We start from the raw sequence: 144,179 nt of genomic DNA on the forward strand, positions 1-144,179 counted from the left end.
GATGGATTGGCCATGCTAAATTGCCCATAGTGACCAGGGATATGCTGTTTATGTGGATTGGCCATGCTAAATTGTCCATAGTGATCACGGATGTGCAGGTTAGGTGGATTGGCCATGCTAAATTGCCCATAGTGACCAGGGATATGCTGGTTAGGTGCATAGGCCATGCCAAATGGCCCAAAGTGACCAGGGATATGCAGGTTGGGTGGTTTAGCTGTGCTAAATGGCCCATAGTGAACAGGGATGTGTAGATTAGGCGGATTGGCCATGTTAAATTGCCCGTAATGACCAGGGAAGAGCAGGTTTGGTGGATTGACCATCCTAAATTGCCCATAGTGACCAGGGATGTGTAGGTTAGTTGGATTGGCTATGCTAAATGGCCCATTGTGACCAGGGATGTGCAGGTTAGGCGGATTGGCCATATTAAATTACCCATAACGACCAGGGATGTGCAGGTTTGGTAGATTGGCCATGCCAAATGGCCCATAGTGACCAGGGATATGCAGGTTGGGTGGTTTAGCTGTGCTAAATGGCCCATAGTGAACAGGGATGTGTAGATTAGGCGGATTGGCCATGTTAAATTGCCCAGAGTGACCAGGGATGTGTAGGTTAGATGGATTGGCCATGCTAAATGGCTCATAGTGACCAGGGATGTGTAGGTTAGGTGGATTGGCCATGCTAAATTGCCCATTATGACCAGGGATGTGCATGTTAGGTGGATTATGCCATGCTAAATAGCCCATCGTTACCAGGGATGTGCAGGTTTGGTGGATTGACCATGCTAAATTGCCCATAGTGACCAGGGATATGTAGATTTAGTGGATTGGCCATGCTAAATTGCCCATAGTAACCAGGGATGTGTTGGTGTAGTGGATTGGCCATGCCAAATGACCCATAGTGTCCAGGGATATGCAGGTTGGGTGGTTTAGCTGTGCTAAATGGCCCATAGTGAACAGGGATGTGTAAATTAGGTGGATTGGCCATGTTAAATTGCCCAGAGTGACCAGGGATGTGTAGGTTAGGTGGATTGGCCATGCTAAATGGCCCATAGTGACCAGGGATGTGTAGGTTAGGTGGATTGGCCATGCTAAATGGCCCATAGTGAACAGGGATGTGTAGATTAGGCGGATTGGCCATGTTAAATTGCCCAGAGTGACCAGGGATGTGTAGGTTAGATGGATTGGCCATGCTAAATGGCCCATAGTGACCAGGGATGTGTAGGTTAGGTGGATTGGCCATGCTAAATTGCCCATTATGACCAGGGATGTGCATGTTAGGTGGATTATGCCATGCTAAATAGCCCATCGTTACCAGGGATGTGCAGGTTTGGTGGATTGACCATGCTAAATTGCCCATAGTGACCAGGGATATGTAGATTTAGTGGATTGGCCATGCTAAATTGCCCATAGTAACCAGGGATGTGTTGGTGTAGTGGATTGGCCATGCCAAATGACCCATAGTGTCCAGGGATATGCAGGTTGGGTGGTTTAGCTGTGCTAAATGGCCCATAGTGAACAGGGATGTGTAAATTAGGTGGATTGGCCATGTTAAATTGCCCAGAGTGACCAGGGATGTGTAGGTTAGGTGGATTGGCCATGCTAAATGGCCCATAGTGACTAGGGATGTGTAGGTTAGGTGGATTGGCCATGCTAAATGGCCCATAGTGACCAGGGATGTGCATGTTAGGTGGATTATGCCATGCTAAATAGCCCATCATTACCAGGGATGTGCAGGTTTGGTGGATTGACCAGGCTAAATTGCCCATAGTGACCAGGGATGTGATGGTGTAGTGGATTGGCCATGCCAAATGACCCATAGTGTCCAGGGATATGCAGGTTGGGTGGTTTAGCTGTGCTAAATGGCCCATAGTGAACAGGGATGTGTAGATTAGGTGGATTGGCCATGCTAAATTGCCCACAGTGCTCAGGGATGTGCAGGTTAGATGGATTAGCCAGGCTAAATTGCACATACTGACAGGGATGTGCTGGTTAGATGGACTGGCCATGCTAAATTGCCCATAGTGACCAGGGATATGCTGTTTATGTGGATTAGCCATGCTAAATTGTCCATAGTGATCACGGATGTGCAGGTTAGGTGGATTGGCCATGCTAAATTGCCCATAGTGACCAGGGATGTGCTGGTTAGGTGCATAGGCCATGCCAAATGGCCCATAGTGACCAGGGATATGCAGGTTGGGTGGTTTAGCTGTGCTAAATGGCCCATAGTGAACAGGGATGTGTAGATTAGGCGGATTGGCCATGTTAAATTGCCCGTAATGACCAGGGAAGTGCAGGTTTGGTGGATTGACCATCCTAAATTGCCCATAGTGACAGGGATGTGTAGGTTAGTTGGATTGGCCATGCTAAATGGCCCATAGTGACCAGGGATGTGTAGGTTATGTGGATTAGCCATGCTAAATTGTCCATAGTGATCACGGATGTGCAGGTTAGGTGGATTGGCCATGCTAAATTGCCCATAGTGACCAGGGATGTGTAGATTAGGTGGATTGGCCATGCTAAATTGCCCATAATGACCAGAGATGTGTAGGTTAGGTGGATTGGCCATGCTAAATCACATATAGTGACCAGGGATGTGCATGTTCGGTGGATTGGCCATGCTAAATAGCTCATAGTGACCAGGGATGTACAGGGTAGGTGGATTGGCCATGCTAAATCGCCCATAGTGACGATTGATGTGCAGGTTAGGTGGATTGGCCATGCTAATTCACCCATAGTGTCCAGGGATATGCAGGTTGGGTGGTTTAGCTGTGCTAAATGGCCCATAGTGAACTCAGATGTGTAGATTAGGTGGATTGGCCATGCTAAATGGCACATAGTGACCAGGGATGTGTAGATTATGTGGATTAGCCATGCTAAATGGACCATACTGACCAGGGATGCGTAGGTTAGGTGGATTGACCATGCTAAATTAACCATAGTGACCAGGAATGTGTAGGTTTAGTGGATTGGCCATGCTAAATTGCCCATGGTGACCAGGGATGTGTTGGTTATGTGGATTGGCCATGCTAAATCGCACATAGTGACCAGGGATGTGCATGTTAGGTGGATTGGCCTTGCTAAATAGTGCATAGTGACCAGGGATGTATAGGTTAGGTGGATTGACCATGCTAAATTGCCCATAATGATGAGGGATGTGCAGGTTAGGTGGATTGGCCATGCTAAATTGCACATACTGACCAGTGATGTGCTGGTTAGGTGGATTGGCCTTGCTAAATTGCTCATAATGACCAGGGATGTGCAGGTTAGGTGGATTGGCCATGCTAAATTGCCCATGGTGACCAGGGATGTGTTGGTTATGTGGATTGGCCATGCTAAATCGCACATAGTGACCAGGGATGTGCATGTTAGGTGGATTGGCCTTGCTAAATAGTGCATAGTGACCAGGGATGTGAAGGTTATGTGGATTGGACATGCCAAATGGCCCATAGTTAACAGGGATATGCAGGTTGGTTGGTTTAGCTGTGCTAAATGGCCCCTAGTGAACAGGGCGGTGTAGATTAGGTGGATTGGTCATGCTAAATGGCCCATGGTGACCAGGGATGTGCAGGTTAGGTGGATTGCCATGCTAAATTGCCCACAGTGCGAAGGGATGTGCAAGTTAGGTGGATTGGCCAGGCTAAATTGCACATACTGACCAGTGATGTGCTGGTTAGGTGGATTGGCCATGCTAAATTGCCCAGAGTGACCAGGGATGTGTAGGTTAGGTGGATTAGCCATGCTAAATGGCCCATAGTGACCAGGGATGTGTAGGTTAGGTGGATTGGCCATGCTAAATTGCCCATAGTGACCAGGGATGTGCATGTTAGGTGGATTATGCCATGCTAAATAGCCCATCATTACCAGGGATGTGCAGGTTTGGTGGATTGACCATGCTAAATTGCCCATAGTAACCAGGGATGTGTTGGTGTAGTGGATTGGCCATGCCAAATGACCCATAGTGTCCAGGGATATGCAGGTTGGGTGGTTTAGCTGTGCTAAATGGCCCATAGTGAACAGGGATGTGTAGATTAGGTGGATTGGCCATGCTAAATTGCCCACAGTGCTCAGGGATGTGCAGGTTAGATGGATTAGCCAGGCTAAATTGCACATACTGACCAGTGATGTGCTGGTTAGATGGATTGGCCATGCTAAATTGCCCATAGTGACCAGGGATATGCTGTTTATGTGGATTGGCCATGCTAAATTGTCCATAGTGATCACGGATGTGCAGGTTAGGTGGATTGGCCATGCTAAATTGCCCATAGTGACCAGGGATATGCTGGTTAGGTGCATAGGCCATGCCAAATGGCCCAAAGTGACCAGGGATATGCAGGTTGGGTGGTTTAGCTGTGCTAAATGGCCCATAGTGAACAGGGATGTGTAGATTAGGCGGATTGGCCATGTTAAATTGCCCGTAATGACCAGGGAAGAGCAGGTTTGGTGGATTGACCATCCTAAATTGCCCATAGTGACCAGGGATGTGTAGGTTAGTTGGATTGGCTATGCTAAATGGCCCATTGTGACCAGGGATGTGCAGGTTAGGCGGATTGGCCATATTAAATTACCCATAACGACCAGGGATGTGCAGGTTTGGTAGATTGGCCATGCCAAATGGCCCATAGTGACCAGGGATATGCAGGTTGGGTGGTTTAGCTGTGCTAAATGGCCCATAGTGAACAGGGATGTGTAGATTAGGCGGATTGGCCATGTTAAATTGCCCAGAGTGACCAGGGATGTGTAGGTTAGATGGATTGGCCATGCTAAATGGCTCATAGTGACCAGGGATGTGTAGGTTAGGTGGATTGGCCATGCTAAATTGCCCATTATGACCAGGGATGTGCATGTTAGGTGGATTATGCCATGCTAAATAGCCCATCGTTACCAGGGATGTGCAGGTTTGGTGGATTGACCATGCTAAATTGCCCATAGTGACCAGGGATATGTAGATTTAGTGGATTGGCCATGCTAAATTGCCCATAGTAACCAGGGATGTGTTGGTGTAGTGGATTGGCCATGCCAAATGACCCATAGTGTCCAGGGATATGCAGGTTGGGTGGTTTAGCTGTGCTAAATGGCCCATAGTGAACAGGGATGTGTAAATTAGGTGGATTGGCCATGTTAAATTGCCCAGAGTGACCAGGGATGTGTAGGTTAGGTGGATTGGCCATGCTAAATGGCCCATAGTGACCAGGGATGTGTAGGTTAGGTGGATTGGCCATGCTAAATGGCCCATAGTGAACAGGGATGTGTAGATTAGGCGGATTGGCCATGTTAAATTGCCCAGAGTGACCAGGGATGTGTAGGTTAGATGGATTGGCCATGCTAAATGGCCCATAGTGACCAGGGATGTGTAGGTTAGGTGGATTGGCCATGCTAAATTGCCCATTATGACCAGGGATGTGCATGTTAGGTGGATTATGCCATGCTAAATAGCCCATCGTTACCAGGGATGTGCAGGTTTGGTGGATTGACCATGCTAAATTGCCCATAGTGACCAGGGATATGTAGATTTAGTGGATTGGCCATGCTAAATTGCCCATAGTAACCAGGGATGTGTTGGTGTAGTGGATTGGCCATGCCAAATGACCCATAGTGTCCAGGGATATGCAGGTTGGGTGGTTTAGCTGTGCTAAATGGCCCATAGTGAACAGGGATGTGTAAATTAGGTGGATTGGCCATGTTAAATTGCCCAGAGTGACCAGGGATGTGTAGGTTAGGTGGATTGGCCATGCTAAATGGCCCATAGTGACTAGGGATGTGTAGGTTAGGTGGATTGGCCATGCTAAATGGCCCATAGTGACCAGGGATGTGCATGTTAGGTGGATTATGCCATGCTAAATAGCCCATCATTACCAGGGATGTGCAGGTTTGGTGGATTGACCAGGCTAAATTGCCCATAGTGACCAGGGACGTGATGGTGTAGTGGATTGGCCATGCCAAATGACCCATAGTGTCCAGGGATATGCAGGTTGGGTGGTTTAGCTGTGCTAAATGGCCCATAGTGAACAGGGATGTGTAGATTAGGTGGATTGGCCATGCTAAATTGCCCACAGTGCTCAGGGATGTGCAGGTTAGATGGATTAGCCAGGCTAAATTGCACATACTGACCAGTGATGTGCTGGTTAGATGGACTGGCCATGCTAAATTGCCCATAGTGACCAGGGATATGCTGTTTATGTGGATTAGCCATGCTAAATTGTCCATAGTGATCACGGATGTGCAGGTTAGGTGGATTGGCCATGCTAAATTGCCCATAGTGACCAGGGATGTGCTGGTTAGGTGCATAGGCCATGCCAAATGGCCCATAGTGACCAGGGATATGCAGGTTGGGTGGTTTAGCTGTGCTAAATGGCCCATAGTGAACAGGGATGTGTAGATTAGGCGGATTGGCCATGTTAAATTGCCCGTAATGACCAGGGAAGTGCAGGTTTGGTGGATTGACCATCCTAAATTGCCCATAGTGACAGGGATGTGTAGGTTAGTTGGATTGGCCATGCTAAATGGCCCATAGTGACCAGGGATGTGTAGGTTATGTGGATTAGCCATGCTAAATTGTCCATAGTGATCACGGATGTGCAGGTTAGGTGGATTGGCCATGCTAAATTGCCCATAGTGACCAGGGATGTGTAGATTAGGTGGATTGGCCATGCTAAATTGCCCATAATGACCAGAGATGTGTAGGTTAGGTGGATTGGCCATGCTAAATCACATATAGTGACCAGGGATGTGCATGTTCGGTGGATTGGCCATGCTAAATAGCTCATAGTGACCAGGGATGTACAGGGTAGGTGGATTGGCCATGCTAAATCGCCCATAGTGACGATTGATGTGCAGGTTAGGTGGATTGGCCATGCTAATTCACCCATAGTGTCCAGGGATATGCAGGTTGGGTGGTTTAGCTGTGCTAAATGGCCCATAGTGAACTCAGATGTGTAGATTAGGTGGATTGGCCATGCTAAATGGCACATAGTGACCAGGGATGTGTAGATTATGTGGATTAGCCATGCTAAATGGACCATACTGACCAGGGATGCGTAGGTTAGGTGGATTGACCATGCTAAATTAACCATAGTGACCAGGAATGTGTAGGTTTAGTGGATTGTCCATGCTAAATTGCCCATAGTGACCAGGGATGTTTAGGTTAGGTGGATTGGCCAGGCTAAATTGCCCATAGTGACCAGGGATGTATAGGTTAGGTGGATTGACCATGCTAAATTGCCCATAATGATGAGGGATGTGCAGGTTAGGTGGATTGGCCATGCTAAATTGCACATACTGACCAGTGATGTGCTGGTTAGGTGGATTGGCCTTGCTAAATTGCTCATAATGACCAGGGATGTGCAGGTTAGGTGGATTGGCCATGCTAAATTGCCCATGGTGACCAGGGATGTGTTGGTTATGTGGATTGGCCATGCTAAATCGCACATAGTGACCAGGGATGTGCATGTTAGGTGGATTGGCCTTGCTAAATAGTGCATAGTGACCAGGGATGTGAAGGTTATGTGGATTGGACATGCCAAATGGCCCATAGTTAACAGGGATATGCAGGTTGGTTGGTTTAGCTGTGCTAAATGGCCCCTAGTGAACAGGGCGGTGTAGATTAGGTGGATTGGTCATGCTAAATGGCCCATGGTGACCAGGGATGTGCAGGTTAGGTGGATTGCCATGCTAAATTGCCCACAGTGCGAAGGGATGTGCAAGTTAGGTGGATTGGCCAGGCTAAATTGCACATACTGACCAGTGATGTGCTGGTTAGGTGGATTGGCCATGCTAAATTGCCCAGAGTGACCAGGGATGTGTAGGTTAGGTGGATTAGCCATGCTAAATGGCCCATAGTGACCAGGGATGTGTAGGTTAGGTGGATTGGCCATGCTAAATTGCCCATAGTGACCAGGGATGTGCATGTTAGGTGGATTATGCCATGCTAAATAGCCCATCATTACCAGGGATGTGCAGGTTTGGTGGATTGACCATGCTAAATTGCCCATAGTAACCAGGGATGTGTTGGTGTAGTGGATTGGCCATGCCAAATGACCCATAGTGTCCAGGGATATGCAGGTTGGGTGGTTTAGCTGTGCTAAATGGCCCATAGTGAACAGGGATGTGTAGATTAGGTGGATTGGCCATGCTAAATTGCCCACAGTGCTCAGGGATGTGCAGGTTAGATGGATTAGCCAGGCTAAATTGCACATACTGACCAGTGATGTGCTGGTTAGGTGGATTGGCCATGCTAAATTGCCCAGAGTGACCAGGGATGTGTAGGTTAGGTGGATTGGCCATGCTAAATGGCCCATAGTGACCAGGGATGTGTAGGTTAGATGGATTGGCCATGCTAAATTGCCCATAGTGACCAGGGATGTGTAGGTTAGGTGGATTGGCCATGCTAAATTGCCCATTATGACCAGGGATGTGCATGTTAGGTAGATTATGCCATGCTAAATAGCCCATCGTTACCAGGGATGTGCAGGTTTGGTGGATTGACCATGCTAAATTGCCCATAGTGACCAGGGATATGCAGGTTGGGTGGTTTAGCTGTGCTAAATGGCCCATAGTGAACAGGGATGTGTAGATTAGGTGGATTGGCCATGCTAAATTGCGCACAGTGCTCAGGGATGTGCAGGTTAGATGGATTAGCCAGGCTAAATTGCACATAGTGACCAGGGATGTGTAGGTTAGTTGGATTGGCTATGCTAAATGGCCCATTGTGACCAGGGATGTGCAGGTTAGGCAGATTGGCCATATTAAATTACCCATAACGACCAGGGATGTGCAGGTTTGGTAGATTGGCCATGCTAAATTGCCCAGAGTGACCAGGGATGTGCTGGTTAGGTGCATAGGCCATGCTATATGGCCCATAGTGACCAGGGATATGCAGGTTGGGTGGTTTAGCTGTGCTAAATGGCCCATAGTGAACAGGGATGTGTAGATTAGGCGGATTGGCCATGTTAAATTGCCCAGAGTGACCAGGGATGTGTAGGTTAGATGGATTGGCCATGCTAAATGGCCCATAGTGACCAGGGATGTGTAGGTTAGGTGGATTGGCCATGCTGAATTGCCCATTATGACCAGGGATGTGCATGTTAGGTAGATTATGCCATGCTAAATAGCCCATCATTACCAGGGATGTGCAGGTTTGGTGGATTGACCATGCTAAATTGCCCATAGTGACCAGGGATATGTAGATTTAGTGGATTGGCCATGCTAAATTGCCCATAGTAACCAGGGATGTGTTGGTGTAGTGGATTGGCCATGCCAAATGACCCATAGTGTCCAGGGATATGCAGGTTGGGTGGTTTAGCTGTGCTAAATGGCCCAGAGTGAACAGGGATGTGTAAATTAGGTGGATTGGCCATGTTAAATTGCCCAGAGTGACCAGGGATGTGTAGGTTAGGTGGATTGGCCATGCTAAATGGCCCATAGTGACCAGGGATGTGCATGTTAGGTGGATTATGCCATGCTAAATAGCCCATCGTTACCAGGGAAGTGCAGGTTTGGTGGATTGACCATGCTAAATTGCCCATAGTGACCAGGGACGTGATGGTGTAGTGGATTGGCCATGCCAAATGACCCATAGTGTCCAGGGATATGCAGGTTGGGTGGTTTAGCTGTGCTAAATGGCCCATAGTGAACAGGGATGTGTAGATTAGGTGGATTGGCCATGTTAAATTGCCCACAGTGCTCAGGGATGTGCAGGTTAGATGGATTAGCCAGGCTAAATTGCACATACTGACCAGTGATGTGCTGGTTAGATGGACTGGCCATGCTAAATTGCCCATAGTGACCAGGGATATGCTGTTTATGTGGATTAGCCATGCTAAATTGTCCATAGTGATCACGGATGTGCAGGTTAGGTGGATTGGCCATGCTAAATTGCCCATAGTGACCAGGGATGTGCTGGTTAGGTGCATAGGCCATGCCAAATGGCCCATAGTGACCAGGGTTATGCAGGTTGGGTGGTTTAGCTGTGCTAAATGGCCCATAGTGAACAGGGATGTGTAGATTAGGCGGATTGGCCATGTTAAATTGCCCGTAATGACCAGGGAAGTGCAGGTTTGGTGGATTGACCATCCTAAATTGCCCATAGTGACCAGGATGTGTAGGTTAGTTGGATTGGCTATGCTAAATGGCCCATTGTGACCAGGGATGTGCAGGTTATGTGGATTGGCCATGTTAAATTACCCATAACGACCAGGGATGTGCAGGTTTGGTAGATTGGCCATGCTAAATGTCCATAGTGACCAGAGATATGCAGGTTAGGTGGATTGGCTATGCTAAATAGCCCATAGTGACAAGGGATGTCAAGTCTAGGTGGATTGGCCATTCTAAATGCCCCATATTGACCAGATATGTGCAGTCTAGGTGGTTGGCCATGCTAAATTGCCCATAGTGACCAGGGATGTGCAGCTTAGGTGGATTGGCCATGCTAAATCGCCCATAGTGACCAGAGATGTGTAGCTTAAGTGAATTGACCATGCTAAATTGCCCACAGTGACCAGGGATGTGTAGGCTAGGTGGATTGGCCATGCTAAATAGCCCATAGTGACAAGGGATGTGCAGGTTAGGTGTATTGGCCGTGCTAAATAGCCCATAGTGAGCAGGGATGTGCAGTTTAGGTGGATTGTCCATGTTAAATTACCCATAGTGACCAGGGATGTGTAGATTAGGTGGATTGGCCATGCTAAATTACCCATAGTGACCAGGGATGTGCAGGTTTAGGTGGATTGGCCATGCTAAATTACCCATAATGACAAGGGATGTGTAGATTAAGTGGAATTGGCCATGCTAAATTGCCCATAGTGACCAGGGATATGTAGGTTATGTGAATTGGTCATGCTAAATTACCCATAATGAACTCGGATGTGCAGGTTAGGTTGATTGCCCATGCTAAATGTCCCATAGTGACCAGGGATGTGCAGGTTCATGGATTGGCCATACTAAATTTCCCATAATGACCAGGGATGTGTGCAGGCTAGCTTGGTTAGCCACTCAAAATGTAGGATTATAGGGATGGGGTCGACTGGGATGCTCTTTAGAGTATCCAATGGGCCAAATGGCCTGTTTCCATGCTGCAGAGATTCTATGATTTTGCTTTTGTATGTTCAGTGTTAGAAACAGGGGGTTGGTTCTCTGTATTCTGCTTGCAAAGATGAATGTTTTCTTGTATAAAGTTTCATCAGCCACTTGTCCTCCCATTCTATACAATTGTCAATATCCTTTTACAGTCCTGCTCATGGCAGACTATACTTTCAAATTTTGTACATCCCATGAATTTTGAAATTGTACATTGAAAACCAAGGTCTGGGAATTAATATTTTTCAGGAAGTGCAGGAATAAAGCAGTTAATGTTAAGGTTAATTATCTACAGCACATGACAAATGACCTTAAGAAATGGAATTGGATTTGTGCTACATCGCCTGTTCCTCTTTTCAACATGATTGTAACAGATCTTCTACTTCAACTTTACTTTCAGACTCTGTCACCATAACCTTCTGTTCCCTTGGCAGTGAAGTTTGAGAGCAATCTAGACGGCCATAATGGTAGTCCTAATGATGGCAAGTTGTTTAGTATAATATAGAACATAAAATGTAGAATATTATAGCGCAGTACAGGCTCTTTGGGTCTCGAGATTGCACCAATCTGTGAAACCAATCTGAAGCCCGTTTATCCTACACTATTCAATTTTCATCCATATGTTTATCCAATGACCATTTAAATGCCCTTAAAGTTGGTAAGTCTACTACTGTTGCAGGCAGGGTGTTCCACGCCCCTACTACTCTCTGACATCTGTCCTGTATCTACTACCCCTCAATTTAAAGCTATGTCCCCTCATGCTTGCCATCGCTGTCTGAGGAAAAAGGCTCTCACTCTCCACCCTATCTAACCCACTGATTATCTTATATGCCTCAATTAAACCAACTCTCAACCTTCTCTCTAACGAAAACAGCCTCAAGTCCCTCAGCTGTTCCTCATAAGACCTTCTCTCCATACCAAGCAATATTCTAGTAAATCTCCTCTGAACCCTTTCCAATGCTTCCGCATCCTTCAATGATGTGGTGAGCAAAACTGCACGCAATACTCCAAGTGTGGCCACATCAGAGTTTTGTACAGCTGCAGCATGAAATATGTATTTGGAGCCAAACCTTGTGAAAGGCTGTGAGATTTTCCTAGGAAGCAGCAGTTATATTTCCAATAAGCAGAGTTAGAGATGGGTAAAAACAATAGAATGTAATTGCTGTGAACTATTCCAGTAGGAAATTATAGAGTCATAGATCCATAGAGACGTACAGCATGGAAACAGACCCTTCGGTCCAACCCGTCAATGCCGACCAGATATCCCAACCCAATCTAGTCCCACCTGCCAGCACCTGGCCCATATCCCTCCAAACCTTTCCTATTCATATACCCATCCAAATGCCTCTTAAATGTTGTAATTGTACCAGCCTCCACCACATCCTCTGGCAGCTCATTCCATACACTCTCTGTGTGAAAAAGTTGCCCCTTAGGTCTCTTTTATATCTTTCCCCTCTCACCCTAAACCTATGCCCTCTAGTTCTGGACTCCCTGACTCCAGGGAAAAGACTTTGTCTATTTATCCTATCCATGCCCCTCATAATTTTGTAAACCTCTATAAGGTCACCCCTCAGCCTCCGAAGCTCCAGGGAAAACAGCCCCAGCCTGTTCAGCCTCTCCCTGTAGCTCAGATCCTCCAACCCTGGCAACATCCTTGTAAATCTTTTCTGAACCCTTTCAAGTTTCACAAATTAGTAACTTTTAATGTGTTAGTTAATTAATGAGTTAATGGCTGCATCTACAATTTTGTGGAAGTTCATCAACATGGGTATGCTCAGGTGGGGGTTCGAAGGGTAAGGCTGAGGAGATGAACCTGAACATGTTAACTTCAGAGACATAATGGGACTAATCCCATCAAAACAAGAGGTCTTAATTGTCTCCAGACTCAGGATGAGGTTAAAGTTAATATCAGTAATAACTGTCAGACAGAATGAAGCATTGAAGTCCATTTTTTAAAGTAAGTGTCATTGAGATTAGAAAAAGAGAGAAACATGAGCCAAAATTACCAGATTTCTCTCCAGGAAACCCTGTTGGAACAAATGGCGGAAAAGAGGATTCAAGGAAGTTATGAGAGCTTTGGCAGTTAACAAAACGAACACTACGCTGGAAAAGAGATTAGACATCAGGCTTATTTCAATAAAGTAGCATTTAATAACTGTAAAGGTGGATTTACAGAAGTTAAGAGCAGGGATAAAATTGTCTCAACTGACATCAGACTTTTTAGGACTGGAGAGGAAGCTTTGTAAGAAATGAAATGGTGGGGGAAGTTAGAGAATACTGTTGATTAGATTTGGCTATGAAAATCTGACATAGAAGAATGTATTGTAGATCCCATGTTTCCTTGGATGGCAGTTTGTTTAGTGTGCCAGCCAAGCAAAACCATCTTCAACTGGAGTTTCAGCTTCCAGTTTGATTTCAAGTCTTTGGAATGAAGCTTGAGTTGACAAACTTTGACTCCGAGATCAGAGTGCTATCAATTGAATTACGGCTAACAGATCTAAAAAACCTAAGAAGGGTAAGAGGAATCAAAGTAGTGGTTTTTTTAAAATTCATATCTGGAATGTGGGCATTGTTGCCTGGCAAGCATCTATTATCCATTCCAGTTGCCCTTGACAAGATACTGGTGAGCTGCCTAATTGATATGCAGCAGTCCATGTGCTGTAGGTAAACCCCCAATACTGTTAGGGAGGGAATTCTAGGGTTCCAGCAACAATGAAGGAACAGTAATATATTTCCAAAACAGGACAGTGAATGACTTGGAGGAGAATTTTCAGGTGGTGGCATTCCCATAAGCTACTCCACTTGCCATTCTAGATAGTACTGGTTGTTGTGATGAAATGTAGCTTTAAGGAATGTTCTGTCCTGTTTTAAATCAAGAGAAGTGCTATAAACCTGATGACAAGGTGCCTACTCCATGGAAAGCTGAGTAAATTGTTTCATTGTTTTTTTAATTAGACAGAAGAACCATGACTGTGTGGACTCACTCTCACACATACCCAAGGTTTTAGTTTTACTTTCAGTTATTGAAGTTGGGGTTTTGGAGCTGAAGCTGCAAGATACAGCTCTCTCTCTTCTACTGCAAAGACCTGAGCTCTCTCTCTGCTGCTAGACTCATTCATTCAGTTTTTCCTTCTCCTGGATTGGAAGAGATGGTAAGGAATATCTGTTTTGCTGAATTTGCCTTTTCCAAGGCCGTGTTTATGAGATGCTGCTGTACTGGAACAGTTGATGAGTAATATAGTTTTTGTAATAAATTATTCTGTTAAGTATTTCAAGGTAAAATACTGCCATTTTTTGTTTGTATTTAATCAGTGGTGTAAGAACAATTGCATTTTGCTTAAAGCCTAGTAGTTTGAGAAATTAAGTTATATCTAGAACATAGTGCCTTACACTCACCTTTAAATAAGATAAAATTTAGGGTCTGGGTTATCTCTTGATATGTTTTGAGTGGACCTGATCTGATCCATAACTGTAGGCTTGGAAGGTACTGTCTAAGGATCTTTGGTGAATTTCTGCAGAGTATCTTATAGATCATTACACTGATGCTACTGTGTATCAATGGTGGAGTGACCAACATTTGTGACTGCAATGCCAATCAAGTGGGCTGCATTGTCCTGGATGGTGTCAAGTTTTCTTCAGCGTTGTCAGAGCTGCACTCACCCAGGCAAGTTATGTGTATTCCAACAACCCCTGACTTGTGCCTTGTAGATTGTAGATTTGGGGAGTAAGGAAGTGAATTACTTGCTGCAGTATTCTTAGCTTCTGACCAGTTCCTGTAGCTATTGTATTTATATGGCAAGTTTAATTGAGGTTCTGGTCAATGGCAACCCCCAGGATGTTGATATTGGGAGATTCAGTGAAGGTAAAAGCATTGAGTGTTAAGGGGCAGTGGTTAGCTTATCTTTTATTGCAGATGGTCATTGCCTGGGCATTTGAATGGCACTATGTTACTTAACACTGTACAGCCCAAGCCGGGATATTATCCATATCTTGTTCATTTAAACATGGAGTTGTGAATGGTGCAGAACATTATATAATCATTGGCGAGCATTGCCACTTCTGACTTTAGGATGGAGGGGAGGTCATTGATGAAGCAGCTGAAAATAGTTATGCCCAGCATACTAGCCTGAGGAACTTCTGCAGAGATATCCTAAAGCTGAGATGACTGACCTCCAACAACTACAACCACCTTCCTATGTGCCAAGTATGACTTAAATCAGTGGAGAGTTTTCCCTCAATTCCCATTGTTTGCAGTTTTTCTAGGGCTCTTTGGTGCAACACCCAATTCAATGCATCCCTGATGCTAAGGGACATCACTATCACCTCACCTCTGGAATTCAGCTCCTTTGTTCATGTTTGAATAAGGCTGTAACAAAGTCAGGAGCTAAATGACCCTGGCGGAACTCAAACTGGGTGTCACTGAGCAGGTTATTATTGAATAGCTGATGTTTTATAATGCTATTGATGACATTTTCCATCACTTTACTGATGATCAAGAGTAGACTGATGGGAGATGGTGTTTGGCCAGGTCAGATTTGTCCTGCTTTTTGTGTACAGGACATACCTGGGCAAATTTCTATATTGTTGGGTAATTGGTGGTGCTGGAGATCTACTGGAACAGCTTGATTTTGAGTGCAGCAAGTTCTGGAGCGCAAGTCCGGAGAAAGCAAAGCTGGATCATTGACCTGGGCTGAAGATTATTGCAAATGCTTCAGCATTATCTTTTACACTGATGTGCTAACCTCTTCCATCATTGAAGATGGGAATATTTGTGTCGCCTCCTCATCTAGTGAGCTGTTTAATTGTCCACCATCGTTCATGACCAGATGTGGCCGGACCACAGAATTTAGATCTGATAACATTGATTGTGGGATCGGTAACCTCTGTCTGTCTTGCTGGTTATGCTGTTTGACACACAAATATCGTCCTGTTTTGTAGCTTCACCAAGTTGACAACTTATTTTTAGGTATTCCTGGTACAGCTCCTAGTGTGCCGCCCACTGTTGGAAATTGGAATAAGAATCCTTAATGACCATTTCAGTTGGTTGATTTTTACAGGGGATTTAAAAAACAGATGGGGGTGACTGAAAGATTGTTTGTTACCATATTTAAGAAATTAATCAAAAGAACCAGTTTTGAGAGTGTCAAAGTTAGAACTGAAAATGAGGAACAGCCCAGAATACATACTGAATTAAAGAAAGAACTTCCATTTGTAGAGTGCTTTTCATATTCTTAGGAATTTTAAAGTATTCCACAGCCAATCAAGTACTTTTTATGATCTCGTCCTTGTTGTAATCCAGGAAAGGTACCAGCCAATTTGCACAGAGCAAAACAGCAATGTGATTATGAGTGTAGGAACAAATTATTGCAGATGTTGGAATCCGTACTGAAAACAACAAATGCTGGAAATCACAACCAGTCAGTCAGCGTCCATAGAGAGACAGCATGCTCCCCCCTCATGGACGTTGTCTCACCTGCTGAGCTCTCCACCATTTGTTGTTTTCAATGTGATATGACCTGTTTCAGTAATATTGTTTGAGTGAGAAATTTACAAATATTGGCCTTTACATTGAGGGGATCTACCCTACCAATCCTTAAAAAAGAGTACTTGATCATAAACTAGGACAAATAGAAGTAGGCCAATTGACAATTGAAAGTAGATGCCCACTCTACATACATTCCACTGAAATTGATGCAATGAAAATCAGGCAGTTTCAGAGACAAGAGGTAAATGATTCTTTCTGCCAGTCATTCAGGTCAGGAGAGAACTCAGTGTTAGTCTCATAAACTTGACTGAGTTTTTTGAAGAAGTAACAAAGAAGATTGATGAGGACAGAACAGGAGATGTGATCTATACGGACTTCAGTAAGGCATTCGACAAGGTTCCCCCTGGGAGACTGATTAGCAAGGTTAGATCTCATGGATTACAGGGAGAACTAGCCATTTGGATACAAAACTGGCTCAAAGGTAGAAGACTGAGGGTGGTGGTGGAAGGTTGTTTTACAGACTGGAGGCCTGTGGCCAGTGGAGTGCCACAAGGATCGGTGCTGGGTCCTCTACGTTTTGTCATTTACATAAATGATTTGGATATGAACATAGGAGGTACAGTTAGTAAGTTTGCAGATGACACCAAAATTGGAGGTATAGTGGACAGTGAAGAGGGTTACCTCAGATTACAACATGATCTGGACCAGATGGGCCAATGGGCTGGAAGTGGTAGATGGAGTTTAATTCAGATAGATGTGAGGTGCTGTATTTTGGGAAAGCAAATCTTAGCAGGACTTATACACTTAATGGTAAGGTCCTAGGGAGTGTTGCTGAACAAAGAAACCTTGGAATGCAGGTTCATAGTTCTTTGAAAGTGGAGTCGCAGGTAGATAGGATAGTGAAGAAGGCGTTTGGTATGCTTTCCTTTATTGGTCAGAGTATTGAGTACAGGAATTGGGAGGTCATGTTGTGGCTATACAGGACATTGTTTAGGCCACTGTTGGAATATTGCATGCAATTCTGGTCTCCTTCCTATCGGAAAGATGTTGTGAAACTTGAAAGGGTTCAGAAAAGATTTACAAGGATGTTGCCAGGGTTGGAGGATCTGAGCTACAGGGAGAGACTGAACAGGCTGGGGCTGTTTTCCCTGGAGCGTTAGAAGCTGAGGGGTGACCTTATAGAGGTTTACAAAATTATGAGGGGCATGGATCGGCTAAATGGACAAAGTCTTTTCCCTGGGGACGGGGAGTCCAGAACTAGAGGGCATAGGTTTAGAGTGAGAGGGGAAAGTTATAAAAGAGACCTAAAGGGTAACTTTTTATGCAGAGGGTGGCACGTGTATGGAATGAGCTGCCAGAGGATGTGGTGGAGGCTGGTACAATTACAACATTTAAGAGGCATTTGGATGGGTATATGAATAGGAAAGGTTTGGAGGGATATGGGCCGGGTGCTGGCAGGTGGGACTAGATTGGGTTGGGATATCTGGTCGGCATTGACGGGTTGGACCGAAGGGTCTGTTTCCATGCTGTACATCTCTATGACTCTATGACTCTCATGCTGTGCCAGCCAATAAAAGAGACAAGACAGATAACATTATCTCAGAAGGGGTAGGAAGAGGTGGGTTTTTTTTAGCTACACACTGTCTTGAATACATTGGATGAACTGTTGGCTGTTTCTAGATTGAAGGCTCCATGTTACATTTTACATACATTTACTCTTAGTTATAGACTACTCTCATAAACAACTATATGCTCACTGTTCTCTGAAGTCCAATGTTTAGTAGCAGCCTAGGATAATGAATGGAAACACTCCCATAGCTCATTTGTATCGTGTCACCACATGATCTCCCTTGTCTGCAAGAAGAAACAGAGCAGCACCATTGTGGGCCTTATTTTAGATTTTACTGCCAAATGAATGTATTGACCTGTAAATGAACAGGCACATAAATAGTTGAAAACTAACATATATTTCCATACAAGTTGCTAACTTTGCTAACTGTTTGTATAGTAGAAAATAATAAATCACTTGGAGCTATGTGCTAAATTAATTGTAATCAATCTTCTTCCACAATGAATCTTTTGCCCTTTTCTCACCAGCTTTAGGAGTCAAATACCTAAACTCCTACTGTTTTTAAAGTTCTGTAATGATGTCTTCAGAGACTCCAGATAGAACATGTTGTTTTGAAAAATGCAAATTATAGATACAATTACTAACACATTCTGAATTTAAAGAGTTGTTCAACAGAAATCAGCAGACTCATCAATGAACATGCCTCTATCTGAAATGAATGGATTGGCTTCTCCCCCAAACCAACTGCCTAGCGATAAACAAAATATATAGGGGAAAATGGTAAATGTACCTATTGAAACCAGAGATAGTCTCTATCCAGGTCATTTTAGACAGATTTAATCACAAGAAAATGATAATGAATGAGGGAGGTAATTTGGTTCATTTTCACGACAGTATCCAGTAAATATCTGTTGTCCCTCCCCATTACAGATTTGAATTATGCCTTAAATTATTCCTCAGAAGCTCAATCACTTGATGTTAAGACTTGTGATTTCCATAAGCCAGAAATAATCACACATTTAGACTCAAAAGGCTCCACATTGCAGCTTCATAGAGTATTTTTCTTTCAGCTCTCCATGCCGATGATAGACTGATGGATTGGTACTTGGAACATGATTGCAGGGCTCAGTGAATGAAGTACTCAAGGATATGCATTGAAATAACAATTAGCTATCAGCTCTTTATCAAAATTATAACAACAATATAATAGCCCCCTACTTTTGAAAAAATAAATAATTCCTCTGCATCAATGACATTGTTCTAATCATTAACTTTTTTCCTAATCTAAAGATTAGCAATTGATATTTATAAATAAACTGAAACACGCTAAGAGTTTTTAAAATAGCTTTTGTTTTGTGAAAATATTATGCTCAGCAATACTTAGGGTGTTGTGCCTCCATCTAATGTATTTGGTAGATGATGCTGTCAGTGATGAATTAACACAACACATGGACAATGTTGTATCTGCTGCTTCTGGAATTAAAAGAGTTGTGCTTAATGATGACAATGTTTGGTCACTTCTCAGTGACTTGGTTGGTGTTTCAATGTTTGTTATTGATGATGGTGATGTTGTCTCACCAATTGGTAGCACTGCTGGTGTTGATGTTGATTGAATTGAGGTGCTTAAAACAATTAAAGGAATTGGTAGGGCAGATAAGATCAAACTATTATAGTCTATTTGTTATAATCACAAACAAAGAAGCATAACCTTACAATTAGATCTGGGTAGTTCAGGGGTACTAGCAGAAAACACCTCTTCACACAAAGAGTTATGGAAAGTTAGAACTCTGCCCCAAAAAGTTGTTGAGGTTAGGTGTTAATTAAACTTTTCAAATTTAATATTTTTGTTCAACAAGGGTGTTAAGAAATAAGCAGGTCAGCTATGATTTAAATGAAAAGTAGTGCAGGCTTTAGGGGCTGACATCTATTCTTCTATTGGTACATCACAACATTAGGATTGATCTGCATGGTATACAATTAAAGCATGACTTTTTCTATATTCTTATATAGTTAAATATTCCATTTGCTTTGTTGACTACTGTTTCATTGTATTTGAACTAGGCTCTCAAACAAACCTAGCTTCACTTTCAACAACTCTGGAATCATCATGAAATACCCATGTCACTAATGTTTCTTCCGATGCATCACATGTAATACTTATGCATATTAAAATTTACCTCTTATTATTTCATCTGCTTACATTTCTTATCTAGCTCATTGCTTAGTTCCTGAGATATATCTGCAGATTCCATTGGCCCTCCTGGTTTGATATTGTATGAATTTGACAAGTTTGCATAAGGAGATAAATTATTCCCTCGCTGAATGAATGTCATTAAACACAAGTTCCTTTTCAATAGCTTCGTCTATGATTAAAATGACATCTAAATCACCTTAAAGCTATTAAAGTATGTTTGAAGTGTCGTCACTGTAGTAATACAGGGAAAAGCAGGAAACCCAAGAGGATCCCTGGGTACACAATACAGAACCACATAACCTAAAGATCACTTCTCAAACAAGTATGTTCTGCTTAAGTCAATTACCTTGAATCCCTGCTGCTCTCTTTAAGAAGCGCTTTATCTATCAAATGCTAGCTTGAAATCAAATGATGGACGTTCCAAGACCAAAACATTCCTGAAAAAAATGTCTAAGAGAGTGGACAGGCAAATATTTTCCTCTGGAATTTCTGCTACAATAGATTACAAAAGAGGTAATCCTCAAGTTGTCTCCGGATTACTATTTTATCTTACATAATTAATTTGTTCATTGTTGTCAGGGCCTTCTTAAAAATGGACATTGTTTTAAACTGTTTCCAATCTGCTGCCACCTCCCAGAGTTCAGAATCTCACAAAGTCTCTCATAGAGTCATGCAGCATGGAAACAGACCCTTGAGTCGAACTCGTCCATCCCAAACGGGTATCCTGAATTGATCTCGTCCCATTCGCCACATTGGCTCATATCCCTCTAAACCCTTTCTATTCATATACCCACCCAGATGCCTTTTAAATGCTTTGGATTAGATATCCTACAGTGTGGAAACAGGCCATTTGGCCCAACAGGTGCACACCAACCCTCCAAAGATTAACCCACCTAGACCCATTTCCCTCTGATTAATGCACCAAACACTATGGGCAACTTAGCACGGCCAATCCACCTGACCTGCACATCTTTGGATTGTGGGAGGAAACTGGAGCACCTGGAGAAAATCTGCACAGACATCGGGAGAATGTGCAAACTCCACACAGATAGTCGCCCATGGTTGGAATTGAACCCAGGTCCCTGGCACTGTGAGGCTACCGTGCCACCCAAATATATCAATTAATTGCCTACACACTTCCTCTGGCAGCTTGTTCCATTCACACATCACCCTCTGTGTGAAAAAGTTGCCACTAAGATCTCTTTTAAATTTTTCCCCCTCACCTTTAATCTATGCCCGATAGTTTTGGACTTCCTAATCTGAGAAAAAGACCTTGGCTATTTACCCTGTATATGTCCCTCATGATTTTATAAACCTCTACAAGGTCACCCCTCAGCCATCTTTGGTCTCATTTATTATTTGGGCGATACCATTGATTTTAAACCCTGGTAGCCTCACTAGGAGTTCATTTAATGCCAACGTTTTCATTTATCTTTGGATTATTGCTGTTCATGTTGCTTGAATTCTGGCTTTTCAGCATCCCTATGTTTCTTCATTTCATCACTGATAACTGCACCTTCACCTTCACTGCACCTTCACTGAGATCTCAATCTCTACGGTTCTCCAACTCTCCACCTTCTTCTAATAACCTCCTTAAAACAAACTTGTTTTGACTAAACTAGTATCCCAATGTCTCTTTCTTTAATTTGACATCAGTTTGCATTTCATTTGGTTTCTATGAAATATCTTGGGACATGAGGCCAGGTTACAGACATGATATGAATGTAAGTTTTTTCTGTTGTGTATTACATAGGTCTTTGTTGATCAATACCAGAAGAAACGGTAATTTAATAATTAAAATTTAGTCTTCTGTTTCAGTCCCATTAGTAGCTTGGAATTTCTTCTGTTTACTCTCTCACTGCTTTAAGACTGAGATGATTTATCCTTACTGTCATATTCAAGTTCTACAGCAATTCTTCTTTCTAATTTCCACTTTGACCTTTCAATATATTCTCCTGCTTCATGCCACCTTGCTGGGTTTCACATTTGAACATTGAATATTTTACTTTATATCTCAAAGAGAGCCTGAGATTTACTTACAATAGCATATATTTGATGATATACTGTACAGATTCTGTTTATATCTGTGTGTCTTAAAAAATACAGAAACTGAGTATAATGGTTTGTTGAAGCTTTCCATCTTGCATTTATCAATTGCTGTGAATTGTCTTGATAATTGCATGAGATACTCCACCAAATATGTTTTTTGTTTCAGCAATATTCAAATATTGAACCTAATTCAAAAGGATGCCATCTTGTCCATTTTGGCATTTGCAGCAGAATGCATACTTTGCAGTCCCAACTGGATATGAAAAATTGTAATGTATTGGAGTTAACTTACAATCAATAAAACAGTGTAACTCCAGCTGCTGATATGACTTGTTGTTGGAATAGTTGTGATGCAAATAAACACAGCCTTAACAAAAAAACAGCAATTGATGCTTTAATTGTAGAGATCTTATACGTGTAGCATTGGGACTCATCAACATTTGTGCTCATCTGTACTTGCCAGCTGTGGCTTAGTTGCTGGTGCTTCTGCCTTTAAGTTCAAAGGTGTTTTCTAGTTACTCCACTATGGGGTCAGTTACCTCAGTTGGCTGGATGTGTGATGCCAATAGCCTGGGTTCAATTCTCACACCAGCTGAGGTTACCAAGAAGGATTTTCCTTCTCAACCTCTTCCCTCAACTGAGGTATGGTAACCTGCAGCTTAAACCAACCAATTATCTGTGTCTGGTGACTTCCTGCTTCACTGAAGGACTACTGTGCTGTCAGAGTGCCAACCTTTGAATAAGACATTAATTGAGCTTCTCAGGTGAAACTGAAAGATTCCACCAACCTATTTTGAGTAAAGGAAAATATTTTATGACCAACAATATTTCTTCAAACAACATCACTAAAACAAATTATTTGGTTGATCTCACACAGCAGTTGCCAAGAATAAGTTGATATTTCTATTTCCTACATTATAATAGCGACTTCTCTTCAAAGACTGTTGCTGGTTCTCCCTTGATTCTAAGATACTCAGGATCACGAGTTTCTGCCTTGGATCCTCATGTGATTGTGAAAGCCAATTCATAACTCAAAAAAAATACTTCTTTGGCTGAACAGCACATGGCGACATGAAATAGTTGTCAAAGACTCTATACAAGTGCTGGTCTTTCTTAAAGAAGCATGATTTCAAACACTTACCTCTGAGCAGCCTTTTAGCATAGGGCCAGCAGCATTCAGCAGACCCCAGCTTTTTAGTTAATAAGCCATATTCATCATAGAAGCTAAGTGATGCTGGCAAACAATGAACATCATTGAACTTTCTATCAGATGAAGGGTGGAATCTTGTGCTCTTGACATTGGTGTGGGAGTATTTAATTAGGTGGGAGAGTTGCAGGTAGGAATTCAATCACGTTTTTGCCTCCACCTCGATTCTGTCTGTGGCAGAAGATTTGTGAGTGGTCTTTTTTTCATTTAACCTATCTTCTAATCAACCTGTTCAGTAATGTTATTACACACCTCTGAAGCAGATGGGACACTACCATTGCACCACAAGAGAGCCCTGAAAGTCTTTGGTAGAAGCCAGAAACGTTGGCCAGTCTGGAGATCAAACCTATCTGCTTGGTATTAAAAGCATCATAGTCTTAACCATCTCGGTCTTGCTCAATTACCAAACAAGTCCCTAAGTGTGCAATTAATGTGCATTTAAGGACCTCATTCTACAGCCATTGGTAATAATCCAGCAGGTTCACCATGCTGGGGATGTTTGCAGACTTCCAAGAGAGTAATTGGTCAAAGGCATTCCATACATCAGGAAAGGAGGTGTTGGGAGCTAGATGAGAGCTATTTTTGTCTTAGATGTCAACCTTCCTACCATCTACTCCCTGCAAACCTCGCACACCATTATTCACCGCGGGACTAGAATCCAGCCACGATCCTTGGCTTTGGGTGGATGGTGTACAATCAGTAGTTACCGCCTCCCCAATGACCATGCTGTTCAGTCAGACCTGTCAGCCCCTGACTGGCGGAAAGCACATAGTGTACGTGAGTGCCACATCGAGGGCCCTAGAGACCAAAGGCAGGCCTACAATGGTCTGTCAGTTGATGAGGAGTACAAGATGTGGCAGGACCTTCCCAAAAAGCAGTGAATGTGCGGTTCTCATTGATTCTCCAGCTGTTGACTGAAACACCCTCCATCCGACCTCCCCTCCCCCACCACCTAAAATCTTTCTTACAAACATTCATTTCGTTTGTCATTGATGTTGATTTGTTTCATGTGACATTAGCAGACTGCTGCTGAGACCAGGAGGGAGCGGAGTCGTATTAACCAGGGCTGGAAGCATTCAGCAGTACAAAGTGGCATTCAGGCAATAACAAGGGACCAAAAATAGGACATTAACCATTAAATAAAACAGCTGCTGGACTTCTATCGTTTTCTCCTTTGTGATCATCTTTAATTAAGAATGCAATGGGGGAGGGGATATGGTGGGGAGGGAGAATGCTGCTTACATTTTCAGTGTTATCAGAGCACATAAAAGCAAACAAACCAGATCTGTGACGTACCTATTCTTCTGTTTATTCTCTACTTTTTATAACCCTCCTATTTCTGGGCACAGCAATACATTATCAGATATATACATAATAATTTCCAGCTGGTAGCAGTAAATAGATGAACAAAGAAACATTGGGTACAGTACAATCCATTACACTAAAAAGATTTCATCACATATTATACTTGAAGATTGCTGAAAGTCATTAAGTTATTTATTTTCAAGAGGAATGGTTAATGATAGTTGTGGACCAGCCTTCTTCTTTTAACTACGTCTGTTAACATTACAGCTAATCAGCCACATAACCAGCGTGGCCTTTCGATATATTGTGCACAGTTTTTTAACAGGGTCTTTGAAAAGCATTGCTGGTTAACCTTACCTCTCCTTTAACATAATCTGATTAAAGTACACTTCAAACGGACAAACAACGTCATTATCCCACTTAATTGTTTCTCCGTGAATCTTCTGTAGGGTTCGAAGGACAAGTTAACCTGATAGTTTTAATGCCCACCTGCATGTTTGCCATTTTTATTTTCACTTGTTTTGTGTTACATGGTTATCATACATTTAGATTTCCATTTCTTTAAAAAAAAACAAAGAAGATACAGTGGTATTCAATTTCAACAGGTCCCTATTTACACAATATTTACAAAGGAGTGGTATATTGCTGTACTGTCATACAACCCAAGAACAGTGACTCAGTGAGCACCACCACTGCCCAATGTGCAGTGCCTTGCTACTGATTTCCACAACAATGGCCACATGCTTTGAATTCACCTCTTCTTTCACACTCAGACCAAGGTTGCCAACTCTCCAAGATTGTCCTGGAGTTTCCAGGAATTTCTGGCTGACCCTGCTGTAAATAGTCCAGGAGTTGAATCATATGGGGTACTACAGAAAGTCTATACTTCCTTTCAACACCTCTGTTTCCTTCTACTGTCAGCATTATTTAAGATATTGTATTCAAGGAGGGCAAAAATAAGGAGACTTCATTTGATTGCGGGGGTCAAGTAAAGTTTGAAGGCAGAAGGTGACAAAACCTCTGAGTACATCCAAGCAGAGTTGGCAACCCTAGCTTGAATAATAACTGGGAAGAAGAGGTGCAGTACAACTACATTGGTGGTGCGTGTATCAGGTAGGCATAGAAATGTGGACATTGATTCTGTCCCATTAACCTGTGAGTGGTTGAACATTTAGAGCAGGGGTGAACAGAAGAAAGTAGACTTCCCCAGCAGTGTGTGTCATCACGTTTTCTTGGAGCTTGTTGCAGTCATGTTCACCTTTTAGAGAGTAAGCTGAAGCTTGGTCAGGTTTCTCTGATGCATGTTATGGTGGCGAACCAGTTCATCGGACCTGGCAAACTTCTTCTGACAGTTTGGCCACCTACAGCTAAAGGGCTTTTCACCTGTTAAAACAGCAGCCCTAATGAACTTTTATTTTTTTTTACATTCAAGGTACCGTCGCTGATATTACTTAAACATGATCTATTAAGGATTAGATCAATTAGAATTTTGATCTACTTTTGAGATCTATATTCTCTTTGAATGTGTTATACAGGACTTTTTGTAGTGGTTTAATTCATGGGAAGCACCCTTGTAGTTTGTTTCTTTGTCATTATATATGTACATTTTACAATAATTAAACCAAAACGCAAAACTATTGTATTACTGAAATTTCATATTTGTATCACTGGTGTCGTTATTCATCAACTCTCAAGGAAAGTAAATAAGGCAAGGATCAATGTCATTATGTGTAGGACAAGAATTTAGAGCATGTACATTTTCTTTTGTTGCCACTGATATATCATTTTCTTGGAATTACAGTGTTTTCAGAAGAGAATACCAATATAGAAAAACAGTGAATAAGAAAAATGATCATTCTGGATATCAAGTCTATTCCTACCCTGTCCATTTATAATTCCCTCTTCACAAACCACATCCTACCCTTTTAAACTCCTGAGGGAATCTGAACATGCTAATACAAGGTTTATCGAACAAACGTCATGTTTTTTTAAACATTCCTGCAAAGTCTACAACATAATATTCATCTACTAGATATGATTGCTATTCAGTCTGACCCATTGTTTCCTACACCCGAAGCCTAGCCCCTTAGATTTTACCTTGTCCCATAGATAATCTTAGCATCTTTGCTGATACCAAGCTTTTAAATCACAGAATAGTTACAGCACAGAAGGAGAGCCATTCAGTCCACCATTTTTAAACAAGATCTTAAATGGAATTATTTATAAAGTGCTACTCCCTGGGATTATCCCTGGGTTTTCTCCAATTCTATTTTCAACCAGACAGTCATATAAGATTTTGTTGACAGTGTTAATTAATTTAACCTGATTTTGCTCCATGATTGTGTCAAAGATGGGAAACTATATAAGAAGGATGACTTGCAATGTACCAGCTCTTACCATACAGCCTGGGTAGATTTTATTAAACTACTAAGGATGTTCCTTCTGATTAGGAAGTCAAAGAAAAGGGAATTGAATGGTTTAAGCACGTCTCTGGAATAGAGTTTAAAATCTGTTTTTTTGACAGAAAATTGTGAGAGTGTGGACTGTTTAGTTCAGGGGGGTGGTTGAAGCAGAAACTTCTGTACTGTTTGTTAAAACCAATTAAAACTTGAAGCAGAAAAATATACAAGACCATGGACATCAATAAGACCAAGAATTCTAGTGAAGAGCCAACAGAGACATGATGGATCAAATGGACTCCTTCTATGGTTTTTAGAACTTTTATGTTTTGAGACATATTGCAAAAGCATTTCCTTGAAACCAGGAACTCCCGGAGTGATCTGATTCAGGTTCATAAGATGTTAGAAGGATGTGGTAGGAACAAATAAAGAAGCTATTCATTCTGGTAAGAGCTAAACCATATGGGAACAAAATCAGAAGGTACTTTTTCACAAAAGCGTTGTGGAAATCTGGAACTCACCTTGAAATAGGTTATGGCTTGTTAGACAAGTAGAGCTAATTTGAACTGAGGTCAAGTTTGTGTTATATAAGGCATGAAAGATAATGTAACTAAACTGAAGTTGTGATGCCGATCAGTCAGTATCTGAATGGGTTGAATGGCCCAATCCATTTATTAGTGGTATTTTGAAGCCATACTATTAATAGCCTCTACTCAATAAAGTAAAAACAATAACTGCAGATGCTGAAAACCAAATTCTGGATTAGTGGTGCTGGAAGAGCACAGCAGTTCAGGCAGCATCCAAGGAGCTTCGAAATCGACGTTTCGGGCAAAAGCCCTTCATCAGGAAAGCCCTTCCTGATGAAGGGCTTTTGCCCGAAACCTCGAGTTCGAAGCTCCTTGGATGCTGCCTGAACTGCTGTGCTCTTCCAGCACCACTAATCCAGAATCTACTCAATGAAGAACAATGTCTTCTCTTTTCTTTGAATTTTTAATTTTCTAAATTCCCTTTAGTTTGTATCACCAGCCCAAGCTACACCTACGTATGTCACATTGCTCAGCATTTTAAAGAATCACATCACCCCCTCAATCTGTCTTCGAGGCAAACTAAGTTCATTATTCTGAACTTGTTGTCATAGATCAGAACCCAAGATTCATGAATCATCCTTCCCCTTTCTCTGAACTACGCCAGTGTGATTTTTAAAACCAGATGCTGCCGGGATTACATACCATCATTTCAGATTCAATTCCTTGACGATCCAACTTAGGCTAATAGAATGTAAATTAATTCACTGAAATTATATAGTGAGGCCTGGGACAGGGTGAAGAATAAATTTATTGGAATGGTACCAGGGATGAGGGACATTAGTTATGTTGTGTGACTGGAAAATTTGTTTTATTTTTGTCCTCACAGCAGAGAGGTGCAAGGAAAGATCTGACGAAGGGCAAACTTGTGAATGGCTCTGATCAGTAATTAAGCCCATAGGACAAAGGAACAGAAGCAAGTTACCCTGTTGCATCAACCAATGAGATCAAGTCTGACATAATATTTCTCAACTCCACTTTCCTGTCTTTTCTCAATAAGCTTCTATTCCATTACCAATTAAAATCTATCTATCTATAGTACCTCTGTCTTGAATATACTTAACTAACCAGAGTCTACAGTCCTGTCTGATGAAGATTTCCATACTTCACTACCTTCTGAGACAGAAGTAACAAGAAAATATTTTTCGGATTTGGGGGGTTGACAATGAGAGGATACGGACTTAAGGTCAAATGAACTAGAGATGAGATGAGAATGATAAAATTTATGCTGAGAGCTGTCTGGAATGCATTGCTTGAAAGGTGGTAGGAGCAGACTCATTGTTAAGATTGAAAAGGGAACTGGTCAAATACTCAATGGGGAAAATTTGCAGAGCTAAAGGAAAAGAGTACGAGGTCGAATTAATTGGTTAGTTCTTTCATTGAGACAAAACAGGTGTAATGGGCAGGGTCTGTTTCCATACTGTAGGAATCTAATATAAAAAAAAGCCATCCTCTTTGTTGTAGTATCATTGACGTTCCCTGTCATACTGACCCTCACAAATGACATTTTGGCAGATTCTGAGTGCTAGATATCTTGTTTTGAATGAATAAATCTAAGGTATGTGAACATTCTAAGGTACATACATGATCCCTGTAAGCATCACTTTTAATGGGGAATTGGGGACTTTGGCATCATGTCACAGCTCTACATAGATTCCAAAGCCTTTCCCTCTGCACCAACATGTCATTTCAACTGTAAGCCAGAAAGAGCACCAACATAACTGTTGTTCAATTTTCAACATCATGGCTTTTGGCCTTTCTGACTGACTCTACCAGGTATGGAGTCAAGATTTATTATAGTTAGGATGCATAAGAATATTTGATGCTTCATTAGTTTTTCTTGCATAATCTCAATACTACATGGTGTTTTATAACTAACTTATGGTGTAGACCATTGAAAGTAAAGAAATTGTGTTGATTATGTGATTGTGTCATTGCCACTATTTTAGTATTCACCCAGTTATCATGTCTTAAAGAGATTGGCACTGCCATTAAAATGTCAGCAACAGAAATTTGGCACAAAAATATTAGGCTTTCGCATAACGACAAGCAACAAGACCTTCAACTCAGAAGGAATGTTCATGAATTTTCATTCAGTTATATTTTTGTAGTCAGTTGGGGAAACATTAACTGAATATGTGGATTGAAATCCAACCAAAGAGCATTAGCTGAGATGTCAGTTTTACATCTTGCATATTATTGGCTTCAATGGAGTATAATTGCAATCAATTATTACAGATCCCTCTGTTGGTGGGCCAAGTTATACTGGACACATGCCCTCTCCCAAACCCAAAGACTCTAGTATCTGTATCCATGCGTTAAGGCAAATAACCATTTAATTTTGTACATTGGATGAATTTAAGTCAAGCTGCCCATGAATTACATAACTATTAAAGTCCTGCTATACTTTGATATTAAGTTTTATATATATTAGACAGAAGCTATACAGTTTACATGTGTTCATATGAAAATGCTGTCAACAAAAGGATAAGTGCAATAAAATTAAATTAAATCAAACTAAAACATTTGTTATTTCACAAATCATTGATGCTGTGAAAGATTGGAGCAAATTTTAACCCTTTGAGGACTATGTTACTTTAACTATAATGATAGCCAAAAGTACAATTTACACAGAAAGTTTTGAAATTTTTGAAACAATAATAAAATCATGAAAAATATTTTTTCATTCCTAGGATGAATTCTAATCCCACTTGGGAAAAAGGGTGTCAGGTGGCAGATAAACTAAGCTGGGTCTTAGAATCCAAACAGTTCTAACAAGTTATACTTAGCACTGGAAGGGCACAAGAAAATCAACCCTCCATGATAAACTCGAACATTTAAAACCTAAGTTAGCTAAGTCCACAGTACTTAAAAGCACTGCTGATTTTCAAACCAATTGTGCATCTCCATAAAATCTGTGAAAGTAATTCTACCTTCAAGGACAGGGGATTCTTTCAACTCAGTTCAGGTAATTCTGCGAAACATTAGCCAAGGGGACATGGCAGAGTGCTTCCACCAAGAGGAAGCTTGCTCACCGTTAACTAATTTTATTCCAGCACAACCTTTTAAATATTTAAAGGCTCCCTAAGCCTTGGATCTTGCCAACCATTTCCAAATTTCTCTGATCTTAGGTAAATAGAGTGCCTCCTTATTGGGCAAATAGAACTTATACATGTTTATGAACTGGGTCTGGAGGTGGGTGGAATCGTTACATTCTAAACAAGCATAAAAATAACATTTCAGAAAAACTCATCTTGGAAGGTTTGATGGGCTGCTCTTGAATCCTACTGGTGAAAATTTCACTTGACTTGGTTTCCAAACAAAGCATCAAAGATTATAACAAAATTCTCTTCTGTGTGCACTTTCAGGGTTGGTGGGGTGCAGATTAGGGGTGGGTATTTAAATAAAACAAAAACTGGCATATCTGTCTCTCCCCTTGCTACAAACACACTTCTCTGTTGACCTTTCATGGAGTGGCATTGATGGTGGTCATGGAGAAGTCCGCAGGCCCAACCATCCTGCCCTCCCAGCTCAAGGAGGCTGCGTTTCGGCCAGCAGCTCCTGTGGGGAGAATAAAGGGAATCAATTGGTGATAAAACTCAAAAGACACCTCATTTAAGAATTATCCTCTTCTTTTTAAAAGGTTAAGTATTTAGATCCAAAAATAACACTTAGTGCTCAAAGGGTTGACGTATTACGTTAGCAGCGTGAATATTAGCTGTTAAAGTATTAAAATCCGCGGCTAAGAAAGTAAAATGTCAAAAAAAAAGTTTACGCACTTGTTTTACCTGTATGAGTTCGAGTGTGAGTCTTTAAATGGTCAGAGCGGGAGAATTTACGCTGACATGTTTTACACTGGAATGGCTTTACCCCTATGAAAGGGAACAGAAAGCAATTCTAATCAGCTTGTCCAGCTTAGAAAGTATGCATAAAGACATAGTAAGGACAAAGGCGTTAAAGTGCTGAACAGTCAAGTATAAGTGCTTGTAATATGCTAACCTAAGCATATGCTTTCTTCACCACTGGTGCGCAGTGATAGGGATGTATCCCGTTTACAAGATGTGCTGCAGAAACTTGTCAAAACTCCATTGACAGTATCACTCAAACCTGTTATCTTGACCGTCAATAAGAACAAGGGCAACAGATGCGTGGGTGCACCACCACCAGCAAGATCAACTCCAAGTGATGTAATAGACTGATATGAAAATATATAAATGTTCTTCATTGTTGCTGGGTCAGAATCCTGGAAATGTCTTACAATAAGCAATTTCAAATACATAGAATGCAGGCAACCAAAAAGGCAGCTGCTCAAAGGAGTTGAGAATGGACAATAACTGCTGGCATTGTCAGTCATGCTTATACCCCATGAACAAATAGATAAACACAGGTCTGTCAGAGAAAAGACAGTCAAACATTCTCACTGTAGTTAGCATTCTGCATGTAATACACATTGAGATTGACTTCTACATTCATTATCTGCAAACGTTTTCACCACTGTGTATAGTCTATGCATCAAACCTCAGTGGAGACAACCATAAACAGAAAATAGTGAGACTGTGAAATACATGCCTGCTATTTTGATTGGTGATATTCTCCTCACCTTCAAGAGGGAGTTATATCTATTCCTGACATGCATCAGATGGAAAATGTCCTTTTTATAGATAGCACTTATTCCATGTGATCTCCCAGATTGGCTTCAATACCTGAGAGGGTCAGACCAAGTTTTACAGTGTATTTTCTTTTGTTACTTGCTCTTGACTGCTTTCTCTTGTGTTGCCTCTCCCAGGAGATTACATGGTTGAGGCGGAAATGATGGGCAAGGGGATATCAGAAGAATTTAGCCATTATAATCCAGCAACCATGAAATGTGGGCAGGCCTGATTTACTAGCTGGTCTTTTCTTGCCCATCAACCATGAATGATCATTAATGATCACACAAACTCAGTGGGTTCAATTACTTTATGAATAAAAAGACATTCTTACCAGTGTGTCTTCTCTGGTGTCGTTTAAGTTGATCTGAACGGGAGAATCGTCGACCACAGTCCTTGAAATCACACTGATAAGGCTTCTCACCTTATCAGAGATGAAAAAAAATGATTGTATGTCAGATTTGTTATTCAGTTAAAGTAGTGAAAGCATCATTTAAAGTGTTTCTTATGGTATCTTAGCTTCTACAGACAATAACAACTTATGTTATAAAGTGCTTTAACATAGCAAAAGGGGCATTAGAAGAAACTGGACACTGCAATGCAGAGACAGCATCAGGGCAAGTGATCAAAAGTTTGATCAAAGAGACAAGCTCCAAGCAACAAAGTAAAGGAGAGAGATGTGAGATTTAACATGGGAATTTGGAATTCCAAAGTTTAGTGTCTAGAGCTGAAGGAACAGCCATCATAATTGAGTAGCCAGAGCTGGAGGAATGTTTCCAAAGGGCTGTAGGACAGGTGAAAGTTATAAAGAAAGGGATGGGACATAAAACTGATATTTGGGAATCAACTCCTCTGTCTTGAAAAGGCCTGGAGCATTGATTATATTAGAACTGAAAATTGGTCAGTTTCTGTAACAAACTGTAATAATAGTTTGATTTCTGGGCAGTAAGTTCAAAGTTCATGATCTCTGGGAATAATAACTTTATTCTCTACAAAAGCTCTTTTCAAACGTGTTAGTGCCAACTGAGCACCAACATCAGATAGTATTAGTGGCTTCACATACCAGAGAACCACAGAATCATAGAATTGCTAAAGTGCAGAAAGAGGCCATAATGCCTGCACTGATTCTGTTTCTTAGTACCAATCTCCTGTCTTTTCCCCACACCCCTGAACACCATTTCTATTCAAATAATCATCCATTGCCCCCTTGAATCCTGCCACCTCCTTACCCTATACATATCACTTTAAATCAATGCCCTCTTATTCTTGTTTTTGTTAACAAGCAGAAACTACTTCTCCCTCTATACTCTGTCTAGCCAACTCATGATTTTGAAAACTTCTACCAAATCTCTCAGTTGCCTTCTCTCCTAAGAGAACAATCCCAACTTCAATCTATCCTCATGACTGAAGATTCTCATTCCTGGAACCATGAAGATATGCAACTTGAGGATAGAAACATGCATTGAAAGGCATATTCCTTTATCTTAGATATATCTACGTGTTTTGTAACAATTGATGTGTGACAATGATTACTGAAAAGGAATCTGCATTTGAAGTGTATTTACCTCTCAGTCAGGGGTTTGTAGCATCAAGCCTCACTCTAGAGACTTGAGCACCTGATCAAATCTGTCATGTCAATGTAGTACTGAGAGGGTGCTCCATTGTTGAAGATGATATGTTTCATAAGAAACATAAATGGAGGGAAGATGTTGTGAAACTTGAAAGGGTTCAGAAAAGATTTACAAGGATGCTGGCAGGGTTGACCTATAGGGGGAGGTTGAATAGGCTGGGGCTATTTTCCCTGGAGCATTGGAAGCTGAGGTGGTGGGGCGGGGGGGGGGCGCGACCTTATTGAAGTTTGTAAAGTCATGAGGGGTATGGATAGGGTGCATCTGTTTCCCAGGGTAGGGAAGTCCAAAACTAGAGGGTACAGGTTTAGGGTGAGAGGGGAAAGATTTAAAAGGGACCAAAGGGGCAACTTTTTCATGCAGAGGGTAGTGCGTTTATGGAACAAGCTGCCAGAGGAAGTAGTGGAGGATGGTACAATTATGACACTTACAAGGCATCTGGATTGTTCTGTGAATAGGAAGGTGTTAGAAGGTTACGGGCCAAATGGGACTAGATTACACCTCTAAGTCTCTATGACTCTCTCTTTGGTGGATGTAAACTATCCCATGGGCAATTTTTTAAGAAGAGTACAGAGGTATGTTCTGGATAATATTTAACCCTTGGCCAATGTGGAAAAAGCAGATATTACAATCATTTATTTAATTGCTATCAGATGGACCATGCCATGCAGAAAATAAGCTACCATGTTTACAACATTATGACAAAGACTACACTTCAAAAGTGCGTGTTTAGTTGTAATGCAGTTCAAGCCATCCTCTGATATTTAAAGTCTTTCTATAAATGCACTTTTATTTTAAACAGATTCATATAGAGAACTTAAAATACGCCTGGATAACAGATCAGAAACTGCCCATTTAGCCTGATAGCCAATTCCAGCATTCATATGCCACATGAACTTGTTCCAACCTTACTTTGTCTGATGCTATCAACCTATCCCTTTTTCATTCATGCACCTATGCCACTTCCACTTAAAATCTTCCATGCGATTCAACTCAATTATTCCTTGTGGTGGTCCATTAGGAGTTAAGAGTTTAGTCAATTGCGAAAATATGCAAAATGGTCACTGCATGTTGAGGTGAATGGGGAAAATAGTTAGTAGAACTGACTACATATGAATTACCTAAGGGTTAGGAGTCATGCAACATTTCAGTGTCGATTCAGCTTAATTGATATCATGTATTTACTGCATCTGCCACTGGTGCTGAAAATGGTCGATTAAACCCTGACCACAGGGATTCCCCCAGGAATTGCGGTTCTTTGCAGGAAATGGTCTCTGGGTAGAGTTAAGTCCTTGACATTTTAAACAATTTTTTGTGGTAATGCACTACCCTAAGAAATGAAATTCTAGTTTAAAAAGCAAACTATTGTTCAAAATGTCTCTGTGCTTAAAGCAGTCTGAACTAATACGTATCATTAATAGTCCAGTATAAGGCTGCTTTTTAGCAAATCCAAATGTTTTAGGTATTAGAATGAAGCAAAAGAGCATTGGATTGAATTAAAATTTGCAGATAATATATGTTCTTCCTTAAAAGAATTATTTAAGTAGTCATGTTTGAAAACATCTGGCTTGGGCTATGTCAGATGTTATGCTTGGCTATAGTTAGCTATATCTCAAATCAACCTGACGTCTGCTCGCTGCAGTCTTCATCCTCGAACAGCTTTTTCTTCAAGCTTCAGTCTTTTCTGATGAGTTTCTGCAGCAACTAAATGTCAATTGTAGGTCAATTTCATAAAAGCGACATCAGCAAGAGCCGATTTCTGTATCCCCAGGCAGAGTCAGTGGAAAGGCCATTAATACGTGCATTTGGCAATACTTTTAAATTATGCTTTAGTTAAAACAAAATGAACCATGAGATTTTTGTCAGGTATGGTGTATCAAGGGACAGGAGGCTAATGCATGGAAGTGGAGTTGTGGTTCAGATTAAGCTATGATGTAAATGAATGGAGGCTTAGACCTGAGGGGCAGAATGGCCTATCTCTGTTTCTATGTACTAACGTTCCTATTTCTCCATGAGTAGCTTCACATTTATATATATTTTGGCACAATGCAACAGCTGTAAGAAAAAAAGACAGCATTTTAATTTTCATAAATTGTACTTTAATGTTAGTCTAGTCCCAAATAAGAAGCGAGAGCATCCATATTAGAATACTTTTGAAATTCTGCCTTCATTTCAAACATCTCAGTTTATGATAATTAATCCAAAAATAGAAAATAGGAGCAAACATAGCCATTCAGCCAACTTTGCCACTCAACATTATTGTGCCCGACCCTCTATCTCAATGTCATTCTCCCATTCTCTCCCCATACCCCTTGACGTCTTTAACTTCATAAACTTTATTTATTTATTAACTTTTTTCACACACTGTTGCTGAACAAAGAGAACTTGGAGTGCAGATTCATAGCTCCTTGAAAGTGGAGTCGCAGGTAGATAGGATAGTGAAGGTGGTGTTTGGTATGCTTTCCTTTATTGGTCAGAGTATTAAGTACAGGAGTTGGGAGGTCATGTTGTGGCTGTACAGGACATTGGTTAGGCCACTATTGGAATATTGCATGCAATTCTGGTCTCCTTCCTATCGGAAAGATGTTGTGAAACTTGAAAGGGTTCAGAAAAGATTTATAAGGATGTTGCCAGGGTTGGAGGATTTGAGCTATAGGGAGAGGCGGAACAGGCTGGAGCTGTTTTCCCTGGAGCATCAGAGGTAAACCTTATAGAGGTTTACAAAATTATGAGGGGCATGGATAGGGTAAATAGACAAAGTATTTTCCCTGGGGTTGAGGAGTCCAGAACTAGAGGACATAAAGTGCGAGGGGAAAGATATGAAAGAGACCTAAGGGGCAACTTTTTCGCACAGAAGGTGGTACGTATATGGAATGAGCTGCCAGAGGAAGCGGTGGAGGCTGGTACAATTGCAACATTTAAGAGGCATTTGGATGAGTATATGAATAGGAAGAGTTTGGAGGGATATGGGCTGGTTGCTGGCAGGTGAGATTAGATTGGGTTGGGATATCTGGTCAGCATGGACAGGTTGGACCAAAGGTTCTGTTTCCATGCTGTACATCTCTATGACTCTAAATGCCTCCTATCTCAGTCTGACTTGGCCTGCCAAATTTTCTGAGACCATGACTCCTTGTTCAGGATCCCTAGTCAGGGGAAACATTATCGTCGCTGCCAGTCTCTCCAGCCCTGTCAGAACTTGCTATGTTTCATTGAGATCTCCTCTCATTCTTCTAAAACAGTGAATACAGACTCAGTCAACAGCCACATATGCAGTAGTTCCAATCTCGTGCAATCCCATGTTAAAATAAAATTATGTAATAGCAGCACCATTTAAACCAATGGGACCGGAATCGCATTATAACCAACACATGCTTTAGAACTTTGCACTTGAGAAACAGTATCCCCAGTGCATCAATTGCTTTATAGTGATTTCATGTTAATAAAACACACATTATAGCAGAACGACCTGTACAGGTCAACATCACCTCCTTGGTCTATGACCCCATTAATATAGACAAGGACACGGTGTTCTTTTTAACTGCTCTCTCCAATTGTCTTGCCACCTTCAATGATCTGTGCACATATGCACCCAGGTTCCCCTTTAGAATTTTACCGTCTATTTTACATTGTCTTTCTTCTGATCATCACCTCACACTTCTCTTCATTGAACCTCATCTGTCAACTATCCACCCACTCCACCAAATTTATAGTGTCCTTTGGAGTTCCACACTGTTCCTTCACAGTTTACAATTTTTCCGAGCTTTGTGTCATCTGTAAACCTTGAAATTGTTTACCAGGATCCAGATCATTTATGTATCTGGGAAAATTAGGGTCTCAATCACTTTTTTCAAATTCACTTGACTGGCCAGATTTATTCTCATCCTTACTTGCCCTTGAGAAGATGATGGCGAGCTGCTTTCTTAAACACTGCAGTCTGTGTGCTGTAGGGAACTCACTACAAACATTTCTTCAATCTGGAAAATATCCATTGACCATTACTCCCAGTTTTCTATCACACCTAATTTTGTATCCATATTGTTACTGTCCTTTTTATACCAAGACAATAACTTTCCCCACAAGTCTGTTGTGTGGTACAGTATCAAAGGAGTTCTGTTGGCCCAGGTATACTACATTATCAGTGTTAACTTCATCAAACCTTTCTGCTACTTCCTCAAAATACAGAAACATAGGAAATAGGCGCAGGAGTAGGCCATTCGACCCTATGAGCCTGCCCCACCAATCAATGTGATCATGACTGATAATGCAGCTCAGTCCCTTGTTCTCACTTTCTCCCCATAGCCTTTGGTCCCTCTAGATATAAGAGCTATATCTAATACCTTCTTGCACTCATGCAATGTTTTGACCTCAACTGCTATCTATGACAGAGAATTCCAGAGGGTCACCACCCTCTGAATTAAGAAATTTTTCCACTCATTTCAAGCATAAATGGTCTACCTCATATCCTTAGACTGCAATGCCTGGTTCTAGACTCACCAGTCATTGGGAACATTTCTCTCATTTGAGTTTTAAACATTTTTTCAGATCACCCTTCATTCTTCTAAACTCCAGTGAATATAACCAATCAAGTCTCTCTTCATATGTCAGTCCTGTTGTTCTAGGAATCAGTCTGGTAAACCTTCTTGCACTCTCTCTATAGCAAGAGCATCCTTCCTTAGAATAAGGAGACCAAAACTCCAACAATATTCCTAGTGTAGTCTCACCAAGGACACTGTACAATTGCAGCAAGCTATTCCTGTTTCTATATTCAAATTCTTCACTATGAAGGTCAACACACATATTGCCTTCTTCACAACCAGCTGCACTTGCGTGCTTACTTTCAGTGATTTGTATCCAAGGACATCCAGGTCTAACTGTAACTCCCCCTTTCCCAAATTATCACCATTCAGATAAGCGCCTTCCTCTGCATCGTCAACACAATTCACCCTTCCACACAGCTTTGCTCCATTTGCGAACTGAGAGATTATGTTTCGTTGTCTGATCTAAATCATTAATAAAATTGCGAATAGCTGCAGCCCAAGCATTGATGCCACTGATTCCACACACATCCGAGCGCCACCTCCCACTCAGAAAAAAACCTGTTTATTACTATTCTTTGTTTCCTGTCTGCCAAACAATTCTTCATCCACATTAGTACATTATATTAAATCCTTTAATTTTACAAACAAAACTCTTATGTAAGACCTTACTGAAAACCTTCTGAAAGTGCAAGTAACCCACATCCACTGCTTTCCCCCTTATATATGTTACCAGTTATATTCTTGAAAAATTCCAATTGATTTGTCAAGCATGATATTTCTTTCAAAAATCCATTTTGGATTAACTTTAGCAAATTAGTTTAAATATAATTTCCTCTTTGGAAATCCATGCTGACTCTTCCTAATCAAACCCATCTTTTCGCATGTGACTACTGTTAATATCCTAAATAATTCTAGCTGAAATTCAAAATGCATCACTTTTGTTTTGTTCACTGATGTGCATTAAGATTGTGAATATTTTTGCAGCCTCTTCCTCTGGTTCATTGTTGAATGCCCAACGCCGTTCATGACTGATGTGGCAGGACAACAACATTTTGATAATTTGTTGGGGAAATCGCTTCATACTGTCACATATTGCTTCCACCATTTGGAATGCAATGCGCCTTCTGTTGTAGCTTTATTGAGTTGATGCGAGGCGTGTTTTCAGCCAATACCTCATGTGCATTGTCTGCCCTATCTTGTAATGTTGTAAAGTCTGTAACTAGTCACTATTGATGCCAATTTCTAGATCAAAGATGTTTTAGCAGTAGTCAAGTCCATTTTATCCAACCAAATTACCCTTCACCCATACACATTAAATTCACTGATTAGAATTAACAAAATACCTCACTGGTTAAATAAATGCTTCGTAGTCCTAAACTTAAACATTACTAAAAGGAGACATGGAGTTGAAACCTTTTGCCTTGGACTCTGTGGGACAAGAATGCAAGATACTAGCCTTGGAAAAGGAGCATCAGTTTATACAATATGAGAACAGGTAGGTTGTGCCACTATCAATGTAGAGATGCAGGAGGAATAATTTATTGAGAATCTTTTTGGGATTGAATCATATGTTTTACTGACTAAGTTAGGGTAGCACGATTTCTTTGGAGGCATTTCTGCCACAAGGCTTGGTGAATTTTCTCATTGTAATTTTACCAAACTCACCTCATTAACTACATATCCTGCACCAATAGCATCCTTCATGTTTGATTCTGGCCCCAACTTACCCCTTTTGCCATTCCCAGAACAACTTGCCACTCAGTGGATATTAGCCGAAAAATGAGCATCCTTAAGCCTATGGCCATCCTTACAAGGCTGCTGTGCACCTGGACAAACACTGGTATTCTGAAGGTGCCCTGCAGTCAAGGACATTTGCAGAAGATGTTAGTGAAAGGAAAGATGACATTCTGATTCTCCAAAAGGGATCTAGAGGTTCTGCTAGACAGGATGATACAAAGGTGAGGCAGTAATGTCCAATACGATCTTTACAGTCTGGAGAAATGACCAGCAGTGTCAGAAGAAAGTCAGTGACCTTGCCTGCTCCATGAGGGTATGTGCCATGTGCTTCTCTGCGCTACTGCACACACTCACTCTATCTCTGCTATCCTACCCACTGCCCAACAACACTCATGTTCTACTATTCTCACTAGTGCCGGCAATATCTCGACCTGACACACTCTCATCTCCCACAATCCCACAACAGCACTAACCCAGTATGACTTCCGTGCGGCCTACTCACTCCCTTGGAACACTTTACCATCTTGTACCCACCGTCAGTAACCGTGAAGTTATGTGGTCCACTTTGATCTCATTCAATTCTTTCCTTTCATTACAAGAGAAGAAAATCTATAACAGGGCAGAAAGAACCTGTATAGATGAAGGGGTGCTTGATATTAAGCTCTCACCCCATAAGAGGAGGGAATCCTGGCCCTTACAGGAGGAGACTGGAACTGGTCCAGCAGGGATGTCAAAACATCCATGTTCCACCAACAAAGTAAGCACCACTTTTTATTCAACTGAAGCTCACACAGTAACCTCACTGTCAGTGCCACTCATTGTCAGTGTCACTTCTAAAACCACTGGCCAGAAGAAGAGTCAATCTGTGCTTGAAATGTTAACTCTGTTTCTCTCTTCACAGATGCTGCCAAATCCGCTGAGTTGCTTCCGCACTTTTTGTTTTTATTTCAGACTTTCAGCATTTTACTTTTATTTGCGGGCAATGCATTAGAATAGACAGAAATTAAGGATCCCCACAACTCTGTGTTTGTATAGTTCATGGTTCTCTCCCTTTAAAAGCCTGAACATCATTGGATCCCTGAAGTCCCACCCTCACAGGCTGAGTCACTTACCCCACCCTCTCCAACTGTGGTCACAGCCATTTTTTTCATTGTCGCCTACTTTCGATTTCCAAGGTGACTGAGGGTAACTACTTTTCAGGAGGAGATAGTTTTCACCATCCATTTCTATACGTCAGTGAGGTCCCAAACTTCAATGTCCCCAGATTCCAACCCAACCTTTCTCAAGATCCCTGCACTCTCTACCTTTCTCATCCAGTCCCCGCATTTGAGACGATCATGTCAAGTGTGGTCTCAAACTGTGACCTCCTTGAAGCCAGGGTGCTCCTGACAGTGAACGAAACCACCCCCTCTCACATGATTCCCCTTCTTATCCATGTTTTACTGTATCTGTCATTGCAGATACAGGTTCCACCCCTTAATATGGACCTACATGGACTTCAGCGAGGAGAACTTCCGTAAGACAATGAGACATGGCTGGCTGCTTACTACACATGCAGTGTGTTTGACATTGAAGCTGCTGGCACATGATGTAGGTGTGAGATTGACTTAGTGCACTGCCATATGTTAAGATGACCACCCTCTTGACTGAGGAATGTTGACCAGAAAAGCAACATGTCTGGTTGTGTGACCACCCTCCCTGCTCCCCACAGCCCCCCCCCCCCACCCCCCACCACCACCACCACCACCACTAAGGTGAGGCATGGATGCTGGGAATTTGCAGGTAGGCAGTAAGTGAGTGAACAGGCCAACAGTCCAGAGATGCAGCCTGATCCGGTCCTTCAGTTGGGTGTCTGTTTTGTCTGCAGCAGCCTTTCAATGTTGATGGGCAGTTCAACACAAGTCTATGCTTCGAGAGCACCCTGCCAGTATCAGTGGTGCCATGATAGTCATGAGGGGTTGACAAATGCTGGATGCCAATGTCTGTGGATAGAGTGTGCATATGGCTGGAGCCCCTTGATCATACCCTGAGGTGCTATTTGTCCGTATGCAACATGGAGGTTCGTCAGAGCAAGCATAAAGCTGAATTTTTCAGGTACCTGCTCCGGTTTCTCCATCAAGTTTTCTCAAAGTCTAGCCAGTTTAGTACATTTGGTAAGATAGAAAGCAGAATTTTAATAAAATGAGTGTTCCTTTAAGATCCTAAGACCCTAAGACTTCGGAGCAAAAGTCGGCTATTCAACCCACCAATTCAACTTGAGATCATGGTTGAACACGGTAATCCCTTTTCCCATATTACACTTGATTCCCTTACAGATTGAAAATGTGTCTATTTCCGCTTTGAAATATACTCAATGATCCAACTTCGACAGCCCCTACAGTAAAGAATTCCACAGATTTATCTGAAAAATCTCCATATTGTGTACGAACAAACAGCACCTCAGGGCTTCAGCCACATGCACATCCTATCCACAGACATTGGCATCCAGCATTTGTCAACTCTTCATGACCATCATGGCATCTCTTTGAAACATTTCCTCCTCATCTCTATCTAAATAGGTGACTCATCCAATTCTGCCTTCGATCTCACCTTAGCCCACTTCTCTACAACCGCTGTAAGGTTCCACTTTTTGTTCTCAGATCGGGCAAGTAGATACTGATTGCCTGATTAACATTCATCAGTATATGTACTCCTACAGTGCCACCTGCTACAAGATACCTCCATTCCTAATGAAGGGCTTTTGCCCGAAACACCGATTTTCCTGCTCCTCGGATGCTGCCTGACCTGCTGTGCTTTTCCAGCACCACTCTAATCTAGACTCTGGTTTCCCGCATCTGCAGTCCTCACTTTTGCCACAATGTGAAAAGGCCCTAACCATTGGAAGCTTGATGCTGAGATAGGGCAGATTAAAACCATCTTGTTTGAAAATAGCTCCTTTGATCGAATCATCGCTCATTGTATATCACAAATGCATAAAAGGACCTATGTCCTTTTGGCCCTGAACAGTGTACGGTCTATGCTAGATTATCTTGGAAGGTAAATATGCCTCAAAAGTTTTAGCAACACATAATCTGTCTCATATCGATACTTTGCAGTGAACACCCAGGTGCTTTTCACAAAAGAAACAAGCCATAAAGATATTTTGCCAACACGCAGATGAATAATATGATATAAAGTTTCAGTGTTAGCTTGGTGCTAGGTTCGTCAGCCATACATCCCAGTGACTGGCATATTGTATTCAAGCACATGTTCCATTGAACAACAGAGAAGTCAATTGTGCTCAACTAGCCCACGTTTGCAGGTCTCGGAACACCATGTCCGACATTAGATATGCTTCTGCTAATGGACAACATTTATTAAATAATTTGGACTGTTCTAAGAATTACATTGGAAACCTATTTAAAAGGCTGACCTTGTAGTGTGGCTCATCTATATGTGCTACAGCTGAAGGGTATTAATGCGTAAAAGCCACGAGGCAAACTATGAGGCAAAAGGAATTTGTACACACATGGTAAATTTTTGTTTGGGAAAGAGGTCGTGGAAACCGCTAATCTGCTGCATTCCAATCAGAACCTACCTGCTTGGTCTGACAGATAATGTTCTTGCTGTAATTCTTTGACAATGATAATCTAACACTCAGCAACTTCTTATGCTGATTTCTTGTGACCTAGTCCTGATGAGTATGACAAAAAGCTTTAGGTTGGTTTTAGCAATGTTAAGCCTCATTGATTGTAAAGCATTTTGGTATTACCTGAGAGGGTGAAATGTTTTCTTTCTATTCCTAATTCTACTGAGTTGAAATCATGTTGAATAATCTTATCAAGCTAGAGTCTTTAATCTGTGTGGAGCTGTCTCAATGGATCAGATGAGGTGATAATCCACTATTACTGCTATGGGTTAAAGGCATGGACAAGGGAAGGGCTTACAGAGTCAGTTGTTTCAGAGCTAGATAAGCATATGTTTTCCTTTTCATTTTCTGGTTGTATTTTCATTTATGTTCTATAATGTCTCCAAACTAGACTTAATTTATGCTTATTTCTTTCATTGAAGCCTTGGAGGAGGAATGATGGATGAGCACAGACACAGAAAGACTGAGGCCTCAAGGTACAAAATGAAAACTTAATGGACAGTGCAAATGTGACTTGATCCCAGTGCAGGTCTTCATGTTAATAGAGAAATATGCTTTTGTTCCACAGTCAATGCAACTGGAAGGATACCAAACTTACCCTGGAACCGTCAATACATATATTTGTCATAGATTTGAATCATCAACTAATACCTAATAGCTATATTTTACTGGATTTCCTGAAAGCAAATAATGGTGTCAATACCTTGCCATAAACTGTAGATTTTTACTTCCATTTGGCCTATCATATCTGTACTAGCTCTGTGAATAAGCTTTCTACTAAATGCCATTCCTCCTTCTTTTTCCCCAATCTCCTTCTTTTGTTTTTCAGTTATTAGTCCACTGAGTAAAATGATTCAACTTCAAATGATGTTTCTGATAAAGTATTTAATTTTCCAAAGATTCTCAAGTAATTTCCTAACTTCTCCCTTATTTCTATAACATTCACATTAATGTATCCTCTAGACAGGGACTCACCGAGCAAGGAAAATATATTTTCTCAATTTACCTTTAATAAAACATTAAAGGTAATAAAAACATTCATTTCACAATATATTTGAACAAATGCTTTTCGATATTATCTTTTCTAGTTTGTAAAGGTACTTACTAAAGCTATTCTAGTTACATTATTGCACAACTGAAAATAACTAATTTGCCGTTTCTTCTAAAAGTTGAACCATCATAAACAGTACAAAGATTAAGTCAGTGGCCAACAGAGTATCATGTTGCAACAACTACTCTATTTGTAAGATCAGTTTTGTAAAAGAAAAATGATAACAACTTGTGCAAAGGGAGGACTAATCATCCCCTGCAGTTAAAATTAAAAATAAACATTGGCATGAGAATGGTCAAAAGTCACAAATAACTCATTGTGGAATGTTTTTCTGACAGCTTCAAGAGGAAATGCCAGTAGCGTGTGGAAAAATATTCCCATAAACTCATCACTTTCTGGAATTGGTCAAGTCTAAATCTTTCGGTGGATGGTAAAACACTTTACTGACTATGCCCTACGCCCACGACAGTGGATAAATTAGGGAGGGACCAAGAACATCAAATTTAACTGCTATGTTATCATTCTCAGAGTCAATTGGGCAATCTCTTGCTAGCCTCTGCCATTTCTGTTTGGTTTAATTTATACTAAAAATGTTTTAATATTCCTCATAGACTCTGTTCCTGCTGGAGCCACTCCTTCGTCTCCGCCGCATCTGCTCCCAGGAGGACCAGTTCCAATACTGTACAACCCAGATGGCCTCCTTCTTCAAAGACCGCAATTTTCCCCCAGACGTGATCGACGATGCTCTCCACCGCATCTCCTCCACTTCCTGCTTGTCCGCCCTTGAGCCCCGCCCCTCCAATCACCACCAGGACAGAACCCCATTGGTCCTCACCTACCACCCCACCAACCTCCATATACATCGTATCATCCGTCACCATTTCCGCCACCTCCAAACGGACCCCACCACCAGGGATATATTTCCCTCCCCTCCCCTATCAGTGTTCCAAAAAGACCATTCCCTGGTGGTGGGGTCTGTTTGGAGGTGGCGGAAATGGCGACGGATGATACGATGTATATGGAGGTACCTTTTTAAACCAATCTCAGCTCTAACGTTTGCCAGCTTTTTCCTTACATTGGTGGCTGCCTCAAGGAATGTATGAACAGTTAAGAATAAAGGAGGCTGCAATTGCAGAATAATAGCGACTTAAAGAAGAGAGTAATCAGATTTTGACTTAAAATAGATTGCATGCAAATTCACGCTCGTATCTTTCCCAATCATGTTACATATGAACATAAGGAGTAGGAGCAGAAATAAGCCATTCAGCCCTTCAAGTCTGACCCACCATTTAACAAGGTCATGACCAATCTGCCCCAGGCCTAAATTTCTCCTTGTCCCAGCTTATGATAGCCCTAAAATCCTCATATTTAAAAAATCTATCTACCTCTGCTTTAAATACTTTCAGTGCTAGCCTCCACAACTTTCTGAGATCAAAAATTGCAGATATTCAGTACCCTCTGGGAGAAATTATCTTCATATCTCAATTTTAAATAGGTGTCCCCTTGTGCTGTAACGATGTCTTCCAATTTGAGATTTTGTCGCTAGTGGAGACATCCACCCAATATCTATCTTGTGAAGCCCTCTCAGAATCTTGCCTGTTTCAGTAAGATTATCTTTTATTCTTCTAAACTCAACAAATAAAGGCCAATTTGTTAACCCTTCATCCCAGGAATCAATCGAATGAACCTGTTTTGAATTGCCTCTAATGTCAGAATTCAGGGTCCAGAACTATACACGGTATCCCAGGTGTGGGCTCACCAACATCATGTGCAGTTGTAATAAGACTTCAGTATTTTTAAACTCCAACCCATTACTATGAATAGCAAAATTCCATTTACTTTCTTAATTACTTGCTGCACCCAGAAACATTGGTGCTGCACTCTTTTGGAGACTGTTCACTTAAATTTGAGTCTACCTTTTGATTCTTCCTAACAAAGTGCATTATCTCACACATTCCTACATTAAATTCCAACTGCCAAGTTTTTGTCCACTCATTCAACTAATCTACTTTTTTTTGTGTGTTCCTTATGTCCTTATCAGAACATGCCCTCCTATCTATTTTTCTATCTTTGGCAAACTTGGATTCATTACACTGCCCCCTCCTCCACATCATGAATATAGATAGTAAATATCTGAGGATCTAGAACTGTTCCTGTGGCACTCCACTAGCTATGTTTTTCCAACCTGAAAAAGACCCATTAACCCAGAATCTCTCTCTTCAATGGGTTAACCAATTGTCAATCCATGCTAATATATTACTCCAAATACTGTGAGCTCCAATCTTGTGCAACAATCTTTATATCATGTTATGTCAAATGTCTTCTGGAAATCCAAATACTACATCGGTTGGTTCCCCTTTATCAACTTGTTATATCCTCAAAGGTCTCTAGTAAATTGGTCAACATGATCTCCCTTTCACAAAACTATGTTGACTCTGTTTGTGATTATGTTAAGTGTCCCAATTTTTCTTCCTTTATAATGAACTCTAGCAATTTCCCAACAGCAGATATTAGATCAATTGACTTATTATTTCTTGCTTTTTATCACTCTCCATTCTTGAACAGAGACCTTAGCAGTTGTTGTCACATTTTCCAATCTGTTGAAACTCTTCCAGACTTGAGTAAGTTCTGGAATATTTCATCCAATGTCTTCACTATCTCTGCATCTACTTCCTTTAAAACCTTTGGATGCAAACCATCAGGGCCTGGTGACTTGCCTCCCTTTAGTCCCGTTAGTTTATCAAATACTTTGTCCCTCATGATAGAGGCAAAATAGATTAAAAAAGAGAAAAACAAGTCTGAGTGTTGGAATGCACTTGATCATTTAGATGGCATCACAAATATAATTACTGTGTGCAATGAAATCGTAAATGTGTTTACGAATGTATTTATGATTTTATTACAGATAGTGGATAGCTGAAATGCCCTTCTTATAAGTGCAAAAAACAAGTTATGAACATCAAAATATAAATGCATACACACCCTCACCCCAACTATTTTCTTTTAAATTGATGTGTATAGCATTTCCAGCTTGTCAGCAAGTTTATTCCATTTGATTTTCCCACTAGAGTTCTTACTTCCTGATACTGACAGTATTCTTCATGTCCTGCCAGGACTCATCATTACTGCAGCCATTGATTCTCATCAACCAAATGGTGCTCATAACGACAAAAGATTATTTTCTTCTCTTCTGTGTGATTTTAATATTAGATTTCAGTTGTTGCTCATAGCAAAAGAGTGTTTTACCAGCTATAAAATAAACTCCATTACGTTTCTTTACAATCCTCTTGTAGCAAGTACATAAAGAACAGATCTTGGCCAGTAATATCATGCGATAAATAAAGCTGCCTTTGGGGTTAGGAGATTGGGATTTTATCATTGGCAGGCATTTAAACCATTAATAGCCATAAGTTTTTTAGACATTTGGCAAAATTTCAAATAGGAAATTTGGATTTCAAGGTAATATGTCCCAAATCTCCCCATTTGCTGGAAACAATCCTGGATAAATATCTCCATTCATGAGGCAACAATAACTCACTTGTACCTTTGTCACTCATGAATTACTTATGGAGATATTTATTGTATTACCATAACATATTCTACTTAGAGTACTTGGGTAAATTTACAACTCAGTGTTACAGCCCAGGAATATCAGCTGAAGTTGTTTTTGATGTCACCTTGCCCTTGAGATGCTGTTTTTATGGAAATATGATTTTTATTTTTATTGGTGATTCCCCAAATACGCATTATAAATTACAACCCATCCTTTTTAGTGAGCGACAGTGGGAGAGTTCTGAGTGGAGTGCCAGGAATTGTTTCTTTGTTATTCCTACTGTTTCCATTTTTGAATTACAAATAGACTGGTAAAATGTATAGATGATACTAGATTAGAAAGTAGCCTTGAAACATTTAACTTTTAAATATGTAAATGGATGATAAATTTAACATGGATTAGTGCCTAATGGATAACTAAATGAGCATTATCAGCAGTTCATAAATTATATTGAGATAGTTAGGGGTAATGTTAAAAAGAAATGTTGGGATTTTTGAAGGCCTAAATTTCAGCATCTCCAGTCACTGTGAACAAACAAACAACAAAGCAAATCACATTCAAACTATGCTGTGTCTTAATCAGAACTATCTTGAATACTGCAAAAAAGAACCTACATTTATATGGTGCATTACACAACCTCAGGATGTCCCAAAGCACTTTACAGCCATGAAATGCTTTTGAAGTTGTAACGTCTTCAGGTAAGTAAATGTGGCAGTCTATTTACAGGCTCCCACAAACAACGTGATAATGGTTAAGTAATCTATTCTCTTTACATGTTCAATGCAAGATAACTATTGGCTCGGACTTCAGCGAAAATATCCCTGATCTTTTTGAAATTAATACCACTTTCATTTCCATATAAGACAGCAGAGGGGCTTTGGTTTAATTTCTTATTCAATATTATAGGTCTCCCTTCATACTGCGTGAAGCATCAGCCAGGATTCCTTGTTTGCATCCATTAACTAGAATTAGCTTTGAACCCATAGCATCCTAACTCAGAGATAAAAATCACACAACACCAGGTTATAGTCCAACAGGTTTAATTGGAAGCACACTAGCTTTCGGAGCGACGCTCCTTCATCAAGTGATAGTGGAGGGCTTGATCGTAACACAGAATTTATAGCAAAAATTTGCAGTGTGATGTAACTGAAATTCTACATTGAAGAATTGATTGTCTGTTAAGCCTTTCATCTGTTAGAATACAGTGATAGTCTATCACTGTATTCTAACACATGAAAAGCTTAACAGACAATCAATTCTTCAATGTATAATTTCAGTTACATCACACTGTAAATTTTTGCTATAAAATCTGTGTTACGATCAAGCCCTCCACAATCACCTGATGATGGAGCATCGCTCCGAAAGCTAGTGTGCTTCCAATTAAACCTGTTGGACTATAACCTGGTGTTGTGTGATTTTTAACTTTGCACACCCCAGTCCAACACCGGCATCTCCGAATCATAACTCAGAGATGACAGTGCTACCACTACAATCATAGCTGTATGAGTCTAGGTCTAATCCCTCATATTAGGGGAATCGTCAATTTAATCATTGAATCATTTGACAGATTGCTAGCACCAGAGGGCTGGATAGAATGGACAGTTTGGAGGCAAATGCGAAGTGGTTAGGAGTTGCCATGAATGATGCAGAAAGGTAAATGCAGACCCCTTTAATTGACAATAACTTAAACGACACAGGTTCAAAGCAGGAACATTTAGTTCTGATGTTCATAAATTCTTCGGTAATTAAAGAGAGTCAATGCATGTGCTATGGATTTCCAACCAATGAAGTGTGCAGCTGATTGCTGTTGCCTACAATGAGAAGTTGACCATAATTGTAAGTCATCAGCCTCCTTTATATTGGGCTAGTGAGCCTCCTTACAAAAGGCCTTTCAAAGACAGGAGTGCTAGACAGAACATTGGTACCGATCATCAGCTGAAAACAACCAAACTGAATGGAATGTAAACCAAATCGCATTCAAATTATTGGTTCTATCTTCTTTCTCTCTAGATTTTCTGACATCTCTGGCTCCCAAAATTTTGGGAGCATCCTGCATCCAATAGCTGTTGATACAAATGTCACAAATGATCTACAGAAGTTATAAAATAATTACACTGCCTGCGCTGGTAAATTATAGGAATCAGTTCAGTTTGCTGGTGCCACTCTGCCATTACCTGTATGTTTCCTGCTGTGCATTTGCAGGTGAGAGAGTTTGAAGTAGCGTTTATTACACCCAGGATAGGGACACATGAATGGACGCTTTTCGTTAGCCTCTGTGTTTGCTCTGACAATGGTTGGTGCAACTCCCGGGACCCTCCGAACATCCTGAAACAAGAAACACAAATAAAGATTAAACCTGATTTGGAGAGTGCCGGTGTTGGACTGGGGTGGACAAAGTTAAAAATCACACAACACCAGGTTGTAGTCCAACAGGTTTATTTGGAATCACTAGCTTTCACAGCGCTGTTTCTTCATCACGTGGTTGTGGAATAGAATCATAAGACAAAGATTAGACTAACTTTGGTGAAACTAACAATAGTTCATCTTTATCCTTGATAGATTGGATATAAAATCAATTAGGGTATAACTTTGCATTGTAGCTTTTAAATCTCAAAAATATTAAGCCAACCTGTTTGAGGCAAAGATTCAACAGAAGCATATCTAACCATTTCTCTTAGAGTCAGTGAATCTTACAGCACAGAGACCATTTGACCATCATGCCTGTGCCATCTCTTTGTAAGATGTATCCAATCAGTCCTACTTTCCCTGAAATATCTACACAAACCCTGCATATCTGTTTCTTTTTAAATATCTAATTCCCTTTCAAAGGTTACTGTTGAATTTGTTTCCTCCATCCTGCCATTGTGACCCCTTTTAGGCAGTGCATTCCAGATGCAACTCTTCGCTGTGCGACAGTTTGACTCCTCGTATCCTTCCATTTTCCCAAGGAAACATTGTCCATAACGTGATAGAATTTGGAATTCCGGTTGAGAGGATAAACTTGAGTAGGAAATAACTGTGTGAAACTTAATTAGCAACTGGGAAAGAAGTTTAGTAGCAAAGATAGTCAAGGAACAATGGTAGATATTTAAGAAAATAGTTCATGACTAACAACAAATATACAACCCAATGAGAGAGAAGGATTCTAGTAAGGGGATAAACCAAATATGGTTAAGCTGGCAAGTTAAGGATAGCATCAAATTGCAAAAAAAACTTTGGCAAAAAATACTGGTATGTCAGAGGATTGGGAAAGTTTTAAAACCCAATCAGGTAACCAAAGAAATTGCAAAGATGGAGAAGGTAACCTTTGAGGGTAAGCTTGCAATTTGCATCTCAAGTCGAACATTAAGAACTTTTTTAAATATATAAAAAAGAACAGAGGAGCCAAAATTAATATGAGCTTCTTAGAAAACAAGGCTTGAGAAATAATAATGCAGAACTAGGAAATGGCAGAAGTGTTGACTAAATAGTTTGCATTAATCTTCACAATAAACGTCACTAGTAGCATTCCAAAACTGCTAACTAATTAAGGGGCAAAATGAAGGGAAATTACTGTGATGACTTCAGCTAAAGAAAAAGTACTTTGGAACTAATGGTGGTAAAGATTCATAGATTCCCTGGACATGATGGAATGCTTTCTTGGGTATTAAAAGAAGTTGCCATAGAGACAGGGGTTGCCCAGGTAGTAATCTCCCAAGAATCCTTAGGTTCTGGAAAATGCCAGAAAATTGTCAATATGACATATTTATTTACAAAGTGAAGGTGATTAAACAAAAGACAGGCAAATATATGCCAGTAAGATTAACATCTGTTATTGAGGAATTGTTAGTGTCAATTATAAAGGATGCAACAGCAGAGCGCTTAGAAATATGTAATATGATTAAGCAGAGTCAGCATGGCTTCATGAAGGGGGAAATTAGGCTTAGCAAATGTATTGGAATTCCTTAAGAAGGTTGTAAGCAGGATAAATAAAAGAGAAGCAGCAGATGCAATATATTTAGATTTTCAGAAGACGTTTGATAAGTTACCACATGTTAGGCTATTTAATAGGTTAAGAGCTCATGATATTAGAAGCAGTATATTAGCATGGATAGAGGATTGGCTAACTAATAAAAAAAAGAGTTGCAACAAAGAGGGTACTTTCAGGATAACAACCTGTAAGTGGTGGAGAGCCACAGGGATCAATGCTGAGGGCACAATTATTTACAATATACATTAGTGACTTGGATGAGGTAAGTAAATGCACTATAGCCAAGATTGCAGAAGACACAAAATGGTTGGGAATTCACTGAGGATGAGACAAAGAATCTGCAAAAGGTTATAGACAGGTTAAAGGAATGGGCAAAAACTTGGCAGATAAAATATAATGTGGGAAAATGTGAAGTCCCATTTTGGTAAGATGAATAGAGGAACTAATTATTATTGAAATGGAGAAAGACAGATTTTTAATCAGTAAGGGAATCAACAGTTATAAGAATAAGACAGGAAAGTGAAGTTGAGGATCAGCTAGGACCTCTCTGAAAGGAAAAGCAGACTTAATGGGGTGAATTGTCTCTTTCTGGTTGGCAATAATCCTAGATCCCTATTCTCTGGTTATTGCCCTCCTGGAAGTAGAAATATTTTATCCTCTTTGGTCCATAAACCCCTCAAGATATTGAACATCTCTATCAAGTCTCCCCCTAACTTTAGGTAAATTATCTCAGCTTCTCTAGTCTCTCACTTTATTGAAGTCCATTTTTCCAGGTTTATGAATAGCCAGAAATATTGGACATCCTGAGACACCAGTTCTAATGAATCTTTCTTTGTTGTCATAATGTAGTCAGACATTTATGACATCTGTAATGCCTAGAGGTAAAGCATAAAGTGCACCAGTACATCTGTTAACTTAATAGGTGAAACCCCTGCTATTCAGTATTCTTGGACCCTACTATTAGTTATTCTATTACATCAGGTGTCTGCCTCTGACTTATGCCTTCACAACAGTCCAAAGCACGCATAATTCCTTCTTATTATCTGAACAAGGCCATTTGGAATTCAGTGGTTTGCTAGTAAATTAAGATTGATGCTATGAGGCTTCACTGATGGCAGAACTTTTACATAGAATCTTAAACACACTGAGGACAATGAATAGCGTGGTAAGTTCAAGCCCATACCTCTCCGCACAGTGAGTTGCTAAGTTTAGCCAAGAGTGAAGCAAACTAGATGACGTGCCAACTTTCTGAGACCAAAAAGAAGTCTTCACCTTTCGTTGAAAAGTGGCATATTCCATAGGAGGCCATAGAGAAGGAATAAGATATAATTGAAAAGAATGATGGACTAGGGGAGAACAAGAGATCTTTTCTATTTTGTTAGCAATACAATTTTCATGCATAGCGTATAGATTTTGGGGCATTGAAGGAGGCCAATTGGTCCAGTGTGTCCATGCCAGCCAAAACAAGTTATTCAATGAGATCTCATCTTCCAGCTCTAGTCTGTAGTCCTGTAGGTTGCATTGTGTCAACTGCACAGCCAAGAATTTTTTAATGAAATGTGAGTTCTGCCTCTGTGACCTTTTCAGGCAGTGACTTCTCTGGGTGAAAATTTACTCCTTACCTCTTTGAATTACTAAGTTCTCCTGCATATTGACCTCTCTGATAATGAAAATAGATTCTTCCTATCCATTCTATCTAAGTCTCATATAATTTTAAACACTTCAATTAAATCCCACTTTTGACTCCTCTGCTCTAAGAAAACAAGGAAAAACCGTGTTTAAAAAAAATAATGCAACTTTACAACACCTTGTGTACATAATCCTTTTTTAAAAGTTGTTGAGTACTCCTGTAATATTCATATTCAAGGAACTCAACTGCAGGGCCCAATATACTATCTGTTTAGAAAAGTATAGAAGGAAATTATATTATGGCATTAGGATCAACTGTTTGTCATTTCAGTTTCTATTGAAAGAAATGTCCTGCAGATGGAAGAACATTATACAGCACGAGTATTAATCATGATCTCCCTGTGTGAGAGGAAATCATAAATAATGTTTTATCAGTGTGCAATGTATCAGACAGCAAGGTTTCACTGATAGGATATTATAATGATTAATATCAAGTATTACAAATACAGATAAAATCAACACTGATTGAAATTATTTTGCCAACTCCTCAAAAATATGCAGCAGGTAAGATTGAAGAATGTAAACCTTCAAAATGCTGCCACCTTGGTTGGTTTTCAGTCTGTGTCTTAAGTAAATGATAGAATGAGTGTTGAATCTACATTTTTTAAACCTGTTGATAGAAAACAGAATCTCCTTTGCTGCTCCTGTAGTGTTGAGAAAATCTTAAATTAGAACCATCTGTATGTACGAACAGTTTGTGTCGGCCAATCTGCTTTCACAGTGCCTACAATCAGCTTTCCCAAGGTCAGATGCAAAGGTTTAACTTTCTTGAAAGACTGTAACAGACACACATGTTGGAAGAAAGAAATATTGCCATCACTCACCTGAAGCCCTCTGAACACCCCGTGTGTATGTATTCTGTATTGCGTACTACAGCTGTACAACATAGGAGCATTGTGATTGTCAGTCTCATATCCTGTCGCGTGGCTGTAAGGATAGTAGGAACAGAGTGATTCTCAGTAATCATATTCTCCATCTGCTGGAATTTGGCATTGCATGCTGGCATCTATTACCTTAATAGATGAATGTACAATACAATAAGAAACCTGTAATTTTAACTTTGGACATCTCAAAATGTTTTATGGCCAATGAAATTTTGTTTTATTTGCAGTCACTGTTGTTCTCAAAGGAAACAGCAGCCAATTGGCACACAGCAAGCTCCCTCAAACAGTAATGTGATAATTGACCAAATAATCTGTTTTAGAGATATTGGTTGTTGGATAAATATTGGCCACAACACCAGGGAGAACTCCTAACTCTTCTTCAAATAGAGGGATGGAATCTTTTACGTCAACGCAGCCCAAATGATTCAACAAAAATTCCAGAAGCTATTCCAGGTGTCAGTCCACAAAATATCAGATTTATTGGATTAGATTTCGTCACTTGTTTATCATTAGTTTTGAACTCCCAGTACTTATTATTCCCATAATGCACATTACAGTACCATGCACAAGTAAATGCCAAAATTATTGTTCAGAGAATATGAAGGATTATTTGTGATGTGCACATAAACTTAATAAAAATCCTTAAGATGTTTCATTTGCCTTAGATGCACCTGTGCTCAGAGGGTAGCAAGTTGGCCCTTGCAAGAAAGGGTTATGGGTCAACCTGCCTCAACATCTCAAACAAAAAAAACTGTACTATCATTCAATATTGTCTTTTCAATGAGATATTAAACCAAGGCCCCATTCACTCTCTTAGTTAGAGGTGAAGGATCCCATAACACTATTTCAAAGCACAGCAGAGTTATATCAGGTGTTAACTGATTTTAACTTTGCAAACATAGACTGGGACTGCCATAGTATTAAGTGTGTGGACAGTGAGGAATTTGTTAAATATATTCAAGAAGATGTTTTTTATCAATACATAGATGTACCTATAGAGAAGGAGCAAAACTTGAGCTTCTCCAGGGAAATAAGGCAGGGCAAGTGACAAAAGTTAGTGGGGAGCACTTTAGGACCCAAGGATCATAATTCTATTAGATTTAAAATAGTTATCGAAAAGGAAAGGCCTTGTATAAAAGTTAAAGTTCTTAAATGGAGTAAGGCAAATTTTGATGGTATGAGACAGGAACTTTCAAAAGTTGATCGGGGCAGACTGTCCGCAGGTAAAGGGATGACTAGTAAGTGGGAGGCTTTCAAAAGTGCAATAGCAAGAGTTCAAAAGCACTGCCTGCATGTGAGAGTGAAGGGTAAGGCTGGTAAGAGGAGGGAGCAATAGATGAATAATGTTGTTGAGGTTCTGCTCAAGAATAAGAAGGAAGCATATATTAGGTATAGACAACTGGAAGCAGGTGAATCCTTTGAAGAGTATAACTTGTATAGGGGCATTCTTGATTTGGAGATGCTGGTGTTGGACTGGGGTGTACAAAGTTAAAAATCACACAACACCAGGTTATAGTCCAACAGGTTTAATTGGAAGCACACTAGCATTCTTTAGTGGGAAATCAGGAAGGCAAACAGGGGATACGAGATAGTCTTGGCAGTTAAGGTTAAGGATAATCCAAAGAGATTCTACAAGTACATTAGGAGCAACTAGGGAGAGAGTAAAGCCCCTTAAAGTTCAACCAGGTGTTTTGTTTGTGGAACCACATGTGCTGGGACAGATACGAAACAAATATTTCACATCAGTTTTTACTATGGAGAAAGACATGGAGGCTAGGGAACTCAGGGTAATAAATATTGATGTCTTGATAACAGCCCACTTTACAGAAGGGGAGGTGCTGGAGGTCTTAAAAAAGCATAAAGGTTAATAGATCACCAAGACCTAATCATGTGTATCGCAGGATACACTTTGTGGGAAGTTAGGGAAGAAATTGCGGGGCTCCTAGCAGAGATACCTGTTAACTTGATTGCCATGGATGAGGTGCTGGAGGACTGGAGGGTGGCTAATGTTGTGCATTTATTTAAGAAAGGCTGTAAGGAGAAGCCTGGGGACTATAGACGGGTGAGTCTGACATCAGTGGTGGGTAAATTGTTGGAGGGGATTCTAAGAGATAGCACGTACGTGCATTTGGAGAGGCAAGGGTTGATTAAGGATAGTCAGCATTGCTTTGTGCTTGGGAAATCATGTCTCACAAACTTCATTGAGTTTTTTGAGAATGTAACCAAAAAGCTTGATGAGGGCAGAGCAGTAAATGTTGTCAAAATGGACTTTAGTATAGCCTTTGACAAGGTTCTGCATGGTAGACTGATTAGTTAAATTAGATCACATGGGATTCAGGGAGTTTACCAACTGGATGCAAAATTGGATTGACAGCAGGAAACAGCATGATTTTGGAGGGTTGTTTTTCAGACTGGAGGCCTGTGATCAATGGTTTTCTGTAGGTATCATTGCTGGGTCCACTGTTGTTTGTCATTTATACAAACAGTTTGGATGAAAATTTAGGAGGCATGGTTAGTAAGTTTGTGGATGATACCAAAATTGGTGGCATAGCCAACAGTGAAGAAGGTTATCTAAGATTAGAAAAGGATCTTTATCAATTAGGCCAATGGGCTGAGGCATGGCATTTTGGTAAAACAAACAAGGGCAGGACTTATACAGTTAATGGTGGGGCCCTGGATGGTGTTGTTGAACAGAGAAACCTAGGGGTTCAAGTACATAGTTCTTTGAAAGTTGTTTCACAGGAAGACAGAGTGATTAAGAAGGTACTAAGCACGCTTGCCTTCATTGCTCAAACCATTGTATTTCAGAGTTGGTATGTCATGTCGAGGCTGTACAGGACATTGGTGAGGCACTTTTGGAGTACTGTTCTGGTTGACCTGCTATGGAAGGATATTTTTAAATTGGAGAAGGCTCAGAGAAGATTTACCAGGATATGGCCAGGAATGGAGGGTTTGAGTTATAAAAACAGACTGGATAGGCTAGGACTTTTTTCACTGTAGCGAAGGATGTTGAGGGATGACCTTATAAAGGTTTATAAAACCATAAGGTGAATAGCAAAGCTATTTCCCTAGGCTAAGAGAGTTCAAAGCCAGAGGGCATATTTTTTAAGGTGAGAGGAGAAAGATTTAAAAGGGACCTGAGGGGCATCTTTTTCATACAGAGGGTGATTCATGTGTGGAATGAAATGCCAGCAGAAGTGGAGATGCATGTACAGTTACAACATTTAAAAGACATTTGGATAAGTACATGAATAAGAACAGTTGAGAGGGATATGGGTCAAACGCAGATAAATGGGACTAGTTTAATTTTGGAAACTTGGTCAACATGGATCAAAGGGTCTGTTTCAATGCTATATGGTTATATAACTACGATTCATGGTGCCTTAATTACCAATTAGCCCTCACTCAACTGAGCAGATTATCTAATCAAAATCATTCTGCACAAATTTGGCTACCAATTTTACCAAAACAGTAACTAAACACAAATAAGTGATGAACAAAGTAAATGGGATGTCCTGAGATTGTTAAAAAAAAAGCAAGTTTTAACTTTTTCTTTCAATAGTTTGAAAGCACCTTTTTCTCTGTCATCTTTGAGCACTTGTCCCATTAGTTTGGGAACATTAAAGCTTTGCACTTTTTTTTTAACCAGTGTGAACATTTGCATTAAGAAAAAGTACTGTTTCAATTCAAAAGTTTCTTAGTTATCCATTATTTGACATGTTTGCCAATTTGGGTGGGGGTGGAATTGTGAGGACAAATGGGGGTGAAGGATGTGAAGAGAACAGCACAGTTGAACACTACCAGCTCAGGCATAGCATAATCAGTGGCATCATGAACTTCTACATCCTGTAACAAAAAGGTGTATATTTTTGGAGGGATTTAAACTAATACTATGAAGTTCTTTTAAAATTCTGAAAATCACTCTGGAACAGCGATCTTTATACATCAGTTCCAAGACAACATATGACTGCAGTCATCATGTAGCCCTCTGAGGTAGGTGGCAATGAAATAAAATGGTTATATTTTTGAGTCTATGATAAGAGTAAACAAAACAAATCAATTAGTTTTGCTTTGACTTCAGTTCAGAAGAAAACAAGAGTTTTGAAAGTTTGTGAGAAGATTTGTAGCTCGGGTGCTCGTTGTCGCCGAGCTGGGAATTTGTGTTGCAGATGTTTCGTCCCCTGCCTGGGTGACATCCTCAGTGCTTGGGAGCCTCCTGTGAAGCGCTTCTGTGATGTTTCCTCCGGCATTTATAGTGGTTTGAATCTGCCGCTTCCGGTTGTCAGTTCCAGCTGTCCATTGCAGTGGTCGGTGTATTGGGTCCAGATCGATGTGGACCCAATATGCCAACCACTGCATCGGACAGCTGGACCTGACAACCAGAAGCGGCAGATTCAAACCACTATAAATGCCGGAGGAAACATCACAGAAACGCTTCACAGGAGGCTCCCAAGCACTGAGGATGTCACCTAAATAGGGGACGAAACGTCTGCAACACAAATTCCTAGCTCGGCGAACAGAACCACAACAAAAACAAGAGTTTAATTTTAAAAAGAGAAAAGATTTCTGAGCAGGAAGTTTTTTTTTTCATTTCAGTTCCATTTGGATATACTAATCACTGCAGCAGCTATGCTTTTCTTGTATGGGAAGCCTCCAAGCAATGAGAACATGGGTTGGAAGCTTCAGGATGTTAGAACTGAAGAAGTTTAGGGTATCAGAATTGAGAGAGGTTCATGCCATCAGACTCAGAAAGGAATCATAAAATTGTCTCTACAGTTTTATAAAAGAAAACTGGAAGGAGTCAGCTAAATTGTTTTATGCCTCACTGAAGTAACACATTGAAAATTAAGCTCTGCTATTTTGAGAGTCATCACAAAAATTAGAAATTGCAAAAAGCACGCATATCTGTCTTTGTACCTGTTTAGAGAATGCATGGTTTCCGTACTTATGACAAATAAATAGATATGACCTATAGATAAACAATTATGAACCATCAACATAGAACTCAACAAAGTAAAACTCTAACCACCTTATAAACATCCCCTCTGCACATGCATATAGACAGACAGAGATGGGGGAAAAAGTGGGTGTCATGGGTGAATGGAAAGACTTGGAAGGCAGTTCAGTGCTCCCTATCCGCAAGGTTTGCTGAAATGATCTTATGCCAATCAAAATGCTGCTTCTTGATCTTCCTTCTCCAGAGACATAGGATAACTGATTCCCACTTATAGAGGTCTTTGATTTTGCAAATAAAAATCACAACTGATGGCAATTGGAAAAGAGGAAATAAACAGGCTATCCTCAGGCTTGAAATTATTCTTACTGCAGTTAAAAAGCACAGCCCTTTCACTTCCAGAAGTCTTTAGTGCCAAATAATTCACATCCCCAAACTATTCATCCACTGGGAGCCAATCACAAAGTGGTCAGCAGGCAAAAGGCTATTGTCATTGATAACTTGTCTCTAGTCGATAGACCAATCAGTTATTTGTTGCCAGCCAAAGCTCCATTTGTACATACCTCGGCTCCAATTCATCTGCAAATGAGGATTTCACTATTGCTTGAACAAGCTGCTATGAAAACAGTACTTACAATTTGTGTCAGATGACTTTTAAAAAGTGCAGCAATCCCTCAGTAATCCTTAGTTTTTAAAATAGGTTTCTCCCCATTTCAGCCCACAATCAAAATTGCAGAAAAATGGAAAAAATGCAATTCTTACCAAGGAAATTTAAAAGAATTGACATAGGAATAATAATTTCCCTGGACTTCAGTCTCTGTAACAGCTAACACTGGGAATTGGTAGAAACCTTGTTTTGCAGTTAGGATCGTTCTAAACTGTCATGAATATTATGTCACATGGTTGGTTTTTTCTCTTTTGATGAAAGAACATTGCAGCCTCATGTGAAAATGTTTCAGTGACAAACCATCATGTTAATTAACTAAAAAAAAATTAAATAAATTATCTATCAAGCCACGTTTCATTCTGGGATCTGCTTTCATCAGCATTACCATGACTGGGATGATAACAAAGTGAGGGCTCTTTGTGGGATTAGAATTCATTGAATTTAAGAGGGATTCATGTCATGTTAGGTACATGGAGATACTGAAGATAAAACAGGAGTGAGGTTTATTGCATGAATTGCATTTTCAAAATACCTTAAGTGTCACTAAGCCTTTTCTGTAAATAACAAATGTAACAGTGGATTATTTGAAATCTTGACTAGGATGAAACTGAGAGAGTTACAGATAAACTTAATGTAGAAATAAAATGGATCTTGTAAGCATGAAACAATTGAAGTAATTACCCAGCATTCAGTATTCAATGTGGGACACCCTGAACTTTGAGTTACTGCTAGAATTAACTAAGGTTTAGCTAGAAAGGAATGCACTTAACTCAGAGAGATAGAGAAAGAGAGAGAGAGCGAGAGAGAAAGAAAACTGAAAAGACTTGAATTGGAAGAAAAAGACAAAAGACATGCAACAGGAGGAAAACAAAGGAAAAAGAAATAAGGAAATTTGAATTAGTCTATGAGGAGAGAGAGAAATAAAGAAAAATGGAAGGGATAACAAAAATAAAGATTGGGAGATAGAATTTAAAATGCTCAAACTCTAAAGAGATAAGAACATCAGACAACATGGTTTGGTAAGAGAAATGTTAAAATAAAGGGAGAAAAAAGGTAGCAGGTTAAAGGTTGATTCTTTTCTCAAAAATAAATTTTATTTGACTAGAAATCTATGCTTGATGTCTAAGTTTACAAAGGATAAAGTTGAAAGATTGGACACCTCATTTGAACAGGTACCTTGGCAGACAAAATGGCTAAAGATATTTGGAACCTAAAGCTGTAACTTGTTGTAACAGGTACAACTACAAATGTGTATGCCAGGTTGTTAAAAAAACACAAATCTTCCGGAGGAGTTAATTAGGAGAAAATGTTATTTAGATGTGTAGATGGAGATTACAAACCAGTTCCACTGCAGTTAGAGGAAGGAGGTAATTGGTAAATTGAGGCATTGTCATTGGAGTAGTGCTACAAATTCCTGTAGAAGAATTCAATTCATCTTGGAAATGACCTGGCTGGTTCAGACATACTGGCCTCACCAAAGATGGTAGAATAATCAGTAAAGGTAAAAGAAACTGAGATGTTACAAAAGGAGCATTTGGATTGTATCCAGACTGTGCTTTGACTAGACATCAGATGCATAGAAACAGTCAAGAACAGGAGGGATCTGTGGTAAAGGGAGATGACTGGAAATTCAATTATTTGTCACCAGTTTTGAAAATGTAAATAAAAAGGATGAAGGTTGAGAGAATGGGGCTGACATATTTAGTCCTTCTTCTTTAGTTCAAAAAATGCAGCAGATTATAAGTTGAGAGCTATACCAAACGCGCCGCTCAAAAATTGAATCAGAATCAATTCCTGACGGTTACTATTTGAAAGACAAAGTATTAATAAGAAAATGGAGACAACCTCAAACACCAGTCAATGAGGAATATGTGGTGGTCCATCAGGTAAAAGTTCCACCTTTGTATCATAACAAAATGTTATGAGTGACTCATGAAATTTCAAGGACAGTTTATTTCAGTATTAGAAAAAAAATTAAAACATTTAAATTGGCCAAGATTACATCAAGATGTGGTAAATATTTATCAGATATGCCACTGCACATCAGACAGTGGGGAAAACTCCACCATCAGTTAAACCTGCACTTTTAATTTCAATACTAGCTTTTGAAGAATCACTTAACAGAGTCTTAATAGATTGCATAAAACCAGGAGAGGGAATCAGTATCCTTTAACAAACATGGAGGTGTCAACCAGATTTCTTGAAGTAGGGTCTCCAGGGAAAATTGTCATCAAACATTGAAAACCGTGATTCGAGGTTATTGTCAGTTATGTCCAAACATTTGGGGTAAACAATTGCTCTGTTTCTGTTTTCCATTTGGGCTGCCCCTAATGAGCCCATAAAATTAATACTTTTGAACTGATATATGGACATGAGGTGAAGGACCCTTAAAACTGATCAAAGAGAAATCTATAACACGGATCAGAGATTACACTTCCTGCCTGTGTTTTGAGTTTCAGAGAGAAAATAACAAAAGAAAGAGAGTTGGCTAAAAAGCAGCTAAAAGGTGGTTGATGAACAATAAAAAGTAGAACAGCTAAAATGGACAAAATTCAAAGCGTTATTGCTGAAGACAAGATGTTAGTAATGTTACTTGTCTCTTGGAAAATATTAAAAGATTCACTGGACCTTAACGAATCAAAACAAAACTCAATGATATGCATTTTACAATCAATACTCCAGACAGGAAGAAAGATCAGTGAGTGTTTCATGTTAATATGTTTAAGAAATATTGTGAAAGTGAGAATGTCAGGAGACAAGTGTTTTATGGTCATGAAAGAAATAGGGCGTGAGACTGAAAAATCAGAGGAAGTGGAGACAGTAAAACTAAAAAAATGTTATCTTCCAGCAGTCATAGAGTCACAGAGTCATAGAGCTGTACAGCATGGAAACAAATGTTTCGGTCCAACTTGTCCATGCTGACCAGATATCCTAACCTAATCTAGTCCCATTTGCCAACATCCTGGTCCATTTCCCTCTAAACCCTTCTTATTCATGTACCCATCCAGATGCCTTTTAAATGTTGCAATTGTACTTGCTTCTACCACTTCCTCTGGCAGCTCATGCCATACATGCACCACCATCTGTGTGAAAAAGTTGCCCCTTAGGTCCCTTTTATATCTTTCCCCAGATTTCCCCCTTCTTGTTCTGGACTCCCCCAACTCAGGGAAAAGATTTTTCCATTTATCCTATCCATGCCCCTCACAATTTTATAAACCTTTATAAGGTCCCCCTGCAGCTTCCAACACTCCAGGGAAAACAGCCCCAGCCTATTCAACCTCTCCCTGTAGCTCAAATCCTCCAATCCTGGCAACATCTTTGTAAATCTTTTCTGAACCTTTCAAGCTTCACAACATCCTTCCGATAGGAAGAAGATCAGAACTCGATGCAATATTCCAAAAGTGGCCAAACCAATATCCTGTACAGCCACAACACGACCTCCCAACTCCTATACTCAATCCTCTGACCATTAAAGGAAAGCATACCAAATGCCTTCTTCACTATCCTATCTACCTGCGACTCTACTTTCAAAGAACTATGAATCTGCATTCCAAGTTCGCTTTGTTCAGTAACACTCCCCATGACCTTACCATTAATTGTATAAGTCCTGCTCTGATTTGCTTTTCCAAAATGCAGCACCTCAGATTTATCTAAATTAATCTCCATCTGCCACTCCTTAGCCCATTGGCTCATCTGATCAAGATCCCATTGTAATCTGATGAAATCTTCTTCACTGTCCACTACACCTCCAATTTTGATGGCATCTACAAATTTACTAACTATACCTCCTATGTTCACATCCAAATCAATTATATAAATGATGAAAAGCAGTGGACCCAGTACCGATCCTTGTGGCACACTACTGGTCACAGGCTTCCAGTCTGAAAAATAACCCTTCACCACCACTCTCTGCCTTCCACCTTTGAGCCAGTTCTGTATCCAAATGGATAGTTCTCCCTATATTCCATGAGATCTAACCTTGCTAACTAGTCTCCCAGGGAACCTTATCGAACACCTTACTGAAATCTATATAGATCACGTCTATTGCTCTGCCATCATCAATCCTCTTTGTTACTTCTTCAAAAAACTCAATCAAGTTCATGAGACTGATTTTCACACACAAAGCCATGTTGATTATCCCTAATCAGTCCTTGCCTTTCCAAATACATACACACCCTGTCCGTGAGGATTCCCTCCAACAACTTGCCCACCACTGATGTCAAGCTCACTGATCTATAGTTCCCTGGCTCGTCCTTACCACCTTTCTTAAATAGTGGCACCACATTAGCCAACCTCCAGTCTTCCAGCACCTCAACTGTGACTATCAATAATACAAATATCTCAGCAAGGAGCCCAGCAATCACTTCCCTGCGGCTCCACACATAGGCTGCCTTACTGATCTTCGAGGGGTCCTATTCTCTCCCAAGGTACCCTTTTGTCCTTAATGTATTCATAAAATTCCTTTGGATTTGCCTTAACCCCATTTGCCAAAGCTATCTCATGTCCCCTTTTTGCCCTCCTGATTTCCCTCTTTATACTCTTCTAAGGATTCATTTGACCTCTCCTGTCTACACCTGACACATGCTTCCTTCTTTTTCTTAACCAAAACCTCAATTTCTTTAGTCATCCAGCATTCCTTACACCTACCAGCCTTTCATTTCACCCTAACAGGAATATACTGTCTCTGGACTCTTTTTATCTCATTTTTGAAGGCTTCCCATTTTCCAGCCATCCCTTTACCTATGAACATCTGCTCCCAGTTAGCTTTTGAAAGCTCTTGCCTAATACTGTCAAAATTGGCTTTCCTCCAATTTAGAACATCAACTTTTAGATCCAGTCTATCCTTTTCTATCACTGTTTTAAAACTAATACAATTATGGTCACTGGCCCCAAAGTGCCCCTCCACTGACACCTCAGTCACCTGCCTTGCCTTATTTGCCAAGAGTAGGTCAAGTTTTACACCTTCTCTAGCAGGTACATCCATATACTGAATCAGAAAATGTTCTTGTATACACTTAACAAATCCCTCTCCATCTAAACCCTTAATGCAATGGCAGTCCCAATCTATGGAGAAAGTAAGGACTGCAGATGCTGGTGATCAGAGTCAAGAGTCTGGTGCTAGAAAAGCACGGCAGGTCAGGCAGCATCCGAGGAGCAGGAGAATTGAAGTTTCAGACATAAGACCTTCATCCTGCTCCTTGGATACTGCCTGACCTGCTGTGTTTTTCTAGCACCACATTCTTGACTCAGTGCCAGTCTACGTTTGTAAGGTTAAAATCCCCTACCATAACCACGTTATTATTCTTACAGATAATCAAAATCTCCTGACAAATTTGTTTCTCAATTTCCCACTAACTATTAGGGGGTCTATAATACAATCCCAACAAGGTGATCAGCCCTTTCTTGTTTCTCAGTTCCACCCAAATAACTTACTTGGATATATTCCCAGGCATATCCTCCCTGAGTCTGGATTAGTGGTGCTGGAAGAGCACAGCACATATCCTCCCTGAGTACAGCTGTAATATTATCCCTTACGAAAACCACCACTCCCCCTCCTCTCTTGCCCCCCTTTCTATCCTTCTTACAGCATTTGTATCCTGGTGCAGTAAGCTGCCAGTCCTGTCCATCCCTGAGCCACGTTTCTGTAATTGCTATGTTATCCCAATCCCATGTTCCTGACCATGCCCTGAGTTCACCTGCCTTCCCGGTTAGACATCTTGCATTGAAATAAATGCAGTTTAATTTATCAGCCCTACGTTGTTCTCTGCTTTGTTCCTGCCTGCCCTGAATGTTTGACTCGCTCCTTTCCCCAACTGTACCAGTCTCAGGTTGATCTCTTTCCCCGCTATTTCTCTGGGTCCCAGCATTCCCCCCCCCCCACTTTACTTGTTTAAATCTTCCCGAGCACCTCCAGCAAATCTCCCTGCCAGTATATTAGTCCCCTTCCAATTCGGGCACAATCCATCTTTCTTGTACAGGTCAGATCTACTCCAGAAGAGATTCCAAAGATCCAAAAATGTGGACCCTTCTCCCCTGCACCAGCTCCTTAGCCATGCATTCATCTGCTCTATCCTCTTATTCCTACCCTCATTCGCTCATAGCACCAGGAAAAATCCGGATGTTATTACCTACAAGGGCCTCCTTTTTAAATTCCTGCTTAACTTTCTATATTCTCCCTTCAGAATTTCATCCTTTTCCCATCCTCTGTCGTTAGTTCCAATGTATACAATGACCTGTGCTGGTCTCTCTCCCCTCTGAGAACATTCTGCACCCTCACTGAGATATCCTTGATCCTGGCACCAGGGAGGCAACACACCATTCTGATTTTTCGCTGCTGACCACAGAAATGTCGATCTGTGCCTCTGACTAGTGAGTCCCCTATCATAATTGATCCTGACGTACCCTTCATTACATTAGAGTCAGTCTCAATACCATAAACTTGGCTGTTTGTGCTACATTCCCCTGAGAGTCCATCACTCCCTACATTTCCAAAACATCATACTTGTTTGAGATAGGTATAGCCATAGAAGACTCCTGTATTACCTGCCTACCCCTCCTACCTTTCCAGGAGTTAACCCATCTGCCTGACTGTATCTGTGGCTTTTCTCCCTTTGTATAACTGCCAGTAATCATAATGGAGATTCTGGAGGTGCTTGAAATGTGAGAGAACTTAACATTCTATCTTCCAGAAAACTATCTAAGTGACCTATTACGGATTTATAAATTGATTTATGTGAGTCGGCTAGGAGGTCTTTGGCTATACATGATGCTCATGTAGGGGATGAGTTACCATAAAACGATAACCTTACATATTCAATCTGGACAGGTTAGCTCAAGTGAGGTAAGAGATTAACTTAATGATAGATAATGGCATTATTGAATCAGAACATAGTAGCAGGAGCTTACCTATTATTATCGCACTGAAACCCTAGATGGTTCACAAGAATCTTGTATTTGTTATTGCAAATACAATACAATTACAAATGGACTCACATTAAATTCTTAAAAAACTCCAAAATTGACTAGTTAAAAGAATATTGTTCAATTCAATTGATGGATACAGCCAAAGAAATATCTGCTTTTGTAACACTGGATGGAGTTCATCAATGTAAGGTCATGAGGCTTAGAATGAAAAAATATACAAGCAACTTTTCAAATATTAACCATAGTTATTAAAGGACTACGTAACAGAAATGTTTATTTCAATGACTTGCCTGTCTTCAGGCAAACCTGGGATGAATGTTGACATCAATTGTTTGATCAGCTACAAGGAGCCAATTTGAAACAAATCCAGTAAATGTGACTCATTTGAGCCACACTGTGTGATAAGTTCAGGAAATACCCAAGTGAAAATTAAAGCTATTTTGGATTTTTCCATGCCTAAGACAAATCATGGTATTTTTTATCTACTCATGAGATTTGGGCATCCCTGGCTAGGCCAACATTTATTGCCAATCTTTAATTGCCCAGAGGGCAAATAAGAGTTTACTACATTGCTGCAGGTCGAGAGCCATGTGTCAGCCAGATCAGGTAAGGATGGCGGTTTCCTTCCCTAAAGGACATCAGTGAACCAAATGTTCTTTTTCTGACAATCAACACTAGTTTCATGGTCATCATTAGATTCTTACTTCTAGATTTTTTAATTGGGTTCAAACTCTACCACCAGCTATGGTCAGATTCAAACCCTGGTCCCCAGAAAAGTACCTTGGTCTCTGGATTAATAGTCTAGCAGTATTACCAACAGGCCATCACCTGCCCAATTCTGCAATACTTTGGCTTGAATGCAGTTTATTCTGAACTTCAGTATTCAAGTGCTTCTGTGAAGAAATTTATTGAAGAAAGAAATAACTGTGCAAAAGAATATCAGAGTACATCTGACAGCTTGAAATGTGTGCTGAAAACTGAGTTGCCTTTTAGTAACACTTAAAAATGACAATCCATTCAAACTGGCTATTCAGACCAGCGATGTTGACGTGTATGTCATTTTACTATAAGAAGATGAAATAGAGATCAAATAAGCAGTCAGAAATTAATTTCCCCCCAGAAATTAAATGTTAGTCAATAGAAATTCAATAGTGCAGACAAAGGTATAGAGGCTGTGCTGGGTCTACAAAAATTTACAATTGAGATATTCAAGAATTATGAAGAGACTTTGTTTTATACAAACCATAACCGCATGATTTTAAGAGTCATAGAATCATAGAATCATGCAGCATGGAAACACATCCTTCGGTCCAACTAGTTCATAGCAAACATAATTGAAAAATGTGTTGCTGGAAAAGCGCAGCAGGTCAGGCAGCAACAAAGGAGCAGGAGAATCGACGTTTCGGGCATAAGCCCTTCTTCAGGAATCCTGCTCTTGCTCCTTTGATGCTGCCTGACCTGCTGCACTTTTCCAGCAACACATTTTTAAGCTTTGATCTCCAGCATCTGCAGTCCTCACTTTCTCCTAGTTGATTTTAACCTACTGCGAATCCTCTTGCAAGGATATCTTCCTTGAAGAAGCTTTCCTCCTCCATCTACAAGGATCTAAAGATTCCTGAAGAAGGGCTTATGCCCGAAACGTCGATTCTCCTGCTCCTTTGATGCTGCCTGACCTGCTGCACTTTTCCAGCAACACATTTTTCAGCTCTGATCTCCAGCATCTGCAATCCTCACTTTCTCATAGCAAACATAATCCCAAACTAAACTAGTTCCACCTGCCTGCTGCTGACCCATATCCTTCCAAAGCATTCTTATTCATGATTTGGAGATGCTTTGGTGTTGGACTAGAATGTACAAAGTTAAAAATCACACAACACCAAGTTATAGTCCAACAGGTTTATTAGGAAGCACTAGCTTTCAGAGCACTGCTCCTTCATCAGGTGGTTGTGGCCACAACCACCAGTGGTACGAAAGTGAGTGCTTCCAAATAAACCTGTTGGACTATAACTTGGTGTTGTGTGACTTTTAATCTTCTAATTCATGTACTTATTCGAATGTCTTTTAAGCATTGTAACTGTGCTCACATCCACCAATTCCTCAGGAAGTTCACACGAAGCACCCTCTTTGTAAAACATTTGCTCCTACTGTCATTTTTAAATCTCTCTACTCTCACTTTAAAGATAAAAATATGCCCCTTAGTCTTGAATTCCCCCATCCAAGGAAAAGACACCTATTTTTAACATGATCTACATGCCTCATGATTTTATAAACTTCTATAAAGTCAGCTGTCAAACTCCTACACTCCAGTGAAAAAGATGCCAGTCTTTTTTTATAATCCAACCTTGCATACTTGGCAACTTCCTGGTACATCTCTTATCAACCCTCTTTGGTTCAATACTATCCTTCCTGTAGTAGGATGACCAGAACTGGACACAGTACTCCAGAAGAGGTCTCACCAATGTCCCACCGGACTCCACTCTAGTCTCAGTTCATATGGTGCTGATGCTCTCATTCATTCACTTGTTTTACCTCTATATTTGACTATCCTGACACACTCCTAGTTGGCTTCCCACATTTAACCTTCCTGTAATCTTGAGGACCACCACCCCTGTTCACACTGGCCAATGTTCTGGGTGAAGTATCACCAGCATTTTAAAATTCTGATCCCAGGTTTCAAAATTCCTATCTACTTCTGTAACTCTCTCCCACCTCACAACCCTCCCCATCTTTGTAAGATCCTCCAGCCTCACAACATCCCCTTATTTCCGTAACTTCTTCCAGCCTCTGAGTTGCCTCAATTTCTCTTGTTCTGTTTTCCTCCAATTTTAATCGCTCCACCACTGGTCATCAGTTACCAAGGCAACAAGCTCTGGAATCATCCCTAAACTTCGACTCATTTTCCTCATTTAAGATAATCCTTAAAACTTCCCTCTCTGTCCCTGATTTTGGTCACCTGTCCTAAAATTTCAATGTGATCCTGTCTCAACTGTCACCTTTAAAATATCTATGAACCACCTTGGAATATTCTTCTATAGAATGGAGTTACATGATTTCAAATTGCTGTTCTTGTTTTATATATTCATCACTGTTCCTTCATCATCACTGGGGGCATAACCTGTAACCCAATCCTTCCAAACTTGGCAACATCCTGGTACATCTCTTATGAACCATCTCTAGTTCAATAATATGCTTCCTATAGTGGGACAAACAGAACTGGACACAGTACTGTAGGAGTGGTCTCACCAATGTCCCACCAGACTCCACTTTACTCTCAGTGCATATGCTTCAATTACCTCATCGCATTGTGGGAACACCTTCACCACACACACTGCAGCAGTTCAGGGTGCACAAATATCATCTTCTGCACTGGGAATATGTAATATTTGCTGAAATCTCTTAAAATTCTGGAGACTGTGACAGAAATTCAAGACTGTTTTGTTGGAGTTTGATATCACAGTCATATAATTTAAAATCATTTATTTGGCTTGGAAAGACAATATTATAGTGAATTCTTTGACAAGAGCAAAAATGCTTAAAGCCAAATTATGCGATCAAAATTGACTTGTATAGGATATGATTGTCAGGAAATGAGTTTATATTTAATGTAAGCATGTTACTACTATTGATGTATCATACAAATTGTGTTAAAATAACTTTTTGATAGAAAAGTTAAATATCCTCTCAAAGACACACTTTCATTTCTTCTTGGAGAGGAGGTGTGTATCATGCTTTTGGAGTTTGATTAGTGCTGTGACTTTGTAAAAAAAAACAGAAAACCATTCTGGAACAGTGACTTACATGCAATCAGTCCCAAGAAGACATCTGACTGCCATCAAGTGCCAGCAGACCCCTGTGGCATTAGTTGAATAAAATGTTTATACATATGAGTTTATGGTAGGCTCATTAATTTTTGACTTCAGCTCAGAAGAGAGCAGTGGAGCGTAGTTCACAAGCAAGAAAGGTCTTCACTTGGCAGATGCTTTTTCCAGTTCAGATCAGAGGAAACAGCCATTGCAACAGTAGGTTTTTTTTAACGTTTGTGAAGCTTCCAAGAAAATTTGAGATAAAAGCTGCGAGTTGTTAGAGGACTGAAAAAATGTTTAGGCCATCAGGATTGTTAAAGGTTTACTCCAATAAACTCAAAACTGATTCGTCAAATTATCTCTTCAGTTCAAGATGTCAATTAAGTTGATACTTAAAGGATCAAGATAGGAGTATAATTTTTCCAGATTTGAGTTTCTATAACAGATAGCATTGGGGAAAAAAAATAGAAAATTTATTTACTGTTAATGTTAAGATCTGTCTGAACTATCTTCCATAATTATATTTCTTGCGTTCTTTATCTCTTGTGTAATAAACTTACATTCTCTTGTTAAAGAGTCTTTGCAGCCTGATGTAAAACTGTTTCAGTGATTAACCAACATCTCACTTAAGAGAAATTAAACACATTATATATAAAGTCAAGATTCTTTCTTGGATTTAACTTGTTCTGTACTACTATTAAGTGGAATCACAAATCTTCACAATGGGCTATATTTCATTTTGGTGTTATGTAAAGAACACGTTAAGGATATTGTTATACCAAAAACAAAGGCAACTCCTTGAACCACTGGATAGTTCCAAAAAAGAAAAGCTCAGTACTTACACCACAATTCAATCCTATTTCATTATCTCAGACCTGACAACATTTTCTGTTGGTAAAGATATATATATATATATATATATTAATTATATTAAAGCAGCTCACTTAATGAATCACAGCAGTGAGCAAAACTGCTGAGAACCATTTGACAATGTGCAGAAAATTGACAGCAAACACTTTGAAAAGTAGCATTTTTATTTTACTGAGGGCAAATCTGACATGTAAAAGCAGCTGTACCCAGGCCAGCAGTTTGCAATCACAGTGAACGTTCAGGCACCTCTCATTTAGGCAGTAACATTCACAGGCAAACAGCTTGCATTAGTTTCTAAATCTGCCACTGTCAGAATCATTCCAAGCTCCGTATCATGTAGTAAAATTGAACATGAGTTATAATCAGCAACTGATTCTAATCCCCAAGGATTTATACATATGAATTAAATGATGGGCTGTCACAGAGCTTCATCCATCTATTTACACATGTAATGTAATCTGTCTGGACTAATTTTCTTTCTTTGAAAGCAGTAGCCTTACCATGACAGAATTATATTACTCACTCTTTTGACCATTTACAGGTGTAGAATGAAAGTTGTGTTTACGCAGCTTTGGTAGATTCACAAGCTTGATCGCAAAAGTATAGAATTGTCATGATGCAGAACAAAGTCTTTCGGTCCTTCATACCTGCATTGGCTCTCCAAAAGAGCACCTTGACTCAGTGCCATTCTCCCAGCCTTTTCCCTTAACTCTGCAAAATATTTTATTCAAATAATCAGCCAGTGCCCTCTTGTATTCCTCAATTAAACTGCCTCCACCACATTACTTTTCAGAACTGAACCACTCACTGCATGAAAAAATTATAATTTAAATGTGTTTAAAATTTCTCATAGCACTTCTTTTATTAAATGAAAAGCAAAGCGTATAGAGAAATGCACAGTATTTAGAATGTTGACTGACTTGTCATAGTCATGTGACACCTACCTCTGCTATAAGTGCCTTTATGTCACAGTCATTAAATGCACATCTCTTATAATATACCATAAAGCCTACTTGTATTAACAGATTCCTGACTGCCAATCTTTCCTTCACCTTTCACATTTGTTAGAAAAATCTACTCCATTTGTGATAAAGGAAGTTGACACCAAGAACTTTGTAGTGTTAGTTCTATACTTAAATGTTATCAATTCCCTTCTTAAAAGATAAATATACCAGCTTCTGTTACTCAAGACAAGATCCAACATCCCATACATTGTAATCTTTCTGAGGTGGAACCAAACTATATTCAAGCCAGCAGATACTGGAGTCAGAAATATATCCTCTACTCCATTCCATTTTTCATACCCACAAAGTTAATGTGAGTATTAACCAGGCATTTACAGCATACCACACAACTGCAGACTTGTTCACACTGGGGAAGCAGAATAAATATTTGACACAAACAACTTCAAACCTGCATTTAATACAGTGAATGAGACAAGTTAGCTATTGTCTCATATCTCACAGCTGTGTACCACATCCTGTGGTTGAACTCTCAAATTATCTCACCCATCAGATCATGGCACATAAGACACAGAGGGAGGCTATAGAGATCTATCAACATCATACCATTCCACAAGACAGCAGCTTTTCCATCAGTGACATCAGGCTATACTTTCTCAAGAAACAAAGTTGCCTCCATTCTAAACAATCAACCACTTGGTAACAATAATGTTAAGATATAGATATTTTCTAATCAACCTGTTCAATATTATACACCTATGAAGCAGGTGAGATGTAACCCAGGCCTACTGCCTCAGACACAGGGTACTACCACTGCACCACATTACTGACTAATCATCAACAAAAATGATTACATATATACTGACCAATTAGCTGCAAGAATATAAATATATAAATTGATCAACCAGCCACAAAAATATTGCCATAAACTGACCTACTACAAGCACAATGGCCTGACCAGTCAACAGTAAGATTCCTTCCCCCACAATATATAACAATCTCTCAGTTGGCCTAGCTATTCCTTTAAATCATGTGCAGTGTATACCATCTAAAATGTTCTTCTAAAGAATTCCTCTAAGATAATAACTGCTCTTTTCAGAGCAAGATTTCAGATGGTCCAACTGTTAATTCATATTCCTCAAGACTATTTGAGTGTTCATAATCTCCCATCTACTTCCTTGACCAAAAGAATCAAGTGGTCTACAGCACATGTTCATTGAGGTACAAGTGTCAAACTACTATCACTGAACACAAAGCGAAGGTCAATGATAAGACCATAAAACCATAAGATAAAGGAGCACAGGCCATTCAGCCCAGTGAGTTTGCTCCGCCAATCAACTATGGCTAATCTACTCGCAGACCCAGATCATTGGTCTAGCTTGTTGGCTGTGCTTCCTGAAGTCTCCATTAATGGTAGAAGTCTTAGTCTATCTCCTTACCAACTGAAAAATTCTTAAAATCATGTGAGATAAAACATCTCCGCATACATATTAGTGGAACGTGATTCATGTATGGCTGGCACAGGTAAAATGGACCAAATAGTCTCCTTCAGTGCTTTAAAATTTGTAAGTTATTTTTGATTCTGTTTCCATTTTCCTTTTATGGGAGGCATTCCAGATCATTACTTGCTGCATCAAAATTGTTTTTCTTATTATTTTCCTAATAACCTTAGACCTGTCAAAAAACAAAAGCACAGTAATGTGGATGCTAGAAATCTTAAATAAGAACAGAAAGTTCTGGCAGCACTTAGCAGATCTGACTGGATCTGTGGAGAGAGAAAGAGAGTTCATGTATGCTGCCAGACCCATTGAGAATTTCCGCTTTGTATTACCTTAAATCTCTGTCCTCTGATTACTTGAACTATTAAAAACATATTCTGCTTATTTACTCTATCAAGATTGATTTTCAAGATTGCGAACAGCTCCATCAAATCATTCATCTCTAATCAAAGAGAACAGTTTAAGTATCTTAATCTCTAGCCACTGGGACACTTTTCTGGGACACTTATTTTGAAATCAGGGGTAAACCATTTTTAAAAAGTATGTCCATGGAATATAACACATTCCAAAACCACATTTATCTCCTCTTCCTTACTTGCCTTTGATGGTATTGTCCTACTTGGATCCATTGCAGTGCTTGTTTTTATGATTCCTACACAGCCCACTACATTTGCTGAAGCTTGGCTCTGCAACAAAACAGTGACCATTGCTTTTGTTAATTCCCTATTGTAAAATTTTGTTTGGGCTTGTCAGTGATTCAGAGAGTAATATTCCTGCCTTGGAATCAAAAATCGGTTCAAGTTTTACTCCAGACATTTCAAGACATCATTTTGGCGGATTCTCCAGTGCAAAGCTTTTTTTGGTAGAGGTGTTAACCTCATTGCCTGAAAATAGATGTAAAAGATCACTGTTTGAAGAGTAACAGTGCATAAAGATCAAAATGTAACCTTAACCCAAAATATCTGTTCATTTCCCTATTGCTGTTCCCTGTATAAATTGATTGTTGCACTTCCTACCTCACAATAGTGACTACACTTCAAAAATATTTCATTTCCTGTTTGATACATATGTCTGATTCGTTCAGGTATATGTTTCCCCATTTTTTTGTTGTTGACATCTTTGCCTTCATTTGTTACATTACCTGCTGAAATTTGAGGTTGGCAGAGCAAATTTGCTGATTACACATTCCTGCAGCAACCCATGATATAGGCAAATGATCTCCATTATTTCAATTCATAGCTTTCCCTTACTGTATTCATTTATGGAGCACGTATATTACAATTCAGTTTTGTGATGTAAAATTAGTGTTTGACGTGGTTCAGTTTACTTCAGTCACAACGCATCATGTTTAAAAGTGGTCACCTTGTCCCATCTCCTGACAACATTCAATTGCCAAATAGAGAAAAGAACAGCAAATGCCCAATAGACACAGAGAATGCTGAAGAACCTCACCATGCCTGGCAGCAACTGTAGAGAGAGAAACAGAGTTAATATTTCAAGTCTGGTATGATTGTTCTTCAGAAATGGTTTCTCCTGCATTCGATCTGTTTGTTTCATATTTTAGCAAATATATAGTATTCAAATAGAAAAACTTTATAAAGACGAAGTAAGTCAATCAACAGCTACTTACATTTATTTAGTTCCTTTGAGGGAGTAAATTATCTTTAAGGATTTTAAGACATTATCTGATATGATAGAAGATTTCAAAATCATGAGAAGTCTGGTGAGAGAAGTTAGATTAAAACTGGAGAAGCTCATAAATGGATCCAGAAGTAGGGGTACAGTTTTAAAGTGTTTTGCAAAGGAAGCAATTGCAAGGTAAGATTTTTTTTTCACACAGTGAATAGTTAAGAGTCTGGAATGCACTGCCTGGGAGTCTGATGGAGGAAGATTCAATTGAAGCATTTAACAGGGCTTTAGATGATCACTTAAATAGAAAATGTGTAGGATTACAGGGAAAATTGATGTCAATTTGAAATGGCCAAAGAGTAGGTGCAGAAATGATGGGCCTTCTTTGGCACTGTAGCATTTCTATGATTCTGTGATTCAATGAAAATTGACACTGGTCCACATGAGGAGATATTAAGAGAGTAGACCACAATCTTGCTTAGAGGAGTAGGTTTCAATGAGTAACTAAAAAACAATGAGAGAGTGGAGAGGTTTGTGGAAGAAATTCCAGACCTTAGGCCCAAGGTAGCTAAAGACACAGCCACCAATGAAAGAGTAATTTTAAAAATGGAATGCATAGGCAGATGCAACTGGAGGAGTACTGAGTTGTCAGAAAGGAAGAGATTGTGAAGCTAGAAACATCAGGTTGAATTTTATCAAAAATGGGCTACAGGTCAGTTTTAGGGAATTTCATTCAGTATTTCTCTCCACAAACAAAGCGAGTCATCTCATTCAATTCTGTGCTACTTATCTCATTACATATGCACTTTGTATCTATGGCATTTCTCTTGCGTTATTGAGCACTCACCAGTAGCAAAAGTACTCCTCACTGCCAGAACTTGCTGGGATTTTCACTGTCTAACTTATTTTTAAAGCCCAGAAATGCATCAGGACAATTCCTGCTGACCACAAGAATAATGTCACCGTACACATAGTGGGGAGGAAATTAAAAGAAACAGTTTCTGAGGGCACATACGTGGTGTTGTTGAACTTCATTGAAAATAGAATCTCACAATTATACATGCATTACCACCTTGTATCATCACCCATCTGATTGACTTTCATTGCAGCTGCAGCCACAAGCATGAAACTACAGAGGCTACCAACATTAGCGCCAAATCATATTTGAACCCTAAGGGAGTGTTACTCTTGCCCTAATGCCCAGTATTGTATCATGTCTTGTCATCATTCAATGTTGGAGCATCACATGTTAGAAAGCCTTAGAACATTCGAAAACATTATTTTTAAGTGAACAACAGAAAAGCAAAGAAAGAAATGGCATGATTTGCTTCTGGAAGAAAACGGGGTCTGCTTGCCTGTTTAAAAATTCATCACAGAATGTCAGTGTCTCTAGTAAGGCCAGCATTTATTGCCTATTCCTCATTGAGTGCCTTGCTGAGCTATTTCAGATGACCCTTGAGAATCAATCACATTCAGATTCAGAATCACATGTAGACCAGACTGGGTTAGGACAGCAAAGGACATTAGTGAACCAGACAGATTTTACAACAATTGGTAATGGTTACACGGTCATCATTAGACCAGTTTTTATTTCCAGATTTTTGCTGAGTTCAATTTCATCATCTGCCATGGTGGAATTTAAACCTACAAAACATCAATCTAGTGATCTGGGTTACTACTCCAGTCACATTACTAATATACCATGCTTCCCCATAAGCAGCAAAGAATTTACATTCAATGAATGATCATTGCACCCAGCTAAAATCTTTTGGAAGTGGCTGTCAGTTACATTCTGTCTGATCTGTTGCACATAACACTGTGCCACTCTATCATGCTGAAGGTGATGTTCTTTCTGTTCCATGTCCTCAGCCTCCTGGTTGGAAGACTGATCCTGTAGTTCCAGCTCTTCAACAGCCATCACAATCTGCCTATGTCTGCTCCAGTTGCGCAAAGCACAGCATGCAAGCATTGTGCAGCACACTTTACCTGACCTGTACTTCGACGCCCGCTTTCAGACCAATCCAAGCATCACAACTGATCTTCAGGAGGCTGCTCCACAATGGTCCTCGTGGATGAATGGGCTATACTGTATTTACATAGCCTCAATCAGGAACATGAGGACTCTTCAGGATATAAGCTTCTTGGCACCTTCCAGGGTGTCTGGCAAAGACTTCTCAGATGATCACAAATATTTTGCATATTGATAGAATGGAAGTCTTTTCTATTGATTAAGTCAGCTGCATTATGATATGTTGCTCTTGAAACAACGTGTGTACAGCCTTCAGTGCCCTGCAACTGGGGGAAGTCAGTTATGTTCACAAAACAGGTAAAAGTTTATAGATCACTTGTGATGACTTTTGCTTCACAGAGATGACTATGGTCAGTATGTAATGACCAATGACACCTGGTGAAGGTTGTTTGTCACCAGGGTTTAGAGCCCACATGGTTGGTGATTGCATGCATTTCACAAGAGGGTTTCTATGATTTGAGATATCTGTAATCTGTGCTGTTTTAATGTCTAATTAATGCAATTGTCCCTTGAAGGGTCTCAAATTGCTCACAAGTAGAGCCTGCATGTTCAGATTTAAAAAAAGTCACTTACTGCACCCACCTGGAGTGAGATTGCAGCTATCATTCATTTCCATTGTGCATTTCTGACTCTGATCAATTCGAAGCAAACAGGTTGTGCGATACAGAATGAGTGGCAGGCAGTGCGTTAATTTAGGTAAAAACAATGACTGCAGACGCTGAAAACCAGATTCTGGATTAGTGGTGCTGGAAGAGCACAGCAGTTCAGGCAGCATCCAAGGAGCAGTGAAATCGACGTTTTGGGCAAAAGCCCTTCATCAGGAATAAAGGCAGTGAGCCTGAAGCGTGGAGAGATAAGCTAGAGGAGGGTGGGGGTGGGGAGAAAGTAGCATAGAGTACAATAGGTGAGTGGGGGAGGGGATGAAGGTGATAGGTCAGAGAGGAGAGGGTGGAGTGGACAGGTGGAAAAGGAGATAGGCAGGTAGGACACGTCCGGACAAGTCATGGGGACAGTGCTGAGCTGGAAGTTTAGAACTAGGGTGAGGTGGGGGAAGGGGAAATGAGGAAACTGTTGAAGTCCACATTGATGCTCTGGGGTTGAAGTGTTCCGAGGCGGAAGATGAGGCATTCTTCCTCCAGGCGTCTGGTGGTGAGGGAGCAGCGGTGAAGGAGGCCCAGGACCTCCATGTCCTCGGCAGAGTGGGAGGGGGAGTTGAAATGTTGGGCCACGGAGCGGTGTGGTTGATTGGTGCGGGTGTCCGGGAGATGTTCCCTAAAGCACTCTGCTAGGAGGCGCCCAGTCTCCCCAGTGTAGAGGAGACCGCATCGGGAGCAACAGATACAATAAATGATATTAGTGGATGTGCAGGTAAAACTTGGATGGATGTGGAAGGCTCCTTTAGGGCCTTGGATAGAGGTGAGGGAGGAGGTGTGGATGCAGGTTTTACAGTTCCTGCAGTGGCAGGGGAAGGTGCCAGGTTGGGAGGGTGGGTTGTAGGGGGGCGTGGACCTGACCAGGTAGTCACGGAGGGAATGGTCTTTGCGGAAGGCAGAAAGGGGTGGGGAGGGAAATATATCCCTGGTGGTGGGGTCTTTTTGGAGATAGCGGAAATGTTGGCGGATAATTTGGTTTATGCGAAGGTTGGTAGGGTGGAAGGTGAGCACCAGGGGTGTTCTGTCCTTGTTGAGGGGTGGGGTCTCTCCCAAATCTTCCTTGCATTCCTTGTTGACCCAATCAGCTCTAAGCTTCCACACATTCCCACTCTACTGTTTCATTTCAATCCTCATCTCTTATCATTGTCCCCTGGGGCCCAGGTCTACAGCTTAACCATGCCAACTGTAGTTATGCACTGCTCCCTCTCCCCTCAACCCCTACTCCCCCCACACCAGATGAAGCCAGGGTCGTGACCAACAATGAGCCCCTTCCTTCCACAGTAACCCATGCTCTCCAATGTACTTATACATTGAATTGGCCCTTGTCACGATAATTGCTCTCTCTGCATCCCAGTATACTACCTCCAATGTCCTCAGTTGACTTACCCAACTTGTCTACCGCAGTGATGATCCCTGACATTTCCCATTGACTTTACTGTCAGGCCCCTTAGGCCTTACTGTGACACAGCCACTTTACTGACTTAAACAAGCAGCCCCAACTAATGAGTGACCTGACCTCAGTCTGATCTCTTTGATCCACAACTGACCTACAACAAATCCCCTAAATGGATCTGCAAAACTGACCACGGTCCACCCTGCAGATTGTAATGATATTAATCCCTTGACATCAACCTTCCCTAATGGCCAACTTACTGTGTCCAAGCCCTGGACTGAGGTCGGACACTGCCCAATACTGACTGTGGTGTGATCAAATGATTGACATCAATTCCCCTTGAGTTGATTAGACTTAGACTTTCAGACATAGCCATTTGGTTAAAGCACATTCAGCGTTGCATAAGCTGTTGCCATGTATGAGATTGATGTAGCACAGTACCACACAGCAACATGTCCACCTCGCATAAAAGCAAATTATGGAGATACTGTTAAACTGAAGCAAACACAGAGAGTGCTGAAGAATCTCAGCAGGTCTGGCAACATCTGTGGACAGACAAATAGAGTTAACATTTCAAGTCCTGTATGACTCTTCATCAGAACTGTTCTCCTCAATTCTCCTCCTTAATTGATCGCTGCTGGCAACCATGACAAGCTGTGTGGCTTGTGTCAAAGTAGAGCATCATGGTAAGACCGAAGTCCTGTGAGTCTGTAAGTTCTAACTGCACAAAGGGAAGGCACAGCAAGACAAGGTAGAGATGCAGAAAGTAAGTGAAGAGACTTCATATACACCTTGCTCTGACACATGAGAGGGGTGGCTGTGCACAATGTGGCAGGAGCAGCATTCCAGTGAAAGGTGACAGTGTGCTCCAAAGTGCTGAAGTCTGCAGTGGTATTCTAAGCTAGTCAGAGATGTGCCATAATAATGTAGTGAAGCGGGTGCAAGTACAGTGCCAAGTTCTGAGGCAAGAGCCATGTAGGTGGCCAATATCCATGAAGCTTGCCCTAAAATGTTAGGGACACTTGGTCTGCATGGGGGCCCAGAAGAGCTGCAGCAGCAAGGTACTTGTATTGACTTTCATGTCAGGAATTGTTGTCATCTAGTTTCTCTCCGCTGTATGGGAGAACAGCAAACTGCATAGAAATTAGGTAAGAATAGGTAATAATGAAATGTTAGTGCATGAACATAAGCCTCTTGCTACCCGCTTTCAAAACCCTCATCTCACATTCAAAGCTTGGGTACAAAGCCACATCAGTTTTTCTCAATGTCAAAAATCTAAATTTTCTGACTTTGCCACCTTTCCGAACTGACTCCCATTGGGTCCACATCTTTCAGGGGCTAGGAAAATTCCACTCATGGAAACATAAAAAAAAACAAAACTAGGCCATTCAACATGATCAAGGCTGATCCTCTATCTCAACTTGATAAATCCATTGTATCCCCATACTCCTTGACACATTGTGTGTCTAGAAATGTATCTAGAGTCATAGAGTCATTCTGCTCAGAAACAGACCCTTCAGTCCAATAGGTCCATGCTAACCAAGTTTCCTAAACTAAACTAGTCCTAGAGTGATTTGATTTCCATTGCTTTACATGGTAGAGACTTCCACAGGATCCCCCGTCACTGAGTGAAGAAGGTATGAATCTAGGATGGAGTAAGTCCATGATAGGGCTTGAGTTTAAGAATGAGTTGGCTTAGTTGGCCAGATAGCTGTTGTGGATCAGGTTAGTGGCGACAGCATGGCGTTCAATTCTTGTTCTGGTTCAGGTGGCATCATAGAGTGACCAGATGACTCTGCTTTGCTGGACAGGAGTTATTTTTATTTAAATGTCACGTTGGCCTAAAACTTTCCTAAAAATAGTTGAGAATCCACCTTTTCCCTTTTTGTCAAATATAAACTCGGCCGGAATGGAGAAAACAATCTGAAATTCCATCATTCTTCCTATAATGACCTATTACATCATACTGCATGCATTGAACATTTATCCATCTCTGTCACATCCCAGCCCACCCCCATTACTCACTTGATGTTACCACAGAAGTTGTCATGACATTTTTGCCACTGATGGTTGCGTAACTGATGATGACTTTTCAATGATCTTCATAATAATGCTGCCAACACTGGCTGGACATATTCTGGGAAATGTCATCACGCAATCTCCCACCTTAAAATGCTCCCCCCACTTCAGATCCTTGAAATTGAGTGCTCAACATATCAATCGTTGTGGAACTCTATCTTCTTTTCAATGTGTTCTGTTTTTGACTTTTGAAAATCGGATCACTCTTGTAGATTTAGGACCTGCCTCCTCCCCACCTATGGAGGAAATCGTGCTGTGGCTCAGACCTGCCTTCAGACAAAAGACACATGAGGGAGAGGTTTAGATCTGAAATAAAGTATTTCCTGTAATGTAAAATGGAGTTTAGAAGTCAGATAACCTTTGATCCTGCTAATAAAAAGTCTAAAAACAATGAGCAAATTTTCATGTCTGGTCAAGTCTGGTGAAGTCATTGAAATTCAAATAACCCTTCCTGTGATAATGCAATATTTCTTCAATTGATTAAGAAAACTGGGTCCAATCAGTTACAGCTTCAGTAATTCCAAACTTGAAATAATTGGTGTTAACAGCTCTGATTTATCAACATGGTATGTGGATGAGTGATATTCAGACACCAACATCTGCTGATGACCTAACCATCAAAAACTATTTGAAGACAATGGAAAAAGACATTTTGGTTACATGATAGAGACAAGGTTTCAGCTAGGACCCTAAGTCTTTAATAAGTCATATACCAGAGAGACAGAAACGTCTGAGCCAACAAAGGGAAAACACCCTAAGAACATGTACTTAGGCCACATGTAGGCAGAGACTCAAGTTGGTCTTGAACTCCCTATTTAAGGAATTGTACCAGAGCTTTACTATTGCACCTTAAGTAAAGCATAAGTTGAGAAATCTACTACCATAATCACAAAATAACAGCAAATCCATCTTTCTAAGGTGCCAGCACTTCTGCCCATGAGCAAAGAGAATTCAAGGCCTGCAGTGTCTCAAGTCCTCAACACCAGGGGAAAGCAAGTACCGCAAAGAACACTTGAAAAAAATCATAACCACATGGCACTTTCATAATTCTAATCTTTTCCTCAGTATATGTTTATCTGTGTGTGGGTATATATTGAGCAATAAGCATTAATCTTTCCTTTAAAACTTACAAAAGCCAGTCACTGACAATTAAAACATTCAAGAATTGAAACATCCTTTTTTTAAAAACACGCTATCAGCGGTTAGGTGAAAAAGTGGAGCCATGCCTATCATCTCTCCCTGTCTGTAACAAAATAAAACCAGCCAAACTGTTCTTCAGATAAAAATTAATGAGCTGGAATTTGCTGAAGCCTGCCCAGTTAGTTGGATATTTTCCTGCATCCTTCAGCCCAACATTATTTTGGCCTGGGAATTGCTGCAAGCAGAAGCTCAGAAGGGTGTAGTAAAGGCACACAGCTTCTGAAAGTGAACCACGATAACAACAGCGTAATTGCTTGAATTCAAAGATTGAAAGGAGCTCTAGGAAACACTTTGTTTTTAAAATGCTTGTCCGTGTATATGAAAAATGGCTGTCATATCACTCACTTAACAATATGAACCTATATGTTGGTTACATGCTCATACCTCTGTACCACAGTGGTAGTGCCCTTGTCTCAAGTCCCACTTACTTCAGAGGTGTGTAAAAGCATTACCAAACAGATTGCATGAGCCTATATAATGTAACCATTATATAAGAAGTACTTTTGGGACATTCATCACAGCAATAATAAGGCATTTTTTATGAATAACTAGCACACAAAGAATAAATAGATGAATATATTAACATTGGGAGCAAACAAATTTTATATTAACACATTTATCAGAGCATCCCCAGAGGAAACATCCCTCTCAAATTTTAAAAATATTCATCAGATTATCAGACTGCTACATTAAATTCCAAGTGAAAAAATATCAAGTATTTGTCTGATTATGAATAGTGAAGAAAAGAACTTATATTCAAGTACTGCCCTTCTTGGCTCAGTACATTCCAAAATATTTCGAAACCAACAAAATAGTTTTTTAAGTGCAGCCAATTTGCACACAGGTTCCCACAAGAGTGGTTTGATCTTACCCCATTTTAGGTGCTGGATAAGGGGACTATATTAGAAAACCAGGGCAGACTCCTTGCTCCACTTTAAAATATTGCAAGGGGATATTTTAAATCCTGGGAGAGCAATTAGGGTCTTGGTTTACAGTCCAATCCGAAAGATGGCAATTTTGATATTGCAGAGTTCCCTCAGTATTACATTAGGAGTGTTAGCTTAGATTTAATTCTCAAGTAGCTGGAGTGGCCATCTTGCAAAATTCAGAAATAGATAATGCTTTGATATCATAGTAATAGTGTAGATGAGCAGAACTAATTTGAGCTTTCTTCCTGAACTTGAAGAGCTTTTGTTGGTTAGCATACTTGCGCTGCAATGACTAATCCTCATGGCGAGACTACAAGTCCACCAACACAAGTCCAATGTCTACTCATCAACACAGGATGATCTGCTCCAGATGGATTACAGTACAAAACTTGTTGACATCTGGTGGACAAGCTCCTACACTCAGCAGAAAGGGAACTGCATTTTTCCTGTGGGTTTGCCAAGTACGATAGGATACATTGCTCATAAAATGCAATTACAGTCATACTGCTTTTAAAACACTTTCCCTCAAGATTGGGAGATTGCCTTTAGTGGTTATTCTCTGATTAACATGCCAAAGACATTTTTAATAAACATATCATCACTCTGTCAGATAAAATGCCCGGCAACAAGTTGTAGTGGTGGTGGCAATTGTATATTTTAAACATCAGTTTAAGAAAGCAGCTAAATACCTTGGCTTCACTTTTTAATAATGAGGATATGTCTAGAACTGATTTTCCACTGGTTCCTCATTATTGGCTTGAAGAAACTGTGGAATCCTACTTGCCACAGATTGCTCAGCTTGTGTTCAGACTTTTCTGTCAAAATGTAACTCGCAAAAGATTAAATTCTTTAAAGGGGTAAGTAAAATGCTATTTGGGACTGTTTGTAGATTCTTGGAGCACATTTAGTCTTATGGTGCAATACATTAATGCTGTCTCATGTCCAATTTTCTCACAGTTCCCTGGAGATGACCTCTTCCTTTATTTTATATCTTGGAACTCTGTCAAGGTTGATGTACTTCTTTCTTACAGAACAGACATAACAGTGTCTAACATTACATTAAGAACTCAAGAGTATAAACCCAGTAGTTTTGAAAAATAGAGTTTTTTTGGCTGACATGTTTTTGAAAGGCAACTGGAGTTAATGCAGTCATGCTGTCAGTGCGTGTGTATGTTTGTGTGTGTGCGTGCGTGTGCTGTCTGCCCCTTTGTCTGCTTGCAGAGAAGATATATTTTGGGGGAAGAGCTTCAGTGGGGAGTATAGCAGCTTTCCAAAACCAACAATCATCAAACTCCACTGATGTGTCAAAAAGTAATAGATAAGGTTTTGCAGCAAAAGTCCATTGCAAAAGTTTGAATGCAGCTCTTTGCAACAAGTGAAACAGTGATTTTTTTTTTATGGCTTAAAACATTAATATTGCTTCTTTCATGACCTCAAGATATTCCAAACTTCTGCTAATGAATATGTTTAAAACGTAGTCACTGTTGTAATGTAAGAATTGCAGCAGCGACTTGTACATAACTACCTCTTACAAACTGCAACATGACAACTAACCAGATCATATGATACAGTTCTGCTAGTGGAGGGATAAATGTTAGAGATAAATGAGGGCAGGCAAGAGTTCAGTTTAATGCTTTATCTAAACAACAGCATTTCTGACAATATGCTCCTCAATACTACATTAAAAATATCATCCAGCTTGTGCCCTCAAATGCCAGCAGTGAAGCTTGAAACTCTCAGGTACCTTCTGACTAGAGGTGAGGGTAATATCCACTTAGGTAAGATTGTCTTTGTCAAAACAAATGAGTCAGACATGTGTGTTTCTTTTATGGAACAGAAGAACATGGAATGCATAAAAAGTTGTAATTTAGACTGTTGACTTGAATTTAAATGGGAAAGACATGTGGACACCGGCCAGTTTGTATTGCCATTTATAACATCACATGAAAAACACGACAAATTGTTCTTTCAATTCTGGTTTCAAAACTAACCCATGATTATGGGTTAACATTCTTCACTTTCTCTCAGCTATAAAAAGTCCTAAAGTGAGATGAATTTGTTTTTGCCGGTCTTTATCTAATTCCTTGTGGGTATGGACCCATGGCACAAAATCTCATCATTCAACACAATTCAATGCTGAACTGTCAAGTTTGCTGAGAAAATACACAGGGAGGGAATAGTGTCAAGAAATAGAAAAATGATGCCAATTAAGTTCAGGAGTTGTTGGTCTGAGGTTCGGTCACAATACTGAGAGCTTAACCCTTCATCTAGAATGTGATTGGGGATAACTGGATTTTGGAAAACTTCATTTAAACCAGGAAACCATTTCATTTACTTGGATCTACTTTGATGTCACAAAATAAAGATGACTCTAAATTCATTTGATTTAATCTCATCCCTGCAAACAAGAAAACATTTTGCACAAATCCCCAGATTTTAAAATTGGAAGGGGGTTCAGAAGCAATGCTAGATTCTGGTGCACAAGTATAAGGCTGATACTTCAGTGCAGCACTGAGAAAAAAATGAACTGTGCATTGATGGTGTTGTTATTTCAGATAAGCTGTTAAACTTGGACCCTGCCTGTACTCTCAAGATCATGCTGCAACATTTTAAAGAGCAAGGAAGTTATCATAAGTCTCCTGGTCAAAATGTATCCCCCAATCAACATCACAAAAAAAAATCATATTGTTGCTTGTGAAGGTTTGCTGTATGCAAATGGTCTGATGCATTTACCAAAACAATCACTACACTTGAAAATTACTTCATTGTCTCTAAAGGACTTTGAGATGTTCAGTGATTTTAACAATCAAAATGGACAATGGGGATCCTATAGATGTGTATATGGATTTACAAAAGGCATGCAATCAGATGTTGAATAGAGAAAAGGTTAGTGAATAAGGTAAGAGGGGTTGGAGTAATTTATTAGCTTGGTTAGATGATTGGCTAACCAACACAAAGCAGAAAGTTGAGATAAATTAGTCTTTTTCTGATTGGCAAGATGGAACTAGTGGAGCGTCACAGGGTTTTGTCCTCAGGCCCCAAATATTTATGTTATATATTAATGATTTGGATGTGGGGATAGAAAGTACGACAGCCAAAATTGCAGATGATACTAAAATATTTGGGAAAATAAGTTGCAATGAAGAAATAAGACATTTGGAAATAGATATGTATAGGTTCAATGAATGGGCCTAAATTTAGCAGTTAGAGTTTAATGTGGATAAATGTGTGAGAAGAATAGAAAGGCAGCTTATTATCTAAATTGAGAGAAATTTCAGAGTGCTTCAGTGCAGAGGGATCTGGATGCCCTTGCACATGAACCATTGACAATCAGTATGCAGGTGCAGGAAGTAATAAGGAAAACAAATGGATTTGTGGCATTTATTGCTGAAGGAATAGTGAATAAAAGAAGGTAAATGTTGTTGCAACTGCACAAGACATTAGTGAGACTGCACGTGGAGTAATGTGTACACTTTTGGTCTGTTTACTTAAAGAGGTTGTAATTGCAGTGGAGGAAATTCAGAGGAGGTTCACTAGATTGATTCTAGAGATATGGAGTTTGTCTTATGAAGAATGATTGAGCAGGTTAGGCCATTACCCTCTAGAGTTTAGAAGAATGAGAGGAGACCTATTTGAGGTAGAGAAGATGCTAAAGGAGATTGACATAGAAAGGATGTTTCCTCTTGTGGAGCAATCTAGAATGAGAGGTCATGGTTTTAGGACAAGGGGTAGCAGATTTAAAACTGAGATGAGGAGAAATTATTTCTCTCAATAAGGCAGGAATCCATTGAATTCACTACCACAGATTGCTATGAATCCCAGGACGCTGAGTAAATTTAAGGAAGCAATAGACAGATTTTTAATTAGTAATGGGTTGAAAGGTTACAGAGTGCAGCAGGAAAGTGGAACTGAACACAATTGAGTTCAGCCAATGGTGGAGTAGACTTAAGGGGCAATTGCCTCCTCCTGCTCTTAGTTCTTAGGTTCTTGTGTGATCCTGTGAAGCACTATATAAATGTACATTTGTCTTTTCAGAGACTAGTTTAATTTGCCCTCAAGGGTGGCCTAAGGTTCAGTCACAGCCACTTTAATATAGACAGGCCCATTTTAACATTTATATCACTGCACAGGATTTACAAGTGATACCTAACAAAATTTTTAAAAAGTAATCTGTTCAAGGAATCCACTATTTAGAAGAGGGGGAAGGGAAATGGGGACTGACATAAAAATATGGAAGAGGCAGGACAAATGAACTAACCCATGAGAAATGTAAGTGCAAAAAGTGCTGATAGTTTTCAACTCGTGAACTGAAAACTCCAAGGTGGCTGGTGATGGATGATCAAGCTCTGTGTGGCTTGACAAAAGAAGAGAAATGCGACAGAGGTGTGATGAATGAAACCAGTACCTTCTATTTTCATAGCCGAAGACTCTACCCATTCCATCATTAGTTAAAAAGAATTTTCAATTTTAACTCCAGCAGGACACACTTCACTAAAGAACAGAAGAGATCAGCTGGAATTCAGTGTACCTCTCTGCTGCCGTTCACCTTTAATGATCTAGCGCTAAAACAGACCCCACCTCGCATATATATCAGTATCTTTCGACAGCGTTATCCATTATCCTGACTACATTTCTTTTATGCTGCCTTCATATCTGTTTTGGAAATTATTAAACTCTCCTGGAGTTTTTCCCCATTAGCAGCTGCCTCCTCGTGCTGGTCTGTGCCACATGCTTTGCAATTCCACAAATTCTTCCTGTAATACTCATGTAATTAATTCCTTCAGGACTTTTGATTCCTTTTCTTATTGGGAGGTGCCAGCCCAATACATTTGCTGCAGGAGATTTTTTTCTTCACTCTCTTTTTGACACTTCATTTATAAAGGTCTCCCCACAATCTCGACTTTTTTTGTTCTCTTTAGCCTTTTCTCATCAACCTAGTATATTTATTTATCATTTATCCATGCCCTGATTATAGACTTGTATTCTTGTGGTTATTCCAATGACAGTAACTTACTAGGGCTGTAGCTAACAGCATGCATGTTGGCTTGACATAGGTAGAATTATCTCACCAGGAGGTTTTTACCCAAGCTACTGCAAATCCTGTTTTTCATGTCATATCATAAAAACATTTAGAACAGTTGTACACCATAAGGAGTGTCTGCTTGCTTATTGCTTTGTTCATGCAACATTCACCGTCAGTCCGGAAACAGGAAGAGGCTATTCAACCTCTCAAAATGGTCGTGTCGTTTAATTACATCAAGACAAATGTGTATCTTAACTAGGCGAAAGTGAAGACCGCAGATGCTGGAGATTAGAGTCAAGAGTGTGGTGTTGGAAAAGCTCTTCAGGTCAGGCAACATCCGGGGAGCAGGAGAATCAATGTTTCAGGCAAAAGCCCTTCACCATTCCTGAGCATCACACTCTCGACTCTGTACCTTAACTCCACCTATTCACCTTGGTTTCGTAATCTTTAATAACCTTCTCTATCTAATAATCTACAAATTTTAGTTTTAAAATGTTCAATTGGCCCATGGTCTCATTATCTTTACATGTGGGAGTCAGAAGTTTCCACCACACTTTGTATAAAGAAATGCTTCCTGATATTACCCCTTAAATGGCCTACCTCTGACTCTAAGTTCATGCCTCCTTGACTTGAAGTCACCCCCAACAACCTGTCTGCTATGAGGACTAAGACAGAAAGTAGTGGAAATATTCAGCTGGTCAGGCAGCACCTGTGGAGACAGAAACACAGTTAACGTTTCATTGCGATTGAGTCTAGTCGTAGAATCTAGCCGACCTAATTTGTAGATGAAAGTCCAAGTCCAAGTGTGATCTCTTGAATCTATTTTTTTAAACTTCAGAACCAGTATGTAGAAACAGTATTCATTTGGATACAGTTTAAAATGGCAGGATCTTCCTGAGCAGGACTTATTGCTTATACCTTGGATGTGCCCAGTCAAATAGCTGCAACAAAGTTAGAATGGTTTGTGTTTGTTGTGGGAGAGGGTGAGGACACTATGTAGTGCAAGATTTATAAATACTATATCATTCAATCGACCACATAAGTTATTTACAATCATACATTCACACATACAAATACAGAAGGAAGCTATTCAACCAATCATACCTCTATCAACTCTTTGATAGAGCTATCCGATTAGACCCATTCTTCTGATGTTTCTCATTCCTCTATAATTTTTTGCTCCTTCAGATGTTTACCTGCTTTCCATTCAAAAGTTACAATTGAATATTACAATATTGTAACCCTTCACATGGCAAAAAGTATTTCATTTATTCTGAACAATTAAATCGAGTAAGGGTGCTGATTGTGATCATTACATTGCACAGAGAGACAAAGGAATAAAGCAATTTTTAAAACTAGCTTCAAGTTTAACTAGAGTAAATGTCTAATCCCCAAGAGTAACCTGAGCTCTAATGATATTGTTACAGAACAATTAATATATTTTCAACTCTGATCCTAATCCTGTAACAGTTCATTAAAAAGCCAGAGCCAAATTCAGCAGAATTCCTCCATGTAATGGAGGTGGGGGATGGTGGGTGGAGGGGGTGTGTAAAATAACTTTCAAACTTTTGAGTAAAAACAAGTAGAGAAGGCATAATTAACTCAGTGAATTTTTTTTAAATCTGGATTTACTGTTACAAGCAAGCATTCTCTTATATTTCTTTAGCATGAACTTTTCCACAAGACTAACAATACATTGTTACTTTCTTTTTTTTAAAAAGGCAGTGACATAAATTCTTATTTTAATTTCCATTGTGATTTCCAGCATTATTTCTTCCTTGGCCACAATCCACAACGAGCATTAACAAAAATGCTTTTCCCTTGTTGCCCAGGTATTACTGTCTGTATCCTGCACGGAAGGTCATCCAAGCCAGCACTTGGATGAAATGTTGTGCTCAAAACTGCATCACAAATCATATTTATAGATTCTGTGCACTCTGAACGAATGCTGGCTTTCAGATTCCCGCGGTCAATAAAGTACCATACATCACCCATCTTGATAAGCTCCTTTCCTTCCTCTATTACATCATTACCTCCTTCCCTTGACGTAAACTGAAGTATGTATTCAAAGTATTTTTGGATGCATGTGTGTCTTATTAACCTTTCTTAATTTTATCTTATTTTTCTGAATGTCCTCCCATTAAATACATTCACTGTTCATTACATATTCATGTGTTCGCTGTGAATAATGCCCAGATCCTCAATATATGACCAGTTAGATTTTTTTGCCCTCACAATGCAACATAAAAACATCTTGTGGTGTAAATTGTTCAATGCGCAATCCAATATTAGGACATCTGGGATCTTAGTGGAGGACGGAACTATTAGTCCATCTTTATAACTGGTGAGATTTAAGGATTGTGAAAAAAAGGAAATGGAATGAATGAGAGTCAAAGCAGGCACAGAAAAGTAATAAATAAAGGGAAAGGAAGATTGATGAGGAGAGAGAAAACATATGGAAAAGTAAGACAAAAAATTATATTTATTGTTTCTATAATATCAATCTCCTTACTGCCTGTAGAAAGTAAATTATATAGTTTAATTTGTCCTGGTCTGATAGACTGATTGGCATTTTACAAATATAAATCTTACTTGTAATAAAGGAATTAATTTGTTTGATTTCAAACCTAAATATCTCCAATGAGTTCACTGGACACTTTATGCAGCAATTTCCTTGGTGAGCTCTCATTCTCAAAAAAATAGTGATGGGTCTCTATAAACATTTTCAGATATTAGTCACTCATGGGGTGTAACTTTCTCACCACATACTGGACAATTCTACATTAATAGCTGTATTTCTTTAAACTTGCCATTATTTTAGTTTCAAAATTTGAGCAAATGTTTTCATGGGGAGTAAGCAACAACTTTGAAATTACAATCTCTCCATTCTAAAAATAACGATACAAACAGCAGATTGCAAAGAAAGTCACAAATATGGTCAAGAAATTCATGTGTATTCATGAAGAGGAAATTTGTGTGTATTATGTAAGGGTCAACTGATCCCTACGATTCTGGTACAGCCTTGAACCGCTTGTTGTTTTATATGGTAACACATACAGATGTACTTTTTTTTTCAACATAAAATCTTGAACTAACAGGAGAAAATGTACCAATTAATTAAAATGGAATGTAAAATCAGAGGTAGCTAGCAAGTGGCTCAAGAATGCAGCAGTTCTGACCCAAGCATGCTATTAGTATAATGGATGGAGAAAATTTGTACTTGTCCTTGGCCACTATCATTTTTCACTGTCCAAATCAGCTAATTATTACAGTTCAATAGTAAAATAATTTCCTGGGTCTAATTAATTATGGCTCTTTGGGTAGCAACATCACCAATGAATTGAACAGGTATGGGTTCTCTAGAAACTTGAAAATAATAGTTAAGATAGTATTTCAGTGCTGTACATGAATTTGATGCTGCACTACCAAAGGTGCCTTTGCTCAAATGAAACATTACATTAAGACTGTACTTACGCATAAAAGATTCCACGGCATTACTTTGAAAAGTAGTAAGGGAGTTCTTCCCCATTACGCTGAGCCAAAATTGATCCCGCAATCAACCTCACTAAAATAGATGGTTTGGTCAATATTAGGCTGCAGTCTGTATGAGCTTGCTTTGTGCAGATTGGCTGCATGTTTCCTACATTAAATTCCAAATCAGTATTAGTTATTAGCTGTGGGGCATCATGATATTCTGGAAAGTAGTACAGAAATTCAGGTTCTTTGTTCATATGAGTAACAAAGAACTCAGTACTAGGCTAAATTTTGTGCTTGAAGTTTTTGGCTTGAATGACAACAAATGATAGATTATACAAAAAGAATTTGAGTCATATTCAACTCTATTACTTACAAACACTGCATCATTCAACATTCAACAACTGGTAGAAAAGTAACCTATTTTTCTTAATTCATAAGTTCTTCATCATTTATCCTATGAATGTGACATTCTGTTACATTTCTGCAAGTTATTTGGTCAGTTTCTGTTAATGGTTATTTTGACATTGTTCCAAATGACAATTATGTCCATAATTCAGAGGAGTGGGAGTTCAAATGCCAGTCTGAGTTGGCAATAGAAATCATCTAGCAATGTTTCAAAAGCTAATAAACAGACCTTCTGATGAGTCCAAGAAGAGCCAATGAGGTTCCTATTCATTCCACTAAATACTAACACACAGCTTGGCGATCATGCACTCATGTTTGACTGGAGGATCCATGGGCTAGCCAATTGCAGTCCAACAATTAATAGGGAAAACATTGAGCTAAGGGAACCTTGGTGGGTATCTCCAACAGAAATGGGTAACTAATAGCTTTTATTTGTTTTTACCAAACATTGTGTGAAACTTTCAACATTGGAAGGAGAGTAAAACAGAGAGAAGTAGATAGGCTGGCTGCAACATATCCAGCTCAAGGTAAGAATGAAAGTGGGTGTGCAAGAATGAACTGTCATCAATCAAGCAATGCCAAGAGCAGATAGCTGGCAATAAGTACTTGTGTTTAGAAAGCCTTCAACATTCCAAGACACTTAGAGGAATGTTATCAAACAAAATTTGGTACCAGCCACACAAGGGGGAAGTACTGGCTGTTGACATCAGTCCTCAAGATTAGAGACCTGAGAGCCCATTCAACTGCTCATTCAGTCATGGCACAGATACACATCAATATTTCAAAATGTAATTGTGCCACCCTGGACATCTGGTCAATGAGTTTAATTTGAATGAGTGTTTTAAAAGAGGAGAAAGAAGTAGAGAGTTAAAAAGATTTGGATGGGAAGAGGTGTGGGTGGAGGCAAGGTGGGAAATTCCAGAACATATGGGATGAGTAGAATGCCAGAATTTGGAAGGTTATTGAGATGTATTATGTTATAAAAACTGTGGTCTAAAGAAACAGATTCATGGAGAGATTCAAAGAGAGGATGAGAATTTTAAACTTGAGGAATTTCCCAACTGGGATATACATATCAATGAGTACAGTCAACTTGGGTAAACAAGATCTACTGTAGATCTTTCAATGAAAGAGCTGGTCAACTTATTTTTCCAATAAGTGAGCAATGGTAATCAGCTGGTTACTTTTTGGCAGACAATAGAGCCCCTTAGCAAACTGAGAATTTTGACTGAGGTATACCACAGGAAGAATAAATAACTTGAACCCCACCTTTTTCCAATAATGAGCAGCATTAATAAATACATGACCAAATGTCTTATCAATGTGAACTCAGCATTGTGCAGTGCAGAGATGTTACCTGTTATATGGGGATCTTAACAGCAGAGCCTGACTCCCAGCACAACTGTCTGTAGAGTTGTGGCAGCCATACACTGGCGGAGGGACTGGGTACTGTTGCTCTCCTGCAGAATAAATTACAGATGAAAAATTATTCCTAAACTTGCCAAGAAATTGTAAATCATGAGCTGCTAATGCTGTGATATAATGACAGTATTCAGTAGCACAAATGTGCTCCAGATATCTCATGACTTTGGGTTTCATTCTGTTGGAGCATAAGAGATGTTTAACCCACACACAAACTTTTGTTCTTAATGATCATTACCATCAATTGTAAACAAACTTTACCAAGCCTGAACAACATATTGCACTTTACTCTCTTGAAGATTCTGCCAAAATAGATGTATTTGTGTATACTTTCACAAAGACAAACAACTTAACCAGTCACTAACTATCAAGTTAAAATTCGTCCTGATTAATGACGTGTGAATATATGTTTCAATGTATGGAACCACCTTTTATTTGGATTTTATTCAGCTCTGCTCCAGTGTATTTTTTTCAAAATGATTACTCGAAAATACATGCAAATCTCTGATCTAACTGGTACACAAATTTCTGGTGTCTGCATATCTGAAACTCCCCATCTGATGTCACTTGTGATTTTATTGAGAATTCAACCGGGTTCACACAAAGGAATTATTGTTTTACAAAAAGATTGCAAAATCTGCCTTGATTTAAATCGCCTTAACGCAGTTTGGGTATAAGAGGACGTTCATTTAAAATAAAGATTGAGGAAGATTTGCTTTTCTCTCTCAGTGAGTTGGAAGTCTTTTCCAAAGCAGGGAGGCAGGTCAAGTCCGAGTCAGACTGATTTTTAATCGGCAATATTGTCAAAGTTTGTAGATAAGCGGGAAAATGGAGTTAAGGCCATAATCAGATGAGCCATAATTTTATTGAATAGTGGAGCAGGCGATTGGCGAATTGTTTCTGCTTCTATGAACCAATGAGGAAATGAATGCTGATTACCAACAGCCACCTATGAGTAGTATGTCAGTCAGTTAATTCCCACATAGATTCAAACATTGTAAAAGTAATTTTAACTTGTTAAATGTGAACTTGTTAAGCGCTTTTACTTTCCTGCTTTCAAATCAGTACAGGCTGTTTTCTGAAAATAGTTGATATATGTTCAACTGTCTCCCGTCCCCAAGAGTTGTAATCATAGTTACAACATTGCTTGGAGAATTAGCATATGCCTTGAAATTACATTATCTTTAACTAATATATGGCACACAAGGACGATCTTGATTTAATTCTGTCAGTGCGTGAGGACTGAACGAGTTAAAATCGGACGGATAATAATATTCTGACAGCTGTGAAGATGGAAGTGAATGTCAATTTAGATGTGCCCAACTTGTTTTTACAAAGACAATATTTGTTTACGTAAAATTGCGATTTTAATTGTCAATCACGAACTTCAATTAAGATGTGAAGTGTTATCCGGAAGAAAATACAGACGCAATGGATGACTTACGGTCGGAGGAGGTTCGTGTGGATCATAAATTTATGACGAGCAGTTAACGGGATGCTCTACATCTGTGCCGTACATTCGATGTATTTTTTTGTACAAAGTCACCAATACCGCTCGTTAATCCCATAACGCCGTTAAAAATTTAGATTTCCTTTTATAGCTTCGCCTAGCTATGCCACGTTTCTTCTTTATTCAATTACTTGTGACTTTAGTTTAAAGTGTTGAATGTTCAAGGTACCAGTTAAAAATCACACAACACTAGGTTATAGTCCAACAGGTTTAATTGGAAGCACACTAGCTTTCGGAGCGACGCCCCTTCATCAGGTGATAGTGGAGGGCTGAATCCTATAGCAAATTTAATTTATAGCAAAAACTTACAGTGTGATGTAACTGAAATTATAGATTGAAAATTTGATGTCTGTTAAGCTTTTCATCTGTTAGAATACAGTGATAGTTTCACTTCTTTCATGTGTAAAACACAGAGGGCCAACACCTTCAACATATTGTCTAGCTATCACCATTGTTAACAGCTAACCCGAGAATGCAACTTTTTTTAAAAAAAGGTTTTGTGATTTACACATGAAAGAAGTGAAACTATCACTGTATTCTAACAGATGAAAGGCTTAACAGACAATCAATTTTTCAATCTATAATTTCAGTTACATCACACTGTAAATTTTTGCTATAAATTCTGCGTTAGGATTGAGCCCTCCACAATCACCTGATGAAGGGGCGTCGCTCCGAAAGCTAGTGCTTCCAATTAAATCTGTTGGACTATAACCTGGTGTTGTGTGATTTTTAACTTTGTACACCCCAGTCCAACACCGGCATCTCCAAATCAAGGTAACAGTGTAATGGAAGCCCTGAGAAATAATTTTATAGTTCGACTTCGTGGCTGGAGCATGTCCAATTATTATAATAAACAAAGGTGCTTCTTAAGATAATAACCTCAACACAAAGTTGTCATTTTTGTGAGACAGGAAATCATTCATTTATCCCGTGTGATGATAATGAAGCAGAACTTGATTCTTCCAGTTACATACACATAATGCTACTTTACCTCTGTCTAAAAGGGATAAGCTGAATATGTCAACAAATCAATGTTTCCTTTATAGTAACGTGTAACCTGCATTTGGAACATGCGATATCATAGAAATTTAGTTAAGTTTATATGGTGCTTTGCACTGTTGCTGTAGTTTAACACGCGATTTAGGTGTAGTACTGTAACAAAGCACTACTGTATATGCCTTTCACATTTATAATAGACACTCTCGCTTTCCGAGATACGGGCTATCCTGACTGGAAGCGAATGTAAACATGCACAGACGAGTTAGAGAATGTTCAGCAGCTGCAGTTTGTGTTGATTTGAGATTGTTATAACAGGTGTAAAATAAAAGATAAAACGTGGAACTTTTGGATTCAGCGGATAGCAAATATTGTTCTATCCGAGCCTACTTTCCTATCATAGATTTCAGAGATCACCCACTTTACAGGCCTGCCATGCAGTTCTGCCCATGGCAATGCTGATTGGATTGTAAAATTACAGCTCATACTATTTTGGGACAGTTGTTAGCCAGTATCCTAATAAACGTGTAATTTTCTGAAAATGTTCCATTCAGTGAAAATGAGTGTTTTGTGGGTGACCAGTTGCATAACTGGGTGTAATTGTACTAGCTGGGAGCAGAAGGGTTTTGTGACGCAGTAGTATTGTCCTTATCTCTGGGCTGGAAGGTCCAGCTTCAAATTCCACCTGCCCCTGACGTGAGTCGCACAGCATGTTGGAACAGGTTGCTTAAAAACAATTTAACAAGAACATTTTCCGTCAGAATGGCGAAATGGTTAGCCCTGCTGCCTCACAGTCCCAGGTTCGGTTCCAGCTTCGGCCGACTGTCTGTAGAGTTTGCGCATTCTCCCCGTGTCTGTGTGGATTTCCTTCCGCAGGTCAGGTGAATTGCCCATAGTGGTAGGTACATTAGTGAGAGGGAAATGGGTCTGGGTGGGTTACTCTCCGGATGGTCGTTGTGGACTGGTTGGGCCAAAAGGCCTGCTTCCGCACTGTAGGGAATCTAATTTAACCTGAAATCATGGAGTTTTAAATCTTCACTTAGATCTGCAGGTATGCCAATCCTGACCTTGACTGGATAACTGAGAAAGCGAGAGGGTTCCCTCTGGGACATTTAGCAACTAAGTACAGAGGTTTTTCAATAACCTGCTCTTCCTTAACACCTGCAGCAATTCAATGTAGACAAAAATGTTTAAATCAATATGAAAAGTCTATTGTATCTACAGGACAATCAATTCGACCCCACCACCGATTTCATTGATCAGGCTCTTACTGATTAATCACATCCCACAAATGTTTTCTCACATTCAATAGACATTTTAAATTTGGGTCGCCTCAGTGTTTTTCATTGAACATTTAGTATTAGTAAGTGCAACAAGAGCTCTCTGGTGGGTTTTTTTTTGTGTTACAGTAAAAACGTTTTGAAAAAATCAGATGTCTCCTTGTACGCCACTGTCTTAGACTCTTAATGCATGTCTTGAAAGCGGATATGTAAGACAATGGAACATGAATATCTAACAATTTCTTCTGACGTACCTCTCAGTTAACACGGCCTCGCCTACTTAAATAACATCTTAACTAAGGTTCAGTACAGTCATTTCAGACAAGCTCAGTGACATTTACCTGCCAATATCCCAAGAGACAAGTTGACAAGGAGAAACGTATCGATATAAGCTAAAATACAGGGTGCATGGCATTTTATAGCACTTTAACTAACACGGCGTAGTATGATTACATTCGTGCCTGCACAGGCTCTTCAAACGAGCATCATTACTTAATGCCAATCTCCTACATTTTCCCCCAGTACTTTTCCCCGCTATCTTTATACAAATGGTCCGATCATCCAATGTCCCAGTCATTAAATCCTACAAAGACCGCTGCCTATGATGGCCTGAATGTGGAGGCGTAGAAATATCAGGCAATTTTTACGAAGATATCCGTTTGTAATCCAACAAACCATTTGTTTGGTGTTGCTGCCAATGTCACAATAGTGGTGGCATTGATATGTAGGATCGCCACCAGTAAAGTGCATCTGATGGGATTATTTTTACAACTTTGAAAAACGTTTATTATTCATTCCACCTTTCAACTATGGCCTCTCAAAAAAATCCTCCACAAAATTGACAAACACGTTTCATGTTAGCGAAAAGAGTTTACAAGAACTTTTGTTTTTTTAAAAAAAAAATGTGATGCTATTTTCCGTCCAAACTGCGCTAAAAGATTTTAAAAGGGAACTGGTTATTGTTGCAATGACAATAATTATTATTCAGTAGCTCAACAGTTATATTAGAGAAACATTGTGGGTTTTGTTTTGTCGTGAGTAAACGTTGCTTTGTCCTCTGAGGTACTGAATTTTTACCTATACTGTTCTGTTGGTTGATGGGTTCCTCATGTTTAAAGGCGTGATTCGAGAACTGAGGAGTGTGATGACTCGGAGTGTGACCATAACCTGGAGTCCCGTCGAAAGCCACAGCGCTGTAACCTGAAACAAACACAAAAGTCGCGTCAGAACCTGAGAAAATGGTTTGGATTGGACAACCACCTGATGAAGGAGCAGCGCATCTAAAGCTAGTGCTTCCAGATCAACTTATTGGACTATAAACTGATGTTGTGTGATTTTTAACCTGGTAAAGTGGGATTGATTTAAATGGACCTAATTAAGGATCCAGCATTTATATGGAGCTTTCCACTTCCTCGGGGAATCCCAACCAGTTTGCATTCAATCAAGAATTTGATTGCTGAGGTCGTGTAAATGCAATAGCTTTTGTTTTTTTTTTACACACAGCAAGCAACTTTCATGGATTCGGCCCAAGGAAGAATCTTGACCAGAATACAAGGGACCTTCCCGGGACATTTTCCAATCGAGCCATAGGATCGATTATGCAGAAGGAACCAGTGGCAGACATCAAGAATTATCATTCAACTTTAACCAAAATGCAAAGAAGCTGCATTGTGGCATGATCGCCAGTTAAAAGCCCCACGGGAATAGATCTTGACTTGGTGCAATGGTGTTAAATGGGTGGGGAGATGGAACGAGTCCGCAACATATTTCCATCGATCCCATTGAAATCAAAGAGATAGCGAGAGCTGCAAACCACAGTGTTCTACTGGCCATTTTACATTATCGTGTAAATGCAAACTCTACAACATTTTAAAGGCACCTGGATGGGTATATGAATAGGAAGGGTTTGGAGAGATATGGACCGGGTGTTGGCAGGTGAGACTAGATTGGGTTGGGATCTCTAGTCGGCATGGACGGGTTGGACTGAAGGGTCTGTTTCCGTACTGTACATCTCTATGACTCTACCTCAATCAACACTGCACTAGTCGCCATGACTAACTCAACCGCATTGTGCCCAGAAGACTAATTTCGTCCCCACAAAATAATTCTCACTGTCAATCAAAGCAACTCAGAGCAGAGATGGTTTCGGATATTTGATACCTATGACGGGGCGCTGTGTAAACGCTTTGCTACATAAAGTTGCCTTAGCAATCACGTTTCGCCCATAAAAATTCACTGGTTAGAAAACATATTTAAAAATATGTTTGATTTGTATTATACGCTGCATGTCATTTATCTTGACCGCAAGGCAATGGAAATGATTGAATAGCTTTTCCTCCAAAGTACAAAAACACAAAGCTGGTTCAGAATGAGGAAGCTGGGGAAGGTGAAGGAGACCGATGGATTCTGGGTCTCGGACCAATGCAGTTAAGGCAAATAGTGCGCTGTTGCTAATCCAGGCGCTATGAGTCATGGAAGGAAATCTCAAACGGCAGAAACCAGTTTAAAAAATAAAAGGCGGAAGGAAGTTGAAACTGAATATAATAAGATCGAAGTGTGAAAAAAGTACAGTGGATAAAGCTCTCAAAAATGTGAATCGAAATGTTTCTGTTCAGTTTCGGAATTGACGTTCAAACATAAGGAAACATATATAGACAGAAAGACTGATTGGACAATGACAGCTAACTGAAACGAGAGGATTTAAATCATAGTCATCCAGTCCTCAGTGTTCGAGCAAGCAGAAAGCTGTCTCAAGTCTTAGGTGTTAATCGGTACTCGCACAACTATTGATGCATATTCGTTGCAGAAATTATTTGGGGTCCTACAGTGATTGAGGGGAGTAAACGAGTATATGCAAAAATGTTTGTGCAAACAAAGAGGGTTACACGAAGTTGACGCCCCACGACAAATAGGTACAATTGGAAGAATCGATATGCAGCTGGAAAAGCGCTTTTCCAGCAACACATCTTTAAGCTCTGATCCCCAGCATCTGCAGTCCTCACTTTCTCCGAGAATCGATATACAGCCAAAGTGTAATTTGTGAATCATTGCAACCGATCGAGGAACAATCTCAGCTTTTGCTTTGAGGCAATGCGTTTAATTTTGGGCCATGAGATTGTTTCACCTCGAATAGTCGCAAAGTACTGATTGGCGAGAATGGAAGCAAAACAGAAAAATACCAGAACTCATCATTAACAAAGTAGAAATAAGCAAATGATAATTTTCTGTAATTTAGAAGGAAGCGATAATAAAACTGTGAGGTGAAATACCGCTTTAGCTACATCCCAAAAGATTTAAATCCAAATCATTAAACAGGTAGTGTATGGTTAGAGATTATTGCATGGTTAAATAACGATTTTTTTCCCCCGGATCCATTGTAAATAAAGGTTGTTTTTCTCTTTTCTCTTTTCTCCATGGCACTTCTTTCATTATATTTAGCATTGTGTGACTTTTAACTCTGTATACCCCAGTCCCACACCGGCATCTCCAAATCAGCATTATAAGAGTTTGTGAGTTGCAGGTAAACTATCCTGAGGAAGGAAAACGATAATAGAGCTGTGTGACAGGCTATTTTCTCAGATAAGAAGCAGGAGCGAGGACACATTTGTGTACAGCGAGGAGTCCAATTTAAACCTAATCCTGTAAAGGTTTGTTGATAGAATAGGGGCATGTGTGTGTCGCAGATACAATAGGAAGACAAAACACTTGAGGAGCTGAGAGTAACAGTTATGGGAGATTTCCTTCTTGGCTTTACAGCAGAGATGTCTAGAGACCTGACATCATCAAATGAAATAGCATACGATGATAAATTAAGAGTAAATAAAATATTTTGTACATTTAACAGTGTTAAGGGAAGGGCTAGAATAAAAGTAAAATAATTAATTTGAATTGAGACAGTACCGTGCACAACTTCAAGACATCCTAACTTAAGTTTCAACCAATGAATTACTTCTGAAGTATAGCCCTATTGTAGTCTAGAGTGAGAACATTTTGAAGGAGCTAAAGAGAAAAGTAGAGACTCAGAAGCATGTTGAAAGAAATAGAAAATACATATTTATGCATGTCCATTCTTTAAGTAATCAAAGCTGAATGATGGACAGATCAATTTCCTTGTAAGTTCCTTGATAGCTAACATCTTAAGTTTAATTTAGTTTTACTTGCACATCAGAATTAAAAGTCATATTTCACATTTTCACAATGTAAATTGGAAATGTCTCTAACTGTCAAAGCACTAAGTCCAGGAGAACATCATGAATATTGAATAAATAAAAAGCAACAAGCAATGGAATGATTTTTGATAAGATCTCATCATTAAGAAAAGAGTAAATATCAAAGTATTATGAAAGAATCCACCAAACCTTGCCTATGATATGACACAGATAAAGGTTAAGCCACAAAAAAGGTCACCGAGCTAAAGATTTGGTTCCCCATCCACAGCTATAGTCTGATCTGCTGAGTATTCCCAATATTTTCTGTTTTTATTATGCACTATATCGAAATTAATTATAAAGCCTCCCTGGTGGATTATTGTTGAAGAATTTGGTTTACAGAAATGGCAGTTTATCTAATCTCTGACTAAAATGTTTAATTATCTGGTCTCATCTGGGCCAATGAATTGCACTGCAAAAGCTTTAGCACATCAAGCAAGGAACAAAATCTCAGCCTGTTGCTAATCCTTGTCCAGTGGCTAAGAAAAATCTATTTGTATAATGCAATATGAATGCATCAAGGTGAATTTGGAATCACTAAACTGAGCTATCTTGTGATTAAAACGTCTACTAAAACTTACCGTTAAGACATAAAATAAACCCTACTTGGTTAATAAATTCAAATACTTTAATACTACCTCAGCATGAGTAATTATTTTCAAGAGGTCAAAACAGAAGAGTACAAAAAGAATGAACATAAAGCTGTAAAGAATAATCCATGCCTTATAACTGTTCATTTTATATGATTATAAAAGCAACACCAAAGAAAAAACTATAGGAAATTTGAAGCATTTCAATATTAATTCTTTCATTATGTACCTGGTAAGATCCCTCTAAAGATAATTAATGTTAATCTGCAGTTTAAGCATATCTACTGAAATTATTGACCTCTTTGGAGCTTGATAAATATACTTGTGAGTTTTGCCAACATGATGAAAAATGAGATGGTCCCACTTGCTCCTTTGTATCAATATTTTTAAAAATTACCAGCTAGAGAAAGGAGCTTCATATGCCCTTCTTACATGCAAGTGCAGAATTCACTTTTGGTTGAGCTCAGTGCAAGGTTCAGAGTATAATATGACTGTAATCTGCTACTCAAGGATTTCATACAACAGAGACAGCTCTGTGATTTGTTATTGTGAACTCCAACTTTACAGAAGGCTACTCATTAATACATGAGTAGAACTAGAAACTGGATAGAAAATAACTAGAAATACAGTTTACATATAATGTAAATTCAGATGCTTATAATTGCCAGCTTTAAAATATTCACATCCACAAGCACAGAACACAGCATTTTTATGTAGGAATATGATTCTTGGAGTTTTGCAGAGATCAATTCTCCATTAATTCGCTTTCCAACTTTCAAAATCATCTTCAAGTTCATACAAATTGGATACCTACAATATTTAAACCAAATATGTAAGTAATTAAATTATATGTTGCAGAAGTTGGTATTAATAAGAATTGAGAGAAGCTTGGCATTTTATTAATGGAAATAGTCTGTTATGTTCAAATTCTAAATACTTTTCAAATATTAGAAGCACAACTATACTTGACAAGGTAAAAATTCAAGCACCATCTTGGAAGAAATTTAAAATAATTTGCAAATGAATGTCAAGAGAAATTAAAAGAAATTGTAATGATCTGGAATGCATTGCCAGAAATATGTCGGAACTGCATTGAAAGAGGAATTGAATTAATAAAATTAATAAACGTCAGATTAATAAAATGCCTATCTGGAAATAGCTATGGCACAGTATTAATTGCAAAACAATTTGAATGATCCAGCTAGACTGGTATGATGGGCTGAATGGCATTGTTTCTGTCATATTATTTCATGTCTGTGAACCAAACTTTACAAAGTGCTTACATCTTCAGGTGATGTTAAGTGTTTGTGTCTTTTAAATTTGATTAGGTCAGAATCATATTCATGTTGTTTTCTACATTATAATTCTCTATTCCCTTTGATATCTGTGTTATAGTTTCAGTTTCAATCTCTCATCAACTTAAAAATATCTTGGCCTTGAAAGCAGAACACAAGAATCCATCTTATGACAATAAGTAGAAATAAGAACCCAATCAACTCAAATAATAAAATTTGATGACAGCATGAGGAGCTTAAAACAAGTATGAGAAAACTCAATTGAAGTAACATAGCTATGGTAAAACTATGTGAAGTCCAATAAATAAGTGCAATTGCAAAATAGGGAAAATGTATTATAGTATAAGTCAGAAACGTAATCAGTGAATGAAGTGGCTCTATTCCAGGTCATGGGTTACTTATTAATACTGCATAAAATTAATTTAAGTGGAAGACTATCTAAAAATTACAGGTCCACATAATAGAAATACTATTTGAAACAAAATAATCTAGTGATGATTTATAGTATGTCCATGGACACTTCAAGCACCAGTTAGTTTGTGTATTGTGTACATGAGCATTTCTGCTCAGATAGTTCTTGTGCCAAAAGAACCATTTGTCCTATAACCTTATGTTCCTGCTCTACAATGACTCTTCATATGTTTATGCTACAGGAGATTTGTACCTATGCTACCTGTAAATGTATCAGACACAAATAGTCTAGGAATATGCTACGAGATGTAATATAATAATTGGATTTTGATGAATTTATACAGCATTGTTAGTTGGGGTGAACTCATGTCTTCACTAAAGTCAGAAGCATTCAGTTGTGTTACAGCTTTCAGCTCCACTCTTAAAGTACTCTGTTTTTCTTTACTTAGTAGAAACTCAATGGTTCATTAGGCAGTATATAAATCACTTTATTTCACACAAAAAAAATCCAATTTTGTCTCTAGGTATTTGATGAGAAAAGGAAAAACTGATAAGACCATACATTAGTTTGGAACAACATGTCAACTTGCCCCATTGATGCATACTAATAAAATGTTACATTAGGCATGAAGCAAATATTTGCAAACAGCATAAAAGAAAAATAGTTTAGGAATGGTAGCTGACCCTTTCACTAAAATCTTTCCTGCAGTGTAGCAAGGCAATTAATAATACAAATAAAATGATAGTGTTTGGCTAGAAACATTGATTATTATTCCAAGTTAGTAATATTAGTTTACTGTAACAGTCTTCAGTAGCATGTGTATGTTTTAAAGTAGTAGACAGAAAGGTAACTAATAATTAATAATCCTGCAATTCCACATTATGAAAGTGGGTTGTGGGATCTTGGGTTTTCTTAATATAAACAGCGTGGCATGATAGAAATATTAAAACAGCTAATAAAATTGAAATTAATTTGATGTTCCAATTATTCTCCACAACCTCAACATAGAGACTGTCTCCAAATTTGGACAGAAAGCCAAGAGCTATCAATGAGCTCCAGATTGACGTATCAAGATGTTTACAGACCTGGTAAAGTGTTTCCTAGTGCAGTAATAGCTCCCCCAAAATCCAACTCATAATTTGAAAAGTGCTTTGACAAGAAAGAATACAGCATTTCGAGCCCGAATGTAGTATGAATCAATGATCCAGGTGTTGATTTTGCACAGACTTTATACCCCAGATTTGGACTCAGTGGGTGGAAATAACAAAATGTTAATGCAATATTTGGCATTGCAGGCATCTGAATATTGGGATGATATTCAGAAGAATGAAATAGCATATAGACTCCTGAAGATAACCTTTAATCTTTTTTTAATAAAAGAAATCAGATGGTCTTAAATGATCAATATCTACATATTAATATTGACAGTATCCGTTATGAAGTAGCGAAACCTTGACACAAAAGAGAATTATTCCTCTCCATTAGTAAACTCTGATATTTAGTTAAATACTTTCAATAATTCCTTGAAGCAAACTCCAATATAGGCATGTGTTCAGTAAATTCAGTAAACTGGAGGACAGTTTTTTTTGCTCTCTGCTTTCTTATGAAGTAGTTTCTGATAATCATTACAGTTGTTTAATGTCATCCCAGGAGTTCGACAAGATTCGTTTGGGAATTCCACAAAGCATAGCCCATCTGTCCTCATGAATCGGAAGCTCCCGTTCACCCACCCACCACCCACAACGTGTTAAATAATATATGTATATCATGGGTGGCAAATCAGGTCCCACAAGAGTTTGCAATTAATTCAAAGGTTTAACCACTTCCCAGTGATTTGTACCTTTATTGCTTGCTTCAAGTTGCTCTCCTTTAAATAGGTGGGCATACTGAGGTTCAGTAACTGCTTAAAAACACATTTGCTAAAAATACAACTTTATCACTGAAATACAAGTTACGAACCCAGGGACAGGGTAAAGGTACAAATCTTTTACATTTCCTTATCGCTCAGCTCTGAATTCTGAGTTTTGAAATGGCCGATTACTTTTTTTGGAATCGACATCAATACAAAAATGTTGCGATTAAATTGACAACCAAAAAAATCTAAAAGAAAACACAGTTGAGTTCACACCACGTTTTGAAAACCGAAGCTCGGAGACTCGCCCTAGCTAACCAGGACAACAAGTGCGCCATAGGGTTTCAGAAAGCATGAATGGCGCTGTTCAAAACGCCAAGTTGTAAATGGTTGTCACTGTTTCAATGTATTTTGGTGTTCGTCTTTCTTGGTTGCTGCTGGAATTCCCAACGCTATCTGCTAGAACCCACTTTCTACTGAACTGGTGGACTGAATCCCATTGAATTGCTCAGCAAAGATGCCACTACAATACTTTAAAAGCCAGCTTTAGGTCGTCACCCTACATTATCAACAAAAATCCTGAAGCAATAGACACACGACTTCTACAATTTGTAGTAAACCTTTATAAATAAACTTTTCCAGTGGTTATACAGTACCTTTATCATCATCGTCTTTCAAACCCAAGTTTCAGTCCTCCCAGCGTAACCATGTGCCTGTATTTTCGGAATTTGTTTCTTTGCGAATGAATTGTGAATATACTGCTCATTAATATCACCCAGTCTACTCTTTACATTCCCCATAAAAGAATAAAGATTGTACAAAAAAAATCCAGTAACGAAGTTACTTTAGAAATTTGTAAAAGTTCCGATTCTGACATTGTGAACTGATACTGAGAGTTGTGAAACTGGAATTTTATTTCAAAAAGCGTTCTGAACCCAAGTTTCAGTAGCTACAAGTGAAATTGAAGAAATTTGCAGTGTTTCTTTGCTCACGAAACTTGAATTAAAAATCAGATTGTTCAAAGGGACGAGTTCCTTTTATGGAAACCATAATTATTTTATTTGAAAATATCCCTAAAGCAAGTCAGATTGGTCATTGGCAAATTTCAAAACGTGCAGGTTCAATTTTCCGCAGCATTTAAATTGGTGATGCCAAATAAAAACTAAAATGCGATGATCGAGTAAAACGGACTGTATTGCGCGGAAATCGGACAGGGGAACATTTCCAGACAGTGAAATAATTTCCATGCGAAGGCAACCTTTCCTTCTTGAAATTCCTAGTATTAAATTTTAAATCTCGATTTCTAATCGCTTCTGTAAAATCTTCACGGGCGCGGTCGAGCTTCTATCTTATTATTTGGTGGGGTGAGTTCAGGAATGGGGAGAGGGGGGCACCTGCTCCATGCATAAGCATTACAATTGTAACCTAAGGAACTTCCACTCTACACCTTACAACTCTTTAATTTGGTGGTACTGAAATTCTTGAGCTCTTTATCTTAAGGTCTTATGTACGCTGGAAGTCTGGAACAAAATAAAACGCATTTGCAACATAAAAACCCTCCCCAGAAAACTGACGCATCGTTTTACTCCAGTTATAAGGTAAAATAAAATCAGTTTCATATCTTGAAATGCTGGAAGTCGAGTGGTTTGGTCAGTGTTTTCAACTAACAATCAAAAAGGGGGCCATGGATTCTGAATGTATATGTAGTAATTTATAGAAGGAAGACTTGGCTTGTGTTGTTTTGATAGGAATGTAAGTAGGGCGCTTATAGTTTGTTGTTATAATAATATTTATCCGGAGAAAGACAGCCTCCATCTGTCCAGCAGATGACAATTCTCTGCTCCCGTTTCCGTGTCTTGATACTGCTGATCCTGACAAATTAATACCAAATCTAAAAGGGACCTCCGCCGCACAGGTTCCACATTTCCATCAAATTAAACAGCCTCCCACCACAGAAAGCTAATTGTCTTGATCAATAAATAAATAAACAAGCCGGAGTGCGAAACCTGAAAGTGACAGAAAAAGACCCGCGTCTGCATTTGACCTCTCCAGGATACCCCGCTGTAAATCAACCTTTCCAGCACCAACTTTCAATTAACTAGACGTTTTAAAAAAAAACACACGTACCGGATTCCTGCTTTAATTAAAACGCATAATTTTTTGCTTAAATAAACCCCTTTGGTTGATAAGATCAACTGTCGTGCCATTTGTGGCGTCTTCTGCGTTGAGTCAAAGATGGTGCAAAGTCACAATGGACAATTTTTAAAGATACCTCGACTCTCCAGAGAGCTTGCTCTCTTTGAGATACCATACACCTCAAAGACTCGACATGCGGCGAATTGCATGAAGTAATTATGCTGATATTATGTGGACAAACGTATAATTAGAATAGAATTTGCTTTAGCGGAATAAGTGGACATTTGAAAAGTTAACTCAGTGTTTTAAAAGGTCTGAGTTTCTCCTTTTAGTCTCAACCGGGAGACCATGGAACATGTCTTGTTACAGGCCAGGTTCCCATAAATCGAAACTATTGTCACTTTCAATTCTCCATTCCCAATTCGCTCTAACCCAGTCGCCTATTGGGGAAACGTGGACTGTGAAGACAGTGCGCTCGCCTGAAAGCAATCCTGTTATTAATGAACCACGTTTCCGGGTTCGATATATGTATTTTGAAACCTTAGGCTGTTAAGTCCCTGCGGTAAATTGGCATATTACGCGGGAGGATTGAGTTCGTCCGTCTACTGGCGTTACCTGTTGAAGAGCAAATTGTCCCTGTTACTCATTACACCTTGAATTCATTTGTCACTTTAACAGCAAGTACATTAAAAACTAAATTCAGCATCTCCACATCCTCCAAATCTCTCTACGGCCACAAGATTAAAGTTGTTTTCCCAAAGGATACGCAATTACACATATTGCATATTTATGCCGAAGATTTTGTTTTGTGACCAAGATTTGTGTGTGTGCGTGGGAGGAAGGTGCACATTTGAAATACAGGTATGCCGAGTCTGCACGGTCTCACAACAAAACGGAGATCAGTGCCTGAAGCAGAGCTGCCGACATTATAACCAATCATTCATTCTCTGCCGCTGCTGGTTTGTCTCGCAGTATTGACAGTCTCTCCTCAAAACTGAGAATATAACGGGATGGAAAAACATGCAGTTAAGTTCGCTCAGACTGACTGGCGAATTTGTGAGCAGCATCTCACAGTATTGCGTCGACGGACAAAATTCTATCAGGGCATCTTCAGATGCACACACGCTACATTCACAGAAACTCGCTTGGGTGAAAGTTGACCGAATTTATTTCCACGAAACCTTCCCGTGAGAAACATTAAATGTGGCTTTCTGCATTTAATTCTGAATGTACCACGTCCTTTGCGGGGGGAAACAATGGCGCGCTTTACAAGAAAATCAACTTATTCTAATTCAAGGAGGAAACGCAATATTTCTCAATCGGCTTTGTTAACGAGTGGGTTCGATCTTTTACAATTACTTCAAACTCCAATTGAAAATTTGAAATCGAAAGTACGCCCAGTATTAAAAGCGAGCTCTAATTTGCAAAGCAGTTGTTCAGAATTATATTGCTAATTAATCCTTAAAGAGCCATCCATCATTTCGTTCGCCAGTACAGCAAAACAAAACGGGAAACTTCTTTTCCAGATATCTTCTCTGGTTGTAATGTTAAAGTTTCATGTGTACTTTAATCTTTAGGTAAGAACTGCAAGGATTTTAAACGAGATTTTGAACAGTATTAATGTTCCTAAGCAATACATTTTTCAACAAATAACGGAGTCAGAGATATACAGGTTAGAAACACCGTGCATTCCAACTTGTCCATGCCGGCCAGATACCCTAAATTAATTTAGTCCCGTTTGCCAGCATTTAGCCCATATCCCTCTAAACCCTTCATTACCGAATAGACAACACACCTTCATATAATGACTTTGCGTGCGTGTGTGTATGCGCGTGTGTGCTTCCCCAATGATCAAGTCCTTATTTTGGGGAACAGTTGTAGCATCCCTTTCCTCTGCCCAGTGTATTGGAAAATGCAGCACATTATACACGGAGGTTACACAGTGGCGTTGGCCAATCAACCGTTGACCTTCCCGTTTGTTAAAAACCCAAAGCTTTTTGTTTTGAGGTTGGGGACCTTCCCTCATCAGCCTGACCTACAGCTTTGGAGTGTGGTAGCTCCTCTTCCTCCCCCAAGCTTTTCTCAGTGCTGAACAAGATATTTGAAGGTAAGATCTCTTTTATTTGAGGGTCTTGCCAGAATGTCAAAAAAGTGCCCAAAAATGAAACAACTAGAATGTGCTGGCAAAGAATTAGTCACTTTCCCTGTTCCATCTTTTGTGCAAAACTTGGGAGACTGTCTTTCAAAGGGTTTCAACTGGTCCCTGAGTCAGAGGTGCCCCCGTTTGATCATTTCACGGCTTAGACTTGGCAGAAAACAATCTTCGAGCCAAGGTAGCGCCTTTCCCACGATCATAAAGCTAGTCAGACTGCTAAAGGTGCAGCCTTGAGATAGTTTACACCAAGTTCCCTCCTCCGTCCAACAAGCTGCAGTCTGCCCCTGTACCTGGCTGAATAAATAGAAAACAGAAACAGGCCATTCTGCCCAACTGGTCGATGCCGGGCGTTAATGGACTCCTCCGGCCCATTTCATCTTGTTATTCACTAGCACATTGTGGGGATATCAGGAGACAAAAGCGCACTATCTACCATTCAAGAATTCCAACTAAAAACCATAGAAACTCCCCAATTTGTCAATAAACGCAGTGAGACAGAAATAATCCAGGCATCCCACGTTCAGGGCAGATGAATTCTGCCTTGCTGTCCATGCGCCGGATTCAGCAAATAGATGGTCACTGTATCCTCTCGTTTCAAATTCGTACGCATTCCTGTCGATTTACTGTTTATACCAGACCCTCCAAAGGAGGAATTCTCAATCGATTTCACAGCAATATCCACGGGGAAGGGAAACATTATTTATTAATTCTGAACTTGTTTCCCCCAGGGAGATGTAAGCAGAGGGCACTGAACCCATTATTATATTTCAGGGAAAATAAAACCGGCGGATTTGTAAAAGTCTGTGAAATTTCTGTAAGAGTAATATTTGTAAAAGTGATTGTGTAAAAGGGATATATTGCAAGCCTTATCAGATATTGGAAGAAAAATCCAGCAGGATTTCGTCTGAGATCCCCAATGCACAAAAAAAAACACTGTACAAAGGATGGCAGTGAAAATATCTTAAACACTTAGAAAGAATATATAGCTCGTTTTAATCTCTCCTGCGCTGCCCTTTTCTGTATTGCGTAGAAGAGCTTTCTAAATGGCAATGACTGCAACACAGCAGCAGCAACGGGTGATGAGAAATTATCGACACATGGGGATTCAGATTATTGCATTAAAACGAATGCCTTGCATTTTTAAATCGTCTGCTAGCGCCTTTCTTTCCCCGTTCTGTTTTTATTTCGCAATTTCCAATCCGCTCAGTTTACTGACCAGTGACTACAAACCGCTCTGCATTTGTTTCCCTTTCAAAAATGACTTGCCTTTAAACTAATAATCCCATTAGAGCTTTGTCAGAAATCAGTGCGTGTATTAAATTGAAGGTGCCTCTGATGTTTCAGTTCAACCTCAATGTAAAACATGAGTTTTCACACAACAAAAAATGTTTCTTCCCAACGCAATCCTCCAAGTATCATTTGAGGGGAACACTATTCCAGCCCCCAACCCCCACACCCATTCCCACCCATGAATGAGAAATGAGTTTCTACAAAGCAACTCTTTAATACAACACAACTGGCAACAAAGAATCATCTGTAATTAATCACATCCACTGGCACCTCAATCTGCAGAAAGCACTCACAATTATATATTGCACCCCGCTTTATATATACGAGCGTTAAGGTCGATAAATTCACTTTTGTCGATTCCTGTGGATATCAACTGCTTTTATACCTCTGTGAGCACCTAATTGACGTTTACAACCACATAAACACTCTTCTTTCTAGTAATTATATTTCAGTTTCATTTTAAATTACATGCACTCAATCCAATTTTCCGTGGCCAAATGGAACACAGTTTTAAACTGTATGCAACAAAGAACTGTGATTTATAAAAGGTTGGACATATCTAACCCGAGTGCCGGAATTAAAAAGGTGCACAACCTTGAGAACGTCTTTAAAAAAAAACGAAGTGCTCAGGTCTGGTTTTAAAATTGTACACCGCGCCTGATCAGTGAAAGTCGCGCCGCTTCTGAAAGTAACTTGGGTGCGTGAGGCCTTTTGAGAGAGGCGAGCTGGAAACGCAAAATACTGAAGTGGGAACATGCTGTATCCTACAGATAGAATTTTTAAACGCCTTTGCATTTTAGCCATAAACGCGTGTTGCAACGGGTGTCCCAATCTACGTCGTACTGATCCCAACTTTATTTTAAGAATAAGTTTTCCTGGAACACATACCATTAACCGTTACATTGGTGCAGTGAAGCCACCGCCAGCAAGAGGACACAAGGCATCACTCCCTTTTTGAATAAAACTTTTAAATTCTGGTTTAAATTCTACATTGTCACATCCATGGTGGAGGTTAAGAGAAACCAATTTAACAAATAAAATCGCCCGTACTGAATACTTTTAGGATTTTCTTTTTGTTGAGACACTCACTGTTAATATCCAGTTCTGCTGCTCTTTCTGAATTTTACCCCGGATTTAATTGACAGTTTGTGGGGGCGGAGGGGAGGAGGAAATGGTAAAATCTTTTCCTTGTCTGCTGCTGTTTTCTTACCCTGGTTCCTGGCTGGCGGTTGCGTGTCCATGCAATGGTTGAGGTAGCCGCCGTTGGTGAACATTCTCGCCTGACTCGGAGGCGCCTGACTGGGCGGTGGAGCGCCGAACGCTCCGTAACGACAGGCCCCGGCCGTGCCGGTGAACTGACCGGAGAAGTGAACAGTGAAAGCGCTGAGGCAGTGGTCGTCGTGGGGTTCGCTGGCGCTCCAGCTCGGCTCTTGCTTGATGAAGGACGGGTGGCCGATCGGGGCGCTGTAAGAAGCCCCCGGGTGAAAGTCCAGCACCGGCGCCCATTGGGGAGCGCTGCTCACCGGCATGGTACAACTGCTGTTCCCCGGGGTCAGAGTGGAGACTGCCGGCAGCAAAGCGTTCAGGTCCCGCACATCGGAACCCATGGTGTCCAAACAATCTTTTAACCAAAACGAATCAATCGTTTATTTCTTGTTCTCCTCTCTAAATGAATCCGTTCCACCCTCCACCCCCTCCAACACAATATTCCCAGGGCTGGGATCTCCTCTTGTTGGTCAAACTTCCAGGCTCTTCACACAGTCTGCAACGCTATTGTATTGAGGCTGTCAAATGGTATGTATGATAGGATGGCGAGTTGTGCGTGTTTAGTAGCAGCAACACTATGGCACATGTGTCGGATTGGATTGGTGACTCCGAGCCTCAAATACTCAGGAGAGGTGGAGCCTGGAAACTCTCTCAGCAAGATCCGTCCTCCCTGGTTACATGGACCAGTTTCCCTGTCCACACAGTGTGTGTGTTTCTCCCTCTCTCTCTCTGTGCTGTAATCTGTCGATTAGTTGGCGAGAAAGGAACAATCTGGGCGAGGGAGTGGGGGCAGGGAGGGAGAGATGGGGACGAGGGTGTGTGTGTGTGTGTTTCTGGGTGGGGTGGATGTGGGGGTAATTCATCCCTAATTCCGAAAGGCGCTATCATTCGACTCAACTGTGGTGAACCTAACCAAACTTGTCCTCTATTTTTCTGAAGAGCTTGTTCTGCAATAATGGAGGCAGTGGATCAGATCAGTAAGTCGAACTAAAATATAGAATAAGGCGCTCCATATTTTTGATATCTGTATACATGAACATAATAGCACACGTACACCTGAATACTGGATGGGGGCGAAACTGACTCCCTGGAATAATCAGGCGATTGTAATATGTCAAGCAAAAACGAAAAGTCACAGAATTTCATGTTATTTTTGCTTTGCTATCATTGCATTTGTCGGAGATTTCAGATTCACGATATCTGCTGGTGAGACTTCAAAGAACGATCTAAACTGTTGCTTGATTTTTTTTTAAAAAAGCACAAAACATTCTGCTTCTGGGCAAACCAGCTGCTTCGTTTATTATGTTTGCAATATTTGAAATCACCGAAAATAATCGAAATCTTTGCATATATTTTTTAATCAAAAAACACTTTTGTTTTATTTAATTCGACTATCATTATACTGCTCCGACCTGGAAAATGTATTTTAGTTTAATGTCAGTTGGCTGTTGATTTGTCGATGGATTGATGTATAATATCCTCACTAGAGTGTTCGAAAATGTGAACCAGCAACTTATCACCTAATGTTTTATTTGAGAACACACAATACGGGGTTGTTGATGGATGTGTAGAGAATTTGCGATTGGAAATATATTATAAACTATTAGCTTTTTTTAAAAAAAGCGCAAGAGAACAGAAGAGACGCATCAGTTCCACAGTGACAGACCACAATCCATTAAAGAAGCGAGCAGTACATAAACGGCCATTTAAACCTTAATGAACTTTCCCCTCGCAGCCAATTACTTTTTGCCTGACATGTTTTCCTTTTAATTTTCACACGGTCCAGGAATCCGACGGTCAGTTAAACAGCGATCTCCTTAATTTGCTTTCTTTTTTAAAAAAAAGCTCTGGGATAACTGAGATCTGTTTTCATACAAGCAGGTGAAAGCTAAATCGAATGCCCGGAAGATAGCCTTCCAGCGCAAGTTTGATGCGAACAATTGTCAAAAGTGCAGTTATGCAGTGCACTTCCACCTAGATTAAACGTCTTAATTTGCCAAATGATATAACCGACTAAACAGTGGAGGTGATGACCTTATTGCACAGAATACTTCCTAAGTAATGGAACGCAGTTACTGTGCAGTGAAAATGCTGTGTCCGTAACTGAATGAGTTTGCTTGTACTGTACAAAGTGAAATATAGTGAAGTGTGAAATTACACAGGTCACACGCCTTTATTTCCAAGGCGCAACATTAGGAAAACAAAAACCGCGTGATTACAAGCGTACAGCATAATACTATTAATTATTCACCTCAAACTACTTTGTGGAAAGCATGGACATTCATTATTCTTGTAGGTTCCTAAATAATAATCTCGGGATGGAAAAGAACAATTCGCAATTGTTGGAATGGGTTTGCGATTGTGAACCTCTAACGTTTGAACTTTCCCCCTGTCTAATTGCATCACTATGATTTGTTAAATATCAGTGTCTACGTGGAAGTGAAAGAAAAAGGTGGAAATCACTTGTTTTGAGCAAAATTAAATCCTCTCCCCCAGCAGCTCCCAACACCTTCATGCAAACGCTTTGTTATCTCGGTAAATTTAAGCAAAACCGTTTCATGACATTACAGCAGGTCCAGTAATATGACGCATTATTTTTTTCTTAAAGCTTATAGTTGCATTTTTTTTCTTAAACTTTACGGCTATATCTAAAGAACAGTACATTTATATGAAGGGGTTTGGCGGGGGAAACGTCTATTAATAAGTAGGCATGAAGAATAGTTAGTGAAAGATATCAATCATTTGAAACAAAATCGTCTATTTGCAATATACTAATTATATTATTGTGCTATATAAAATAGGTTCCTCTAATTTTCACCGGAAGATTTTACAAAAAAAACGCATTATTTTTGATGTAATTTTACATGATTTTAAGACAGCCATTATGTTTTCTCTGAAATGACTACCAGGAAGAAAGATAAGTTGTTTCCAGTTATTATCTACTGTGGCAGGTAGTCTTAACTTTAAATCCAGTTAGGTATTGTCAATATGAAAGGAAAGTGCCTGTTACTTTAAAATTAATATTATTGATTTTTCCTCCAGTCAGTTACACCGCACGTTTCTTCATTAAATTCCTCCGGGGTGTGACTGGACTCGATATTAGGTCACTGTTAGAAAGAGCCTAGAACCAACCGAAGACTGGGAGTTGTTATATTTTACAAACTGTTAACTTGCCCGAATATATGAATGTAAGTTTTTTTTTTAAATGCAGTTTCCCCTCAAAAGCTGGAAGCGATTGGAACAAAAAGTTTAATAGAACTTTTCGAAATTAACAACAAAAATGAACATGAAGTTAGAAATTTCATCTATATATAAATACAAGGGTGTTTATTTTGAAAATGATTTCGAAATAATTTTAGGCGATTTGTTCAAAAGTGTATAAAACTGAAGATTAAGACAAGGAGAGTTTACGTTGATGCTTCAGATTTAGTTGAAGGATATTGAAACAGCAGGACAGCTTGACTTGAAAACCTTGCACATTTAAAAGTAATCATTCTTCAAAAAGAACCTGGCGAAATAATTCGCCTCGATAGAGAGGAATAATGACAAAGCTAGCCATTTTCCCACGTCACAATTCACTTTGAGCGCTGGTGTAAAGCTATAGTTTTGTTGCACATTTGCTGTAAGCAACGACAACGAAGACAATGTTCCCCCTTTTTCGCTGGGAAAGGGCCTTGGTTTTGCCATTAGTTGATTGTCAGAATTTGCGAATTTCGTGGAGACATCCAAAAGTGCGCGAAACCATTGGAAGAGGTGTGTCCAGTGTAAATTCCTTGTGGATTTACTGTCAAACTGGAAGTTTTTATTTTAAACGTAGCCAATTGATTTTAGGGTCGTTAATGAAACGGCGCGATTCACAGAATGAAGGTTATGGACTATCTATTACCTTCACAATATTTCCCTATCCCTGGGACTCACGATCACTGCAACTGAACGTGCCTTCTTCGACCAGAGAGAAGGGCAATTTCCATTTGAACTGGAAAATATCCAATTAACTACCCTATTTTTTACACTTAAACCCCCATTTCCGTTGGCGAGCTTTTTTGTGTGTGAATAGATACGTTTAAACGACTATCTTCGACATTCCAAACTTTCACAGAAATGAAAAGTAAATAGTTTTTATTAAGGAACACGAAAACGTCAATTGGTGCAGTTAAATAATTTTTTCACATGCCCACCTCGGTGAATTGAGCCTACTCTGTACTGACTGGGGTGCTTTTCCTTGATGGTTTGAACTTTGATCACATTTCACTAGTTTGGAAATGGAAGTTATTCCATTTTGAAATAATGACAAATTTGTTCATTTTGGTTTGCGGTTCGGTTTTTACAATCGGTTCTGTCACTTTATTTTAGTAATTTCAGTGGGTCAGGTAAGTGATTACGGTCAGGGTGTCTCCATCGGACCGGACTCTCATTTTGTGCAGCTCCCAAAGCTGATCAGCAACCAATGGACGTGCAACACGCCAAAGGTAGAGGTTAAGATTAGTCTCTTACGCTCTGGCACTGGAAGTGGAAGAGGATCTTGTCCGTGAAAGATCACAAGTGATCATCTTATTTTTCTGTTCGTTGTTAACACAGCAGACGGATCATTTCACTCGGAATGTTTGGTATATAGAGGTAAAAACAATGACTGCAGATGCTGGAAACCAGATTCTGGATTAGTGGTGCTGGTATATAATCAGGGATTCTTCTGAAGCACAGGAGGTGAAGTGACGTCTGAGCCAAGACAAACCGGGCTCAAACCTCACTTGCTCCAGAGGTGTGCCATAACTTATCCAAATGGGTTTATGAAAAATACCTGTAACTGAGATCGCACTAGCACGTGTATGCTAGGCATATATATAGACGAAAGTGAGGACTGCAGATGCTGGAGATCAGAGTCAAGATTAGGGTAGTACTGGAAAAGCACAGCAGGTCAGTCAGCATCTGAGGAGCAGGAAAATCGACGTTTCGGGCAGGAGCCCTTCATCAGGAATGACATACCAGGAATGGTATATATATAGATGGCTCCTTAACCCTCTGATCAGCAAAGTTGCTCAGTGTACCAAGCTGCACCATGTTGCAAAATTGACATGTCCCTATTTCAATATGTGATGATATAGAGTTGGTACTTTTCAGTGCTGCTGCAATGTAGCATCATCCCAACAAGGAATAAGATAGGTACAAGTACAACGTGCAGTGAAATTTATGTCTGAAGTTTCTCAGATCAGTTACACCGGCTTTCAGTCAAGAATTTAGAGTGCGAGGACTCCAACCAGACAGTCCTTCATGTATGTTGTTAAAAAAAGAGCAAATGCTGAAACATTCAGGAGGTTAGGCAGCATCATTAGAGCAAGAATCAGTGTTAACATTTCAGGAATTTTTTTGGTGATTTCCAAATTTCACAGCATTTTTATTTTGTTCACTTTGAATTCTATCTGGTTTGAAGTTCATTTATCCAGCCATGGAGAGGGAATTGGGAACTTGTGGAGTCCATGATTGAGTAGCTACTATTCAATTGTTCATATGAATGGGAGATTTCAATCTTTACATAGCGGTGCTAAGGTATCTCCAATCTTTGCATTTACTCCACTTAATTTCAGGGCCATATTAATGGTTGAGAATCTTGAATTATCATAACTATCAAAAGCACATTACACTTTTGATAAATTATCAGAACAAAGTGAGCTGGCTTTGCACCAACAATACAGCGGAGGAGAAACTGAGGACTGCAGATCGGAGTCAAAAAGTGTGGCACTGCAAAAGCACAGCCGGTCAGGCTGCATCCGAGGAGCAGGAGAGCCACCAACATTACAGCAGAGATTTAGGGATACTGGAGGGGGTAAGCAGATTGAACTTCCCTAAGGACCAGTCCTTCTCCAGAGAGAAGTTGAGTACTAACACTTGATTTAAACTAGGTAAGTCCAATATCAATGTGAAAGGATACCTTCTGACTCAGATAGAAAACATTTTTGCACAGGATTAGGCCTTTCAGCACCTCCAGCCTGCTGGACTAGTAATCCAGAGGACCAAGCTAATATCCTGGGGTGATGGGTTTAAATCCCACCAAGCAAAACCACCATGTTACTGTCCAAGCCAATTATAACCTCGACTTGGAAATATATCATGTTCCTTCAATGTTGTGGGGTCAACGTTCTGGGTTCCATCCTTACCAAAATGTGTGTGTACCTATACTATATGGATTGTAGCAGTTAAAGGCAAATTAGAGATGAACGATACATGTTGGCCCAATCGGTAATGCTAAATCCTAAGAGTGGATATTTTTTAAATATGGAATTTGAATTTAATTAATAAAATTCTAGAACTGAGTAAATTAATCTCAGTAACAGTGTCACAAAGCTATCATAGACAAAAACCATCTTCTTCTCTCATGCACTGTAAGGAAGGAAATCTGCCATCTTTATTTAGTCTGACCGAGTTAGACATGACTCCAGAACCACAGAAATATGGTTGACTCTTAACTGCCTTCGGAGATGGCTTAGGAAGCCATTCAGTTCGAGGGCAATTAGGGATAGGAATAAATACTGGCCTTGCTAGCAATATCCCATCAAACAATAAAAAATAAATTATGAAATGGCTGACCCGAATGTTAACACAAACTATCCACACCTTTGTTCTATAAACCTTGATATCAAGGCCTAGTAGAAGAAGGAGACAAAATTATTCCAGCAATGAAGCAAAAGTTGAGAATTCTGGGGCTTAATAAAAGAGTCAGTAGCTGCAAATTTTTTAATGGTTTCTTGTTCATTCACAATTTACCTCAAAAACAATTTTAATTTTGCAGTTTCTCTGTGAAAATAAGGAATTTGAATGTATATGAATGAAGTTGCACTTGATTCTTAAACCACTATTAATCTATTTCCTCCATATCATATTGGCACTACTGGGAATCTCTTCGCAGGTGGATCCTTTCCCAGAACTCTGGGAATTGAGATAGTCAGATCAGGATAATGCAAGGAAGATTGAGTTACACAGAGATGAGTGCAATAAATGAAGTAAGAAGCTCAAGAGGACAGGAGTATCAGAATGTAGCATATTGCCTCAATCTGAACTTGGATGCTAGAGGTAAATAAAAAAAATCCCACCAGCCAGGGACTCCTGCTTTAACAGTTCTTCATTTCCTCACAATTGGTTAAAGTCTAAAATGAAAAAAAACTGGGATTTGGGTATCAGAACTTTAAAACATACACATTCTTCTTAATACGGGTACCATGCAAGTGAGCGAATACATAGTCACAATTGTAACCTTAGGTATAATAGTACTCACTAAAAGTAGTAAAAACTTACATTTATATAACACCTTTCGTTATCTTAGAAAGGTCCAAAGCACTTTACAGCCAATTAATCATGATAAATCATTGCTGATGTAATGTAGGAAACAGAACAACAATTTGCATGTAGCAAAGTTCCATAGTGATCACATAGTCTGTTTTTCAATGGCGTATGTTGAAGGATAAACACTGGCAACTGCTATTCTGCTCATCTTCAACATGGTGCCATGAGATCTCTTACATCACTTCAAGAACAGACTGAGTTTGGTTAAACTTCCTTAATGAAAAGATTACATCTCTAACACCATAGGACTCCCTCTGTATTGTACTGGGATATTTATCTCATTTATCACTTTTTATCCACTAAAGTGGAGCTTGAATCTACAGCATACCGATTCTGCTGAGAGTTTTACTGCTGAGCTATAGTTTACACAGATAAAAAGCAGTTTGAATTTAAATAAAAATCTTGTGATTTAAAATAAATTTAGTTTTGAACTGCTCAGAAGTTATGATGTATTGGATTTGAAGTATTTCTGAGCTGAATCCAGTCTGCTACTTGTGGTAGATTGTATCACATTACATGTAAGTTTTTCTCACAGCCACACTCCACTTCTTTTTCCCTTAATGTGTGTAGAATATGTTCAATGTTCTTCAATGGTCTATGAGATTAAATTAAATCGTTATGGTGGAATCTTTACTTTTGGTAATAAATACAAACATCAATTTATTTACTGAAAAAGCAGCAATTTTGTTACAAGGTTTTAAGTCATGACTTTGTTACACAACAACTTTTAAAAAATGAATTAGTGCTTATTGGTCTGGCAGATTTCAGTGATGCATAGATACATCTTACAACACTTGACCTGGAGATGAGCTTCTGACCACATTTCTGAATCATCACTAAAGCGACACACTTTGAATTACTGCTAATTTGTTTCAAATTTGGCTCAGTAGTAGAATGCTCAGCTCTGAGTCAGTAAGCTTGTAGCTTTGAATCCCACTCTAGGTGCTTGACAACAAAAAATCTAGATGGACACTCTAGTATAGCACAGAGGGAGCAATGAAGAATTGGAGATGCAGCCATTTGCATGGAGAAATTAACCAAGTTCAATCTGTTCTTGCATAAAATATCTCAACACTATTTTGAAGAAAAGCAGAGGAGGAGTGGCCAATATTTATCCCACAACCAACATCTTTAAAAACAGACTATCTGTAACATTGTTTAATGGGCCACTACCTCCATTCCCTCCAGAATCATCTCTCCAAACCCTCATTGATACATGAAATCTAACTCTGACTTATAAAGGCATAGAGTCACAAAGCATGGAAAAAGACCCTTCAGTCCATCCTGTCCATGCTGGCCAACCTGCCTGCTCTTGGAGTCCATATCCCTCCAAACATTTCTTATTCATGTACATATCTATATGTCTTTTAAACATTGTAGTTATACACACATCTACCACTTCCTCTGGAAGTTCATTTTACACATGACCTCTGTAAAAAAATTGCTCCTCATGTCTATTTTAAATCTCTTTCATCTCACCTTAAAATATGCCCCCCTAATCTTGAAATCCCCTACTCTAGGGAAAAGGCATCCACCATTAGTTTATAAACATATAGACATTTTTAGAAACTTCTCCAAAACTCCCTTGGTTGGACTTCCATTCTATATCCAATGAACACATAAATTCATCCAAAACTCTGTTAGCTGCATCCAAACTTGAGCAAGTTCCCATTCACCCATCACCCTTGTGCTCACTGACATATATTGGCTCCAGTAAAGTTATGTTCACAGACACATCAGTATCTATGTTAAAGTTAAACCAGTAAATTACACAGAGCAGCATGCTTTCAATAAAATGTCATGATTCAAGTGATCCCAAGTGAAATGGCCTCAAGTCACATGGTATAATATTAGTAATTATGGCCATGAGATATAATACAACATTCATCCTGTATTCACTGACATATACTGGCTCCCATTTGAGTAATGTTTTGATTTTAATAGGTTAATCTGGTTTTCAAATCTCTCCATGTCCCAGCGAGATAGTGAGGAAAGATTACAATCTGAGACTGGTACAGTTGAGAACAAAGGCGAGTTAAACAGTCAGGGCAGGCATGGACAAAACAGTGAACAAGGTACGATTGATAAATTAAACTGCATTTATTTCAATGCAAGAGGCCTAACAGGGAAGGCAGATGAACTCAGGGCATGGTTAGGAATATGGGACTGGGATACCACAGCAATTACAGAAACATGGCTCAGGGATGGACAGTACTGGCAGCTTAATATTCCAGAATACAAATGTTACAGGAAGGACAGAAATGGAGGCAAGAGAGGAAGAGGAGTGGTGTTTTTGATAAGGGATAGCATTACAGCTATACTGAGGGAGGATATTCCCGGAAATACATCCAGGGAAGTTATTTGGGTGGAACTGAGATACAAGTAAGGGATGATCACCTTACTGGGATTGTATTATTGATCCCTGAATAGTCAGAAGCAAATTGAGAAACAAATTTGTAAGGGGATCTCAGTTATCCGTAAGAATGGGGTGGTTATGGTAGGGGATTTTAACTTTCCAAACATAGACTTGGGGTACTGCCATAGTGTTAAGAGTTTAGATGGAGACGAATTTGTTAAGTGTATACAAGAAAATTTTCTGATTCAGTGTATGGATGTACCTACTTGAGAAGGTGCAAAACTTGACCTACTGTTGGGAAATATGTCAGGGCAGGTGACTGAGGTGTCAGTGGGGGAGCATTTTGGGGCCAGCAACCATAATTCTATTAGATTTAAAATAGTGATGGAAAAGGATAGACCAGATCTAAAAGTTGAAGTTCTAAATTGGAGGAAGGCTAATTTTGACGGTATTAGGCAAGAACTTTCGAAAACTGATTGGGTACAGATGTTCGCAGGTAAAGGGATGTCTGGAAAATGGGAAGCCTTCAGAAATGAGATAACAAGAGTACAGGGTCAGCCTGGTATGGTGGCAAAGTGGTTAGCACTGCTGCCTCACAGTGCCAGAGACCTGGGTTCAATTCCTGCCTCAGGCATCTGTCTGTGTAGGGTTTGCACATTCTCCCGGTGTCTGTGTGGGTTTCCTCCTGCAGTCCAAAAATGTGCAGGTTAGGTGAATTGGCCTTGCTAAATTGCCCATCGTGTTAGATATAGGGGAATGGGTCTGGGTGGGTTGCACTTCGGAGGGTCGGTGTGGACTTGCTGGGCCGAAGGGCCTGTTTCCACACTGTAAGTAAGTAATCTAATCTTATCTGAGATATTCCTGTTCGGGTGAAAGGAAAGGCTGGTAGATATAGGGAATGCTGGATGACAAAAGAAATTGAGGTTTTGGTTAACAAAAAGAAGGAAGCATATGCCAGGTATAGACAGGATAGATCAAGTAAATCCTCAGAAAAGTATAAAGGCGGTAGGTGTATATTTAAGAGAAAAATAAGGAGGGCAAAAAGGGGACATGAGATAGCTTTGGCAAATAGAATTAAGGAGAATCCAAAAGTTTTTTACAAATATATTAAGGACAAAAGGGTAACTAGGGGGAGAGTAGGGCCCCTCAAAGATCAACAAGGTGGCCTTTGTGTGGAGCCGCAGGAGATGGGGAAGAAACTAAATGAATATTTTGCATCAGTATTTACTGTGGAAAAGGATATGGAAGATATAGACTGTAGGGAAATAGATGGTGACATCTATTTGGCAAAATGTCCAGATTACAGAGGAGGAAGTGCTGGATGTCTTGAAATGGTTAAAGGTGGATAAATCCCCAGGACCTGATCAGGTGTACCTGAGAACTCTGTGGGAAGCTAGAGAAGTGATTGCTGGGCCTCTTACTGACATATTTGTATCATCAGTAGTCACAGGTGAGGTGTGGGAAGACTGGAGGTTGGCTAATATGATCCACTGTTTAAGAAAGGTGGTAAGGACAAGCCAAGCAACTATAGAACAGTGAGCCTGACGTCAGTGTTAGGAAAGTTGTTGGAGGGAATCCTGAGGGACAGGATGTACATATTTTTGGAAAGGCATGGACTGCTTAGGGATAGTCAGCGTGGCTTTGTGCTTGGGAAATCATGTCTCATAAACTTGATTGAATTTTTTTGAAGAAGTACCAAAGAGGATTGATGAGGCAGAACAGCGGATGTGATCGATATGGACTTCAGTAAGGCATTCAACAAGGTTCCCCATGGGAGACTAAAATATTGGCCAGGATACTTGGGAGACTGGTTAGCAAGGTTAGAGCTCATAGAATACTGGGAGAACTCACTATTTGGATGCAGAACTGGCTCAAAGGTAGAAGACAGAGGGTGATGATGGAGGGTTGCTTTTCAGACTGGAGGCCTGTGACCAGGGGAGTGCCACAAGGATCGGTGCTGGGTCTACTACGTTTTGTCATTTATATAAATGATTTGGATGTGAGCATAAGAGGTCTAGTTAGTAAGTTTGCAGATTACACCAAAATTGGAGGTGTAGTGGACAGTGAAGAAGGTTATCTCAGATGGGCCAATGGGCTGAGAAATGACAGGTTGAGTTTAATTTAGATAAATGCGAGATTCTGCATTATGGGAAAGCAAAAGTTAGCAGGACGTCTACACTTAATGGTAAGGTCCTGGGGTGTGTTGCTGAACAAAGACACTTGGAGTGCAGGTTCACAGCTTCTTGAAAGTGGAGTCGCAGGTAGATAGGATAGTGAAGAAGGTGTTTGGTATGCTTTCCTTTATTGGTCAGAGTACTGAGTACAGGAATTTGGAGGTCATGTTGTGGCTGTACAGGACATTGCTTAGGCCTCTGTTGGAATTTTGCTTGCAATTCTGGTCTCCTTCCTATCGGAAAGATGTTGTGAAACTTGAAAGGGTTCAGAAAAGATTTACAAGGATGTTGCCAGAGTTGGAGGATTTGAGCTATAGGGAGAGGTGCAACAGGCTGGGGCTGTTTTCCCTGGAGCGTCGGAGGCTGAGGGGTGACCTTCTTGAGGTTTATAAGATCATGAGGGGCGTGGATAGGATAGGATAAATAGACAAAGTCTCCCTCTGGGGTGGGGGAGTCCAGTACTAAAGGGCATAGGTTTAAGGTGAGAGGGGACAGATATAAAAGAGACCTAAGGGGCAACGTTTTCATGCAGAGGGTGATACGTGTGTGGAATAGTCTGCCAGAGGAAGCAGTGGAGGCTGGTACAATTGCAACATTTAAAAGGCATCTAGATGGGTATATGAATAGGAAGGGTTCAGATGCTGGGTCGTGTGGGACTAGATTGGGTTGGGATATCTGGTCGGTATGGACGAGTGTCTGTTTCCATATTGTACATCTCTATGACTTTATGATTCTAAGTCTTAATTTCGAATGAACCCAGCATAGCACAATTCTGTTGTGTGATATAAATAAGATAAACAGCCTATAAAAGTACAAGAAACTAATTTAAGAATTATTTCATGTTTGGTTCAGGATTGGAATTTAGTACTAATGCAACTCAAACAGAATCATAATTAGCCCTGAGTTGGCAATCTATTTGTTAGGAAAAATGAACAAGAAAAAATATAGGCCACTCAGCCTTTCAAACCTGCTCTGCCTTTCAATAACACCATGGCTGACCTGATTTTAACCTCAACTCTACATTCCTGCAGATCCTCAAGAATCTATCTACCTCTGCATTAAAAGTATTTAAATATTTTGTATCCCCTCTATTTTCTGGAAGGAAATTCCAAAGACTCTCAATCCTCAGAGAGAAAAATATTTCCTTGTCTCTGTTTTAAATGAGTGCCCCCTTAATTTTCAAATCGGAACACTTCGTTCTGGATTCTCCCACAAGTGGAAAATTGCTTTCACCATCCATCAGATCAAGTTCTCTCAAGATCTTATATGTTTCAATTAACTAGAGGACATAGTTTTAAGGTGAGAGGGTGAAGATTTAAAAGGGACCTAAGGGACAACTTTTCATGCAGAGTGTGGTGCATGTATGGAATGAGCTATCAGAGGAAATGATGGAAACTGGTACGATTACAACATTTAAAAGGCATCTGAATGGGTATATAAACAGGAAGGATTTAGAGGGATATGGACCAAATGCTGGCAAATGGGACTAAATTAATTTAGGATATCTGGTTGGCAAGGGTAAGTTGGACTGAAGGGTCTGTTTCCTTGCTGTACAGCTCTATGACTCTAAGTTACCTCTGACTATTCTAAACTCCTGAGGGTACAGGCCTAGCTTGTCTAGCCTTTCCTCAAAGCAATCAGCTCATTCCAGATATAAGTCTGGTTAGCGTTCTCTGAACTGCTTCCAACACATTAACATCCTTCCATAAGTATGGTAGTCATCCTTACCTGGTCAGGCCTACATGTGACTCCAGACCCACAGCAAGGTGGTTGATTTAACAATTAGGGATGGGGCAGCGATACTCTTACCATGTGAATTAATAAATAAAATCCATCAAGTTTATTATCTTCTGATGATGCCACTGCATAACTAGCAATGATGTTATACCTTTCACAACATTGGGACATCTTAAGGAATTTCCAACAAATTAAACAGTTTTAAAGTAGAGTCACTGTTGTGATGTAGAAACACAACAGCTAATTTGCACACAGTGTGCCTCCCACAAACCTCAGTATAAAAGCAGGAAATCTCCTTTTAAAGTTATTGTTTGAGACTAAAATATTGGCCAGGATACTTCGGAGAACTTTCTTTTTTTTCCTCAAATATTGCCATGACATTTTATGTCCTGGGAGAACAGACAAGGTTTAAGATCTCATCAAAAAGATGGCACACCCAACAATGCACTTCTCTATCAGTACTTAGATCTAGTTGGGTCAAAGTCCTAGAATTTCATCTCTATCAGCATTGGGGTCTATGTAAGCACATGAACTCCAACAGTTCAAGAAGACAGCTCACTACCACCTTCTCAAGGACATTGGACAGGCAATAAATATTAGTCCAGCCAGCAATGCCCATGTCCCCCAAGTAAGTAAAAGATTCTCCAGCAGAATGGTTAACTTTCATTATCTGCACAAATCTCTGGAATAAGGCCCAACCCCACAACCTTCTGATTCAAATGGCAGAGAACTACTCCATCAAGCTATAGCTGACATTGTTGCAATAGAACCCACAACTTATTTAACTTATATCTATTGACAATTAAATGCTATCTGAGTGTACATCTTCATCAGATTTCAAAGCTGCTTGTTTTCAAATAAGTCTGCTTTGGACAGGGTCTATTACTTAAAATTCAAATTGATTGTAGTTTAGGTGTTATTCAGGGAATCATTGAAATTCACAGCTTTATAAAACCACTCTGATCTTCCCATTCTCAATGGTCATTTTGTGCAATACGTTAAATAATCTTTTGACTGAAGTGTTTTAATGGTATTGTTACAACTATCAGGCATGTCCTCCACAATATCAGTGAACTGTATATTATGATAACTTGTGTTAACTTGTAATGATGCAAACAAAAGCAGGTAAAAGTTTACATATAGTTGTTTGGTAGTGCGGAACTGAGTATTGCTGAAACAATACACATTTCGGCAAAATTTTTCATCTTGTACTCAAGGAAATCAGTTCAAGAGAAATATCAATACTGAAACTGCATAAAAGTGCTGATCGGTGGATACTTTGCCAAGGAGAATGCGCCAATTAGTTATCGCTAATATTTATGTACCAGACTTTGTTCAAATTTTAATACGGACACATTAAGTGCACCACTGGGTCTTTTGCCCAGTTCCCTGTTGCTGGAATAAAGATTTGACGTTCTATCCAATGGCTGTGAAAGCTTCTGTAGTTAGATGGTTAGTGTTCTCCTATTTACTGGATGAGCAGGAATGCAGACTTTCAGAGGGAGAGTTTTGTTGATCTTCAGTAGTTTTGTGGTTATGGCACTTTCACACTGCTTGACTTCAACAGTATCTGGTTTTTGTATATCTTTTCTCTTTGTCCTCCCTTGGCTAAAACTCCCTGTCTGAGGATGGTTCTCAAAGCCTTCTTCTTTGAAATCTGTGTGCTAGCTTAACCTTACCCAGTTTTTTACATACAGTCCAAAACTCTAAAAGATGGTTTGTTAATTTTGAGGAATTAAGGATTCTACCAAACAAGAACGTCAATTATGCTGAGTCCCTTTGAAATTCTTCCTCCCATCTGCTTTTTGTCTCTGAAGCTTGAATTCTCGCACTTCCATTATCTATTTGCAAACTCCTTGGAAGAGCCTGTACATATCTGGGCATGTTCCTCCATATTTCGTTGAGATCTTGCATCTTGGAGCAGCCTTTTCTTTTAGCCTCTTGTGTTTGGTTTAAATCAGATATTTTGAAAATGAAAATCTGTAATGTCATATCTCCCTTGTTGATGACAGCATCTAGATTTGAGTTTAGCATAATGTTTGAAATCGATTAACATAAGCTAAACCTTGGTAAAAACAATAACTGCTGATGCTGGAAAGCAAATACTGGATTACTGGTGCTGGAAGAGCACAGCAGTTCAGGCAGCATCCAATGAGCAGTGAAATCGACATTTCGGGCAAAAGCCCTTCATCAGGAATAAAAAAAAGTAAGCTAAACCTTGTCAACTCTTCAGCGTACACTGAGCTAGACTATACATCAGTCTCACAATGTCTGCTTTTAATAAATAAACATTTTCATTAAGGTTTAATGATGTTTTGTCTTCTAATATTAGTTACTACATTCTCTCCACAGGCTAATACTAGATAATGGTCTTGTAAATTGAATTAAGGTAACTAAAGTTACATTATTTGATTGTGAAAAACATATAGTATTTCACCGAAAAAAAACCCATTTGTTTATTGTGTCTTTTACAGTCTCAGGACATTATAAAGTATTTTTACAGCCAGTAAAGCAGTTTGTATTTTAAATGAAGTATTGTCTCAGTTATATGAAATGTGACAGCCAAGTTGTGTACAGCAAACTCTCAAAAATGACATTGAGGTAAATATTACCCAGGACATGGAGAATAGCGCCCCTGCTTTTTTGAATGTGTCATGGGATATTCTACATTAATTTGAGAAGGGCAAGTTAACCTCTGTTAAAATCTCATCAGAAAAAACATATCTCAGAGCACAATATTCAAAGTTTTACCTGCACATCCACTAATATCATTTATTGTATCCGTTGCTCCTGATGCGGTCTCCTCTACATTGGGGAGACTGGGTGCCTCCTAGCAGAGCGCTTTAGGGAACATCTCCAGGACACCTGCACCAATCAACCACACCGCTCCGTGGCCCAACATTGCAATTCCTCCTCCCACTCTGCCGAGGACATGGAGGTCCTGGGCCTCCTTCGCCGCAGCTCCCTCACCACCAGACGCCTGGAGGAAGAACGCCTCATCTTCGGCCTGGAACACTTCAACCCCAGGGCATCAATGTGGACTTCAACAGTTTCCTTATTTCCCCTTCACGCACCTCACCCTAGTTCCAAACTTCCAGCTCAGCACTGTCCCCATGACTTGTCCGGATTTGTCCTATCTGCGTATCTCCTTTTCCACCTATCCACTCCACCCTCTCCTCCCTGACCTATCACCTTTATCCCCTCCCCACTCACCTATTGTACTCTATGCTACTTTCTCCCCACACCACCCTCCTCTAGCTTATCTCTCCATGCTTCAGGCTCTCTGCCTTTATTCCTGATGAAGGGCTTTTGCCCGAAACGTCGATTTCGCTGCTCCTTGGATGCTGCCTGAACTGCTGTGCTCTTCCAGCACCACTAATCCAGAATCTGGTTTCCAGCATCTGCAGTCTTTGTTTTTACCTCATTATCTCAGTTGAGTATTCATAGTTAGTTTCTCACAAAAAATGTGCAGCATTGTAAGGTAAAATATGATGACTGCAGTGGAGAATTCTTCCACTATGTTTTTTTCAAACTGGACTCAGGCAATTGTATGTTCACAAAATTTCAATCCACTTCATAGGCTGCAACCTTAAGGTTGAATCTTAAAAAAATAAGCGTCTAAATTCACTTTTTCTTTCTTGAGCAAGTGTGGGTTCTGTAGTCCTGAATTGTCCAATCCGGTAGCAGCGTTTTTGCTATAGGTGGGGCAGACAGTGTTTGGTTGGATGCTGTGGATTCTGCATGTTCAATAGTGTCTACATGCTCCATTCGGTGGTGCTCAAAGTGGTAGATACCTTCAAAGAAGCTTCTTCTCCAGTTTGCACATTCTAGGGCAAGTGATTGCCATGTGTCGGTGTGGATGTTGCATTTGTTTAGAGAGGCCTTCAGGGTGTCTTGTAATGATTTCTCTGTGCTCCTAATGATGATTTAGCATTATGGAGCATAGAGCAGAGCATTAATTTCAGAAGTCTTGTGTGCTGGACATGTTGACAATGTGCACATTGGTCACAGCAGGTTGTGTGTGACCAGTGCCTCGATACTGGGGATATTGGCCTGGGGGAAGATGTTCACATTGGTACGCCCATCCTGCCAATGGATTTGCAGGATTTTGTGAAGGCAACACTGGTGATAACTCTCCAGGTATTTAAGATGTCTGCTGTACACGATCCATGTTTTTGATGTATACAGAAGGGTGGGGAAAATGTCTGCTCTGTAGATCATGAGCTTGGTGCTGGGTTTGAGGTCCTCAACTTTGAAGGCTGTGTTGCTCAGGCATCTGAAGCTATATTGTGTATTGGAGTCAATGTTGGATTTCATCATTAATGTCTGCTCACTTGAAAGGAACTCCTGAGGAATGGGAAATGATTCATATTGTTCAGAGGCTTGTCATGGATTTTGATGATTAGCAGGGCAGTGTAGTGTGGCAGGAGTGGGCTAATAGACAATCTTTCTTTTCCAGATATTTAGTCTGAGGCTCATTCTCTCGTACACCTTGGAATGTATTAATGATAGTTTGTAGCTTGCCTCCAAGAATGCACCCATGCATGTATTGTCTTCAGCGTGGGCTTGGTTTGCCTGGAGGAGCTGACTGTTTTCTGATCTTCCTGTATATTAACTTCACTACAGCAGGAAGCTTCATGAAGATGGAGTGGAATGATGCTGCAAGGAAGTTAGAGAAGAGGTTCCGTTCAATGACATGGTCCTATTTGACCCCAAATTTGCACTCATAATCGGTATGTGGTGGATCTGTTCATAAGGATTACAGCTTGCATGTCATTGAGAAGCAGGCAGAGTGTGGTGATGAATTTCTATGGACAATCTAATTTCAAAAGCATGTTTCACAATCCCTCAAACAGTCAAAGGCTTTTGTGTGATTACAGAAGGCCATGTACAGAGATTGGTGCTGTTCCCTGCACTTCTCTTGGATTTGTTGCACACTGAAAATCCTGGCCGTTGTGTATTTTGATGGATGGAAGCTGCATTGAGCCTTCAGCTGCTGGGAGGAGCGATCCTTCAGTAATTTCCACAGTCAGACCTGTTTCTCTTCTTGAAGATGGTCACAATTATGGAATCTCTGAGATCTACAGGCATGCTCTCTTCCTCCCAGACAAGGGTAATAAGGCTATGAATTCATGTTAAGAGTGCCTCTCCACAGTATTTTAGTTCTTCAGAGGGGATTTCATCTGTGTCGGAGGCCTTTTGCGTTTATCAGTTGTTGGATCGCTTTTTCTGTCTCACGGTTGAGATTGTGACAGTAGAGTGTTGCACAATGGTCGGCAGAAGTGGGTACTGCAGATGCTGGAGATTAGAGTGAAGCTTAGAGTGGTGCTGGAAAAGCACAGCAGGTCAGGCAGCATCTGAGGAGTAGGAAAATCGACATTTCGGTCAAAAGCCCTTCATCAGGAATGAGGCTGGGAGGCTCGTGGGTGGAGAGATAAATGGGAGGGAGGTGGGGCTGGGGAGAATGTAGCTGAGAGTGCAATAGGTGGAGGTGAAGGTGATAGGTTGGAGAGGAGGATGGAGGGGATAGGTGGGAAGAAAGATTGACCAGTGGGACAGGTCATGAGGATGGTGCTGAGCTGGAAGGTGCGAACTGGGGTAAAGTAGGTGAGGGAAATGAGGAAACTGGTGAAAGTCCACAATGGGGTCGAAGGATCCTGAGGCAGAAGATGAGGAAATTGCACTTCTCAGTCCAGCAGCTCAAAGGACCAAATGGCACTTCTCAGTCCAGCAACATTGAGACACCTGTGGCAGAGTTGTTTACTACCTCCACTGGTTTGGGGCCAAGTTGATGGAGATGGTAGAGTGAATCAGTTGGTGGTCAGTCCAGCAGTCATTGGCTCTGGCCATGGCATGTCTGATGTGATCACCTTTGCCCTCCTCGCTCAAATGATGATGTAGATGGTGTCAGTGCTCAGAGCAGATGTGTTGCCATGAAGTTTTGTACATGTCCCTCTGCTGGAATAGGGTGTCTTTATGACAAGGTTATGTTCTAGGCACTACGTCAAGAGGAAGACTCCACTGGAGTTTGTTTTCCTAGTGCCTTCCTTGCCTAACACACCTTTACAAAGGTTTCCATCCCTCCTGACTCTGACATTGAAGCCACTGAGGAGAATTTCCTTTTCAGATGCAGGACAGTGATCAATTGAGGCTGGTGTAGAATGCCTCTTTTATGTTATTCATTGTCTCTAGAGTCAAGGCATAAGCACTGGTGATTGTGAGATACTTCTTCTGAACCAGGGTAAGCCATAAGGTCAAGAGAACTCATTTGCTCAACAGATGGATTTCTTGAGTCAACCAACCAGTTCATTTTTTAATGGGAAAACTAACCCCATTGAGAAGGCATTCTTCTTCTGGTATAACCACCAACTTGTTCTTTAAGCTTGCCTTCTCCTGCCAGTTACATCTTGCTCAGGGCAGTGATATCAATGTTGTGCTAGAGTTTCCAGGCTATGACAATATTATTACATTCAGGTCTGACATCGTTGGTTGTCCTTAATGGTCCTGATGTTCTGGATCCTGAAATTCATCGGGTGTTAGGGTTGAAGATGCCTATGCACGCCAACCACCATATAATCCACAGGAGCAAGGTCTTGACTCAATGGCAGAGAAATTCTGAGTTGGCTGGCGACAAGGCTCTAAAGTCCAAACTCTACTTCAGAACTGAAGCACATTTTGTAAACTGACATGTCAGTGAGGGAATAATTTATTGAGGTAATATCTTTCAGGTGAGATTAAACAGATGTCTCACCTGCTTGATTAGATGAATGCTAAATACTATGTAGCGCCACTTGAAAAGTAGCAATCTACCTACACTTAATTGTTTCTCAATCCAGAAAGATTTCTGGGGTCATCCTCTATGGGGTCATTTATCTTTTTATCTGCTTGTGTTGGAGCTTGCTATGCACAAATGGCTACTGCATTTGCCTGTGTTACAAAAGTTTATACATTTCAAAACAGTAAAACACTTTGTGGAGGATGCAAAAGCAAAGCAATTTGCTTTTTTTCATTTATCAACCACAGTGAATTTATGAGTATGCTCCAGACTTGTGTAACATCCCGTTTCAAATGACTAATATTTCTTTAAAGTAAGCTGATGCTATAGAGCTAAGTTTTACATTGAACAACTAGTTCAGAGCTACCTGGTTTTCCCTATGATTCTCAGCAAGCAAGCTAGGTGCTGGTGGGTCATATAGATTTAATAGGTAAGTATAGACTCATCTTGAAGAGGATGAAGAAACAGCTGAAACACGTTTCACAGTGACTAAACTGACAGGAATGAGTAATGAAATGAATGACCCACCAATGGTGTTTAACTCCACTTTGAGATTGTAATTCAATCAAAAACTCTAATCATGTCCATGAACTATTTGAATGATGTGCTCACAGTTTATAACATCATCAGGATCTCAAATGAATTACAGCCTTGTAACTTGCTCCTGGTATCTATTATTCTACATCTATACTTTATTGTTTATTTAAAAAAATTAAGTCTCTGCACCTGCTTAAGTTGAACTTCTCAAATCAACTGAGTAAATCTTCCCCAGGTGTGGTAGAAGTTTATTGGACTGGGGGAAGGGGGTTGGGACTGTGATGATTGATGTTGGCTTGTCCGACAACAGGAGTGAGCCTCTTGCCTTACTTCAATTGAGACTGGGATTTTGCAAACAGATAGCAGTCGGGTTTACAGTAAATACAATCCTGGTTATCTGGCATCCATAATCAACATAATTTGCAACAATGCCCATTGCAATCCATTCTGGTGTCAACAGATTACAAAGGAGGCAGTGACAAAATAACTGAAAAGCATACAAAGCTATAATCAGCCTTAATACTTATACGATTCATGAGAAGCTGATCCCCACAGCACACTTCCTCCTCATTCCCCAACTCAACAACTGCACCAAATGCCTGCCAACCCCAGCCAATAAAGAGAGTAAATGAATAAATAAATAGTGAAGATAGCATCCTTGCGTATTTTTAAAGGCAGAATTAGATAGATTCTTGACTAACAAGGCAGTCAAAGGTTGTAGGCTGGGAGGTTGAAGCAAGGGCACAATTGGATTAGCCGTGATCTTATCAAATAACAGAGCAGGCTCAAAGGGCCAAATGGCACTATTCCAGCCTTGTTGCCAAACTTTACAATGGAATTTATTTAAAGTTGAATTCTTGATCCAACTCTCACTCTCACCCACATTTCTAATACTCAAAATAGGTCACGGAGACCTTGTCCCGAATCCCCCACAACTTTTAGTATAATTAAAATCAGGAAGATGAACGTCCTGCGAGAAAAACACAAACAAATCTGTCAGCCATACAAAAGGTTAAAATCCAAGCATCTCTGTGAGACAAGTAATGCTTCAGTTAAAGAACGCTATATACCCTGTCTCAATCAGGCAGTAAATTTCCCTTCTTAGGTGCATCGGAAGTGAGGTTTCTAACAGGTCACAAGTCTGAACTGAATCTTTTATGAAATGCCAAAGAATTTGCATTTCTTTTCAAACCAGGAAGTTATTGACATTTTGATTGTGTATTTTCATGGATAACATACCATAAGCACCAGGTAATGTTGACATAAAATCCAATTTTTTAACTGGTTGCATATTATCGTTTTGTTTTAAACAAAGCCATATGACAGTATTCAAATTTTATTTCACATAATAGAACATTTTAAATATACAAGTTCTTGCTGCTTTGAGAACAACATGCTTGTTGTGATCTCTGGAATGAAGATTTCTAGGATCATTAATATCAAATAAAAATATTTATTTCAGAGTGCATTAAATCACTTGTTTCTAAAACGTATCTATCAATAGAAACAAGGATTTAATTAGAAACAGCTTAATGTTTCAGCACAGGGATTTCTCTATATGCTAATTTACTTCAGAAATAGAGAAACAGGAAGAGAACTTTAGTCCTGTTAGCCTGCACTATCTCTGGTGGTTGACCTGTTTCTTATCCCATTTGACCATCTGGATTCTTGAACCTATCATACCTAGACCAAAAATTCCTCTCAATTTCAGTTTTGAAAACATCAATCAACCCCCAAGATCGACAGCATTTTAGGGGATAGAGGTCCAGATTTTCACTGTCCTTTTATGAAAAAAAGATTCCTAATTTTAAGATTTTTTTTCCCAAGACTGCTCCACCAGTGAAAATGGTTTCTCTCTTTCAACATTATCAACTTTTCAAATGATCCAAACGTTTTTCTTCATGTTTGAAAGTCTCCAATCTCCAGTTTGATTTGGGAAAGATTTTCATTATGGAGTAAGTATTGTTAATATTTTGTTACGAATGATTTTCTACAAGTGCTGTCCTAGTAGTTTGGAAGTAGCAATCCCTTAAAATTAATTATATTGTTTAAATTACATCAATATGGTCCAAACCTAGCATTAATTATACAATAGAAAGAACTGAAAATGCTGGAAATACTTAGCAGGCCAAGCAATAAATATATATATATATATATAGAAACTGAGTTAGGCTAATTATACGAAAAATCAGCAGGTGTCAATTTACAGAGTTTCATGGAGAATATTTTCTTTGTGAGCTCTAGTGAGCCGTCTCACTCAATTATTCATTGCTCATCTCATTACATAGACACCATACCTCCATGATAGTCTGCTCATTCTATCTTGTGTACAGTAACAATGAAATGGTTGGTGCCAGGACCATCCAAGATTCAAAGTGCAGGTGAGATATTTAAACCTCAGCTGTACACTACGTCATTCTGGTTTGAATTATTCACCTGGATCAGTGCAGTGTCCATGGTCTGGAAGAACATATAACAATGCCACAAGTAGGTTAATGACCACCTGTGCTCCACAAGAGTAAACTTCTTTCTTTCTGCTTCCTCAAGCTCACTCTAACTCTGCCACTGCACCCACCTCCCACCAAGCATATTGGTCCATCATTCTCAGTGTTAGATGGTATCTTTCCTCAATGGCTCTCACCCACACCATCTGCACCTCAAATTGCTAACCCTTCCAACCATCTGTGCTTCCTACTCACTCACACAAGACACCTCACCACCTTTACTGGTAGATGAAAGACCAGCCCCCTCATGGATCATATTTCCCTTTTCTAAACATTGACAAAATGCCTGATGAACATTCTGTGCTGCATGGCAAGCCAGAGCTGCTGTGAGCATCCAAGGAGATGCAAATTGAGTGAGTGCTAAGAAAACAAACTCAGAGCCCTGAGTTCTCCCAGATCTGATTCATGAGATGGTGCCCATCCCTGTCCACAAAGCAGCCTGTCAGCAGAGTTACAATGTAAAGTATCAGAGAACTCAGAGTGAAAAAGTGCTTAACTATCTTAGAAATGTGTTCCAAATGTGCCCAACAGATACACTATAGGATTGTAGTTCAGGCAATACTAAGCACTGGGAGCTGAAACAATGTCCATTTAAAAAAGAAAATGCTAAAATACTAGAGATGCCATCGATGGAATGATATGTTAAGCTGAGGCACTGACTTCCTGATCAGTGAGAGTTTGAAACCCTACAGCTATTAAGTCTCCAGAGGGTTAAGCTGACAGGTCTATAAGGTCTACTAGGCTAACAGGTCAATACTGCAGTATGGAGTGAGACATGCAAGCAGTTCTGTATGTGGCTTCACTAGGTTGACACCTCATTTTTAGGATTGCTCAGGTGGCTGGATGGCTGGTTTGTGATGCAGTGACACCAACAGAGTGGGTTTAATTCTCGGATCCGCTGAGGTTACCATGAAGGACTCTCCTTCTCAATGTCTCTCCTCACCTGAGTCATGGTGACCCTGAGGTTAAACTATCATCAGTCGGTCTTTTTTGAATGAGAGAACAGTCCCATGGGATGATGGTGATTGTTTGTACCTGCTGCAGCTCTTGGCATGCTGTTGTGCACATTTTATAGCATGTGAAAACACATCCTGAAAATGGCAAAAATCAAAATTAGAAAAAGCTGTGCAATTTATCCTCAATATGTAATATTGTTGAAGTATTATATTAGAGTGACGCATTCAATGAAAACTAAGTAAACTTTCACAGCTATAGCCCAAGGTCCAATAAACTGTAACAAAAATGCTTGGAAAATAATTTAGAAGAGACTTGCATTCATATTACACCACTTTGTTTCTATGAGAAATACATCAAAGCCCCTCACATGAATTCCTTTTTAAACATAATGCAAACACTAAAAATAACAGCTGGTTTCCACACAGAAATGTCCCACAAACAGTGATTTAACGAATGACAGGTTAATCTTTCTTTTTGTTCAATGTTAGCCAGAGTGCTAGGAGAACACCTCCCTCTTCTTCAAAAGGAGGTTTGTGATCTTCACTATACTCCAGAGAGAATTTTAGTTGAATATCTAAATCAATGGATACCTCTAATTGAAGTGTCTGATATATGATGAGTTAAAAAGGGGACATGAACTCACAAGGTTTTGGCTCAGAGGCAATAGTGTGGTCAAGCTAGTACATGCTGTATAGGTATAAACCCATGTAATGTGCAAGTTTGTTGTTCTAGACCAATGTTATGTCCAGCCTGTATATACATCAAAAATTAAATCCTCCTGCATTTTCCTGCAGAATGTATGGTGTGGTCTCATGATTATTATAACTGCTTCATAGATCACACACATTATTTAGCAGGACAGATTGTACCTAGTGTCTGATATTTATACAAGGATTGTTGTAACATTTAATCATGGAATGATAAAGCAACAACAATAGCAATAAACCACCTATGCTGCCTATTGGAAACATTCCAATGAATTCACTAATATTATGTGAAAGAACTAAATTGACAATTGTAAATGATTGATAGAGTTAAAATAAGATTTCTGGCTAGTACATCCTGACATTAGTTTTGCTATCATTTCATTATTTTTTATTAATTATATGTTTTGTAAACAAAAAGCATAAAGAAAGATTTGTATTATATAACATTTCAAAATCACTGGGTGCCTCAAGCACTTTTGGTAAATATGGACAATTGAATTTTAACTTCCATCATCTCAATGTTAAACTTGAGATTTTCATGGCCTGAAATGATTTTGTAGGGAATGATAGGTTTGAAACTTACCAGAAATTGGCTAAGTGTTATTTTTGCCAAGTTTCATGCGGGGGTTCCTGTCCATGAGCCTAAGTAAGTTAACTCATATTATTGTCCCAAACATGCCTCATTAACTAGATTTTAGGTTTTACATTTTATTGTCATGTGTACTCAAGTACAGAAGTACAGGATTACAATAAAAATTGTATAATGGCGCCATCTTAGATACAAAAGGAACTTAGGTACAAAGTAATAAGAGAAATTAGAGTTAAAAAGTTAAGCATTACTTCATAGAGTAGTAGAAAGATGTAGAAATAGTGATAGTTTACATTAAAGTCTTTTGTAGTTTAAACTAGGAAAATAAAGGAATAAGTTAAAGTTCAACAGTCTTTGATGAGTTCTCCGTTTGTCTCGTTCTGCTGTCTGTTCTCAACATCACCGTCACAGATATCGTCTCTGCTGCTGAAACTGCTTTCTCTCTGATCTCACCAGTTCTTTGGGTATATGCTCAGGCAGGATCCACTCACGTGCCAAGTGAAGACACTGCCATGAGCTGCTGAGAGACAAGCCAGCATACTGCCAAGAGACTAGATTAAGAGCCGCTGAAAGACCAGGCCCGGGACCCACCATGAGCTGCCGAGAGATCAGGCTGAGAGCTGCCACAAGCCACAAGACACCAGCACTGTGGCACCCAGTTTATCTTATTCTCCCATTCGCCATAGGCAAAATCTCTTGGCACTGCCAGGATACCTTGGGATTCTTGGTGACAGCACCATTTTTGATTCCAACCATGCATCCAATCAAGTATTTTCAGTCAGGAGTTGTGTTGAACTGTGCAGATAATGGGAGAGCAAGAATAAACCAATGCTTCTCAGGGAATTAAGGTGGCATGGCTGACGCTCAATGCACACTATTCCTGATGAAGGGCTTATGCCCAGACCGTCAATTCTCCTGCTCGTTGGATGCTGCCTGACCTGCTGTACTTTTCCAGCACCACACGCTCGACTTATTGCACACACAAGTGCACATTTGTAAATCGAATGCTGATTAAGCAGAAAGCCACACACAGTTTACTTATCCTTAGTAACATTTCCATTTAGAAACTGTTGTGAGTCAGTGCCCCTGTTTCTTCCACATGACACGATTATTGTTTGATGTGGGATCTTTTCATACACAAAAGTCTTCAAATGCTTCAAAGCATTCACCAACAGCTAAAATAAACACAGAAACCTAACAGTAGCTGCATTTGCCTTTTGGACTGCTTGCCTTTCTATCACTATAAATGTTACAGTCAATGAATGATCGCTGCATTCAGCTGTACTGATGGGAATGGCATTGTCACTAAATTAGTAATCCAGAGATCCAGGTAATGCTTTGTATATCCTGGTTTGAATCCTACCACAGTAGATTATGAAATTTGACTCCAATAAAAATCTGGACTTAAAAGTCAAACGTTGACCATGAAACAATTGTGGTTCAAAACCTATCTGGTTCACTAAAGTCCTTTACAGAAGGAAAAACTGCCATCCTTACCTGGTCTCACCTTCTGCAATATGGTTGATTCTTGCCTAGCAAGCCACTCAGTTACATCAGTTGCTAGAAGGTCTCAAAAAAGGAATGCAACTGGACAGAAAACCTGGCATCAACCACAGAACCTGAAATGATAACGGTAAACTCAGTTATGCAAACTTTCAAAACCCTCCTTATTAACATCCTAGAGCTTGTGCCAAAATTAAGAGAGCTGTCTCACAAACCAGTCAAGCAACACCCCGACATAGTCATAGTCATATAATTCCAGGCAATGCCAACACCATCCCTGCTTATGTCCTGTGTCATTGGCTGAACCCAGCAGAGTTTGTGGCATAGTCACAGTTGGCAGTGAGGGAGGGTTCAATACTGACTTTGGACTCCATGAAATGTCATAGTGTCAGGTCAAACGTGGTGAGAAACCTCCTGCTAATTACAACGTATTGTAAGTGATTAGCAGCAGCAGAAGTGTATTCCAACATAATGTAGGATCAGCATTTCCCACACAGGGATGTCAGGAGCAGAACCTGACATACTTAAAAATGTGCCAACAACATGGTGAAGGCACAGCACAAACAGCATAAGAAGGAAGTGATAGACAGAGCTAAGTGATTTCACAACAATTGAATCAGACCTAAGGTTTGAAGTCCTGCCACCCAGTTGTGAATGGCGGTCAACAATTAAACAATTCACTGGAGGAGGAGATTCCACAAACATTCCCATCCCCAATGATGGGGGAGCCCAACACATCAGTGCAAAAGAGAAGGCTGAATAATTTGCAGCAATACATTGGTGACAGTGACGATAACTGCCACACATTTACCATAGCCATGGAGAGGGAAACAAGCAGGTACTATGGGAAAATATTTAATTGCGACAAGGAAATTATGATGCTATCAGTCAGAAGTACAGATTGGGAGCACTTGTTCCTCAGAAAGGGCACAACAGACATGTGAAGACTGTTTAAGTAGCAGTTGTTTCGAGTGATGCACAAATTAGTTTCTCTGAGACAGGGAAGAAGGGGTAAGATTAAGGCTTGGATGACAAGAACAGAGGAGCGCCTCGTCAAAAGGAAGAACGCAACTTACGTAAGGTGGAGGAAGCAAGGGTCTAGCACAGCTTTACAGGATTACAGGCTTACTAGAAAGGAGCTCAGAAATGGACTGAGGAGAGCCAGAAGGGGGCACAAAAAAGGCTAAGCGGGAAGTATTAGGGAGAACCCAAAGGCATTTTACTCATATGTGAGGAATAAGAGAATGATCAGGGAGAAGGTAGGGCCGATCAGGGATAGCGTAGGGAACTTGTGTGTGAAGTCTGATCAGATAGGGGAAGCCCTAAATGAGTTTTTTGCTTCGGTTTTCACTAAGGAAGGGACCTTGCCGTGAATGAGAACTTTGAGGAGTTGGGATAGAGGCTTGAACGGATCAAGACTGATGAAGTTGATTGTGCTGGAAATCTTGGCAAACATTAAGATTGATAAGTCTCCAAGGCCTGACCAGATTTATCCTAGGCTGCTCCGGGAAGTGAGAAAAGACGTTGCTAAGCCATTGGCGAAGATCTTTGTTTCCTCACTCTTCACGGGGGTCGTACTGGAGGATTGGAGCAAGGCAAATTGTTCCTCTTTTCAAGGAGGGTAATAGGGACATCCCTGGCAATTATAGACCAGTCAGTCTTACGTCTGTGATCAGCAAGGTTTTGGAAAGAATTCTGAGTGATAGGATTTATGACTTTTTGGAAAAGCATAGCATGATTAAAGGCAGTCAGCATGGCGTTGTGAAGGGAAGGTCATGCCTCACAAATCTTATTGAGTTCTTTGAGGAGGTGACAAGACAGGTCGATGAAGGTCATGCAGTGGATGTGGTGTATATGTCTTCAGCAAGGCATTTGATAAGGTTACCCATGGCAGGCTCATTCATAAAGTCAGGAGGTATGGGATATAGGGAGATTTGGCTATCTGGATTCAGAATTGGTTGGCTGACAGAAGGCAGAGAGTGATTGTAGATGGAAAGTATTCTGCCTAGAGATCAGTGATGAGTGATGTCCTGCAGGCTCTGTTCTTGGGCCTCTGCTCTTTGTAGTTTTTATAAATGACTTGGATGAGGTGGGTTAGTAAATTTGCTGATGACACAAAGGTTGGAGGTGCTGTCGATAGTATCGAGGGCTATTGCAGGCTGAAGCGCAACATAGACAAAATGCAGAGCTGGGCTGAGAAATGGCAAATGGAGTCCATCTTGGATTAATTTGAAGTGATGCAGTTTGGTAGGTTGAATTTGAATGCTGAATATAGGATTAAAGACAGGATCCCTGAAAGTGTGGAGGAACAGCGGGATTTTGGCATTCAACTGCATAGATCCCTCAAAGTTGCCGCACAAGTGGATAGGGTTGTTAAGAAAGCATATGGTGTTTGGCTTTCATTAACAGGGGATCAAGTTTAAGAACCGCAAGGTTTTGCTGCAGCTCTACAAAACCCTGGTAAGACCACACTTGGGAATATTGTGTCCATTTCTGGTGACTCTATTACAGGAAAGATACAGAGGCTTTGGAGAGGGTGTAAAGAAGGTTTACCAAAATGCTGCCTGGACTGGAGGGCTTGTCTTACAAAAAGAGGTGGACTAAGGTCAGACTTTTCTCTCTGGAGAGAAGGAGGAGGAGGAGAGGTGACCTGATTGAGGTCTACAAGATAATGAGAGGCATGGATAAAGTCAATAGCCAGAGACTTTTCCCCAGGGCAGGATTGACTGTCATGACGGGTCATAGTTTTAAGGTGTTAGGAGGAAGGTCTAGAAAAGATGTCAGAAGTAGGTTCTTTACACGGAGAATTGTGAATGCATGGAAAGCACTGCTGGCGGTGGTGGTGGAAAAAGAGTCATTTAAGCAACTGCTGGACATGTACATGGACAGCAGTGAATTGAGGGGTGCA

General features: G+C 39.9%; 1 protein-coding gene across 5 annotated transcripts; it reads right to left on the bottom strand.

Annotated features, from left to right (window-relative positions):
* Window positions 1-24,862: 24,862 nt before the first annotated feature.
* On the bottom strand, window positions 24,863-114,703 carry wt1b (WT1 transcription factor b). Of its 5 annotated transcripts, XM_072592609.1 has the most exons (9): window positions 114,042-114,703; window positions 99,971-100,093; window positions 95,043-95,145; window positions 55,130-55,232; window positions 50,821-50,971; window positions 32,846-32,935; window positions 31,642-31,734; window positions 31,326-31,423; window positions 26,161-26,262 (listed from the first exon to the last, which is right to left on the bottom strand). In XM_072592609.1, the coding sequence occupies exons 1-8, from the start codon at window positions 114,436-114,438 to the stop codon at window positions 31,329-31,331; spliced, it is 1,155 nt and encodes a 384-aa protein (XP_072448710.1). In that variant the 5' UTR covers window positions 114,439-114,703; the 3' UTR covers window positions 26,161-26,262; window positions 31,326-31,328. The 5 variants fall into 5 exon arrangements, with proteins under 5 accessions (XP_072448708.1, XP_072448707.1, XP_072448710.1 ...); XM_072592607.1 differs by lacking the exon at window positions 31,326-31,423 and having other exon boundaries at window positions 24,863-26,262; window positions 31,651-31,734; window positions 114,042-114,702; XM_072592606.1 differs by lacking the exon at window positions 31,326-31,423 and having other exon boundaries at window positions 24,863-26,262; window positions 114,042-114,702.
* Between the last annotated feature and the right edge of the window lie 29,476 nt (window positions 114,704-144,179).

Source organism: Chiloscyllium punctatum, chromosome 22 (genome assembly GCF_047496795.1).
Source record: "Chiloscyllium punctatum isolate Juve2018m chromosome 22, sChiPun1.3, whole genome shotgun sequence".
Taxonomy (NCBI): domain Eukaryota; kingdom Metazoa; phylum Chordata; class Chondrichthyes; order Orectolobiformes; family Hemiscylliidae; genus Chiloscyllium; species Chiloscyllium punctatum.

Excerpts from the sequence above, each read along its gene's own strand:
- wt1b (XM_072592606.1), bottom strand. The coding sequence starts at position 114,438 with ATGGGTTCCGATGTGCGGGACCTGAACGCTTTGCTGCCGGCAGTCTCC. Across the intron at positions 32,936-50,820 it reads GCACAGCAGGAAACATACAG|GTGAGAAGCCTTATCAGTGT; the intron begins GTAATGGCAGAG and ends ATCTCTGATAAG. Across the intron at positions 26,263-31,641 it reads AACTCATACAGGTAAAACAA|GTGAAAAGCCCTTTAGCTGT; the intron begins GTGCGTAAACTT and ends CTGTTTTAACAG.